The sequence below is a fragment of the Dendrobates tinctorius genome, unplaced genomic scaffold, assembly GCF_039654945.1.
Source record: "Dendrobates tinctorius isolate UK_male_01 unplaced genomic scaffold, ASM3965494v1 ptg000069l, whole genome shotgun sequence".
In the NCBI taxonomy this organism is placed as follows: domain Eukaryota; kingdom Metazoa; phylum Chordata; class Amphibia; order Anura; family Dendrobatidae; genus Dendrobates; species Dendrobates tinctorius.
The window spans coordinates 20,695,630-20,838,899 of NW_027361737.1; the positions used below are offsets into that span (position 1 = coordinate 20,695,630).

At 45.6% G+C, this 143,270-nt stretch overlaps 2 protein-coding genes across 6 annotated transcripts; both read right to left on the reverse strand.

The window, feature by feature from the left end:
• Positions 1-6,720: 6,720 nt before the first annotated feature.
• Positions 6,721-11,700, reverse strand: POLR2D (RNA polymerase II subunit D). 2 transcript variants are annotated; one of them, XM_073581150.1, is made up of 5 exons: positions 11,575-11,700; positions 11,342-11,500; positions 9,039-9,219; positions 7,965-8,060; positions 6,721-7,066 (listed from the first exon to the last, which is right to left on the reverse strand). In XM_073581150.1, the coding sequence occupies exons 2-5, from the start codon at positions 11,412-11,414 to the stop codon at positions 6,988-6,990; spliced, it is 429 nt and encodes a 142-aa protein (XP_073437251.1). In that variant the 5' UTR covers positions 11,415-11,500; positions 11,575-11,700; the 3' UTR covers positions 6,721-6,987. The 2 variants fall into 2 exon arrangements, with proteins under 2 accessions (XP_073437251.1, XP_073437252.1); XM_073581151.1 differs by having other exon boundaries at positions 11,342-11,425; positions 11,575-11,695.
• Positions 11,701-27,798: 16,098 nt separating this feature from the next.
• AMMECR1L (AMMECR1 like) lies at positions 27,799-119,388 on the reverse strand. 4 transcript variants are annotated; one of them, XR_012233347.1, is made up of 9 exons: positions 119,232-119,388; positions 76,106-76,429; positions 71,426-71,536; positions 49,730-49,844; positions 48,223-48,393; positions 42,690-42,780; positions 40,930-41,026; positions 31,483-31,646; positions 27,799-31,330 (listed from the first exon to the last, which is right to left on the reverse strand). XR_012233347.1 is itself a non-coding variant. In XM_073581152.1 (8 exons), exons 2-8 carry the CDS (start codon positions 76,414-76,416, stop codon positions 31,219-31,221), a joined length of 1,008 nt encoding a protein of 335 aa, XP_073437253.1. In that variant the 5' UTR covers positions 76,417-76,429; positions 119,232-119,388; the 3' UTR covers positions 27,799-31,218. The 4 variants fall into 4 exon arrangements, 3 of the variants coding, with proteins under 3 accessions (XP_073437253.1, XP_073437254.1, XP_073437255.1); XM_073581152.1 differs by lacking the exon at positions 31,483-31,646; XM_073581153.1 differs by lacking the exons at positions 31,483-31,646; positions 48,223-48,393.
• Between the last annotated feature and the right edge of the window lie 23,882 nt (positions 119,389-143,270).

Below are 143,270 nucleotides of genomic sequence, written 5' to 3' on the forward strand. Positions count from 1 at the left end.
GTGACGTTTTGGAATGCAGACTTTGATGGAATGGTCTGCGGGTGTCATGTTGCCTTTGGAGAGCCCCTAATGTAGCTAAACAGTGGAAACCCCCACAAATGACCCCATTTTGGAAACGAGACGCCCTAAGGAACTTATCTAGATGTGTGGTGAGCACTTTGAACCCCCAAGGGCTTCACAGAAGTTTATAATGCCCGGGCATGAAAATAAAAAAATCGTATTTTTTCCACAAACATGATCAATTAGTCCCCAATTTTTTCATTTTCCCAAGGGTAACAGGAGAAATTGGACCACAAAAGTTGTTGTCCAAGTTGTCCTGAGTACGCTGACACCCCATATGTGGGAAAAAAACTACTGTATGGACACACGTCGGGGCTCGGAAGGGAAGCAGTGACGTTTTGGAATGCAGACTTTGATGGAATGGTCTGTGGGTGTCATGTGCGTTTGGAGAGCCCCTGATGTACCTAAACTATTGAAACTCCCCACAAGTGACCCCATTTTGGACACTAGACCCCCCCACGGAACTTATCTAGATGTGTGGTGAGCACTTTGAACCCCCAAGTGCTTCACAGAAGTTTATAACACTCGGACGTGAAAATAAAAAAAATCATTTTTTTCCACAAAAATGATATTTTTGCCCCCAATTTTTTATTTTCCTAAGGGTAAAAGGAGAAATTGGACCCCAAAAATTGTTTTGCAATTTGTCCTGAGTAGGCTGATACCCTACATGTGGGGGTAAAACACTGTTTGGGCGCATGGTAGAGCTTGGAAGGGAAGGAGCACCATTTGACTTTTTCAACTCAGAATTGGCTGGAATTGAGATCAGACGCCATGGTGCATTTGGAGAGCCCCTGATGTCCCCAAACAGTGGAAACCCCTAATTCTAACTCCAACCAGAACCCCACCACACCCCTAACCCTAATCTCAGCCCTAACCCTAACCCTAGCCCTAACCCTAATGGAAAAAATGGAAATAACTACATTTTTTTATTTTTTATTTTATTATTTTTCCCTAACTAAGGGGGTGATAACGGGGGGTTTGATTTACTATTTATGGCGGTTTTTATGTTTGGCGGCTGTCGCACGCTAAAAGACGCTTTTTATTGTAAAAATAGTTTTTGCATCACCACATATTGAGAGCTATAATTTTTCCGTATTTTGACACACCGAGTCATGTGAGGTCTTATTTTTTGCGGGACGAGTTGACGTTTTTATTGGTACCATTTTCGGGCACGTGACATTTTTTGATCGCTTTTTATTCCGATTTTTGGGACGCAGAATGAACAAAAACCAGCGTTTCATGAATTTCTTTTGGGGGGTGCGTTTACACCGTTCCGCGTGCGGTAAAATTGATAAAGCGATTTTATTCTTCGGGTCAGTACGGTTACAGCGATACCTCATTTAGGTCGTTTGTTTTGTCGGTTTTATGCAATGAAAACTATTTTATATAAAAAAATAATTATTTTTGCATCGCTTTATTCTGCGAGCTATAACTTTTTTATTTTTTCGCTGATGATGCTGTATGGCGGCTCGTTTTTTGCGGGACAAGATGACATTTTCAGCGGTACCATGGATATTTATATGCGTCTTTTTGATCGCACGTTATTACACTTTTTGTTTGGCGGTATGATAATAAATCATTATTTTTTGCTTCGTTTTTTATTTTTTAAGGGGTTCGCTAAAGGGGTTAACTAATGGGACAGTTTTATAGGGCGGGTCGTTACGGACGCGGCGATACCTAATATGTGTACTTTGTTTTGTTTTTTTTATTTCCAAAAAATGGATTTATTGGGGGAATTTTTTTTTTTCTAATTTATTTGGCGATTTTTTTTTTAAATTATTTTAACACTTTTTTTTATTTTTTTAACTTTATTAAATAGTCCCAGGTGGGACATCACAGATCACTGTGACAGATCAGCGATCTGTCACAGGCAGTGCAGAAGGCTTCCTCATGCCTGCGCTTTGCAGGCACTGAGGAAGCCAGCTTCCTGCAGGCCCCCGTCGCCATCTTGGATTCGGGGGCCTGCAGGAAAGGAGCCCCCCGCAGCAGCGCTGCACATTGCGCTGCCGTGGGGGGCTCAGGGAAGCACGGAGGGAGCACCCTCCCTGCCGATGCTTCCCTTTAACCCCCGGTACACCGCGATCATGTTTGATCGCGGTGTGCAAGGGGTTAACGTGTCGGGGGCGGTCCATGACCGCCCCTGACACATTGTGCTGGGTGTCAGATGTGATAATCAGCTGACACCCGACCGCGATCAGCGGCGCTCACCACGTGGGCGCCGCTGAACGCAGTAGACGTACTATCCCGTCCATGGGCATAGGGGCCTGGGTCCCATGGACGGGATAGTACGTCGGATGGCAGGAAGGGGTTAACAATGTGCGCTAAAAATGTTTTCATGCTTCCATGCAACCCAAATTTCATACAATCAGCATATAGATATAAATCGATAGAATATATTTTAAATTCTTGGCGACGATTTAGTACTAATGTACAACTAGTCAATAGATAAACTAATGGTGGAAGTGGTGGGTGCTGGTAGGAGATGCCAGCGTCAACATGGGTCTAGGGAGATTCTTACACAAGAAAACATGGAGGAACTAGTCCATCTATAAAAAAAATATAGCAATTTTTATTAGACATGCATCTTAAAAATTTACATAACAAATAGGACGTATACGCAGACAAAAGCATAGGCAAGATACAGGTGTCAATATAGTACATGCCATATATTATACACATACAGTACATATTTGGGTTGGAAAGATATAAACATATAATAGAATCAATGAAATATAATTGGTCATGCAGTATATGAGTCTATATTATATCACACTCATTTAGAATGCCAGCATCACATAACATTGTATCAGTACAGACACACACCATGTAAACCAATCAGTAAGGTAATTCATTGTGACTGTATTGCAAAAACAACCCTGATGATTCATGGAAAACAAAATTACAAATACGGATTCCTATTATCTCTTAGCCATCTGTCACGCACATGTGCCTCACAGAATTTTATACTATTGGACAGTGAAGAATGAATAAATTACATTTTTTGCCACTAAAGTTGTTTTAGTCCCAAGTGTTTATTTTTTCTAAGGTCTATTATGAAAAAATGGACCTCAGTTTGTTGCAAAAATCTTTTAACAGAATTTATTTGATTGGAGTAAAGAAAAAATAATTACACTTTTACCACCAAAATCGTTTTATCCACAGATTTTACATTTTCACATGAGGAAATGGGTAGAAATGGCACCAAACTTTGTCCCACAATTTCTGCTGAATGTAGAAATACCCCATATGTGGCTGTACAATGCTGCTTAGCCGTACGGAGAGGCTCGAGATGGAGGGAGCGCTACTTGGTCTCTGGAGCAGATTTTCCTAGAATAGTTTGCATACTCCATATACAGAGCCCCTAAGTGCAAGAAAAGCAGAATCCCACCCAAGTGACTCCATTTTGGTAATTATACTCCTTTGGGAATTTATCTACAGGTGTAGTGACGATTTTAAGTCCATGGATGTTTTCTAGAGACAGGCATCAGTGGATGTTGCCGAGTGAAAATTGCAAACTGACGTTGTAGTAACCAGTACATTGTAGTGCCCAGCTCATGCTTCTGGAGACATGCATCCATTAGTTTGGCATGTCTGTAGTTATGAGAGGCTGCCTAAGGCCGGGGACACACTGGTGAGGAATACGGACGAGTGAGAGGCGTTAAAAGCACACATTACACACGGACAAATTATTCTCTATGGGTTTTCTCCCAACAGCCCAACATGTTTTTTAATATGTCCCTGACTAATAATTAGATGAGGGTTTGTGTGCAAAATTTTGGAGTTGGAGTTGTTATTTTAATGGGTTAATTCGTTGTTAAAAAATGCGTGGGCTTCCCATTGCCCTATAGTGGTGGCGAGTGGGTTAATCTAACAAAGGGTTAATGTCACCATTCGATTGTAAGGTGACATTAACCCTTTGTTAGATTAACCCATTTGCCACCGCTACAGGGCAATGGGAAGCCCACACATTTTTTAACAACGAATTAACCCATTAAAATAACAACTACAACTCCATAATTTTGCACACAAACCCATATCTAATTATTAGTCAGGGACATATTAAAAAACATGAAATGAAATGCTTTACTGAATGTAAACCATGTGTCATTTCATGTCGGGTCGGGGAATGATTTGATAGAAGCCGACAATTTAATTAGCGGCTATTCTGCTATGATGAACTCTGTGAAATATAAATATATATATATATGTTTATCCCAATGATATTGAGATATATATATATATATATATATATATATATATATATATATATATATATATATATATATATATATATATATTTTCTATGCGTCTATATATATTTTTTCGTTTGTTAGAAACTCTGTCATAAGGCTCCATTATATGTCCATTTTGCAAGGCGGCGAGAAAATCTCACCATACAGATTGCATACGGATGCCGACATGCGCAAAATACGTAACCACACCTTGCTTACGGATGACATATGGAGCACTATTTAGGGGTCATTCATCCGTATTACGCCTGTAAACTACGGACCATATTTTGCGTCGGTTAGCGTGACCCCGGCCTCACAAGTGGGCACTAAATGTGGTTTAGACACACTGGGGTTCAGAAGGTAGGAGGTATTTGCATTTGAGAGCGCAGAATTAATTGGATTTCTTTTGTTAGGCGAGCAGCCATAGCACTTTTCAAGACCTTTTGTACTACCAGTAACATGGAAGTCCCTATGTTTCCATTAACAGATGACAGACCCGAGTGGGGGGCTTTTTTTGTGTGGACTGAGGTGAAGTTTCTATTGGGAACATTTTGGAACACACTTGTTCGGCGCTCTACGCTGAGCAATTATATCGGAGTTTCCATCTTAATCTCCAAGGGGTACAGTTTCTCCTTGTGGAGAGCGACATGTTGAGCATGCCGCGATGAGGAGACTTGAGCCACAATGCTCAAAAACTTTTACAAACTTTTTTCTTCTGTATCGCTTTGTACTGAGAGCTATAACTTATTTTTCTGCTGATGGAAGCTGTATGGCAGCTTGTTTTTTGCGGGTCAAGATGACATTCAGAGATACCATTTTTATGTACATATCTTTTTGATTGCATTTTATTCTTTTTGTTCAGCGGTATGATGAAAAATTGTTTTTTTGGATTTTTTTATGTTAATGGAGCTCACTGAGGGGGTTAACTAGTGGGACAGTTTTATGGGGCAGGACATTCTGGATGCTGCGATAACAAACATTTATATTTTTATTAAAAAAAGTACATCAGTACAATATATATTTTTTGTATTTTCTGATTTTTTTAAAAAATATTTTTACAATTTTTTTTTTTTTTACTTGGTCCCACTATAGGACTTTCAGCAGGCTGATCGCAGTTACAAAGCATAGCAATGTCAGACCATTGCTATGCTTTGTCAGTTCTGCACTGACACAAGTTAGTTAGATCACACTCTAGCTATTGATCGCAGAATTTAAGGGGTCACACTGCTGGCAGAGTCGGGTGTCAGCTATGTTATTAAACCCACCAGCGACTGCACACACAGGTGCCGAGTGTGCAAAATCGCCTGGACGTACTCATTGCAAACTACGTACCTGTTCTATTCAGCAACCCTCTCTGTGGGCTCAGAGGGGTCACGGACTGCCCCTGCCACTTCTCAAACTTCTGCTGATGCCAATCTGCTGTGTCAATGGGCCGTAATGGTGATTGACAGCTGGCTCCGCACTGACTAACTATGGGGAGGTGGTTGTCAATCAGCATGACATCAGCAGTCATGCAGTCGACAGCAGAGCAGAAGAGAAGACGCTGATGTTGGCGTGAGGTGAAATGAAGCCAGAGTCACTGCTCTAAGCTGGCAGAGTAGATAGCATAGCAGCTTTACATCAGCACCATTTGTAAAATGTTCTTTTATTTTGTTAGGGTGCTAGAAGTTCTAAAATTGTAGCAGTCACTTTTCATTTTTAAGGAAACTTAAAAAATAATTTTTTTAGGGACCTATTCAGTTTAAGTGGCTTTGGGGGGACCCAAATATTGGAAAACCCCCAAAAGTGATACATTTAAAACTGCTGCCAGGTAGTTTATTAACCCTTCAGGAATAGCTGAAATGAGGTAAAGGTTATTAACTTTTGCATGTTATGACTATACTGGATTAAAGAGACAATCCATTCAAAGTTTTCAAATTGCAAATTTTTAGACAGTTTTCAAATCTCTGGGTTTTTTTTTTTTATAAACTCAAATCATGTTAACCCTATGTTTAACATTAACAAAGTACAATAGATCACAAAAAAAAAAAATCTCAAAATCAATGGGATATGTTGAAACAGTCCAGTTATTGCCATATAAAAGTGATGTCACTAAGAAGTTAATCATCCCCTTTGATAACCATAACATTAAAAATGTTATTTTGCAGGAAGATAAAGTTTCATATTTGAAAGGTCAGTAATCTAATCAGCCTGGGTAAAACTAGAGTTTGATAGCAATAAGACTACAATATTTTGTATCAAGAGTTGTCGGCTCGGTTCCCACAGTGTGTCTTACAATCTAAGCCCACTCAGAAGTAGCCATCCTTTAACTCATAGGCATCAACCATTTGTGCCCAACAAAAACCCAGCCAAGCTACAGTATAAGACAGCATGGTGTAACTTTAAAATCATGGTCCCCACCTACAAAAAGAGTGAAACAATGCACCCATTATTTTTTTTTTTTCATTCTTTTTCTTTATCTTGTAATAAAAGTTTTTACAATAAGTGTAATCGTTCATTAACAGGACCACAGTGGTAGAAGGAGCAGGTAATGGATCTCTTACACAATTCAGCATTACAAAAAGAAAAAAATATTTATTAAAGGATGAACATAACCCAACGGGTAAAAAGTCACTGCTGGAAATGGGGACACTGGTGACAACTGCTGACGGATGCTGGTGGAGAATGAACATGGCGGATGACTAGGACTCATTCTTCAGTACTGAAAGCTTCTCTTTGTCTGAATATCATCTAATATTTGCTGCAGCTCCTCTTCTTCAAAACGGCCTTCAAGACTGGAGGAAGGTGGGAGGCAAAGTACGAAGAAAAGTTGCATTATTTTGAAGAACAATTACAAGATACAATCCCCTTCTGCACCATGAACTGCTGGACTAGGGCTACATTCAGATACATCTTTGGCATTATCTGTGACAAGACTTTTCTTTTCCCCATGTGTCAATAGTTTTAAACCCCTTGTTGCACAATTGTGAACTGTGAGTGCAAAATTTTCCAAAACAATCCACACCATTTCATGCTATAATGAAGGGTCAGGGTAAAGGGCGACCTGCTACAATGTGCAAACCTCTTTCAGGCCAACGCTACACGTCAGGCAAACAACAAGGCACAGAACGACAGTCTCCTGACCCAATCAGCCTCTTGTATGCCCGTGAGGCTGTTGGTTTAACTCAAAACTTTGTAAAGAAAAGATTGAAGAAAAAAAAAAAAAATAAAAAAAAAAAAATAAAAAAAAGGATTTGGCCCTCAAATGGGAGAAAGGCGGACAACCCCCTCAATAAGGGTAAGGCTCACCTGCCTCCTGATTGACAGTGACAGAGGCATGGTTCCACCAATGGCTCAAATTACCTGCTCTATGATGCTGCTGTATCGCGCCGCTTTGCCTCAGTAACATCAGGGGAACGCAGGGGCACTAAAGCGCATACAAGCAGCTATATGAACGGCATGTAAGTGCTGCACTCCTTGTATACACTTCATACATTGAATCGGTGGCCGGTAACAGGCAATAAATAGTAAACCAAATTAAAAGACTTTCCATTCTTGAGAATGAAGAAGATTTTGAAAAATAGAAAGTGTCATAGTTGGCACTTTCCATTTTTAATTTAAGAATAATGGGGTCTGGTCACTGAAAAATTCTAAGAAAAAAAAAAATAAATAAATAATCATCATGCCACGTACCTTGGAATTAATGCTTTGGCTTCATCTGCTGTTTCTGGACATAGATTGGCTAAACATGCCAACTCGAACCTGTGCAGTTTCTTCTGTAAGAGCAGGCTGTGGGAAGAGAGGTGTCAGCTCAGTGCCACATTATGGACAAATATAAAGTGTGGTTACATTTAATCTCTACATGGAAGTAAAAGCATCTCTTAATCGCATTTGTACATTTCTCTTAAGATCTTCTACCTCTGACTAAAGCAATGTAAGGGTATAAAGAATTTAGCTGCAGAATGTGGACAGACCATAAACCAGACTGCAGTAAACTACTTACAATCTAGACGTACAGTTAAGCTCATTTTCGAGAAGGGGTTAAGTGTAAAAAAAGCCGAAGTGAATCATAATGCCATTTGCCATAGATCCCCTGTAGAGGTTTTGGCATGTTCACCCTCATGGCTACAGTGTATAATCTGCCCTTCCTTGGATGTATCACCTCTGCACCCTCTCAGAGTTTAAAATTCTTGTTAGAGCACAATCAGACGTCAGTTTTACTTGTACGAGTGCCATCCATGTTTTTCACAGATAGCACTTGTACCTGTGAACAGCACCGTAGACTTTCATAAGTCTGAGCTTTTCCTCGGACCTAATGGTCTGTGCAAGATCACTGAGACACGCCCGATATTGCTCCGTGTGTCAGATCAAACTCGGCAATGAAATTCACTGACCAATAGATAGAAGGTGAGAAACGTATTTTTCTCATCAATGAAAAAAAAAAAACCTGACGAAACTCACAACTCGCCAACGGATCTCGGTCTGTTTTTCTTGTATGTCAAAAAAACCTGTTGTCTGAATAAGGCTCCGAGTGTCTCTTACAGACAGAACTCATACTTATTATAGTCTATGTTGCTGCCTACATGTCCATCTCATTTTGCAGACCGTGTGGTCCACACCAAAAGACGCAGACATGTCCAATTTTGATCCAAGGCACCGAACAGACTCTGCAATGCGAAGTCTATAGGTCCACCAAAAATAAAATAAGTATATATAAAATTATTAAAGATTCTATATAGCCATTAGAGTATTGGTTATAGGGGATACCTTCTGACGCTGGCAATGGTTTCTCTGTTCTTGAAGCGACTGAACCTGGCGGTGTAGTTGAGCGTTTTCATGAAGACTTCGGATAACTCCTGCTCCTCTTCTGCGCTCTCATTCTGCTGCTTTCTGTGCTCCAGTAACATGTGCACTTCTGAATTCAGCAGCGTCTCTGCGGTCTCAAACTCTGCACAAAATTAAAACGTTCACATGATTTCTCTACAGTTACAGGAATGTTCTAATCTGTGTTCAGGAGCGGCTTCCTATATGCGGGGGGCAATGTCCTCCAGAATGAAGATTGACTGTTTGGGCTGGTGGCTTGGCAGTGCTGCCCCATGCTGCAAGCAACGCATAGAGGGTGGGTGGTAATCTGGGAAACACGTCCTATGTTCTTGAGAAGAGAGGATTTTTAATGAGGGACATTGAAAAGATGCTGTTTTTTTACAAGCACTTTACAATTTCAACTATTTAAGAACTTAGGACATTCCCATTAAAAGGTATGCTCCATATAAAAACTAAATGAAAAGTTGTGCAATATTTGTGTTTCAATTGTTAACCACTTCCTTTTTTTTTTAAATTAAATTATTGAAATTTTTTAATACAAAAAGGAAAAACAAAGAAAACAACCACCCGCAATAGAGGTACATACACCTCTAACCCCGCTCCCCCCTTCACCCCAGTTTACAACCTCAATGCAAACAATATTTTAATGGTAAAATGGTACAGCTGATTACATATAGTGCCGCTCCCAAAATTGTTACAATAGTACAAAGGAAGATAACAGGTTAATACAAGTCTCAGTTAAAGAGCTACTTATCTGAAGTCTCCTTATTGTAAGCCAAATTAAATTATCATGTAATAATCTGTCAGAGTCAAATCTTGTTCCACCTTTATATCGTCGTACCAGGATAGACCCAACCTGAACCTGGTCAGCTCGCTCATAGCAAGACCAGAATGATCAATCCAACATGCCCATATTTTTTTACATATGGAAATAGAATCTCTTGCGATATACACCTCTTTCCAAATTAACTAACCAGTTAATTTTTATTACATATTCTGCAATTGAGGGGGTTTGGTGGGAGATCCAATACTGGGCTATCAATTTTCTGGCCATAAAAAGCATTCTAGATACAGCTAACTTCCCAACCTCTTCTGCTGGCAAGTCTTCTATATATCCTAGGATACATACAAAGGGGGTTCTGCGCAGCTCAACCGAATATACTCTATTAATTATCCCTATTACTCCACTCCAGAACGCTTCAAGATTTGGACACGACCATAACACGTGCAGTAGGGTGGCTGTGTTTGTTCGACACCTTGGAGAAAGAGGATCGGGCCTAACTCCAATATCGAACAAAAACTTGCGTGCAATAAACTTGATGAGTTACATATAAATGTGACAAACGAGGGTTTCTCCCAGCGAGAGTCCGGGAACTCTTTCTAATATTTCTGACCATAAATTGTCCTCAATAGGACCAATATCTCGCTCCCACCTCTCCTTCGCACGTACAGGATGATTCAGAAGCACCAACTGCAGTATATCCCAATATAAATGAGAAATCATCGCAGCTGTTCCTGTGGATTTTTCAGTACGCTCTTATAATCTTATTCTGTTGGTTAACCATTTTCAATATACATGCTTGCTGTTAGCAAATGGAAACATTAACCTTTCACATAGTGAAACCACCAACTAACAATGTTCTCACAGTGAAGGATTGTTCCCATGACTAGATCTTTGGTCCGAGTGCTGTATGCAAAAAAACGGACTGCACTTACACCAATGTTATTCAGTGGGGAGATGCAGGCGAGAGGGGTTTTTTTTTTTTGTTTCACAGACCAGATCTGCAGGTGAAAACAAAAAATGAAGCATGCACTAGCCACACACAATGAATGCAGGGGGCTGGGCAGTAACCCTCCCGACGCGTCAGGACTGCGGAGCCCAGAACTCACACCTATCTCATCTTCTATGGACAGGGAACCCTCCTCAATAACAGCAACGGATGTCCCCTGCACACCAGCGGCGGCTGCCCTCCGCGGCTCCCCTGCCCTGCACACCAGCCGCGGCTCCCCTGCCCTCCGCGGCTCCCCTGCCCTGCACACCAGCCGCGGCTCCCCTGCCCTCCGCGGCTCCCCTGCCCTGCACACCAGCCGCGGCTCCCCTGCCCGCCGCGGCTCCCCTGCCCTGCACGGCTCCCCTGCCCTGCACACCAGCGCCCGCTGCCCTCCGCGGCCCCTGCAGTACTGCCATTATACACACGGATCGGGGCTCCCGATATTCGAGCGTCAGTCACCGGCCACAGTCTCACCTTTGGGGAACAGCAGCTGAGAGGCGTCCTCCTCCACGTCCCCCGTGCGCACCTCAGCACCGCCAGCCGCCATCCTGGATCACACTGGAATGACGTAAACGGAAGTACCACAGAGCATATAAAGGTTGGATGTCGGCGCTCTACCCGGAGGTCACATCTCTATGGTGAAGGGAAAACTCGCAAATGTGGTGGAAAGAATCACATGACCTCGAGAACCGTAGTCTGCCCCTTACCTCACACCCCTAGAAGGAAGGAACATAGGTCTGGGGTCTCACACACAGCGGGGTCTTCGCTCATTCGCTGCAGATCTGGAAGGTGTTAGGGCAGAAGAGCTCCTGATGACTGATACAGTTCTGCTGTACCTGCAGCCACCACTAAGGGGAGTCTTAGCAGAGGGATTTGTACCTGTCTCCACAGTCAGTGAACGCCCCTAGTGGCGTCAGAAAGAATATTATTTAAAGGGGTACATCACTTACACATCCGCTCACCCTTCCATGGTTTTCTTTGGGGGGAGAGCGCTGATCGAAAAATGGAAATTCTGGCACTGTGATTGCGATTCCCATGCTTGCTGTTACGTGACCTCCGACCCCAGAGAATCCTGACCGCGCACTGTGCGAGCTGTGAGGAGACTGCAGGCACGTAGGATGCAGTAACGGACTGTACACAGACCAAGGGTGATCAGGGTTTATTATACAGTAGAATCTCCACGCAGGGAGGAAACGGAGGGATACCATTCCCTAATACAGCAGAAGGCTAATGGGGATAACTGAGGTAACAGGGACAAGTAAAGTAGGGCGGCACGGTGGCTCAGTGGTTGTCCTGGGTTCGAATCCCACCAAGGACAACATCTGCAAGGAGTTTGTGTGTTCTCCCCGTGTTTGCGTGGGTTTCTTCCGGGTACTCCGGTTTCCTCCCACATTCCAAAGACATTCTAATAGGGAATTTAGATTGTGAGCCCCATCGGGGACAGTGATGATAATGTGTGCAAACTGTAAAGCGCTGCGGAATATGTTAGCGCTATATAAAAATAAAGATTATTATTATAAGCTGACAATACAATAAAATATAACTGATCCCTCAGGCGCTTATTATGGTTGAACTTCTGTCTGTGACTGGTGCTGCCTAGATTGCGTCGCAGCGGGGGTCTGTCACAATCCTGAGGTCAATGATGTAGTTTCTTTTGACGTCGGCGGTGTCCTCCCGTGGTCCTGACGATGGCGGCGAATCCTCAGGATCCTGATGCGGGTCTTGGGTCCAGCAGATGAGGTGATGAAGAGGGATACATCCTTATCCTCAGCGGTGAGTGTCCCAACACTATGGAGATTTGCAGCACTGCCCAAACAGAGTTTACAATGGGCAGCCCGGTTCTCTGTGCTGAGTCGACACACGCCTAATCCCCATTCACAGACCTTGTCTCTCCCGGTCAGTACTGTCAGCGGGGGCGGCCGTGGAGTGTTCTTGGCTGTGTCAGCGGTCTCAGCGAGGGCAGCGATGTCGGCTGGGACAGCGGTGTCTGAGCGGTACTCAGTCGACGGTCTCCTGTAAAAGCGCTCTGCCGTCCCAGGCTCTGCTCTGCCCAGACGCCTCTCAGTTGATTTTACCTCACAGGTGTGAGGCGCGCCCGAAGTTCCCGCCCAAACTGTCTGGTCACTTAGGCTCTGCAGCTCAGTCCGCTTAGGCATGCCCCCTTTTCTCAAACACAGAGTACGGTCTGTTGTCTCAAGCTTTCTACTCCGCAATACAGGTGACAGTCCCGACGGTTCTGGACTCTTCACGGATTAGACATGCCTAGTTAGTTCCTTCCCCTTACACAGTCACATAGAGCGTCTGTAGGCTCATCACAAATTACGTAAATGCAAGTAACAAAATGCTGACTGGAACTTCCAAATCAGAAGACTGGCGTGTCCAGGTGTGAACTAGGAGCAGCCACCTCCATATACAACAAGGTTGCACTCTGTGCTGCCTTAAGGCCTCTTTCACACTTCCGTTTTTGAACATCAGTCAAAATCCGCCAGGATTTGAAAAAAACGGATCCGCCATTTTTTTTTGCGGATCCGTTTTTTCCCCCATTGAGTTGCATTACTGGCGGATCTTGACGGATGACCATCCGTTGGATCCGTTTTTGTGAGGATCCGCCAAATTTTTTTCGTCCGCCGGCATGCTTGGACGGACCTTGCAACGTTTTTTTTGTTGTTGGATCCGCATTCTCTCTCCCCCCGGGCAGCGGTTCCTTTAAAATTCTTCATTCTGCGGATCCGTCACAAAACGGATCCTGTGGCATCCGTTCACATCAGTTAGGAACGGATCCGCTTTTCCGCCTTTTTGGCGGATTTTAACTGACATAAAAAAATGAAGTGTGAAAGAGGCCTAAGCTGGTTTCACATTTGTGTCTGTGTGCGCAGCGTTTGATCCACATAGATCTGCATGCGTCATGCGTACATACAGTTGTGGCCAAAAGTATTGACACCCCTGCAATTCTGTCAGATAATACTCAGTTTCTTCCTGAAAATAATTGCAATCACAAATTCTTTGGTATTATTATCTTCATTTAATTTGTCTTAAATGAAAAAACACAAAAGAGAATGAAGCAAAAAGCAAAAGATTGATCATTTCACACAAAACTCCAAAAATGGGCCAGACAAAAGTATTGGCACCCTCAGCCTAATACTTGGTTGCACAACCTTTAGGCTGAGTTCACACGTGGCGTTTTTTTTCGCGGCGGTTTTAACCGCGCGATTTTGCCGCGAAAAATAAGCATCCCATGCATTCCTATGGGATTCCGCAATGCTGTGCTAATGCTGCAGTTTTTACCGCGGCGGAATCGCTTCGCGGTAAAAACCGCAGCATGCTCATTAATTTGCGGAATCGCAGCGATCCCGCACCCATAGGAATGCATTGTTCCGCTTACTTCCCGCATGTGGCTGTGCACACCATGCGGAAAGTAAGCAGAACAATAGCGGATGGTACCCACAGTCCGGAGGAGAGGAGACTGTCCTCCGGGCTTTGGGTACCATATCCCTGTAAAAAATAGAATTTAAAATAAAAAATATTGTTATTCTTACCTTCCGGCGTCCCGCGCAGCCTTCCCGCCTCTCTCCACGCTCCCGGTCCCAGTAAGCCTTTGCGAATATGCCCGCGATGGCGTCCGTTCTCGCGGGATTGCGAAGTCTCGCGGTCATCGCGAATGACCGCGAGACATCGCGATCCCTCGAGAACAGACGTCATCGCGGGCATTTTCGCAAAGGATTACTGGGAACGGATGCGTGGGACGTCGGAAGGTGAGAATAACACTATTTTTTTATTTTTTTTTACATTCTATCTTTTACTACTGATGCCGCATAGGCGGCCTCAGTAGTAAAAAGTTGGTCACACTCGTCAAACACTATGTTTGACAAGTGTGACCAACCTGTCAATCAGTTCTCCAAGCGATGCTACAGATCGCTTGGAAAATGCTAGCATTTTGCAAGCTAATTACGCAAGCTAAAATGCGATTTTCCCGCGGAATGGAATTCCGGAATTCTCGCTGTAATTTCCGCGAGAGTTCCGGTACGTGTGCACTTAGCCTTAGCCAAAATAACTGCGACCAACCGCTTCCGGTAACCATCAATGAGTTTCTTACAATGCTCTGCTGGAATGTTAGACCATTCTTCTTTGGCAAACTGCTCCAGGTCCCTGATATTAGAAGGGTGCCTTCTCCAAACTGCCATTTTTAGATCTCTCCACAGGTGTTCTATGGGATTCAGGTCTGGACTCATTGCTGGCCACCTTAGAAGTCTCCAGTGCTTTCTCTCAAACCATTTTCTAGTGCTTTTTGAAGTGTGTTTTGGGTCATTGTCCTGCTGGAAGACCCATGACCTCTGAGGGAGACCCAGCTTTCTCACACTGGGCCCTACATAATGCTGCAAAATTTGTTGGTAGTCTTCAGACTTCATAATGCCATGCACATGGTCAAGCAGTCCAGTGCCAGAGGCAGCAAAGCAACCCCAAAACATCAGGGAACCTCCGCCATGTTTGACTGTAGAGACCGTGTTCTTTTCTTTGAATGCCTCTTTTTTTTCTCCTGTAAACTCTATGTTGATGCCTTTGCCCAAAAAGCTCTACTTTTGTCTCATCTGACCAGAGAACATTCTTCCAAAATGTTTTAGGCTTTTTCAGGTAAGTTTTGGCAAACTCCAGCCTGGCTTTTTTATGTCTCCTATCATACAGTCCCTTTTCATTCAGACGCCAACGGATAGTACGGGTTGACACTGTTGTACCCTCGGACTGCAGGGCAGCTTGAACTTGTTTGGATGTTAGTCGAGGTTCTTTATCCAACATCCGCACAATCTTGCATTGAAATCTCTTGTCAATTTTTCTTTTCCGGCCACATCTAGAGAGGTTAGCCACAGTGCCATGGGCTTTAAACTTCTTGATGACACTGCGCACGGTAGACACAGGAACATTCAGGTGTTTGGAGATGGACTTGTAGCCTTGAGATTGCTCATGCTTCCTCACAATTTGGTTTCTCAAGTCCTCAGACAGTTCTTTGGTCTTCTTTCTTTTCTCCATGCTCAATGTGGTACACACAAGGACACAGGACAGAGGTTGAGTCAACTTTAATCCATGTAAACTGGCTGCAAGTGTCATTTAATTGTTGCCAACACCTGTTAGGTGCCACAGGTAAGTTACAGGTGCTGTTAATTACACAAATTAGAGAAGCATCACATGATTTTTCTAACAGTGCCAATACTTTTGTCCACCCTCTTTTTTATGTTTGGTGTGGAATTATATCCAATTTGGCTTTAGGACAATTCTTTTTGTGTTTTTTCATTTAAGACAAATTAAATGAAGATAATAATAGCAAAGAATTTGTGTTTGCAATCATTTTCAGGAAGAAACTGAGTATCATCTGACAAAATTGCAGGGGTGTCAATACTTTTGGCAACAACTGTATATATTTATCATGGTGTACACAGGGACATGCGTTTACATGCTTATGCGTACCCATGCATCGTTTCGCGGTGTGCGGCGGGGCCCAGAGAGCGCAACATGTTGCATATTTTGAGGCGTCAAAAATCTGTCAAATATGCACAGGCATGCGGATGAGTGCGTAAAAAAACAACTCATTACTGTCTATGGGAACGCATTGGTACGCAAGGACATGCGTACGCATGCATTTGATACGCATGCATTATTCAAAATACATATAGAAATCCCATGAGACATGCCCATTTTTGTCTGGTGTCATATCGAACGAATGCATAAACAACATAAACGCATGCAAAAATGAATACAAATGCATGCACACGCAGCTTTTTTTCCCATTATGCGTAAGATGATGCGCATAAAAAACGCTGCGTGAACGTGTTTTGCATGCGTTTGCGGATGTGGATAATACGCTGTGGATGATACGCTGCGGACTCAAACGCTAATGTGAACCTAGCCTTAGAGAGGTATTCACACTAGACACGTAGGTTCCCAGCAGATCTGAGACCGCCTTGTCATTGGCTGCTCTGCATGTATGAATTGGCCAAATTATGTGCCATGGATCTCCATTTTTTCTTATCTATAGCATTATTGAGATTCATATTTAATACATTACACATTTACATGATTTAGCCCTACAGAGTGCAACTTTGTTGTAAATGCAAATGTAGTAACGTAGCTTATCAGATGACACAGTACTTTATTAGCATGGCTAATTGTAGAAGTTTGGGATTGTTACATCTGTACAGGATCAGAGCCAATAACCGCACTAGAGTAAATCACCAGAACCACCATCAGTACATGAATATATTGATCACCAGCAGTACAGAAATACATCACCAAAACCACCAACAGTTCATAAATACAGCACAAAGCTAACTACAGCAATCATTTGTAATGCCCCTTCTCTATCATGACTTCCACAGTACCCAGTCTCTATACTGTGCCCCATCATACTTTTCTTCCCCACATGCTGTCTCCTCAAACTGTTCCACTTAATACTGTCCAACATTTCCTAACACCTTCCTCCACCACACATACTGTCTCCTCACACACCTCCCTCCCTCTCACTTCCCATACTGTCTCCACATACATTTTTGTTCCTCTCCACTCCCCATACTGCCTCTTAATAGTTTCCCTCTCACTCGCTCCCCATACTGACTTCCTCACATAGTCAACTATTTTCCATAATGTTTTTTCACATATTATCTCCACTTCCAATATTCTCTCCTCACACATTCCCCCACTGCTCCCCTTACAGTCTTCTCACACATTTTCCTCCCCCTCATTGCCCAAGAGTCTGTTTCCTCACATATTTCACCCTTCCCATACTGCTGCCTCTTCAAACTTCATCAACCCCCACCCCCGCCATACTGTCCTCTCACAATAAATTGCATCAATTACATTGCAATAAATCTTCGGTGTCGTCAGCTTCATTGGAGCTCTCATCACACTGACGTTCACCACCGATGCTGCGCAGAACAGGCTCGTCAGCAGCGTGATCAGATGACCTGACGATTGATGGATGAAGCCACACTGCTGTCACTACTAGGCACTATTGTGCGCTTCCCAATGAACGTATAGTATATATACAGCTGATTCCATTGAATGGAGTATATATACTGTATATTCTCCTGTACGGTCAACGTCAAGCTTTGCAATAAGCCAAGAAAAGCTAGCTGCACCACCAATCGTTTATACAGGCTGATCGGACACTCACAGCCTCATGAGGCTTCATGGATGTGGTTTATAGAGCAAGAGGAACAAAGCTATTGCATTTTATATGTTTAATGAAACTCCTGCAGAAGTCTAGGCCGCAATAAATCTGGAACAAACAATTTATTTCCTGGCCGCCGGAGCTAGGGACTGGGCTCTCATAATTTCTTGTTCCAATTCTGAAGAGACCCCCGCCACTACCACCTCCGGGCAAAGAATGGAGGACGGCGGCTCGGGAGGAGACACCGGGTCAAAACTTCTGGACAGCGCATCCGCTTTAACATTTTTGGACCCTGGTCGAAAAGTAATTGAGAATTGAAAGCGTGAAAAAAAAGTGACCAACGGGCTTGTCTAGGAGTAAGCCTCTTAGCAGATTCAAGATATGCCAAATTTTTGTGATCGGTGATAACCGTGATCGGGTGAGCCGCCCCTTCCAAAAAGTGCCTCCATTCTTCGAATGCCAGCTTGACCGCAAGAAGTTCTCTATTGCCTACATCATAGTTTCTCTCGGCGGATGAGAACATATTGGAGAAGAAGGCACAGGGTTTGAGATTAGTAAGGGTGGCCGGACCCTGGGACAACACTGCCCCCACCCCTACTTCAGAAGCATCCACCTCCACAATAAATGGTTTGGACGGGTCTGGCTGAACCAACACTGGGGCGGACATGAAACATTTCTTAAGAGCTGAGGACTCCTTAGCGAGTTCTGACCAATTTTTTACATCAGCCCCCTTCCGGGTAAGATCTGTGAGTGGTTTAACCACTTGAGAGAAACCTTTAATGAATCTCCGGTAATAGTTCGCAAATCCCAAGAAGCGCTGGAGCCTCTTGAGATCATGAGGCTGAACCCAGTCTGCAATCGCCAGCACCTTCTTAGGGTCCATACGAAACCCCTCACAAGATACAATCAGCCCCAAAAAAGGCAGTTCCTGTACGAAAAACGAACATTTTTCCAGTTTAGCAAACAAGTGGTTCTCCCTGAGTCTCTGGAGAACTGTCTGTAGATGTTGCAAGTGAGACTGACTGTCTGGGGAATACACCAAAATGTCATCCAAATAAATGACAAAAGACCTGCGGTTTATCTGTGGTTTAGCCTGCGGGTTTCCTCTGCGGTTTGACACCTGCCACGGAGCAGGTGCCAAACCGCAGCGGAATCCGCACAAAGAATTGATGTGCTGCGGTTTTAAAACCCCAGCAAATCCGCACTGTCTGCACAGCGGTTTTCATTTTGCATTGATTTTTATGGAACTGTACACCGCAGCAGAAACTGCTGCAGATCTGCAGGACCAAAACTGCTGCGGATCCGCAGCAAAATCCGCAGCGTGTGCACACACTCTTAGAGTGCTAGCTCTTGCTCCCTTTTAAAGTTGCGATGAAGCAATGTTTCAGTCTTCAATATGAAGGTGACACCATGTGACCCATTATTACTAAATAGCGATGTGTACTGGGGATACTGGTTAGTCGCTGACATAATGGGAGTGGGCAGTGACTAGTTTAACTGGTGGTCAGGTTTGAGTCTTTAGCTTATAAACTCCCCCCGCCACCGCATTGAACTATACTGGCGTCATAGACGCCGGTAATGATGGAGGAGAGAGCGTCAGCTGACGCTCCCTCTCCCATCATTCCCCGCTCTGCCTCTGACACTGCGGATGCGCGATGACGTCATCGCACACTCACTGTGTACCAAGCAGTGTAGGCTGAGACAGGAGCTGGGAGCAGCACGGGCACGAGGAGAGGTGAGGAGTGTTTTTTTTATATAACAGTGAGTACTGGATTATGGGGGCATTCTCGGGGGGGGTTACATGCTATGTGGTGTGGTGCTGTGCTATATACCATGTGGGGCTATGCTATATACCATGGTACTGTGCTGTATACCATGTGGGGCTGTGGTATATACCATGTGGCTGTATATTATATTCTATGGGGGAGGCTGTGTTATATAATATGGGGGTCTGTGTTATATTCTGTTTGGGGCTACATTATATTCTATGGGGGGTGATTGCATCATACTCTATGAGGAGGCTACATTGTATTCCGTGGGGGGGACTAGATTATATTGTATGGGGATTCATTATATTTTATGAGGGGGCTACATTATATTCTATTGGGGCTGCATTATACTATATGAGGAGGGTTACATTGTATTCTATGGAGGGGCTACATTATACTATATAAGGGGCTGCATTATACTCTGAGGGGGGCTGCCATATATTCTATGGAGGGGCTGTATTATACTATATGAGGGGGCCTGAATTATATTCTATGGGGGCTTACATTATATTCTGTGGGGTGGCTGCATTATGCTCTAAGGGGTGGCTGCATTATACTATAAGAGGGGGCTGCATTATATTCTGTCGGGGGCTACATTATATTATATGGCAGGGCTGCATTATACTGTATCGAGGACTATGGGGAATACATTATACTATATGAAGAACTATGGGGTGCATTATACTATGGGAAGTGAATTGTACTACATGGATGACTGGCGGTGTATTATACTATATGTAGCACTATGAGGAGTGTATTATACTATATGGAGGACTGAGCAGTGTATTTTAACATATGGAGAACTATGAGGAGTGTATTATACTATATAGAGGACTGAGCAGTGTATTTTAATATATGGTGGACTATGAGGAGTGTATTATATTATATGAAGGACTGAGTAGTGTATTATACTATATGGAGGACTATGGGGCACATTATATTATATGGAGGACTATAGGGAGTGTATTATACTATATGGAGGACTATGGGGAGTGTATTATACTATATGGAGGACTATGGGGCACATTATATTATATGGAGGACTATAGGGAGTGTATTATACTATATGGAGGACTATAGGGCACATTATATTATATGGAGGACTATGGGGTGTAAACTGTAGATGTGCTGCTGATAACATGATACTGTATGGTGATCTATTAGTGATCCATTAGTGATTGTTCTGTCCTCATCATCCTTTCTCAGTTGGTGTAAAGAGGCCGGGAAACAAGTGTTGAATGACTTCAATATTGTCGATCACACTCATTTAGCGTCCTGAACTCAGCGCATGTAAATACAATAGAAATGCTTCTGCGTGATGTGCAATATGTTAGCATTTGGGCCCCATTTTAAACTTTCCCTAGGGCCCCACTTTGCCTAAAACCGACCCTGCCACCGGGACCAGGGCAGCTCCGTGCGCCGATGACCAGCCAAGGAACCAGGATATAATGGGGTGAGCTGAACTTTCTTCTATATAGAATAACATTGGGCCCAGTTCTATCCCAAAAAAATAATCGCATGGCACTCAGCTGAGTTATACACTCGTGTGAGCGAAACCTAAGGCAAAGGGTATTTATATACTTGAATATCTAGAGCTTTTAGTATAATGATACAATCAAATTTTTTTCTGTTTTACTGATAAAAACCTAAAGAAATGAACTGGAATATAAGTTGATATACATGCAGCTGGTAGGTGCGTGTTCACACTGGCCACTAAGCAGACAAAATCTAAGATAAAAACAAAGTCATCTAAGGCCCTGCAATAAATAAATATCAATAGTGCATGAAAATAACAAAGGCTACTTGGTTAACATAATTTTAATTAAAAAAAAAAAAAGTAAAAGCCATCCCACCACGTTACAGTGACCCTATTCGGGCCGGTCCTAAACTCTATTATTACAATTATGTTAACCAAGGACCATGTTATGTTCATGCACTATTGCTATTTATTTACTGCAGGATATGTTCTCAGTTTGTTTTTATCTTAGGTTTTGTCTGTTTAGTGGCTGGTGTTAACATGTGGTATGCACCTAACTTATATTCCAGTTCATTTCTTTAGGTTTTTGTTTCAGATTTTTTGAGATTCTGTGCAAATAATAGCGTGGCCTCCCTTTTCTTTGAGCTGGATATTCCATTTATATAACTCCCAATTGCTGGATGTCCATTAGTTGGGGCTTCGGTCCTTATTCACAATTACAGTATGTCATTTGACATATGGTAAGGTTTTACTAATAGAGGTTAAGACCGTCCCGAATAGGGTCACCGTGACGTGACGGGACGGCTTTTATGTTTTTTTGATCAAAATTATGTTAACTGAGTAGCCTTTGTTATTTGCATGCACTATTGCTATTCATTTATTTACTGCAGGGTATTTGCTCACTTTGTTTTTATCTTAGGTTTTCTATTTTACTGATAAAGCAAAGCTGAAAGTGCACAAGTCAGCAGTCTCATTGAGATACGATGCTTCAGCCAACAGCCATCACAACTGACTGTCCCATACACAGGAGCACTCGCTTGGCCGAATACTCCTGTGTTCTCTACGAGAAAGCTGCCAACTGACTCGTCGGCCAGCGGCTTATCTGAGGGAGAACAATGTGATCGACATCTCTCCTGTATATCAATAAGCCAGCCCCCCCATACACATTAGACCATTGACCGAACCCATCAATATTGGCAGATTTGGCCAACATTAGTCTAATATGTATGGAGACTTTAAGGGCTTCTGCAGACGACCTTTTTTCCACATACGAGTTCTATCTGTGTTTATTATGGATAGAATTCGTACCATATATATATACAGTATATATATATATATATATAGTCTATGGGGCTGGGCATGTCCAATTTTATTTATGCGTACCAAGTGGTTGGTGCAAAATTGCAGAGACTTATCCGATATTGATCTGAGTGGCGATCCAAGTCTATACATCAGTCTGTCAAGTTCACATCATGGTGTCATTTTAACCTATAGAAAAAGAGCATCTTTCAGAGAAAGCTATACAGTACAATTAACCTATTTTATGCTTAGTGCCATATCAATGGCATTTTAACCAAAAATCAAATGTACCCTCTTAAGCGGATTACCATAATTATTATACCATATGGGACACGTACACCATCTTGGATGCAGTAATACTTTAAAGTAGTGACTTTTTTTTTGCCGCTGTGTATTTTCAAGCACAAAAAACTCTGCCTGCCCCTTACCGCACCAGCAAAGTGAATGAGACTTATAGAAATCCCATATGCTCATTGTGCTTTTTTTTTACATAGCGTAAATTGACCTAAGTGCGATTTTTATATCTGCAACACGTCAGTTTCTCTGGTAGTAAATATGCATTTTATTTACCTATTTTCCCCATAGACTAAGAGATGAGGAGAGTCCGCAGATAAAAAAAAAAAAAAAGCACATGGTTTTATTACATTTCTTCTGTGGAAACGTACTATAAATGCATGTAGTCGGCGCATGAATTTATTAATAAAGTTTTTTCAGTGTTAAGTAATAGAAGGTATCCAAATAAGTTTTATTTAAAGACATGACATAACAAAAAGAGAGGACACCAAAACTTAAAAGACACAAAAACATTGCATATACAAAAATGCAAAGAAAAATGCAGGGAATCTAATTTTGCAAATTGGTGCAGAAATTTTGCTGAAAATCTTCAGCATAAAAAACGCATCAAATCCTCTTTGTGGGAACTTAGCATTAGGCCTCATTCAGACGTCCATGATTTTTCATGTGTTTAAAAAACAGTGTAAGGCAAGTTTCACATTTGCGTCTTTGTGAGCAGCGCATCGTGCGCAAGTAGAAACGCATGCAAAAACGCACATGCGTTTGTGCTTTTTTATGCGCATGCGTTCTCTAGGTGTCACATTTCACAGGAGTAAAATCCTTGAAACAGACTCCACCAATGGGACACCAGTGGGCGTGTCATGGGAAGGGGGTGATTTAAACCAGTGTCTAGACATGTTTGCTCTTAAAACGCATGCGTACGCAAATGCAGGCGTACGCATGTCCATGCGCACGCCTGCGTTCCCATAGACTGTAATGCATTGTTTTAACACACTCCGTGCGCAAGCGTATGCATACGTTTTTTTGCCGACTTTGGACGGACCCAAAAGTGCAACATGTTGCATCCGGCGCGTCTAGTCGCACACCTCGAAAAAATGCATGCGCATGAAAATGCAGACGAAAGCATGCAAACGCAAGACCATGCGTACGCCATGTTAAACATAGGTACTCATGAAGCATGCGCATGGATGCGCACAAAAACGCTAATGTGAAACCAGCCTTACATCAGTGTTTTGGATCCAGTTTTCTACAGCGTTTGCTCCATCGGTTCGTTTTTACCATCAGTGTTTCATCAGTGGTTTTCAAGTAAGAAAAAAATAAATACATAGAAAAGCTTCTCCCATTCATTACAATGTTAATCCAGGATGACACACGGACTGTACACAGATGCCATCCATGTGCTGGCTGTGATTTTCACAGGCCCATAGGCTTGTATGGGTAATTGTGATTTGTGACTCCAATCAAAAACAGACGTCTATGTTTTTATTGTACAGACACTCGATCTGAAAAAAAACAAGAAAGTGATCAGAACCACAGACTGAAAAACATGGATAGAACACGTATGTGAAAAATGAACATCTGAACGAGGCTTAATCAAGAGTGCCCAAGACATACATGTCAATATATGGCGCGCAGGGTGGTTTTATTTGGCTGGCGACACCAGAACCACCACCCCAATGTGGCGCAATTATTCTGTATGGAGGATTATGTGGAGACCATTATTCTGTATAAAGGACTACGTGGGGCTTATTATTCTCTATGTAGGATTATGTGGAGCCCATTATACTGTATGGAGAACTCTGTAGGGCCAATATTCTGTATGGAAGACCATGTGGTGCCATTATTCTGAATGGAGGACTACATGGTGCCCATAATTCGGTAAGGAGGACTACATGGGGCCCGTTATTCTGTATAAATGACTACGTGTGGCTCATTTTTCTCTATGGAGGATTATGTGGGGCCCAGTATACTGGCTGGCCTATGACTTTGTTAAAGTTTTTAATTTTGACCCTCTATATGTTTGCGTTTGATATCTCTGACAAGGGAAGAAACAGCTGAGTAAAAATGAGCAGTTGTTCAGCTCTTCATAACATGCGCGGCTTCCTTCTGCTCTGAGCTTTGGCCATGCCGGGTGCCTCGCACGGACGCGCTCTTTGGTTTCTGTGATCGTTTCCTCGGTTGCCATGGACGCGTCTGCCCATTGTCCAAGAGGGCGTAGGCTCGCTTCTGAGAGTGGGAATGGCAGCTGCCCATTCTCTGACCATGCGGTTACTGTAGGGATACACCCCCCTCAGTTCACAGGTCCTGCCGTTCAGTTCGATACTTGAAAGGTCCTTTCGTTTTTCTGGCCATCTTATCTCTATTTCTATTGGCACTTCACTTTTGTGATGTATTATTCTTTTGGTTCTTAGGAATAAAAGACAGATACAATAATACCATTGGCTCTAGTATATTCAGGCATTTTAGTTCCCATTGGTCATTTATTAGCCTCATTATAAAAACCCACACTATGCTCCCTGTTTTAACACGCCCCCTGACGAAGCCTTGGGTGAAATGTACGTTGAGGCTGGTGGGCCAGCACATGTACACTTTACCCCTGTGCATTCACAGCAATAGTCATAGCTCCGTTTGCTCTAAGGGTGTTCAGTAAGGGGCCATCATTTTGATAGGGCCTGTTGAGAGATGAATATATAAAATAATTTTCTGCTGTATTATTGTACATGTATGCTGGCACCACCTTTTCCAGAAGTACTCTGTTTGCATCATATATACGGTATGTCTATATTACCAAGTGGAGTCCTAGATTAGGTCCTTCTCCCGCCAGTGATGGGACATGTTATTTCGTAACCTTGAGTCTTTTTTTGGACTACCATAAATTCCACCTGAAGCGTTAGCGGTTCTTCTTATCAATGCGTATTAAATAAGCACAAGAATTCTCAATGATAACAACACAACACGTCATTGCCTGATCCATTCAATCAGTTCAATTTATTCTCAGCAGCATGAAAGGAAAAACAATCTTCTATAATTCCTCAAAGGGAAAGAGGGGGATGCGTCTGGCGGGTTACTTCTCAATCTACGGCCAATGAAACCAGTTGGTGGCGGCTTCTCGGACAAAGATGAAGATAGAGCTTGACATCAAGGAAGTCTGACATTTCATGTGCAAAATCCATCCTCGCTCCCTCTCTGTGCCACAAAAGTTACTCTCTTCACCCGAGCTTCCTCTCCAGTTTGCCGGTAGGCATAAAAAAAAATGTCATAAAAGACGGCATCCAAGACATAGGATTCGTGGTGTATAAATAAGATTGTAATGAGAAAAGGGATCACTGGCTACAAGATCACTGGATGTTTTATTACACTCTGGGGTGAGAGGGAGTTCCCATGTTCCTAAATTGCTTATAAAATAAAAATCATGTCCTGCTACAAGCTAACAGTACAAGAGATTAAGGGGTTATTCCCAAGATATCATGTTATTCCCTATTTATAGAATAGGAGATAACTTTCTGATCACTGGGGGTCCGACTGCAGGGACCACCCAGAGATCCTGAGAATAGGACTCCATAGAGCCCAGTATTGAACAGAGTAGAAGTGAGCATGCTCGACTCCATTCATCATCGTCTATGGCAGGGTTCCCCAACTCCAGTCCTCAAGGCCCACCAACAGATCATGTTTTCAGGATTTCCTTAGTATTGCTCAGGTAATAATTGCATCACTTGTGCACTGCAAAGGAAATCCTGAAAACATGATCTGTTGGTGGGCCTTGAGGACTGGAGTTGGGGAACCCTGGTCTATGGGACTGAAAGATAGAACAGAGAGCTGTACTCCACTTTCTCCGCCAGTCCCATAAACAATGAACGTAGCGAAGGTTTAACGTGTGCACTCTTCCGCTCCATTCAGGTTTGGTCTCTTCAGAGCCTGGTCCTCATGATCTCTGGGGGGCCCAGCGGTCGGCCTCAGTGATCATTGAGTTATCACCCTATTCTATATAAATAGGAGATAATTGAACATCCTGGAAATAACCCTGTAAACATTTTACTGTCAGTTTAGCCATTGTTCTAGCTGTCCCTGGGAAAGTTGGGTGTCATTTTTTTTTTTTAATCATTCAGTGAAAAAAACTTTTATCCTTACCTCTCCATGTCTATCATAATAAATATATGGATTCTGCATGTAGAACCAAAGCTAGAGAATATTTTCCTAGAATCTGGTGTTGTGCTGTTCCTCGATACTAAATTGAAATCTGGGTGTTAGCAGTTGGGGGTGAGTACATCCACACCCTAATAGTGTCCAATCCATGCTACCAGTGTGAATCTGTGTAGGGACATGCCCCTTTGGCCTAAGGCATAATAATGCCCCGTTGTCAATTTATTAATACATTTCTATGAGGCATAACAGAGGAACATGACACAGAGTTATAAGAAAAGTTGTTCCAGCAATGTTATTTCATGGGGATTGCAAGTATGTACTAAACCAGATATTAGGAGTGAAAAACACCCTCTTAACTACACCTAGGTAAAGGACAAAGCTGTTTTTTATACAGAGCTCCAAATCAAGTGCATAGATGTAAAGTAAAAAAATTAAATTTAACTGCCTGCAGCCTTTACTAGAAGGACCACCTGGTTTAAGCAACTCCTCCTGGCTACAGTCCTATGGCCGGGGTAAAAGGGTGGACACAAGGTCCCGATTCCCTAAAGATAGGGGTGCCACCCATCTAACAGTTATCACCTGGAGATAGGAGATACCTTGTTTAGCACCTTTAGATACCCTTTATTATTAACACATTATGCAGTAAGCTTCCTCCAGTGGGGGCTACACACAGCCAGTATGGCAACTATTCCAAATATTAAGCCTATGAAGAGGATTTGGAGCTCCCTACAGTCACATTAAGACCACCATTACATTTAACAGAGGTGGTCTTTTTAAGAAAAAAAAGCAGTACTATAGTCAGGAGGTTGTTTAATGCATGAAAAGATTTGCTTTGCAGAAGTTAGACCACTGGATGGTAGCCCCTATAATGGCAGTCTCATAGGTTGTCAACCACCTATGAAAAGTAGCATTAAACCTCAAAGCATATGACAGCATGTCATCAAGCAAGTCCCAAAGAAGTACTACCAATGTTACTGGGGTCGGGAGAACGTTCCGAGGACATCAGATCAGCAAATCCCGCACACCACTGGTACTACTTACATACAGGATCACTTGTGGCCATGGCTGTCTGGGAGAGCGGGATGGCAGCAGGATGCTGGATCGCGCACAGCCATGAAAGTATATTCATTTTGATTTACATTGCAATTAGTTTCTGGCTATAGACCATTTTGTTTGCTGAGCGATAGTTAAAATACAGCTATTTAGTCTTGAAAAAATAAAAAGTCGCATTGCACAATTGTCTGGATGTTCTGTTGACTGTCAGGGATGGTGACCAGGATTATGCATCAATCTCTTATATTTATATATTATTAAGTGTGACACATTTAATAGAGAGCGTGTACATGAGCCTGGATAAAACTGTAGCAACCAGACATAAAACGGAACCTTGTCAGGAGCTTTTGGGCCCATAACTAAATTACATTGCATCTTTAGTGATAGAAAATCCACGTGTCGCCAGCAAACTTGTCCACGTGTGGCCAGCAAACTTGTCCACGTGTGGCCAGCAAACTTGTCCACGTGTGGCCAGCAAACTTGTCCACGTGTGGCCAGCAAACTTGTCCACGTGTGGCCAGCAAACTTGTCGTCTACTGTCCTATCCAGCAATGTAGCTGAGAGAACCTCAAGGTTAAAAACCTTAAGAGGTTGGCCACTATACATAATTAGAGCTATTTTATTAATTTAGCAATTTTGTTTTAACTTGAAAAAAAAAAAAATAGGATATTGGCCAAATATGTATGCATTTAACTGGGATTTACTAAAAACTTCACACTGTTTGCCTTCTCTAACCGCTCTGTGTTGTGCTGTCTGCGGAATGAGATGAGAATCCAGAGAGCTCGTTCTGATGGGAGTTTCTAACTCTTCTCTTTCTCTTCCTTCTTTAGTGCTTCTCTGTGTTGATTTCTAACCACAAACTTCAGATGAACTTTTATGTGGTCAGAAATCAGCTGAGAGGTGCTCAGAAGAAGGAGGACGAGAGGAGCTCAGAAGAAGGAGGACGAGAGTTAGGAGGCTTTATATCAGAATGAGCTTGTTGATGGACTCTGTTAACAGTGCAGCCAACAGTAGTGCAAGCCCAAAAAAGCAAATAGTGCAAACATTTTAATTTCAAAAGATACCGAAACGAAAAATTGATTTGCAGCTAAAAATGCATGCATTTCAGTAAAAAATATTTCCCTGAATGTGACCATATTCCTTAAAATGGCAACGAAAAAAACGTCACGTGCAAGATTGGCCATAAAAGTGTGGGTTCATGAGTGAGGCTACTTGAAACTCTCTTGCGCCAATTGTATAAAATACTGCGGGAACTCATGCTCGGATGACCTGAAGATGGAAATGTCCTAAAGTGATCTCCTCTACATATCAGTAGAAGCTGGGTACTGTCATTGGCACTTTGTATTGTTCCTCTTCCCATCGCTCCAAAACACGAGTGCTCACAGTCTTGCCTGGGAGCGATATGGAGAGACTCATCACTCCCCTCTCTCGACTGCAGCTTTGATGGATCAGTAGCAATAATGGACATGCCAACACTGCACTGATATATGAGAAGCCGCTAGAGAACTTCCCGTAACCTTACTCATGAACGTCCATCTCTATGGATTATGTAGTCACGAGAGGTTCCCATGGACACCACTGAAATCACATCTGATGGACAGGACTTCAGTCCTTGTGTTGGTGCCCATGAGTCCCATACATAGGGGTAATGGCAGCTCTGAAAGGACAAAACATTGTTACCATTAGTAATTGATTAATGGTAGTTTAGCTATACTTATGTATTAAGTGACCCACCGCTTTAACGATACATGCACAGTTAATAGCGGGACTGACATCAGAGAGGTTAAATATATTTGGAATTGCATAAAAAAATGGCGATTCTAAGCAATTCTGAGATAAAAATATTGTAAGATATAATGCATAGAAAGACGTCCTTGCAAAAGGGAATTCTATATACTGTAAGTAATGTGCAGTACTCCAATCTAGTAGTGAGCAAAAAGATTTGTAGGACTCTGGTCCGGCATCCACAATGGCACTTGGTGGCTACCGGGTAATGCGGCATGAACCACCTCAGTGGGGCACCCGAATGCTGGCATAATGGGTGCCTTTGGGATTAAGAAATCTCAAGGGAAGTAAGTCATGACACCATGGAGGCATAATAATCGCAAAAGACACAGGATGCTGACATTCGAGTGCCAGCCGAGGACGTTCACCCTTTCCTAGTCTGGCCGCCACGTTCTGTGAATCTTTCTGTTCAACTCTACTCAATTCTTGTTAAAGAGGTTGTCCAATACTTTATCACGGATGACCTATCCTTAGGATAGGTCATCAATGTCTGATCAATCAGGGTCCGACACCCGGCACCCTGGCTGATCAGCTGCTCTCTGTGCTGGTGACGGTGACCGCTGGCTGGAACTGCTCAACTGTGGAGATACTCCATTGTCTGATAGTGGCTGCGGCTGGGAGCTGGACATCCGCCTCCTATTCAAATCAATAGAAGGCAGATGTGAATTACCCTACCGAGGCCAGTATCAGAAGATGGAGCAGCTCCGCAATTGTGCTGCCACTGCCACAAACACTGAGAACAGTTGGCCAGCGGGGGTGCCAGACCCAAACTGATCAGATATTGATGACCTATCATAAGGAGGATGTTCCTAAGGATCGGTCATGAGTGATAAAGGTGGGGACACCGTTTTTTAAAATGGCTCTCAATATGCCACTCACAGCCCAAGACCGGTTGGTCTGGTAAAATTGCAATGCGACACATTAGAGGCCATGCTGACCCAATCCAGGCAAGTTCTGGAAATAAGGGAGCTGATTTTACAATGTATAGGGTTGTATTTTATGTTAAAAAAGTGATATTGAAATATGCATATGCAAAAGACAAGATCAATATAGAACGTAAAAACCAATAAAAAAAAAAAAAAGAAGCTTTTCCTGGGGTGAGTGACCCCTAACACTGGAGGGGTTGAAGGAGACCATAACTTCCAATTTAGCTCTCCTTCCCACTCAAGGTCCCTGGAGAGAACGGGTGTGGGGTAAGGCTGCTTGTGTCTGCCAGTCTCTGGGCACGGCGCCCTCCTCTGGTGAAGCTCATAAGATGGTGCAGTAGTATAGGTAACTGGACCAGGAGGAGGGGGCTGAGGAGGAGTCAGATGTCAGGAGGTCACAGGCATTGCCGGCGAGCGGGGAGCACTGCTGCAGCGTGGGCAGGCAGGTGTCAGGAGTAATGCGTATAATGAGGCAGTGCATGCACAGTGCCATTTTGCTGTGCGTTCTGGCGGGAGGCCATATATTCTGTGTAACTGATTGTCACCTTCTCACTGCGGTACCTGTACAAGAAAACACAACGTTACAATGTGTTAAAGCTAAGTCCACAGTAAACAAAGAAAATCCAGGATTGTCTACAGTTAAAAAGTTTTTCGGGTTGCAGTTTGTTTAAAAAAAAAAAAAAAAACACACAAAAAAAACGTTCTTTACTTACCCTCACCAGGTCCAGCGCAGAATCACCCCCGCTGATCCCGCAGTCTGTTGTTTTCTGGAACGCTGACATCACGTCGACAGAGCTGCAGTCAATAAACGAGCGACGCGGCTCTGAACGGCTCATGCCATCAGCTCGGGCAAAGCCAATATGATGCACAGTCAGTGCTGAAAACAGAAACAGACACCGGGATCAGCACTGAGACAGAACACTGCACCTGAAGAGGGTAAAAAGGCAACTCAAAACTCAGCGCTGGACCTGGGGAGGGTGAGACTAGATAAACAGCACTCAGAGGGAGAGTTTTCTGAAACTGTGAAGCTACTTGAACCTCATTCGAACTCTTTCCCAACTCTACACTGCTAGGGATGAAGGAGATTTCTGGATTTCTTTGATCAGGCTCTCACACTAAATCTAGTTTAGTATCTGTTCACGTCACATTTATGGCCGCCATTTAACATACAGTATGTGCTGGAATTACAGACCATTGTATGGCATAGTGTAGTATGGGCAGCCTAATGTTACCCAATGGACAAGTTCAGCTATTACCAAAAATAGCAATGTCCCTGTAGTTCTGAGAAGTTAAAAAAATAATTGATTTGCCTCTGAACATAAACTATTTTGTTAGATGTTCTGTGATATCTAATTTTGGTTTTTAGCAAAGGCACATCATTTTTTTATTGTTCATTTGCTTAATAAATGCAAAGTCAAACAAGTTTCTAAATAGTCTTTATAAAAAAAAAAAGTTCTACCATTTTATTGATGAAGGGTCTTTAAGTGCTTTATCTAGATGAGTGTTCTACAAAAATTTTAAAAATCCATGGAAGCTCCTGCTCCTGACACTCTCTCTGCTTTCCCACTCACTTTTCTCACTGTTGGAGACAGCAGGAGGGAGGGGTAGTACACAAATCTGCAGTGGAGGGGGGGGGAAAGTATCTAAAGGTTTATGGAGGAAAAAGAAAACAGTATATAGATAACAAGGAAAGCACATGGAATGTAAATAAGTGCAGTACAGGGGCTCTGTGTGGTGCTGGTGCATGAAAGCACGTGAAGACAACAGCAGCCGAGATACACACATGCAAAGATAGTAAGAAGCTAAAAAATGATAGTGTTGGCCCCCTTAAAAATAGTCTGGGTGAAATGGTGGATGACAATGAGGAAAAAGCCAATATGCTAAATGACTTTTTTCCAACAGTATTTACACAAGAAAATCCCATGACAGATAACATGATCAGGGATAAAAATTCTCCATTAAATGTCACCTGCTTAACCCAGCAGGAAGTACGGCGGCGTCTAAAAATCACTAAAATTGACAAATCCCCGGGCCCGGATGGGACACACCCCCGAGTACTGCAGGAATTAAGCACAGTCATAGATAGACCATTATTTTTAATCTTTAAAGATTCCATAATAACAGGGTCTGTACCACAGGACTGGCGTATAGCAAATGTGGTGCCAATATCCAAAAAGGGGACAAAAACTGAACTTGGAAATTATAGGCTAGTAAGTTTAGCCTCAACTGTGGGTAAAATCCTGGAGGGTTTTCTAAGAGATACTATACTGGAGTATCTGGAGAAGAATAACCTCATGACCCAATATCAATATGGGTTTACAAGGGACCGTTCCTGTCAGACTAATCTGATAAGCTTTTATGAAGAGGTAAGTTCAGGACTGGACCAAGGGAATGCAGTGGACGTGGTGTACATGGACTTTTCAAAAGCTTTTGATACGGTGCCACACAAAAGGTTGATACATAAAATGAGAACAATGGGGATAGGGGAAAATATGTGTAGGTGGGTTAAGAGCTGGCTCAGGGATAGGAAACAAAGGGTGGTTATTAATGGAGCACACTCGGACTGGGTCATGGTTAGCGGTGGGGTACCAAAGGGGTCAGTTTTGGGCCCGCTTCTTTTTAACATATTTATTAATAACCTTGTAGGGGGCATAGAGAGTAGAATTTCAATATTTGCAGATGACACTAAACTCTGCAGGGTAATCAATACAGAGGACAATTTTATATTACGGGAGGATTTATGTAAACTAGAAGCTTGGGCTGATAAATGGCAAATGAGCTTTAATGGGGATAAATGTAAGGTCATGCACTTGGGTAGAACGAACAAGAAGTATAATTATGTGCTTAATTGTAAAACACTGGGAAAAACGGTCACTGAAAAAGACCTGGGTGTATGGGTGGACGACAAACTCACATTTAGTGGCCAGTGTCAGGCAGATGCTGCAAAGGCAAATAAAATAATGGGATGAATTAAAAGAGGCATAGATGCTCATGAGGAGAACATAATTTTACCTCTATACAAGTCACTAGTGCGACCGCACTTAGAATACTGTGTACAGTTCTGGTCTCTGGTGTATAAGAAAGACATAGCTGAACTGGAGCGGGTGCAGAGAAGCGCGACCAAGGTTATTAGGGAACTAGGGGGTCTGCATTACCAAGACAGGTTATTACACTTAGGGTTATTTAGTTTGGAAAATCGAAGGCTTAGGGGTGATCTTATTGCAATGTATAAATATATGCGGGGACAATACAAAGACCTTTCTCTTAGACATGTGACGGGGACAAGGGGGCATCCTCTACGTCTGGAGGAAAGAAGGTTTAGGCTGGGTTCACACGTAGCGGAACTCTCGCGGAAATTACCGTGAGAATTCCGGGAATTTAAAATGCGATTTTCCTGCGGAAAAACTAGCATTTTGCAAGCGTAATTAGCTTGCAGAATTGCTAGCGTTTTCCAAGCGATCTGGAGCATCGCTTGGAGAACTGATTGACAGGTTGGTCACACTCGTCAAACATAGTGTTTGACGAGTGTGACCAACTTTTTACTATTGAGGCCGCCTATGCAGTAATCCTTTGCGACAATTACCGCGATGACGTCTGTTCTCGCGGGATCGCGATGTCTCGCGGTCATTCGCGATGACGTCGCGCGAATGACCACGAGACTTCGCGATCCCGCGAGAACGGATGTCATCGCTCGCAAAGGCTTACTGGGACCGGGAGCGTGGAGAGAGGCAGGAAGGCTGCGCGGGACGTCGGAAGGTGAGAATAACAATATTTTTCTTCTCTCCTCCGGACCGTGGGTACCATCCGCAAATGTTCTGCTTACTTTTCGCATGGTGTGCACAGCCACGTGCGGAAAGTAAGCAGAACAATGCATTCCTATGGGTGCGGGATCGCCGCGATTCCACGAAATTAATGAGCATGCTGCGCTTTTTACCACAAAGCGATTCTGCCGCGGTAAAAACCGCAGCATTAGCACAGCATTGCGGAATTCCGAAGCTTATTTTTCGTGGTAAAAATCGCGCGGTTAAAACTGCCGCGGAAACGCGAAAAAAACGCTACGTGTGAACTCAGCCTTAAGCATACTCACAGACGCGGTTTATTTACTGTAAGAGCAGTGAGACTATGGAACTCTCTGCCATGATGCTATGATGTTGTAATGAGTGATTCCCTACTAAAATTTAAGAAGGGACTGGATGCCTTTCTTGAAAAGTATAATGTTACAGGGTATATACACTAGTTTCCTTACTATTGCGTTGATCCAGGGAGCTAGTCTGATTGCCGTATGTGGAGTCGGGAAGGAATTTTTTTCCCCAATGTGAAGCTTACTGTTGCCACATGGGTTTTTTTGCCTTCCTCTGGATCAACATATTAGGGCAAGTTAGGATAGGATATGGGTTGAACTAGATGGACTTAAAGTCTTCCTTCAACCTTAATAACTATGTTACTATGTACATGTGCCCTCTCAGTTGTTGCTTGTCTTTCTTTATCCCCAAACCCAAACAGCGGTGTTAGCACTGGCTCTCCCAGGAATCATGTGACATTATTATGTCCCGCAATCCCTGTCGCCAATTAGCGGTGACTTCACTCTCCACTCTCCTCACCTTCAAACAAATCACATACATCCTGAGGAAGCGAGAGCTGCTGCTCTCTCCCGTCCTCCAGATGTATGTGATACGTTCAAAGGCGGGGAGAGTGAAGCAGGCGCTGATTGGCAGCAGGGAATGCGGGACATAACATCACGTGATTCCTGGGAGAGCCAGTGCCAACACCGCTTGAATGGTGCAGGCACCGGATGGGAGTATAAGTGTACTCGAACAACCACGTTAAATCCTACCTTTAAAAAAAAAAAAAAAAAAAAAAAAAAGCAACACAAGTTGCGCACTCTCCTCCTATCTACTCTCCCTCTTTCTGCTGTTCTTCACTGCTGGTGATATTTCTCCCAATCCCAGTCCTACCCAGCTAATTCCCTCTGTTATTTCTCCTTTCTATCTCTCTCCTGCTACCAGAAATCTCCACAACCTCTCTAACCTAAAACCCATTCACTTGAACGCCGTTCCTTCACGCTCTCTCTGGAGAATTGTAGAATGCCCCCTCTGTCTATAATATGTAATATATAACAACTTGTAATCAATGTTATTAATGACCCCTTTACCTCTCGCAATCTATCCTTCCTGGGTCTCACAGAAACATGGCTGACACCTTCTGACACAGCTTTCCCCGCTACACTGTGCTCTGGTGGCATTCATTTCACCCACACTCCTCGCCCGGACAATAAACATGGTGGAGAAGTTGGCCTTCAACTGTTTAATAACTGTACTTTAAACTCTATCCCATCTACACCCTTCCTTATTTTGGAGTGTACTCTGTCCTTATCCACTCTCCCTCCAACTGGTCATCATATATCGACCACCAGGCCCACCACTTCCTTTATTGACCACGTCTCCACCTGGCTTCTATACTCTCTCTGCTCATATTCCGACAGTCATCATGGGTGATTTCAACATTCCCATTGACAACCACCAGTCCGTAGCCTCCAAACTCTTGTCACCTGATTCATCCTTTGGTATCGCACAATGCTCTTCGACAGCCACCCATAAAAATGGACATAGATTGGACCTCATCTTCCCTGCCTCTGTTCCCTAGCTTACCTCGCCTCTCCCTCTGACTACTATATAGTCACATTTTAATACCTGTTACACTGCGTTCCAAGTCCAGCAATTAGCGCAACCTTGCAGAGACCTCTCACCCCTAAATATTCACACACTCTCTTGACTTTCATCTAACACATGTGCATCAGCTATGGACTCTGTTGCCCCTCTCAAACATAGCAGAATGTGACAAATCAATAGACAATCCTGGCACACCGACCTCATTAAAAAGCTGCGAGCAGCCAGAGTTTCAGAGTGGCATTGCATATAAAATGGTGACAGATGTGCGCATGTGTAAGACTTGCAGACAGATGGCGGTGACAGCAGTTCTTACAAATCATGTTAGCACTCTCACAGGGGCGCGGTGACATAATTACTGGGGCGACTAGTCTGTGGAAACCAACGCACCCGCAAGTAGTCTGAAACTGGATTTTTAGCATTCCTTTTTTGGCCATAAATTCCAATCACTTATACTGTACAAAGGGTCTGTTAGGCAGGATGCTAACAAAAAAATAAACACATGGTGATGTTTTGGGGGGCATGAGGGACATGTCAGGTTTCCTTCAACTCTGAGCCTTCCCACACGCTTTCAAGCATGCGACCATAACATCTATCCCTTGACCCAACCTCCACATCCAGCTATCACCCCACATCGCTACTGCCTTTAAACTCAAAACTCCTTGAACAGAACGTCCACATTTTTTCTCACCTCTCATCTAACACATACTTCGACAACCTACAATGCGGCTTCGGTCCCCACCACTCTACTGAAACCACCCTAACCAAAGAAACAAATGACCTGCAAAACGTCAAAGTGAACAGACAAGACTCTGTACTCCTCCTTCCAGACCTGTCCTCGGCCTTTGACACAAATGACCACTTCTTCCTATGGTAGATCCTCTCTTCCCTTGACAGCAAAGACCCTACCGTCCCCGGCATCTCCTCATACTTCAATAACTGCACATTTAGCATCTCCTATTCTGCCCACTCTCGTTTGGTGTCCATCAAGGCTCTGTCCTGGGACATCTTCTCTTCTTTACCTTTGTATATAACAAGAAGGCCAAAAGGAGTTATATTTGGAAGAAAAATTGTACACTTTAACAATTTGTATAAAAACACACATGTATATAAAAAGGATGACAACCAGAAACCAGTGCTTGAGTGACACTGAGTGGAAGATAAAATGAACATGAATGGTCCTTTATCTCTAACTAGCTGAAGAGCTCAGCGCTGCCCGGGCATAGTAACTAACTGTGGTTATAACAAATTATAATTATCCTCCATCCCATAGTCCCGTGCCCATATACACATCATACATATCCACGATCCCATAGGCCCGTGCCCATATACCCATCATACATATCCTCCATCCCATAGTCGAGTGCCCATATACCCATCACACATCCTCCATCCCATAGTCCCATGCCCATATACCCATCATACATGTTCTCCATCCCATAGTCCCATGCCCATATACCCATCATACATATTCGCCATCCCATAGTCGAGTGCCCATATACCATCACACATCCTTCATCTCATAGTCCAATGCCCATATACCCATCATACATATCCTCCATCCCATAGTCCCGTGCCCATATACCCATCATACATATCCTCCTTCCCATAGTCCAGTGCCCATATACCCATCACACATCCTCCATCCCATAGTCCAGTGCCCATATACCCATCCTCCATCCCATAGGCCCGTGCCCATATACCCATCATACATATCCACCATCCCATAGTCCAGTGCCCATATACCCATCACACATCCTCCATCCCATAGGCCCGTGCCCATATACCCATCATACATATCCACCATCCCATAGTCCAGTGCCCATATACCCATCACACATCCACCATCCCATAGTCAACCATTATGACATGCTTGTTGGGGATCTATTCTTTTGTTCTGATGACTGCTACTTGGCTCCATATGTGTAAGAATGCAATATTAGGGATTTGACTCACTGACAACTACAATGTATGGGTCTTTATTGGACATGGTACTTATAAATCCATAGTGATTATTATACTTATGTTATAGACCCTGACCATGATGCACTGCTTATCCCTAGAATATTTCTGCTGCACTTTTTCCCATTGGGACCTATAACGTTGTTCATTTATAGAACCTTACAGGCATCTGTCATGCAGACGCTCGTTTCTTGTGGTTGCCCTTTTTATATACATGTGTGCTTTTTAACAAATTGCTTTATAAAGTACATAAAAAGTACCAGCACAAAGTCAAGAAAATTTCATGTATATAAACTCAGATACATATAAAAAAATACAGAGAAAAAATTAGTTTACCATATACAATGAAAAACAAGTATTTATTAATACAAAAGTTTATCAATTACATAAATAGTAAAATGTACAATAAAATATATCATATCAATTAGTATGTATGGATACACATGATCCACAAGACAGATGGCCACAGACTATGAGCAGAACATAATAGCAGGACAGAGCAAAAAATAACCTATGTCAAACCAATGGTGATAGAAAGAGTTAATGTAAACATCAGGCAGCTGATTCACTCAGTATCAGGTGGCTCATATAGCCAACCATGCAGTGCAATGGTATGCTGAACAAGTGCCCCTAAATCATAAACATCACCATGGTATCAACAATGAATATATATGTATACATATGCAAAGACCGCTACATGGCTACGTAAAGAATGAAGAGGTTAATTACCCATAGTGACTGCCCGTGATGTGACCACGTTCCCCAATGCACGTTTCGCTTGATATTTCGTCGCTTCCTTTCTATCACCATTGGTTTGACATAGGTTATTTTTTGCTCTGTCCTGCTATTATGTTCTGCTCATAGTCTGTGGCCATCAGTCTTGTGGATCATGTGTATCCATACATACTAATTGATATGATATATTTTATTGTACATTTTACTATTTATGTAATTGATAAACTTTTGTATTAATAAATACTTGTTTTTCATTGTATATGGTACACTCATTTTTTCTCCGTATTTTTTAAATTGTTTTATCAAGTGTAAAATTTTTATGCCAAATATAACTCCTTTTGATCTTCTTGTAATTTACTAGCTGTTTGGTGTCGCATCAATATCCACCCTCATTGTTTGGGCCTTAATATGGTTTAGGTGGATCCTTTGCAAATATGTTCCTGGTGAATCTATTTGTATTCATCTTCTTTACCTTACACCTGGGGCAACTCCAAGTCCCATGACTTCCACTACCACCTATAAGCTGATAACACTCAGATCTAGCTCTCTTGCCAAGCTGTCACCTCTTTCTCTCCTCCACTCTTGTACGTTCCTCAACCAAGATTTTTCCCAAGCATCTGCCATCATCGGAAATTCAGTGCTTCAACAGGTTCTATTGTCTCCCACAATTAATACCTTCAGACATAACCAGAAAACTTCTCTTCAAAAAAGCCTAAATCCTGTAAAGAAACAAAACAAAAAACACTGTTGCTTCACTACCATTGGATCTACTCCATCCTCCTGAATTACTGTCTCCTTCCCGAATACCCTGTAGACTGTAAGCTCATGAGGGCAGGGTCCTCTCCGCCTCTGTACCAGTCTGTCATTGTTTGTATATATATGTATTACATGGATGTAAACCCTCTTAAGTAGTGCATCCTGGAATTAATGGTGCTGTAAAATAAATACGGTAAATAATCATATCAATAATACAGAATTCACATCCAGCATGTATTACATGGAGAGACACTCTCACAAAAAAAGTGAAACTTGGATAAGGTTGAAACTTAAAGTGCAATTTCAACAACTAGATAACCTGTGTCAACCCGATCTCGCTTTTTTTCCTGAAAAAAAAGCTGTCCATATCCTTTAGTTTCCCATGGTATTATCTCTTCCGACTTCCTGTAAACTTGCCCACTTGGCTCATCTAAGTAATGTTAGTTGGATTAAGCCAATAAGCTGCAGCTCGACTTCTCTTTTGAAGACCATCTCTCAGGAGAACTAGATTAGGCATTGAATTTTAGCATGTCTGATCCTTCTATAGGGATGAGCTGACCTGTGGAAGTTCGGTTCTGGTACAGGACCCAAACATTATTCCAAAGTTTGGTTTGGGTACCAGAGCTGTACTCGAACCAGAACCCAAACCCCACTGAAAACAGTGCGAACCTGAACATTTAAGCTGGCAAATTGTCTCGCTCTCTCCTGGACTCCCCCCAGGACCTCCAAACATTGCAACTGATATCAGAGAGAAGTCACTAACTGTCCGGTAGGAACTCTGAACTTTTAAGTTCAGGTTCGCTCATCTCTACCTTCTATCCCTTGGCATCATCTGTTACGGCAGATTATCTAGGCCCCTATACACATTCGATGGTTGGCTTGTCCCTCTGAAATCGACAAGTTTGAATAACCTTTATCTGATATTTATGGGGGCCTTTAGCTTCCAGACTACAGTAATGTTGAGTGGCAAGGAACATATACATCATACTCATGGACGAGGTTGTGGAAAGGCGACCTAGGCAAGAATATGGCATTACTCACCTTGTGAGTTTGATGCTTTTCCTAAATTCATTAGTAATGGGAGCTTTGAAGCCGCCTTTCCTGAGCAGAGAGTCTATTGTCTGAACCTGATCCCAATCTGAGAAGACATACAATTACAGAAATATAGGTAGAAGCAATCTACAAGTTACTTACTTAAAAGTTTCAAACACTTAGGATGTTGGTATGCAATTATTAGAAATGTATGTTTTATGAGGTAGGTATAATGGATACGCAGTTTCCATATGACTGTTTAGGGGTCTTCAGAAATATAGATATTAATATGACCTAGTAAATGAACATAGATTAAAAGGAGTGTCAGCCCAAAGTGACAGTATAAGCTAAGCATGCAGCCTTGTATGGGGCCACAAATGGTCACATATTGCACCGTCACACAGAAACTTTTCTGTTGTATTTAACAGCTCTAAGTTCAGGCCGGTAAACAAGCGTGATCAACAATATTGAAGTCGTTTGATGCTTTTTTCCCGGCCTCTTTAGGGTATGTGCACACGTTCAGTAATTGACAGCGCTTTGGAGGCAGCACACGTCTGCTGCATTTAAAAACACTGCCGTCTACTGAACGCAGGCGAACCCGCATGTGATCACTGAACCGTGCGGATTCACCGCATCCAACACATTGCATAGGTAAAATTTATCTCGCGGAGACTCGCATCTTCGCAAGATAAATAGACATGCTGCAGTCTTGGAGAGATATGCCACATGTCAATCTCTGCGGGTGAGCTGAAAGCGTCTATGCACTATGCTTTAACATCTGGACACTGCACAAGTACGCAGCGTCCAACCCGCATCGTTTACTGACCGTGTGCACATACCCTTACTCCAGCTGAGGAAGAATGATTGGTACAGATAGTCCTCAATACAGTATAATGCAGGTCCCATGTAGTATATATAGTAAAATGCACTCCCCATGGTCCTTGACAGAGTATAATGCAGCCCCACTCATAATATAATGCAGCCTCCCTCAGAGTATAATGCAGCCCCCCTCATAGAGCATAATGGAGACCCTCTCAGAGTATAATGCAGCTCCTTTGGGTTATAATGCAGCCCCCACACACAGTATAATTCAGCCCCCTCAGAGTATAATGCAACTTGTTTGGGGTATAATGCAGCTCCCTCAGTGTATAATGCAGACCCCACACAGAGTATAATGCAGCTCCTTCAGGGTATAATGCAGCTCCTTTGGGGTATAATGTAGCCCCCTCAGAGCATAATGCAGCCCCCACACACACAGCATAATGCAGCCCGCCTCACACAGTATAATGCAGCCCCCCCCACACAGTATGATGCAGCCTCCCACACAGAGTATAATGCAGCCCTCCCACACACAGTATAGTGCAGTACCCCCACATACACAGTATAGTGCAGCCCCCACACAGTCTAACGCAGTTCCCTCACACACAGTATCATGCAGCAGACACACATACACAATACTTACCTCTCCTCCTTGTACCACTGCTGCCCTGGCTTCTGCAGAGCATCTCATCAGCTCCACTGCTGGCACACACTGATTCAGAGGCAGAAGGGGAGTGACAGAAGAGGGAGAGTCACATGACGCTCTCTCCTCCATCACTGCTGTGATGCTGTGCGGTGTGCCGCTGATGGTGGCACACCACTGGCTGGGGACTCCTGGAGGAGTGGAGTCCCTAGGTGGCTGCCTGGTCTGCAAGCCCCCTAACGCCGGCCCTGCTCTGACCTCACATAATACATGGCGATACTTTAGATATACAGGTGAAATAACGTACCTTGTTCCTTGGCTACTTCTGGTAGGTAGGTGGCTGTGCGTTTTACCCCCTTTTCATTTAGGAACTCAATTCGGATCCCATGGATTCCAACCTAAAATAGAAATGACATGAGCAGTTAATCTTATCTTTAAATTGCAAACAAGAATAGCTTATATAAAAGCATTATGGCATTTACTTATACTTTATGGTTGTGCTTCCCTAAAAAGCATGTCCTTATATGACCTTATAATCTCCCAGTCATACACATTATGTAGGTAGCAACACCAATGAATCAGATGATAATAAATATATAGGTTACATCCTGATGCTGAGAGGTCATCATACTTGTAGATGAGGTACAGAAACTGCAAATCTCCCAATCATCATACTTCTCCGCATCTTAGACATTATACATAATATCACTACATCTTAAAGCAGTGAGAGGGGATTTCACTACACTGCAAACAACAGACTTCAACAACTTTATCTCTCCTAGAAAAAATAAAATGCCCCCTTAAACTACTGCTTTATCTCCAGTAATTGCATCTATGGTTAAGGAATTTGGCCCAGTTTTCAAAACATCTCTTTTAGAGTTCAGACACAAGATCTTCATTTGGTTCAAATCAGAACTTCAGATGGAAAAATAAATTGTATTCCTCGTTTTTGATTATTTGGATCATCCAATCATCACCATTGTTTATGGGATTTATATTAGTGAGCGACTCCAATCAGAGTAGAATATACAGAATATAACTTAAAGAGGACCTTTCACCAAATTGTTCATGTTGAACTGGACACAAAAAGGGATAGGCCACGCAGAGAGGAATAATCTTTATTTTTAAGTTTCGCCTCTCCTTTGTGGAAATATTATCAAAGTATTTGGCACTTCAGTAGTTAATTTTTTTTTTTTTAAATCCAAGTGGGCATTACCAGAAAGATTTCACTGGGGGTGTGTACTTCTTCCTCTTTCAGACACTGACCAATCGTAAGCAGGCAACAGCAGCACATTGGGGAAAGAAGGACACTCCCCCCACAATAGCATTGACAAATAGTCAGCTCTCCTCACTGCAGAGTCAGGACATGTGCTGCAGCACAGCAGAGCTGAGTGTGACCAAATGACAGCCTTCAGCGCTCATCTCTAGAAGTCTCATTATAAACACTTCTAGTAGCTCTCCTCTCATAGTGCTGCCAGCTCTGCCAATCAGAAGCAGGCATCCACAAACAAAGAAAAAGAACATGCCCCACTACAGCTTAGAACAGGCTCTGAGTGGAAAGATGACATAGCATTCAGTGTGGGGGGGAAGGTGCAGTACAGCAGAGGTGGCATCCCTACACTTGCTTTGGAAAGGCTAATGTATATGTGGTCCCGAAAATAAAGCTCATTTGAATTTGAGAGTAGAGGTGATGGAATTTCCCCATGACTATCCCTCCCTCAACACTGCCTGCCAGAGAAGGGAGCTGTGAGATAATCACACTCAGTTCTGCTGTGCTCCAGCACAAGCCATCAGTATGCAGTGTGGAACGCAGACTGTTTGTCAGTGCTATTGTATTGGTGTGTTCTCCTGTCCTTAGTGTTCTGCTGTCTGCTTATGATTGGTCAGCGACAGAAAAAGGAAGAATTACAGTGAAATCTCTCTGGCAATGCCCACTTGACTTAAAAAAAAAATGTTTAGGTGCCAGATACTCTGATTGCTAATGTATCCGCAATTGGAAAGCTAACTTAAAATAAAAAAAAGTTTTAAACTGCTCTGCATTATCTATTATATTGTGTGTCCAGTTTAACATACAAAATAGGTGAAAGTTGTTTTTTAACTTAATGGATTGACTCGTGAAAATATTGCTCAAAACGCAACAGAGCATGTTAAAAAGACATGCATTTGTAATGAACTGGCCCTTGAAAAAGTATTCATACCCCATGAACTTTTGAACATTTTTTTCACGTTACACCCGCAAAAAGAGGTTGTCCACTATTTTATCATTGATGACCTATCCTTGGGATAGGTCATCAATGTCTGATCGGTTGGGGTCTGACACTAGGCACCCTCGCTTATCAGCTGCTCTCAATGTTGGTCGCCGTCTAGAAATACTCAATTGCGGAGCTGCTCCGTCTTCTAACAGTGGGCACAGCTGGGCAAGTCTCTACCAGCTTTGTACATCTAGAGATTGAAATCATTGCCCATTCTAGTTTGCAACCTAGCTCTAGCTCAGAGAGATTGGATGGAGACATCTGTGATCAGCAATTTTCAAGTCTTTCCACAGACTGTCAATGGTATGTAGTCCGGATTGTGACTGAGCCATTCACACACATGAATATGCTTTGTTCTTAACCATTCCATTGTAACTCTAGCAGTAAGTTTAGGGTCATTGTCTTGCTGGAAGAAGAACCTACTATCCAGTCTCAAGTCTTTTGCAGCCTCTAACTGGTTTTCCTCCAAGGATTGCCCTGTATTTAGCTCCATGCATCTTCCCATCAACTCTGAGCAGCATCCCTGTCCCTGCTGAAGAAAAGCATCCGCACAGCATGATGCTGCTTCCATCATGTTTGACGGTGAGGGATGGTCTTTCCAGGGTTGATGTGATGGCTTTGTGTTTTGCCACATATAGTGTTTTGCATTTAGCCCAAAAAGTTCTACTTTAGTCTCATCTAACCAAAGAGCCTTCTTCCACATGCTAGCTGTGTTCCCTACATGGCTTTCAGCAAACTGCAAATGGGACTTCTTATGGCTTGCTTTCAAAAATTATTCTTATTATTATTATTATTCTTGTTCCCCTTTCATAAAGGTCAGATTTATGATATACAGGACTAATAATTGTCCTGCGGACAGATTCTCCAACCAGAGCTGTGGATCTCTGCAGCTCTTCCAGAGTGACCATGGCTCTGCTTATCTAATGAGTGTTCTCCTTGCTTGGGATGTCAGTTTAGGTGGATGGCCATGTCTTGGATAGTTTGCAGTTGTGCCATTCTCCTACCATTTTTTAAAGATGGATTGACCAGTGCTCTGTTAGATGTTCAGAGCTTGGGCTATTTATTTATTTAATTTTTATAACCTAACTCTGCTTTACTCTTCTCCACAACTTTATCTCCTACCTGTCTGGTGTGTTCCTTGGTTTTTCATGATGCTGTTTGATCCCTAACGTTCTCAGATGAACCTCTGAGACCTTCACAGAACAGCTATAGTTATACTGGAAATAAATTACACACAGGTGGACTAAATTTACTAATTATGTGGCTTCTGGAGCCAATTGGTCACTCAGGATTTTATTTAGGGGTATCGACTAAAGGGGGCAGAATATAAATGCACATCACAAGTTTCAGATTTCTATTTTAACAAATAAAAAACCATGTGTAACTTCCGTTACACTTCATAAATACTTGTTGCTTTGTATTGGTAGATCACATAAAATCCAAATAAAACACATTTCAGTTTGTGGGTGCAACGTGAAAAAAATGTGGAAAAGTTCAAGGGGTGGAACAGTTTTTCAAGGCACTTTACATCAATAAAAATGATATGTTGTCATGTAATACATTACATTTTCATCTTTGGCCGATACGATGTGGTTATCAGAGGAGAAATCCAGCATGTGCAGGAGCTGTAATAAGTGGGGACCAGAGAAGGAGAGATAGATGTGGACAGGTAGATATGAGGCAGATGAAAGATATACTATGTGGAGAAAAGTAATGGGATAAATGGCATAATCACAATATTCAGGGCCCATTACCACAGGTGTATAAAATCCAGCCCCTCCCTATGCTGTCTGACTTTACACATTTGTAAGAGAATGGCTCATTCTAAAGAGATCACGGATACCAGCGCTGTGCCGTAATAGGGATGTCGGCAGTGTAACAAGTCAGCTCATCACATGTCTTCCTTCTTATATATTCCACGACTAACATTGAGTGGTAGCATAGTAAAATGGAAGGAACAAACTCGTTGCAGACTCAACAGCTCCAAACCTCCTCTGGCATTAATATTAGCACAAAAGCGGAATCCCAGAATGTTTATGACATGGGTTTTAATGGCCGAGGAACTCCATGCAAGCCTTACATTACCAAGCACAATGCCAAGCATCGGATGGAGTGGTGTAGAGCTGCCACTGGATTTTGGAGCATTGGAAATAGGCCGTCATGTGGAGTGATGAATCATACTTGTCTATCTGGCATCTGATGGAAGAGTCTGGATTTGGCAAATGCCAGGAGAACGTTTCTTGCCTAGCTGTGCCAGCTGTAAAATGTGATAAAGAATGGACAATGCTATGGGGTTTTCAGAGTTTCGCCTACACCCCTTAGTCTTAGTGATGGGAGGAGATCTTAATGATTCAGCATGACAAGACATTTTGGACAATAATTACTTCCAACTTTATGGGAACAGTTTGGGGAAGGTCCTTTTCAGTTTCAGCATGGCGGTGCTCATACTAAAGTCCATAAAGGGATGGTTGGATGAGAACCAGACCGGCCACACAGGGAACTGACCTCAACCCCATTCAACACATTCAGAAAGAACTAGAACAGAGATTGTGAGCCCGACCCTCTCCTCTGTGTTTGACCTCACAGATGCTCATTCTGCATCAGTGGGCAAATATTCCCAAAGACACTTCCAAAATCTATATTACCACCTATAGATTCATTAAAGGATGTCACAAAAGCTCCTGTAGATGTAAAGCCCTTTTGTCCTTATAGTGCTGCTGAAGAAGATAATAGATAAGATACTTAGATGGAGATTAGCTATATAATTGTGGGATTGCTGGGGCCATTTGTGGGTGGCCATCTTTCCTGCAGTAGAAGCAGATTGCAATGCAGCACTCCTGGGAGATGCTTCCTGGACACACTCCATTACACTGGAAAGTGATGTTTTTTCCCATAAAAAGTAATGATATGCAATGCTTAAGATTTACTAATTTATGGGATAACGCCTTTAAAGTGAATCTGTCAGCAGAGTTTTACCGTGTAATCCGACAGCAGCATGATGTAGGGACAGAGACCCTTATTTCAGTGATGTGACACTTATTGGGCTCTGCTTTGCCGATTCAATAAAATGAGTGTTTTATTAGCAAGAGATTATCACAACAGGACTAGGTGTCTTGTACCTCCTGGTCCTACCATGCCCCCAGTGCCGATTAGCAGCTTTCTGTCAATATACACTGTGCACAGGAAGCAGCCAATCAGTGGTGTGGGCGGGGTTATACAGGACTCAGCATTCAGAGAACTGCTAGATTTGCAAGACAGAAAACAGGGATTATACCACAACTGCTGCAAACAGTAAAATAAGTAATACATCGCTGGAATAAGGGTCTCTGACCCTACATCATGCTGCTGTCAGATTACATAAAACCTGCTGACATATTCCATCGAAGGAACCAATAATGTAGGCATGTAAAAAAAAAAAAAAAAAAAGTAGCATGTACAGTCACAGCATGTACCCTAACATTAATTTCCATGCTGTCAGTGCTCATGGGGATGATACAAAGTTATTATTATTCACTCTAGATTTTTGGCTACAAATCCATTTTTCACACAAGTAACAAAAAAAAATACAAAATCTCAATCATCTCATACCATCCTCCACACGCTGCCATTGAGCTTATACCATCCTCCAAATACTGAAATACAGCTCACTGCCCTCCAAGACAATTTACAGACCCTTGCCCTTTTCTTCAAGTTCATGCAACAGGACGTATTGTGGAGAAACTGCAGCCGCATCCTCCACAGTACAAGAGCCCTGCGAATCTGATGTAGAGAAGATTACAAGAGCTCCATAATATTGGGAAAAACAAAACACAACATCATTCAGATACTGAAAAAAAGCTGAGTTTCGAGATTATCCTTTAAAGTCCCCATACACATTAAAGATGGTGAAAAAAAGCCAATTTCGGCAAAGTTGGCTAACCACTCTCCCCAAAGGAGAGAAGGATACGACATTTTTGTGTACTTACAATTGCTCATTTTGCCTTTCTACCCAGATAATTCTTCTCTTTTTTGTGCTCAATGTATAAGCAGGAAGTCTTTTTTTCCTGCATGAGTCATCCCCCACTTCAACTCGTGACCCAGCTGCCCCCCCGTCAAGGACTTTTGCAGTGATTACTCACGCAGGGAAAATAAGATTTCCTGCTCCTGTTAATTGGTTATTAATCATGTGATGTCATAGACCTAATGGAGAAGAAAATAATTAGCTGGGTAAAAAGGCAAAATGAGCAATTGTAAGTGCACAGTGCTAAATAATATGATGATTGCAATATATAAAGGGGATAATAATTCTGATGGGAGGAGGAGTGCTTCTTTAAAGGGAGTCCCCAGCGACAGGCTAAAAGTCTGCAGTCGCTATGTGACTGTAGACTTGTGAATCCTCACATCGTGTGCACTAGGAACGGGTGGTCATGTGACTACAAGTGTGTGATGTGCATACTTGCGGCCACATTCCGACTAGACATGTCCAGTTTCGCTCAATACATTTGCACTGAGAGAGGCTGCTTACGTCTAGTCGGCACATGACCGCATGTATGCAAATCACACACTTGTGGTCATGCGCCCCGTTTCCAGAGAACCCTCGCAGCGTGTAGTGCGTGCAATGTGAGGATTCGCAAGTCTGCAGTCATGTCTGACTGTAGACTTGTAGCCTAAAGCTATACAAGCCCTTTAAGCGCCTGAACCTTTGGTTCTCCCTGGATATAAGGCACTGTTCGTAGCCATTCAGAACACATGGCTGCTTGGCCAGTCTGAGTGTGCACATGTATGGGAAAGCCAGGAGAGAGGACCCTCTAGTAAACACACGTGGGGCCTACAGCTATGTGTATACATCCAGCTTTAAGAATCCATTCTAAAAAACAAATAATCAGTTCAGATAGCTTCTTTCATTTTTTACACTGCCTTGGGGGGGAAAATGTAGCTGTAAGACTCATTGGTGCTTTTGTTAGGACAGTTATAAGCAGAAAGGCCTTTGTGTGGTCTTAAAAAATACAGAAGAAAAATGAGAAGCGGGAAGATGCCGATTTTGTTGCAGCGATACTGGAAGCTGAGCAGATAGTGCAGTATGGAGTCAAGCCAAACGTCACGTGGAACTTTTTACCTCCCAGTCCAGGAAATCGCCTACATCCTCAAAGTTGGTGAGCAGCGACACGGAGCAAGACAGCTTGGGCAGCTCCTCACGGGTTAGAGGAGGGAAGCGGCTGTCCTTAAGGGCACTGCAGGTTGACAGGAATATAGGTTTATATTTTAAATAATACAAAGACTACACTTATGGAAGGCAAAATGTGCAGAACACAAGTCACCGTTCTCTTAAAGGCAATCTGTCACATTGAACATGGCGTTTGATCTGCCAGTAGCATGCTACATAGGAGGAGCGGAGCAGATTAATATATAGTTTTATGGAGTAGAAAAATCAGACATTGTAATTACAACAAACTCACAGAAGAAAAAGAATAAAAAAAAAAAAACCTCCCAAGCTGAAGCCTACCCTTTAAATCGGTGTACCCTAAAATATCTCCCTCAATCTACTAGGGAGAAGCGGTCCACATTCTGGACCCACTGTGACTATTTGGGCCCTGCCATCTCTTTCTGCAGTCCTCTTGCATGTATGATGCTGTGAACTGTGTAGCATAATTTCGGTGAGAGGTAGGGAGACGTATTGCTGAAGATGTGAACCCATCCATGAATACTATAGAAAGTAAAAAGTCACAAGGGGGCTGCACTGCCCACATGCGGAATATCTGCCTGACCTCACTCATCAGCCTATCCCGCGCTATCCCTATAGGCACTAGCCTCACTCCTCAGCCTATCCCGCGCTATCCCTATAGGCACTAGCCTCACTCCTCAGCCTATCCCGTGCTATCCCTATAGGCACTAGCCTCACTCCTCAGCCTATCCCGCGCTATCCCTATAGGCACTAGCCTCACTCCTCAGCCTATCCCGCGCTATCCCTATAGGCACTAGCCTCACTCCTCAGCCTATCCCGTGCTATCCCTATAGGCACTAGCCTCACTCATCAACTAACCTGTGCTATCCCTATAGGCACTAGATAGTACTCAATATTAACCAAGATAACCAATAAATGGAAGGGGACAAAAATTGTGCTACACAGCAAAATAGTTTTAGTTCTGGTTCATAGGGAAAAGCCAGAGATTTATAGTAGCATTTAATAACCAGAATACAACACGTGTAAAATCATCCCAAACACTCAAATAGCAACATGCAATATTACAATGTGTTTCTCCTTGAATGTGACCTCCCAAGTGTCATCTTGTCATTTATTCAATTGCTGACTGTGGGCTTAGGAGTCCAGTAAGCGGTCCTATAGCCTTTTCTGTACGACTGTGTACACAGAGATAAGTATCAGTTACTGAGTAAAATGGACCACTGAACTCCTAGCCCAAATTAATAGGGGAGAACAATAAATATATTCTATATCCAGAGGAGCTGAGCTGTATATAAATCTGCTGCGCTCCGCCTGCTCGGTATCATGTGCTTCCTGCCAACTGAACTGCATGTTCGATGTGACGGGTTACTCCTGATTTTTCAGCCAGTGCATATCAATCAGTACATCCACTGTCCGCATGCCCAAACAACAGTCATAGGAAATACCCCTGGAAAAAGAAGGATGCCAAACTGTCCAGAAAAACAGATATAACTAGAGAGACGTGTATTACATGACATGAATTTATTCTAAAATGTGAAAGATAGTTGTAATTTTAGAATCACAAAATATATGGAGAAGCTATGTACTTTCGGAAGCACGTCTTATTGCTGTATTGGGTTTTAAAAAATAATTTTGATAAAAGGTCTCGTTTTGCTCCTCCTACATTTGTGTTCACAGTTCCTATACGTGTCTCAATGTTCATGTTCTCATCTGCCTTTCCCCTATTCTTTGCAGAACGTCAGCATAGAGTAGCAGACATAAGAAACTGCAGGATCAGACTACACTGGGATTGTAGGCTCTTACCATGGAGACACCGGCATCTGCATAAGTGATATACAACTTATACAGTAGTGATATACTTATATACCACGTATGTAGTAATGATATACTTATATACAACTTATGCAGTAGTGATATACTTTGGAACCGCAGCTCTCTGTCACTTGACATTATCGATATGCAGTTGTATGCCTAAAATTGTACTTTATTAAATGAAGTTCAAGTTGAGAGATGCACGAGCCTGGTGGCCCCCTTCACCCTCCTGATGCCACTTAACAACTCACTCCCTATTAGGCCTCCTTCACGCATCCATATAAAAAATGTATGTGAAAAATCGGTACCGCTGTCATACGTGTCTCCATTTTTAACATCAATGTCATCCGTATGACCATTTTTACCATTAGGGTATGGTCCGTTTTTACCATCAGTGTCTCATCCGTGTGTCCATTTTTACCATCAGTGTGTCATTCATGTGTTCTGTTTTTACCATCAGTGTGTTATATGTGTGTCCATTTTTACAATCAGCGTCATCCGTGTGTCCGTTTTTACCATCCGTGTATGGTCCGTGTGTCCATTTTTACCATCAGTGTATGGTCCGTGTGTCCGTTTTTACCATCAGTGTATGGTCCGTGTGTCCGTTTTTACCATCAGTGTATGGTCCGTGTGTCCGTTTTTATCATTCCTGCTATTTAAGGCAATGTATATTCACTGCTCCACTCCCATAGTCATCAAAAGCATTTAAAATTCATTACCTTTAGTAGCAGCACAAGCGAATGCCAGGCAGCCGTAGAAAGCTGGCGGAAGCGGCTAACAGTGTGTCTACTAAAGAGCAATGAATACTCGCTGCTCTCCACGCACCAGTACCGGCGTAGGGGAACAGCGAGTATTCCAGCAGCTGTCCTCGGTACGTGCAAGGTACGTGGCCCCGGCATCGTTACCATCAGAAGTAATCCAAGAACAGGACGAGCTAGCATGCCACTAGAGACAGGGAAGGAGACAGGGAAGGAGACAGGGAGGAGACAGGGAAGGAGCCCCTAGTCCAGGGACTCCCAGCAACAGAATCATGACACAGACGTGTATTTATTACTGCTAGGAAACAAACACTTAGTAGAAAAAAAGATTCACCATGTTATTATTGAACATGGCAAACCTTATTTCTCCAGCCTCAGACACTGGGACACATTGGGACGGCACTAATGGTGCATTTAGTTGAAAAGATAATCGTTGAATGTGAAGAAAATTGGAGATATACGGTAATTTAATTTCAATCATTTGTATCCTATTTGGCATGGAACTATAAACCACCCTTCCTTTGTGCAGCTGCAACAGGACACCTAGCTCAGCAGGGGGTCAAGCCTCAAAAGGCTGTAAGACAAAGATCTCACACCTTGAACCAGCTAAGCTCAGAACGAAAGGTTTGCTGCAAAATAAATACCTTTCGGTTCATTTCATAAGTGGGAGCCAAGTCAAGTAACTTTATATGAAGAAACTAGGAACCAGCTGGCAACCCATGACCCTGCGGCCCAGAACACACATGCTTGAACATCAAACCAGTAATTGACATGATCCATCTGCTAACATCTTTTGCACTTGCATATCTGAACATTGTATAAGTATAGCCATTGTGTATATCACGTATTGTCTAGTGTGCTCTTAAGGCAATTAAATATATATTTTAGCCTTGGGCTGCTTTTTTATCTCGATCCATGGGATACAAATGATTTACAAATAATTGACATGAAATTATATCTCCAATATCCTTCCCATGGAGCATTCATTGGAAACCGCTTTCCCTTATCTCTAAGGACTTAGGGAAGCCCTACGTTTGAGGGATTGGCATTCCTTAAGAGCTTCAAGATGGCATTTTTGATTATTCGGGGGACTGAGCCCAGCAAGGACCGTTCCTACTTCAGTTTCAGGATGTACCGGTACCATCTTACATCTGTATATATATATGCGCATATATAAATAGCCTTATAGAGGTCCAGTTAGTTAGGAGAAAAAGCCTCTTGTGTAAGAGACACTGAGAAAACTGCTCAGAGTAGGCGATTACTAAAGTACTGGCACAATACAGTTTTATTGATTTATGCATAGAAAGGGTTAATTGAATTGTGTTTAATTCTGTTTAAGTTTACCTGCATAGTCTTGGTGTGTTGCATTTGTTAGTGGTACACTGTTTACCTAACATCCTTTCCTTTGCTTTATAAACTGGTTCATAAATATTCATACTATACTATCTATTATTATTATTTATTTATATAGCGCCATTAATTCCATGGTGCTGTACATGAGAAGGGGGGTTACATACAAAGTTATAACATAGTAACATAGTTTTGAAGGCTGAAGGAAGACCTTATGTCCATCTAGTTCAGCCTATTTTTAGTGCAGCTGTTCTGCATTGTTAATCCTGGGGAAGGCAAAAAACCCACAGAGCAGAAGCCAATGTTCTCCATAGGGAAAAAATTCCTTCCCCTAAGCTGGGTCAACCATCTACCTATAATATTCTGTTATTCGTAACCTTCTATACTGTTACTCACAAGAAAAACATCCATTCCTTTCTTAAATTCATTCAGTGAGTTGGCCATCACCACTTCCTCAGGAAGAGAATTCCAGAGCCTCACTGCTCTTACCGTGAAGAACCCTCTTCTATGCTGATGCAGAAATTGTCTTTCCTCCAAATGAAGAGATTGCCCCCTTGTTCTTGTCACAGTCCTTGGTACAGACAGTTCATTGGAGAGATCTCTGTATTGCCCTCGGATATACTTGTACATATATATTAGGTCTCCCCTAAGTTTTCTCTTTTCTAGAGTAAATAGACCTAATTTTGATAACCTTTCTGGGTATTGTAGTGAACCAACTCCATTTATCATTTTAGTAGCCCGCCTTTGAACCCTTTCAAGTTCAGTAATGTCTTTCTTGAGCACCGGCGTCCAAAATTGCACACAATACTCCAAGTGTATAGATATCGTTAACAGTAAACAAATTTACGATGACAGACTGGTACAGAGGGGAGAGGACCCTGTCCTTGCAGACTTACATTCTACGGGATCTAATCTTTGTGCATGTCTGCTGATTGTTACTATGGAGTCACGGGGGTCAGTGGGTACTCTCGTCGGCTGGCTCCAGACCGCATGGACTAGGGCTCATCCCACTGAATGCCCACTTTCCTTTCCTGTGGGCAAAATACTACGCAGACAACACAGGGTGTGGATAAAACAGTGTATCAATAATTTATAGAACCAGCAACAGACAATAACATAGAACAGTCCCAGTAAAATACACAAGATGGTGCAAAATTACATAGTCTCACCCTTCTGCTGACTCGCTGGGATTAGAGCAGCTGCGACCCACAGAGAAGAGGTAATGACAATCTTAGGAAGCTGACAGTCCATTGAGGCACGTGGTCAGTTGACTGGAGGGTCACAATCTGTCTTCTTCAAACTTCTCCAAGGGGCCAGATGACCAGTGGGTCCCAATTCTGGCTTCCTCAAACGCATCCATAGGGTCAGGTGACAGGATGGTCACAACCTGGCTTCCCCAAATGTATCCATGGATTCAATGATGGTCAATGGAGCAGATCTGTTATCCTCCAGCTAGGTCCCTTAAGTTGACATCCTGTAGAATGTCAAATATGTGTTCCCCTTGATGGTGCCTTAGCTGTAGTTTTGTAGAGTCTCTCTTTATGGAGCCATGGTGTCCTGGCTGTTATTTTGTAGAGTCTTTTCCTTTATTTTTTGTTCCAGGATAGGAATCCCTTTTATACACACATTTGTGGTTCAGGTTATCATCCACAGCTCAGGGGAAAGGTGGGATGAGATTAACTCACCCACCTTTCGTGTCTACCTGTTTTCCTCATAGATTGTAAACTTGCGAGCAGGGCCCTCATTCCTCTTGGTATCTGTTATGATCTATGTGATTATTGTTATGCTGTAATGTCTATTGACTGTACAAGTCCCCTCTGAAATGTAAAGTGCTGCGGAATATGTCGGCGCTATAGAAATAGAAATTATTATTATTAACTCTGTTTGAGTATTTAATCAATCCGCATAGTTTGTCCTCTACTGTTTTGCAGATCAACAAGCTACATGGACTTATACAATGGTTAATCAACATATTAGCAAACACCAATTGTTCAATGACCCTGCATCCCTGTCCTCTAAAGATAGTAACGCAATAACTGTAGGAGCTGATAGAGCTAAAAAGCAGCCATTCAACAATTTATAAACATCAATTTCCAGAGTCAACATTCAGACTCTGCTCTATGGTTTTTGACTCACCGAAGAAAAACACAAATTCAATAGTCAATGTTCAGACAATAGCCTATGTCTCCTAGCCTGCTGAAATCATGCGTCTGGCATAATTAAGATTAAATGCTGTGTTGTCACAGTTGCTGTACCCCTCATCCACGTTTCATTTGGCACTGCAAGAAGGGTACAGCATTACAATGCAGAACACATCTGGGGATGGTAGTGCGGAGCAGGCCACAGGGTCCGCGGGAGCAGATGGCTCAGCCCCTCACCCACCGACTCTAAACGCTCCGAGCGCGAGCTTGTCAGCAGGGTCTATACTGAGAAAACTTACAAAATCTGACAGTGATAACATGTCAATCGAAGAAGGCCGATCATATGCAAAGTACATACAGACAACCTAGCTGAGGAGCTGCCCTCTAAGGTCAAGCTACACACGCTAGAGGGGAAAAACCCGGCAAACAGTGACGCATCTCGCGTCAACACAAAAGACTCTAGAAGACAATGTGGCCATACTAGAGGAGGTTTATGGAGAGAGGCTCGGCAGCTATTTCCAGACATGCTTCTGTAATCGGTGTCAGGAAGAAGACGAAAGCATAAAACAGTAAATAAATGCTTTACAGAGAATGATACAGACCTGCCAAAAAATGAAAGTCTCCAGCCTATTATCACCGATCCTGACACCATCCTGTAAGAACAGTTTGTTCAGGGACCGATGGATTCATCACTGACATGGACATTGCAAGATCAGATATGGGCGAATGAGACTTCAGTTTGCCCAGGTTGCGCAGAAGCTTTGACTCGTTAAGGTGAAGAAGATATTGGCTTCAGCACTGTACGTGTATTGCCCCAGAGGACAGGAAGTTCTGGCTGAAAATCAGCAGTTCGACTCCTTGGCTGAGATGAGGGCCGCAATCCAGGAACTGACCCGGCAAGTGGATCAGCTAAGAAAGACTCACGCCCTGTCGCCCCGTCAAGTGTGGTGGTGGACGCTCGTCCATTCGATGTATGACCCTTTCCCCCGACAGATGGGGTGGGAAGAACTGAGACATCCCAGAAACGTCCCTTCGTATAGGTAATCAGAAATTACTCACCCACCAAAGACAATCTCGTTCAAACCAGGACCAAACCCGAGAACGCCTGAACATACTCTCTCATGTGGCCCAATATGATGGAGGTGCCAAGAAAGAGGGCATGTTTCCCAGAACTGCCCCAACTCAGACAACGGATGGTAGCGTGAGAGCTAGGACATTTAAAACCCCTAAAATGACCATCAATACGTTTTTTTACTGACCTGAGATATAACAGAATAGTATCCACCATACAGGTGACAATCCAGCAGCTGCTGGCTGTACACTATTGCTGACAACTTGCTGCATTATCCTCAATCAGTGTTGGCACAGTCCAAATCTGTTTAACCCCTCAGATACTGCTATGAATAGTGACTACATCATATAAATGGTTAAAAAAGTGCGGGGGCTCCCTCTTTACCCCATTGGCACCCTGAGATCATGATTGCGTGGCCCTGATGTTTGCCATGGCAATTCACGGCCAAATAACGGCCTTAGCTTCTTCCGGCTATAGTGATCAGTTCGGAAGTTAGCGACATTTAGGTGGTAAAAATACAAACTAGACCTACCGGTAGTTTTGTTTCCATTAGTCCATCATGACAGCACGGTAGGAAGATCGTCCCATATATCCTCTAGGGACAGGAAGCACACAAGAGGTTAAAAGCCCCCCTCCTTCCGGATCAACCTCAGTGTCTTTACTAATCACTACACCAGGATGGTTGCAACTATATTTTATTGAACTCTTATACATAAATGTTAATTCACATTAGCTTTAGAATTCAGGAGAGGGAATGTAATGGTGCTGTCATGATGGACTCCTGGAAACAAAACTACCGGTAGGTCTAGTTTGTATTTTCCCCAGGACGTCCCTCGTGACAGCACACAGTATAATAATAATAATAACCTTTATTTTTATATAGTGCTAACATATTCCGCAGCGCTTTACAGTTTGCACACATTATCATCACTGTTCCCGATGGGGCTCACAATCTAAATTTCCTATCAGTATGTCTTTGGAGACATAGGAGAAATACCAAATAAATGACATTCTAGGGTGGGACCACTGCCTGTAGGACTTTTCATCCATAGGCCAATTGTTGACCTGACATCACGTTTAACTTATAGTGTTTACAGAAGCTTGTTATATTGGACCAAGTTGCTGCCCTGCAAATCTGGTCTAAGGAAGCCCCTGCTTTTTCAGCCCAGGAAATGGAAACTGCCCTCGTGGAGAGGGCTTTAATTTTAAGTGGGGGGATCTTTTTTCTCTGATTCGTACGCTAGTGCTATCGTTGACTTGATCCATCTAGACAAGGATAGTTTTGAGTCTTTTCTACCCTTATTTTTCCCTGCATACTGTATGAATAGATTTGAATCCTGTCTCCAGGGAGCTGAAACCTCAACATAGCGCATCACTGCCCTTCTCACATCTAGTGTGTGGAACAGCCTTTCTTTCTCATTTTTTGGGGAGTGACTTAAGGATGGGAGAACGATTTCTTGGTTTAAATTTGATTCTGAGACCACTTTCGGTAAAAAGGATGGGTCAAGCCTAAGTATTAACCGATCCTCTAGGATCTGCAAGTAGGGATCCCTGACTGACAGTGCCTGTAATTCACCCAAATGCTTCGCCGAGGTAATCGCCACCAGGAATGCAGTCTTTATAGAGAGGAAGTTGATGCCAGACTCTTCTCGGGGCTCATAGGGTGGTCTACACAATGTTCCTAGTACAAGGTTTAGGTCCCAAGGAGGCACAGTCTCCCTGATTGATGGTCTTAACCTGGAAATGGCTCGAGAGAATCTTGCTACCCATGGATGGCCTGCCAAGGGGAAGTCCATGAAGGCACTGAGGGTGGAAATTTGTACCTGTCATGGTTAGGACATGGTTAATGTCCTGTTCTCACAGGGTTAACTTTTGCCAGCCTCTCTTTGGTTCTGGGAGGGGTATTTATACTCACTCCAGACTAGGATTCAATGTCAGCTATACTGTTATTCTGGCTGTGTGTCTGACCCCCCTGGTGTGCGTGGATACTGCATTGCTTGTTTGATTCCCGTGTCTGACCCGGTATGTCCCCTCACTCTGAAGTCAGTCTCTCGTTTTGGTACTATTGTCTTCTCCGGTTCTGACCTCCTGGCTTGGCTATTGTTACTCCGTTACAGTTTGTCCCTATTGTACCGTCCATTGCCCGTTCTGGTTTTCTGACCTATTGCTACGTCCTGACTATTCGCTCTGTCTAACCCTTTGGTACTGTTATGAATGGGTCACCGAGAAGGAAAAAACAAAACCAGCTAAATCACAGAAAACCAGAGAGGTTGGTAACTATGCAGATTGCAGATCCCTGATCTTACCTCACAACTAGCAGTAGCCGTGGAGCGTGCCTACGATGTTTCTAGACGCCTCGTCACGGCCGGATGACTAAATAAGCCTAAAGCAAGAAAAGGGAAAACTAACTGCCCAGGAGCAGACCCCAAAGGAATAGACAGCCCCCACACATGTATTGATGGTGAAACAAGATGAAGGCACAAACACAGGCAGGAAAATAGGCTGAGCAAATGATGGGGCCCAAACTAACTAGACAGGAAAGGAAAGACACTGTCTGCAATCTGCCAAAAACCCTACAAAAATCATGTCCAACATTCTGATAGCAAAATTAACCCTGAAGTCACTAGACTTCTCCCACTATATCAGCACTCTGAAATATTCTGAGACAGAGCAAAAAGAGACCGAACTAGTAAGGGACAAAAAGCCAATTGGCAAAATACTGATAAATAAGAGTGGAAATTCAGCACAGCCCCCAGCCGGGGCTGGCAAACCACACAAAAAACTGAACAGACCAACAAAATCAAGTGTGAACATTAGCAGAAAAACTTAGCTTTAGATGACTGGAACAGAGCTGAAAACCAAGAGCTGACAAGCCAGAAGGAATCACCAGCAACTGAATAGGGCGTAGGCAGTCTTAAATCCAAACTGAGAATCCCGAGGTCCAATCGTCATCCTCATTCTCAGGTGGCAGACCTCCACCGATCAAACCAGCCTCACCACCTCCTGTCACCACCAGAGAGAGTCTGGAAGGGGAACTCACAACTGGTGAACCAGAGAATGAACTCACAACAGGTACTGTCCTGCTATCTCGTGCTTTGACTCCGGCTTGATCTGATTTCTGTCTCTGTCTATGCCCCTTGGTATCTTGTCCCGTAGTTACCTTTCTAGGAGTTTCCCTGCAGCTCCTAGCTCTGTGGAGCTTAGGTCACACCCCCAGCAGTCACGTGCTTCAGGTCCTGATAGTCTGAAGCACACATCGTCACCGCTGCTGTACCGCTCCACAGGTATCTTTGAGCACTGTTTTTGTACTCCGGACACGCGCACTGGCTCAGTGAGCAAGTGCAGTGCGGTGTTCCTGACAGTACCTTCAAGGAACTAGGTTTTAGGCCCATCTCGAATCCTTGGAGGAAATCCAATATTTTGGAGATGTCTGGCAGGGATGTGGTCGAGGTGGATTCTCCAACGTAGGAACAAAACTTCTTCCATATCTTGGAATAGATCGCAGATGTTACAGGCTTCCTACTAGCCTGCATAGTAATGATCACTCTGTCTGACAACCCCCTGGAACTTCGAATTTTCTGCTCAGGATCCAGGCTGTCAGGCGCAGAAAACCAGGGTCTTGGAGCCAGAGGGGACCCTGGGATAAGAGGTCGGGTCTGTCCGGAAGTGGCACCGGATCTTCCAGAGCCATGCGGTTCAATACTGGAAACTAGGACCTCTTCGGCCAGAAGGGAGATACCAATACCACTGGGCCTGATCTTCCCTGATTTTTCGCAAGTCTCTTGGTATGAGGGGAAAAGGAGGGAATGCATACAGAATCTATACCCTCTGGTCTTTCGGCTGGACTTATGGAGAAGAATCTTGCTATCTTCGCGTTTTTCCGGGTTGCGAACAGGTCGATTTGCGGCGTTCCCCATCTTCGGGTCAACTGATGAAAAACCTCTGAGTTTATCTCCCACTCCGAGAACCACAGTTTCTTCCAGCTGAGAAAATCTGCCGTTATGTTCTCGGAACCCTTCAAGTGCACAGCGGAGATGGATCGGACATTCTTCTCCGCCCAAGATCTTTTCTGCTTGGGTTTGCAGAGATTGGCCTTTCGGGCCTCCTTGGCATCGAAGGAAGGAAAATGCGGTGACGTTGTCCAAGAGGACTTGTACATGCCGATCCCTGACCATGTCTTGACAACGTTGCAGAGTCACCCATACAGCCTTTAGTTCTCTGTAGTTGGAGGATTTTCTCTGTTCTTCCGGGCCCCATGTGCCCTGTAGGAAGCGACCTTCTACCTCCGCACCCCATCTGCTTAAACTTGCATCTGTGGTAACTACAATGCGGGCAGAAAGAGTCCAAGGTACCCCTTTCCAAGATTGCCCTTGGATGTCCACCAATTCAGGGAATGTCTTAAATCGGTCAGAAGCGCCATTTTCTTGTCCAAACCTGAACGATGCTTGTTCCAGGACATAAGGACTGCCCTTTGAAGGTGCCTTGAATGGGCCCGACTCCAATGTACACTTGGGGTGCAGGATGTCATGAGTCCTAGGATCCTCATGGCATTTCTGACAGAAGTTCTCTTTTCCTTTTGAAACGCACTGATTCTGCCCCCGATTTCCTCCTGTTTTGCATGGGGCAGGTAGGACATCCTCCGATGAGAATTGAGGAGGACTCCTAAGAATACCTTCTGGGTTCCTGGACGCAAGTCGGATTTCTCCCAACTTATTTGCCTCCCCAGGTCCTCCAGAACTTTCACGGTTTGGGCCAGCTGCTGTTTGAGGAGGAAAGCAGAGTCCGCCACCAGCAGGATATCGTCCAGGTAGGGGACCACTACAATCCCCTGCCTCCTGAGAAAAGCTGCCACCTCCGTCATTAACTTTGTGAATATGCGCGGGGCTGAGGAAAGGCCGAATGAGAGGCATGCAAACTGAAAATGATGGTTTGAACTGTGGCAGGATATTGCAAACCTCAGATATTGGCGATGGTCTGGGTGAATCGGCACGTGATAATATGCGTCTCTTACATCTAAGGTACACATGGTATTGTCTCGTTCTATTAGCTGGATGGCTGACCTGATTGTCTCCATTTTGAACTTTTTGTACCTTACCCACTGGTTCAGGGGTTTTAGATTTATGATGGTGCGATACTTGCCTGAGGTTTGTTTTTTTTATGGAGAACAGGGATGAGTAATGGCCTTGATCCATTTCCGAGATGGGAACCGGCTCGATTGCTCCTAATTTTAAGAGGTTTTTTTTACCTCCGTCCACATCCTTTTCTGCGTGGAAAGGGAGTGGGGATTGGAGACGCAAAATCAAAGGGGAGGGAGATGGGAGAAATCTATCCTGTAACCTTCCCCTATGGTTCGCAGGATCCAATTGTTGTTTGTTATGGTTTCCCATTCTTTCCGAAAAAAAAACGCAGTCTCCCTCCTACTTTTCTGGCATTAAGATCTTCTATGTGCGGCGGAGGACGATCGGGTGGGACTACCCTTACCTCCCTTGGGGTAACGCCACTTGCCTGCCTTTCCCTTATAGTCCTGTCTAAAAAGTGTTGACGGAATCTACGAAAGGGCCGCAATTTTTTGATTTTCTCTTCTGGAAACCCCTTTTTGTCATCGGCGTCTGTCTCTAACATGTCATCTAGTACCGGACCAAAGACATGCGTACCGGAAAAAGGGATGGAACAGAGCTTACTTTTGGATTAGCTATCCCCAGACCAAGTTTTAAGCCATATAGCCCGTCGTGCCGCATTAGAAAGTACATTACTTCTAGCCGCGAATCTTACAGATTCGGCTGAAGCATCCGCCATAAACTGCGCCGCCATTTTCAGCATAGGGATGGAATCTAATACCCTAGGGGTATTGGTTTTTATCTAATTGGACAGCTCGTCAATCCAGACACACATGGATCTAGCTAGCTACCGACCTCGTGGCAGCTATGTTGGTGTTGATAATCACAGCCGTCGATTCCCAACTCCTTCTCAATAGACCCTCTGCTTTCCTGTCCATAGCGTCTCATAGACAGGAAGAGTCCTCAAAAGGTATAGCGGACTTTTTCGCCACCCTGGCGATTGGATGTCGACCTTCAGGATTTCCTCCCACAGCTTGATTTCTGAAGGATCAAAGGGAAGGCGAGCCTTAAAGTCCCTAGGGATGACTAGGCGCTTTTCTGTATCTTCCCATTCTTCCAGGATCATGGCTCGAATATGCTGGTTGACTGGGAACACTGTTTCTTTGCATTCTGGGACCACCGAACATCTCGTCCTGGATTGTGCGAGGGACCTCTGTTTCTTCGATCTTCATGGTTGCTCTCACTGCTTTCAAAAGGTCGTCCGTATTTTCAGATGAGAAGAAATACTTTTTCCTTTCTTCTGACGTCTATGGGAAACCCCTTCTTCCTCGTTTTTCTCGTCCTCCTCTGAGTAGTACGAGTAGAGGTACGCGTCTTCCGAGGATTCCTCCATCTCCCATCGAGCCCTTTTATGACAGGAAGGAGGTACTTGGGTCTGGCTGATGCGGCACGAGATTTGCCACCGTGCTCTGGACCTCTTCCCTAATAATGGTCCGCATATCTGTCAAGAAGGACGCCTCAGGACGCTTCTTCCCTCAGGACTTTTGCCACACACTCTGGACATAGCTGTTTTGTGTATGAATCTGCCAGTTTGGATTTGCATGACGGACATCTTTGTGGATTTTTGCGGGAAGAGGAACTAGACCTTGCGGGGGTGCCTTTATCCTAACACAAAAAATTGGAACGTTTCCCTTTTTACCAGAGTTTACACCATGAGGCACATCAGATGCTATGGGGTCACTTACGCTAACCAAAGAATGTTCGGCTGGTGCCTCTGAGCGGCCTGGATTATTCTCCATGTTTCAGATTTATGCTCGTTATCTAGTCTGTTAGCACCCTTTTTAAAGGGTCTTACCTTGTCAAGATGGCTTAGAGAACACCCCCCATAGATCTCGTGTGTTCCTTATTGGAACCCACACGGCGCCGTCCGAATCGGAAGTGTGCATCCTCGAACGGTGTCCGTCCGGAAACACGTTCCCTGCCGGAACGCATGTTTCATCACGTGACCGGAAGTAGGTGGCGGCGGCGTAGAGCCGAACTCCCTCTGGAGAAGGATGCGGCATCGTTGGGAGCTCCCCGCTCTACCGACACGCTGAAGGAACCCCGCCCAGTGAGGTGTCAGCCATGGAGCATCTTGACAGCGGGAAGGGGAGAGATCCGGTACCCCCCAATCCCCCTGAGCTCCAGTAGGTATCGCGCTGCTGCTTCTCTTGCGCGCCCCATCCAGCTAGGGACAGGAAAAACACTGGGGTTGAGCCGGAAGGGGGGCTTTTAACCTCTTGTATGCTTCCTGTCCCTAGAGGATATATGGGACAATCCTCCTACTGTGCTGTCATGAGGGACATCCTAGGGAAAACACACTTTTTCATTCCTGTCATGTCACTTTGCATTCATTCCTGAACAGCACCTGAAGGGTTAATAAACTACCTGACAGCAGTTTTCAATACGTTGGGGGGTGCCGTTGTAAAAATGGTATCACTTTTGGAGGTTTTTCAATATATAGGACCCCCAAAGTCAATTCAAACCTGAATAGGTCCTTCAAAATGATAAATTTTATAAATTTCCTTGAAAAAATTTGGCACGGTCACTAAGGGGTTAAATGAGGATCACCTCCAGTGGTAGGGCACACTGGAGGAAATGCCCCATGTAGGCAAAGCCTGAAATGCCCTAAGAACATTGTGTCCCGAAGTGCTGTGAACGACATACAGATTGAACCCAAGAACGTGCGCGGCTTAGTAGATATGGGAGCTGAAGTCTCCACAATGCCACTGGAGTACTTCAAGACTCATTTCGGTCACTTTATCAAAGATGAGCAATGAAAACTGATTAAGCTGACGACCGTTAACCAGATGAAGATTCCAGTCCACGTGATGTTGTGGATGCACGTGAAGATTGGAAACATTGATGTGGGTTAAAAAGGGGTCCTGCTTGTGGATGGGGATCCACGGTCAAGAACCTCAATATATTAGGATGAATATCCTGTGTGATCTAGACCTGTAGTTGTTCCACAAAGATGACCCAGGACACTGGCAGAGATTCACCAAACGTTGGCCTACACAGAAGGCATTCCAGAGACTGAGCCGGGTATGTGGGATTCGCGACAGTATTACTGAAGATGAAGTGGTGGAAATTATGACCGTTCCACCAGGGCTTCAAAATCTCTTGCCTCGTCAGGAGAAGATTATACAGATGGATGTGGGAAGCCACCGAAGACTCAACAGAATAGTGGTGATTATTGAGCCCCAGAAGCTAACAAACATCACAAGGCATAATGTTTGCATGTACCATGACGACAGTGGTGGATGAACAAGTGGCCGTCTAGTGTGCCAATGTATAGGATTCTGCTGTCATGCTTCGTGCAGCTGAAGAAGTTGAGGATTTGTATGTGTATGGAAGAGAGACCGTCCCCAAAGTTCAACTTGCCTTGCTTGCTAAGGAACAGGAACCGTGGACTGTGACCGAAGATCCGAGTAAAGAGGTGACTCTGGAGTAGAATTGCTGTAAGATCCTCAAAATAATACGACTGGACACCAGTCAGTTCTCCTCCGAACAAACTCATCAGATAGAAGACCTGTTATGGGAGTTTCAAGCGGCTTTCTCCAGAAATTAAGATGAATTTGGATGATAAACTCGCACTGAACATGAAATTGCGATGTTAGAGACACCTTCAATCCGAGAGTGATAGACAGATTCCCCCCTAACTTATATCAGGAAGTAAAAGCAATGCTATCACAGATGCTGAGCAGTGGAGTAGTGAGGGAGAGTAAGAATCCGACAGGCCAAGTATTTCTCCACTTCAGATCTGGCAAGTGGCTACTGGCAGGTTCCGTTTGCTGAATGAGAAAAACCCAAGACAGCTTTCATTTTACCAATTGGCCTGTACGAGTTCAATAGAATGCCTTTTGGACACACCCAATACACCTGGGACATTTCAGCAGTTGATGTTTGGGAGAGCTGAATTTTGAATCCATCTTGATCTTCCTGGACAAAGCCTTAACTGATGCACCTATCTTCGAGCAACATCCATGAAGACTACGACAAGTGCTGACCCGTCTACAAGCCCACTGACAGAAATAGGATTTTTAGGACATGTGGAGTCTTTAGGTGGAGTCAGCCCTGACGGAAGCAAAGCAGAAGCTTTAAGGAACTGATCTCCGCCACAGACACTTCGAGAGCTAGCAGCCTTCCTGGGACTAACAGGATATTATTAAAATTTCATCTTGAACATCACCAATATAGCCGAGCCGCTTCACAAGTTACTGAAAGGGACCGCAAAAAGGCCCCATGGCCTGGGGACCCCTGCAACAACGGGCCCTGGATCAGCTGAAAGAAGCCTTGACCAATGCCCCGGCGTTGGCATTCGCTCAATATGATTGTTGATTCATTCTATATACGGATGGAAGTCTTCACGGTTTGGGAGTGGTGCTGGCGCAGGAGCAGGGGGCTATGAACGAGTTATAGCGTACAGAAGTCAGTCTTTGAGAAACTCTGAACAAAACTCAGATAACTACTGTTCCTTTAAGCTGGAGTTGTTGGTGCTCGTCTGGGCCATAACCAAGAAGTTTGACAAATACCTCACTGGAGGACAGGTGTTGGTCCAGACTGACAATAATCTATTGGCTCACCTGCAAAGTGTGAAGCTGGCAGCCCTGGAACAGAGATGGGTCACCTGAATTATAACATTTAATTACTCCATTAAGTACCGTTCTGGTAAAGAGAATGCTAATGCTGACGCTTTGTCTCGAGTCACCCTTCCCGTTTCATCCGGAGAGGTGTATGAAAAAGAAGAGAGATAGATATTAGACTTAGATCAAGTGAAACCCGTGGCCTCTGTAGCCAGAGTAACAGCAGGACGGGATGGGATTGCTCAGCAGGACAGGATGGGGTTGCCCAGCAAGACACTGGCAGAATGGGCCTAGACCCAAGATGACGACCCTGTAATCCAGATGATAAAGGGCTGTCTACTAGAAGGGGAATGGACTTCAGTGATGGCTCGGGCCAAATTGTCCTCAGATGGCTGGAAGATTCTGCATCAGTGGGAAAGATTCCATGTTAAAGATGGCGTAATGTATCGGACAGTGTATTTTCCATCAGAGAGTGAAAAAAGTGGCAAGTTGTGATTTCTAGCAGCCTAGATCAGAGTGTGGCTAAGCAGAGCCATGAGAAATTTTCCAATTTTGGTCCAGAGAAAACTTACAAATGTATTCAACGATTTCTGTACTGGCCTCAGCTGGAGCAGATCATCAGAGAAGTCTGCCAGCAATGCACAGTTTGCGAAGACAGGGGAGCAGAGGGTGCTGACTCAAGTCATCCAGTCAACTGCACCCCTGGAGATCTTGATGATTGATTATCTACTGGTCAGGCCTGCCGCAGGAGAGCTATAATACTGTTTAGTAATTATGAATCACTTTTCAAAGTTTGCGGTAGCTGTACCAACCCAAGACTGCAGAGACGGTGGCTAGGGTAGTGTGTAAACACTTCATTCAGGAATACAGATGTCTGAGGACGATTCACTCTGACCAACGAGAATGCTTTCAAGGAAAAATCATGGGAAGCTCTCTAAGATCTATGGGATTCGGAGGTCCAGAACAACACCGTATCACCCACAGGGAAATGGCGCCTATGAGCAATTTAATTGAACACTGCTGCAGATGTTTCAAACCCTGGAGTGAGACAATAAATTGCAGTAGCCGGATTATTTGCCTGAGTTGGTCTGAGCCTACAATAATGAGTGCATAGTACTACTGCTTACACTCTCTACATGTTACCATTCGGACAGTCGGGAAGAGAAGTGTCAAAATTTAACTTGAGTACTCCAACCAAAGAAAAACACCACACTCCAGACTCATGGGTGCAGGAGCACCGAACCAGAGTGAAAACTATTCACCAGTTGTTAGGAGACAAGCTGTTAGCGTGGCTGGTCTGGAGCCGGAATCTCCAGGAGTGGACCCTCAGGGCCGTGGCACCGAGGGGCCCCGGGCGAGCTGCCAGGTGGAACCAACAGGGACCGTTAGGAGCAGGCCAAGGAGTTCGAGTACCACGGTAGCCGGTACAGAGAGGGGCGGCTCAGGATGGACTGGAGTAGGACTGTGGGAAGAAGTGTAGATGACAGAACAGAGCTGGAACACAGGAGACAGGAGTGGAGTAAGACTGTAGACTGGAACGTGGAGGGACTGAAGTGAAGATGACAGGACAGAGCTGGAACACAGGAGACAGGAATGGAGTAAGCCAGTAGACTGGAACGTGGAGGGATAGCTGGAGCAGGAACACAGGAGACAGGACTAGAGGAGGACGGGAGGACGGAAGGACTGGAGCAGGATGGAACAGGAACACCGGAGGTAGGACTGGAGTAGGATGGCAGGACTGGACCAGGATGGAACAGGAACACCGGAGGCAGGACTGGAGTAGGACGGCAGGACTAGAGCAGGATGGATCAGGAACACCGGAGGCAGGACTGGAGTAGGACGGCAGGACTGGAGCAGGATGGAACATGAACACCGGAGGTAGGACTGGAGTAGGATGGCAGGACTGGACCAGGATGGAACAGGAACACCGGAGGCAGGACTGTAGTAGGACGGCAGGACTAGAGCAGGATGGATCAGGAACACCGGAGGCAGGACTGGAGTAGGACGGCAGGACTGGAGCAGGATGGAACAGGAACACCGGAGGCAGGACTGGAGTAGGACGGCAGGACTGGAGCAGGATGGAACAGGAACACCGGAGGCAGGACTGGAGTGTAGCAGGGGACACGGATAGCCGGACTGCGAGGCTGCTGCAGGGAGCACACGAGAAGGGGACTGTGAGACTGCAGAGAGCACACGAAGAAGCGAGGCCCAGTGTGCTAGGAAACACAACGATCAGGCGCCTCCTTTAGGGGGGAAGCGGCCTGATATGCCCCTGTCTGGTCTGCCATTGGTCAGGGGGTGCTTCCGGGTCAGGGCATAGCCGGAGCACAAGAAGTAGAAGGGAGGTGCGGCCGCGGCCTATGGCGCATGCGCATTGCATGCAAAGACGCCGTCGGCCGCGCGCCTGTCAGAGGTGACCGCCGTGGCTGTCGGGTGGTGATGGGCTGTGGCGTGGGAGCGATGGCCGGGTGAGTATGCAGAGACGGCGTGACACAAGCAACAAAATCAGTGACCCCGAGACCGTGGTTAAGTCCAATTTAAGCAGTTCACGCAGCGTGCTGGTCCATGTGCAGACTACCATAGAAAAGTTGGATGTTCGCTGGAAGTAGGAACCCTACAAGGTGTTGGAAGCAGGTAGTGCAGCATGGACTAGTCTACGATGTGAAGCAAGAAGACGGATCGGGTCCGGTACGCTGACTACATCGGAACATGCTTCGCCTCTTTTGTTCCATCGACCCGAGTCCAGCAGGAACAAACCCCTAGTGGAAGATTACATTGATGACAAATGGTGGACTGTACCGGTTGCGCCAAGCTTAACAGACAGTACAGTTCTGGCACCCAAACCAGAGATGCAACTACAGAGAGAGAGAGAAGCTGAGGGCCCTGTAGAGTCCTCGGAACCTGCTGGCTTGCGTAGGTCGGAGCATCCCACAGCAGGCATCCCTCCACAAAGATACCTCCAAAACGACTCAGTGGGGCCAGATTTCGGTTGGTGCTGTGTTTGCTAAGACATCAAAAGTGGAATGTAAGGGTTAATCACAGTTTACTGTATTGTTGGAGATTTGTGATGTAATATATTATCTGGCCAGAAGAGGGAAGCAGCGAGAGGCTGTAGTTGGGTCCGTGGGGGGGTTTTGGCGGTTGGTGTGTGGCTGGAAGGAGTGAACCTGCAGATCCTTGGTGAAAGTCTGGATACGGCGGTGCGAATCTGGATCTTTTGTTGGAGACTCTGGGACTCGTTTTTCGGCTTGACATGAGATGATTATGAGGACAACCAAGTACACAGCATCTTGGTCTAGGTCACGTGAGGCCTTATCTCTAAGGACTTAAGGAAGAACTGCGTTAGAGAGATCGGCATTCCTTAAGAGCTTCAAGACGGCGTTTCTCATTATTCGGGACTCAGCCCAGCAAGGACCCTTCTACTTCAGTTTCAGAATGTACCGGTACCATTTTACATCTGAATGTATATGAAGAAATATATAAATAGCCTTACAGAGATCCAGTTAGGAGAAAAGGCCTCTTCTGTAAGACACTTCGAAAACTGCTTCAAGTAGGCAATCGCTAAAATACTGGCACAACACTGTAGTTTTATTGATTTATGCATAGAGAGGGTTAATTGCGTTATATTTTGCTCCCTTATAACTTAAAGAAAATTAAGTGTACCTGCATATACTCTTAACTGCTGTTCTTGAGAATAACTACTGTCATTTGTTACATATACACTGTTTACCTGCCATCCTTTCCTTGGTTTTATAAACTGGTTAGTAAATATTCATATTATATACCGCATATACTCGTGTATAAGCCAAGTTTTTCAGCACATTTTTTGTGCTGAAAACGCCCCCCCCCTCAGCTTATATACGAGTCAATTGTCCTAGAAAGCCGGCGGGGGAGGGGGAGCGGCGGAGCAGCGTGTGACAGAGGCAGGAGCCGACGGCTGTGGCTAAAGCCTGTGCCCGGGAGCCATGCATACAAGGACAGGCATGGGAGAGCCATGCATACCAGGATAGGGATGAGGGGACAATGTATACCCGGCTTATACTCGAGTCAATAAGTTTACCCAGTTTTTCATGGCCAAAATTAGATGCCTCAGTTTATACTCGGGTCGGCTTATACTCGAGTGTATATGGTAATCTAATTTTTGTGCATGTTTGATTGCTGCTGTACCTCTCATCCCTCGTCCACGTTTCACCAGCGACTATTCTGTGCCCATACTCGTTTGGTGACCTGTGTAAATGGGCACAGAGCAACTTGTATATTCGTCCCGTGTTCGTTAAGGTGCACTGATGAAATCAGCACATGCAAATGCACCAATAGTCAGTGTATTGTCAGGAGACCTTGTAGATGTCAGGGAGCTCTTCTGATTGTCTACTGCTTATGTTCAGTGTAAGTTGCTCAACATGTATGACCGTGTAATATATTATATGTCGCTGCAGCTGAGGAGGGCCCTCATTTTTTTCCCATAGAAGTCTCCATCATCGGTGATCTCACCCAGGGAGGATGGCTACGCACAATAGTACAAATGCATATTAAGGTCCATGCTAAATGAACAATATACTATATACAGTTCAGAAACAATTAATAAAAAAGTGAAAATTCGGATTAAAAACACAAACCAGTAAGATAATGGAATGGTGCAACTGCTGAAAAGTCATTCTTCTCACTGTATTAGCATGACTACAGTACATTTACAGACAAGTGGCCTTATAGTTACAATATTGTACAGTACATACTGTATGTATGGTTCAGAATATATTTGCACACCCTATATATGGGGTATGAGCACAGTAAATGTTTTTATGCTGTCTAAAGTACCTGGTTAAGGTGTATTCCCTGAGTCCTGAGTGTAAGTTCATGGCGGAAAAAGTGCCAATACAGCCACGAAGACGCTTGTCACGTCCAGCCTTCCACGTGACAAACAGAGGGCTAGAGATGGGGAAAATCGAGAAAAAGAAAAAAGGTAAAGTAAGATGAAGTACAAAATTAAATATAATAGTTCATAAAGAACTAACCTCACTACATAAATGTCAAAATAAAAAGAAAAGTAAACCAAGCAGATGGCGTGTCTAGTAAGCAAATAGACTCATCAAAGAACCCGGACTATAGTGCCACCTATTGGATGTAAAAATCCTAAGAAGTCAATATTGACCCTGTAACAAAAGCTTTGTTACATTCTGGCACTCCCCACAAGATGTGTTCTTCCTTAGACTGCTTTAGCAAATATTTGAATCACAATAAAGTAACAATTCCACAGCGACAGTTCTTATGATTCAGCACTGTGCCATTCCTCCGTTAGTCCCACTAGCAAATTGTAAATAAATTGACAACTGGGTGTTATCAATTCGAGGTAAGTCACTACTGACAGTGTCAGACTCTGTAAGGACACGCCCCTTTGACAATTGGAATGGTGACACCCAGTTGTAATTGTAGTCAGAACATTCTAAGAGGAATAACAAAGGAACGATACAATGCAGAGCTATAAAAGGGAAGATCCAGATCTAGACCTTCAATTTTATGGGGACTGCAGATATTTACTAAAACAGAGATGGAAGGAACCATGACGGATTCTCTTTAACAACAATCTTCTATCATATGACCTCAACCAGGGCCCAAAAAATGTTAAAAAGGTATATTTAAAAAAAAAATAAAGGAGGAAAAAGCAGGGCTGTGGAGTCGGAGTCTATTTTGGTGGAGTCAGAGTCATGGAAATTGAGGAGTCGGAGGTTTGGCTTACAGACTCCAGAGCCCTGGTATGAGGCTGTTGGAGTCGGTGTCATGGAAATTGAGGAGTCGGAGTTGGAGGTTTGGCTTAGACTTCACAGCCCTGGAAACAAGAAGATGGGATCCACGTACAGCTCGGTATGACCACACAGTGTGCAGCAGTGCAGATATACATGGGGTGGCCTCCCGTACTAATACCTTTCCAATAATATATATTAAGTGTTTGGGGCAGGGGAATCAGTCCCCAGATCTTATGACATTTCTGATTAGAGGTGTAGCTAAGCCTGTGACCTAAGCTACGGCTTCCAAGATGGTAACATTAGGAGTGATCATCAATACCCAAAGTGTGCACTGGCTGCAATTCATAATGTCCGAACAGTTACTGGTCATAGGCCAGCAGTAACTGTTAGGCGTCGGGTTCCTGCAGCGGCACAGCAGGAATCCATAGCCTTGCATTCAGCGGTCTCCCATTCTCCATCGACCGCAGTGGAGCTTGCTCAGCAGCCCTGTCGTTCCCGACGCTCTGCTCAGACCAGCCCTGTAGGTCTGGTTGTTGCTGCCACCTCTGGGCCAGCAATAGCAACGCAGGCTGCTCAGTAGCAAGTCACTCCAGAGGCTAAGTCCTTCCGTCGCTCCACTGAGCATGCTCACGAGATGATCTCCCAATGGAGATCGGGAGTCACATGCACAGGTCCTTCTCCAGATCTGATTGGTCCATCTCAGGGATCTGGAAGCTTCCGGAAGGTCCCGGCTATAAAAGGTTCGCTCGGCCATGCGATAGTATAGATGCTAGTTGCTACCTGTGTGAATGATGACGGATGCATGAACCTGAGAATGACTTATTAAGATTCCCCTCCCTCTGATATTATGTGTGTGGATAGGGAACTAGTGATAAGAGTCAGCGCCAGTCAGTGGCAAGCTACAGGCCACAGTGCATATCATCCACGGTACTAGCGTCCAACAGTGTGCCTGCTACCAGGCACTGTCGTACAGCGGCAGTGTCTGTTGCCGCGCTGCAGTCAGCAGTACTTATTAGCGTCCACGGTTGCGACGCCGCACACATGGTAGGTCTAGAGAGACGCTGACCCTGTGTCTTGGGCCAGAGTCCTATGACCATATACCGTGTGTGCATTCCGCTGAGTCCTGTGACGTCAGCAGGCTCGGTCTTTGTATTTAACACCTAGGCGCCTCTGTGAAGTAACAGAGACCGCCCAGTGCACACCGGGTTCAACCCGCATGCGTTATACTGCCATATTGTGCGTCTGCCATTACATAGCAGCAGTGTAACACCTCGGCACGGTGGACCCCGGGCGGCGAATGCACTTACTCTTATTATTTAGTGCGTTCCGCTGTCCCTAAGGCTGGGTTCACACGTAACGGAAATCTCGCGGAAATTACCGCGAGAATTCCGGAATTCCATTCCACGAGAAAATCGCATTTTAAATTCACGTAATTAGCTTGCAGAATTGCTAGGGTTTTCCAAGCGATCTGGAGCATTGCTTGGAGAACTGATTGACAGGTTGGTCACACTCGTCAAACATAGTGTTTGACGAGTGTGACCAACTTTGTACTCTTGAGGCCGCCTATGCGGCATCAATAGTAAAAGATAGAATGTAAAAAATAATAATAAAAAAAAAATATATTGTTATTCTCACCTTCCGACGTCCCGCGCAGCCTTCCCGCCTCTCTCCACGCTCCCGGTCCCAGTAATCCTTTGCGAGAATTACCGCGATGACGTCCGCTCTCGCGGGATCGCGACCTCTCGCGGTCATTCGCGATGACGTCACGCAAATGACCGCGAGACTTCGCGATCCCGCGAGAACGGACGTCATCGCTCGCAAAGGCTTACTGGGACCGGGAGCGTGGAGAGAGGCTGGAATGCTGCGCGGGACGTTGGAAGGTGAGAATAACAATATTTTTTATTTTAAATTCTATTTTTTACAGGAATATGGTACCCAAAGCCCAGAAGACAGTCTCCTCTCCTCCGGACCGTGGGTACCATCCGCAAATGTTCTGCTTACTTTTCGCATGGTGTGCACAGCCACATGCGGAAAGTAAGCAGAACAATGCATTCCTATGGGTGCGGGATCGCCGCGATTCCGCGAAATTAATGAGCATGCTGCGTTTTTTACCGCGAAGCGACTCCGCCGCGGTAAAAACCGCAGCATTAGCACAGCATTGCGGAATCCCATAGGAATGCATGGGATGCTTATTTTTCGCGTTTTCGCGGCAAAATCGCGTGGTTAAAACCGCCGCAAAAACGCCACGTGTGAACTCAGCCTAACAGTAACATGCGGGGCATACCCTCCTACAATGTCAAAGAGGAAATACATCGAATGGGCTCTCCAGAATTCAACCCATCATATGGTTCTCAGACGAGGAAGACGTGGATCCACCACAGCTTTGTATGTGGCAACCACTCAACCTCCTCACCAGGGGTCCGATGGACAACAGCACACCCCAATCTCAGCGCCACTAGCAATGGTCCAGGAATAGCAGGCTGGCCACTATTCCTTTATTACATGAGGATAATAAATTATTTATTCAGAAGAGTAGAAAGTAATTTATGAACATCAAATTGACATTTCAAAAAGGTTAAAAACTACATAAAAACTATAAAAAAAAACATATAAGATGTAGAAGAGCAAGAAACAATTGTTACTAGATAGTCAGAGCAGTGGTTCACTTATATATTGAATTTTGCCAGAAGTAGACTAGAATTAAAAATTGCTGCCCAAAAAGGTTGGAGAATATTGACATGAATTGTGGATATAAAGGATGAGCAGCACGGTGGCTCAGTGGTTAAGCACTGCAGCCTTGCAGCGCTGGGGTTTTGGCTTCAAATCCCACAACATATGTATGGAGTTTGTATGGTCTCCCCATGTTTACGTGTGTTTCCTCCATGTACCTCCTGGCTCCCTCGCTCCAAAGACATACTGATTGGGAGTCCCAATTGGAAAAGGGATGATTTAGTCTATAAAGTGCTGTAGAAATTAGTGGCACTAGAACAGCGAATAAAACAAAATAGATAATTGAAGATCAACAGTGCAAGTATAATAAAAAAAAGAAAAAAGATACTGTAATGCATGTTTCGCATAGCTTCTTCAGGGAGTGATGGGCCTCTGATCAGGAAACCCTGTAATGTTTATTCAGGACATACCACTCTATGCCCCAATCGTATGACTGACTGTATTCAACGGAACATACCAATCATCCCACCAAATAGTAAGGAAAGAAATAATAACACGTCAGTGCCCCTCAATCTTTAGATAAGCAGAGATTCCAATTATAATTAGGAGAGGGTGGGTGAGATATTTATTCTCTGTACTTTAGTCAGTGGACACCTTCAGAGCTTTTAGGGGAATATTAAAGGGACAATTATAGAATTTGACGGGGACTCAAATGTAGATTCCCAATAGTGTGTAATGCACTGATAGGATTCAGCTGATTTTCCACTCCCGGCATTCGTTACCCGACTGCCCCATATGTGATTTGCATACAGCCGATCATGTGCCAACCTTTTTCTCTTCATAGACTCAATTGGGAGAAGTGGAAAAGGCAAATGTCATAAGATTGTAGGTATGGAAATGGCATATGGAGTGGGCAAGCATCGGGCACAGATCAGCAGCAAAATCGCAGTCCATGAACATGGCCTTCACCTGAGAAAGCACGGGAAATTATGGTTCTCTCTCTTTGTATAACAACATATTTCAGTACTTCACTTTAGCAATCTGTAAGAACCAAGAGAAATATAGCTTTAAGCTCGTCACTTACTAGGGGTCGTTGGTGAAACGTGGCAGACGTGGTTGTGGGAAGCCGTGCAGATGACAATAAAGAACATCAAAGCAGTAACAGCCCATGTCAGCTGTCACCACCAACTGCTCCCGTCCACTTGTGGTCCCATTAGGGCGGGAGAGTGGGGTGAGAGCACCTGGCCCCACCGTCTTGTCCTCGTGGGGGTGGCAGTTATGTGGTACTGTGGGCTGAACGCTGCCAGCAGAAGGGCACAGTTTGGGCTTTTTTACACCACAGCAGCCTGAAGATGGCTTATTTTCTGTAGTTGACACGCAGCGTCTCTTCCCCATTCTGTGGTACACCCTACACATGACAGAGCAGAAACGTTAGTACTATGCCGTTACCTTTTGTCACTTGTCATTTAGAATGTTGTGATTAAACTGATTTGTAATGGCAGTCACATTTTTTTTTTTTTTAAACAAAAAAACTATATAAAAATTGAATTTCTTAACAATGGGTGAGAGTCCAACTGCTAAGTCACCCACCAATAATCAGAATGGGTGGCTGGTGTTCCCTCTTTGAATGGAGCTATGGTTGTGCATGAGACCGATCACCCCATGAAATATATATGGAACTGCTGGAGATAGCAGGACCTCCAACCATCTTGGAGTCATCTTCTATTCTGTGGATTTAAACTCTTTGGGGATGTAAAGCAATGAGTACTTAACCCCTTCATGACCCAGCCTATTTTGACCTTAATGACCTGGCCATTTTTGGCAATATTGACCAGTGTCCCTTTATGAGGTAATAACTCAGGAACGCTTCAACGGATCCTAACGATTCTGAGATTGTTTTTTCGTGACATATTTGGCTTCATGTTAGTGGTAAACTTAGGTCAATAATGTTTGCATTTATTTGTGAAAAAAACAGAAATTTGGCGAAAATTTTGAAAATTTCGCAATTTTCACATTTTGAATTTTTAATCCGTTAAACCAGAGAGTTATGCGACACAAAATAGTTAATAAATAACATTTCCCACATGTCTACTTTACATCAGCACAATTTTGGAAACAAAAATTTTTTTTGTTGGGAAGTTATAAGGGTTAAAAGTTGACTAGCGATTTCTCATTTTTACAACAAAATTTACAAAACCATTTTTTTTAGGGACCACCTCACATTTGAAGTCACTTTGAGGGGTCTATATGGCAGAAAATACCCAAAAGTGACACCATTCTAAAAACTGCACCCCTCAAGCTACTCAAAACTACATTCAAGAAGATTATTAACCCTTCAGGTGCTTCACAGCAACTAAAGCAATGTGGAAGGAAAAAATGAACATTTTAATTTTTCCAATAAAAATTTTCTTTTAGCATCAATTTTTTCATTTTTCACATGGGCAACAGGATAAAATGGATCCTAAAATTTGTTGGGCAATTTCTCCTGAGTACACCGATACCTCATATGTGGTCATAAACCACTGTTTGGGCGCACGGCAGGGCTCAGAAGGGAAGGAGCACCATTTGACTTTTTGAATGGAAAATATGCTGGAATATTTAGCGGTTGCCATGTCGTGTTTGGAGAGTCCCTGTGCGCCTAAACATTGGAGCTCCCCCACAAGTGACCCCATTTTGAAAACTAGACCCTCCAAAGAACTTATTTAGATGCATAGTGAGCACTTTGAACTGCCAGGTGTTTCACAAATTGATCCTTAAAAAAAAAAAAAAAAGGACTTTTTTTCACAAAAATTTTATTTTAGCCTCAGTTTTTTCATTTTCACATGGGCAATGGGATAAAATGGATCCTAAAATTTGTTGGGCAATTTCTCCTGAGTGCACAGATACCTCATATGTGGTCATAAACCACTGTTTGGGCATACAGCAGGGTCCCGAAGGGAAGGAGCACCATTTGACTTTTTGAATGGAAAATTAGCTCCAATCGTTAGTGGACACCATGTCGTGTTTGGAGAGCCCCTGTGTGCCTAAACATTGGAGCTCCCCCACAAGTGACCCCATTTTGGAAACTAGACCACCCAAGGAACTTATCTAGATGTGTGGTGAGGACTTTGAACCCCCAAGTGCTTCACAGAAGTTTATGACACAGCAGTGAAAATAAAAAAATAATTTTTTCTCCTCAAAAATGATTTTTTAGCCCGCTATTTTTTATTTTCACAAGGCTAATAGGAGAAAATGGACCACAAAAGTTGTTGTGTAATTTGACCTGAGTACATCGATACCCCATATGTCAGGGGAAACCACCGTTTGGGCGCATGGGAGAGCTCAGAAGGGAAGGAGCGCGATTTTGGAATGCAGACTGATGGGATGTTCTGCGGGCATCATGTTGCGTTTGCAGAGCCCCTGATGTGCCTAAACAGTAGAAACCCCCCACAAGTGACCCCATTTTGGAAACTAGACCACCCAAGGAGCTTATCTAGATGTGTAGTGAGCACTTTGAACCCCCAAGTCCTTCACAGAAGTTTATAAACGCAGAGCCATGAAAATAAAAAATAATTTTTTTTCCTCAAAAATTATTTTTTAGCCCGCTATTTTTTATTTTCACAAGGGTAACAGGATAAATTGGACCCCTAAAGTTGCTGTTCAGTTTGTCCCGAGTACGCTGGCACCCCATATGTGGGGGGGAACCACTGTTTGGGCGCACGGCAGGGCTCAGAAGGGAAGGAGCGCCATTTGACTTTTTGAATGGAAAATTAGCTCCAATCGTTAGCGGACACCATGTCGTGTTTGGAGAGGCCCTGTCTGCCTACACTTTGTAGCTCCCCCACATATCACCCCATTTTGGAAACTAGACCCCCTAAGGAAGTTATCTAGATGCATAGTGAGCACTTTGATCCCCCAGGTGCTTTACAGAAGTGTATAACGCAGAGCTGTGAAAATAAAAATATTTTTTTTTCCTCAAAAAATGATTTTTTTAGCCCGCTATTTTTTATTTTCACAATAGTAACAGGAGAAATTTGACCCCAAAAGTTGTTGTCCAGTTTGTCCTGAGTACGCTGGTACACAATATGTGGGGAGGGACCACTGTTTGGGCACAAGTCGGGGCTCGGAAGGGAAGTAGTGACGTTTTGAAAAGCCGGATTACTTACCGGTAATGCTCTTTTAATGAGTCCACGACAGCACCCACTGGAGGTATTGGATCCGCCCCATTTGGAACAGGAAACCCTACAGGAAAGATAAAAGGGGCGGTCCGCCTTTCCTCCTCAGTTTTGCATTTCAGAGTACCAGGAGGACCGCCAAAGATTAGGCAATGTCTTGTACTTATATCTTTACTTATCCAACTTTAGCAGATATACTTTTAACATTGATATTTGTAGCAGGGAGGGAAGTGAGCGGGTGCTGTCGTGGACTCATTAAAAGAGCATTACCGGTAAGTAATCCGGCTTTTTACCCTTCGCCACGACAGCACCCACTGGAGAGATTCCAGAGACCATCACCTGGGTGGGACCACCGTGCCAAGGACAGTTCTGCCAAAGCTTAGGTCAGAGGTAGACGAAAGATCAAGTCTATAGTGTCTATAGAAGGTAGAAGGGGATGACCAAATTGCCGCCTTACATATGGTTTCAATTAGAACGTCTCCCCTCTCCGCCCAGGAAGCCGCCATTGCTCTGGTGGAATGTGCTCTGATGTTTCCCGGAGGTTCTTCATTTTTTGCAGAGTAGGCTAAACGAATGGCATCCCTGATCCATCGGGAAATGGTGCTCTTTGTGACTCCATACCCTTTTTTACGGCCCTGAAAAGAAATGAAGAGAGCCCTACACTGCCTCCAGCTCTCGGACCTTTCAATATACTTTAGGACAGTTCTTCTGACGTCCAAAGTGTGGAATTTCTGTTCTTCCGGAGTGGAGGGATCTTCAAAGAAGGTTGGGAGGAGTATCTCCTGAGACCTATGGTACCTTGTTGATACCTTAGGCAGGTATGAGGGGTCTGGCTTTAATATTAATCTATCCCGATATACCTGCAAAAAGGGTGGATCTATGGACAGGGCCTGGATATCACCCACTCTCCTAGCTGATGTCAGTGCTACCAAGAGGGCCGTCTTAAATGATAAATATTTAAGGGATATCGTATCTATCGGTTCAAAAGGTTCTTCTGTAAGGGCGTCTAACACCAAGTTTAAGTCCCATGTAGGGATTGTGGGTATGTGAACCGGAGTTATTCTTTCACATGCCGTAATGAATCGTGATATCCACTTATTCCCTGCTATATTATGGCCATACAGCGCCCCCAACGCAGACACCTGTACTTTCAGTGTGTTTACTGACAAGCCCAATTCCTTTCCCTTTTGTAGGAACTCTAAGATAGGGACTATCGGGACTTCTGCTGTATGAGATGCTGTATGAAACTCTAGGAATTTCTTCCATACTCTTTTATAAATTTGGGTTGTGGACTGCTTCCTGCTCTGCAGGAGTGTAGTAATTAATGATTGCAAAAACCCTCTTGATCTTAATAGGTGCCTTTCAAGTTCCACGCCGTCAAGTGTAAGTTGTCCACTTGAGGGTGGAAAAAAGGGCCTTGGGAGAGTAGGTTGGGGTTTGAGGGGAGAACCCAAGGATCTGTCACTGCCATAATTCGTAGCCACGAGAACCACGGTCTCTTGGGCCAGAATGGTGCTATCAGGATTACTCTCGCCTTTTCCTCTCTGATTTTCTGAATCACTTGTGGCAGGAGAATCAATGGAGGGAAGGCGTATGCCAGCTTGAATCTCCATGGGGCCTGGAGGGCATCCAGTATGTCTGGGTGATCTGCTGGAGACAGGGAAGCAAAGGTCTTTGTTTGTCTGTTTTCCCTTGTGGCAAAGAGGTCCACTTGAGGATGCCCCCATAGAGCCACTATGTTCTGGAAGATCTGGTGATTGAGGCACCACTCTCCTTGCCGAAGTGTGTGTCGGCTTAAGAAATCTGCTTCTTGATTGTCCTCTCCTCTGATATGAAGAGCTGAGAGGGACAACAAATTGCTTTCGGCTAAGTCTAAGATTCTTGCCGCAGAAGACATCAGAGTCTCTGATCGAGTACCTCCTTGTCTGTTTATGTAGGCCACTGTGGTGGTGTTGTCCGACAGGATCCTGACATGTTTCTGTTGGAGCTGTGGAAGGAAATAATGTAGAGCATAGTATACTGCTGTCAGTTCTTTTAAATTAGACGAGTATTCTCTTTCCTCTCTATTCCATCTTCCTTGACAAAAGCTATTCCCCATATGGGCTCCCCAGCCTTGGGGGCTAGCGTCGGTGGTTAGTATACTAGATGGTACTATGACCCATGGGACTCCCGAGGATAGATGGTCATCCTCTAACCACCATTCCAGAGAAGTCAAGACCTCCTGCGTTAGAGTTATCTTGCTCTCGAGGTGACCACCATGTCGCCTCTCCTCCTGGAGGATCTGATGCTGGAGTGTGCGGACATGATAATGGGCCCACCGGACTGCAGGGGCACAGGAATCTAGCGACCCCAATAGCGACATTGCCCCTCTCAGAGACATGCCTGGTCTATCTATGGCTGCCTCTACTTTTTCTTTTGTTAGTGCAATCTTTACCTGCGGAAGTAGACATTTCTGGGTTATGGAGTTCAATTGGAACCCCAAAAACATCTGGAGGGATTGCGGAACGAGCCTGGACTTCTGTATATTGATGATCCAGCCTAGGTCCTGTAAAGACGAGATTGCATCAGCCACTCTTTCGGTACATTGGGTATCTGAGTTCCCGATTATTAGGAAGTCGTCTAAGTAAGGTACGATTAAAGTATCTTTTTGACGAACATAGGCCATCACCTCTGCCATCACCTTGGTGAAGATTCTTGGTGCTGTTGAGAGGCCGAAAGGCATGGCTGTGTATTGAAAATGACGGACCTTGCCATCGAATACCACTGCGACCCTTAGATATTTTTGGTATCTATTATGGATAGGAAGATGATAATAAGCATCTTTTAAGTCAATCCCCGCCATCACACAATTTGGAAAGAGAAGCTTTATGGTGGATCTGATTGATTCCATCTTAAACTTATAATTTTTAATAAACGTATTAAGCTTCCTTAAATTAATAATTGTTCTAAATGTACCATCTGGTTTGGAAATTAAAAATAAGGGAGAGTAGAAGCCTCTACCTTCCTGTCCCTCTGGGACCTCTACTAAAACCCCTTTGCATAGTAGGCTCCGAATCTCTTCTTCGAGGGCCTTTTGTTGGGTCATAGAGTTAAGGCGGGTTAGGACAAAGAAATCATAAGGATTTTGAAGGAATTCTATTTTCATTCCTTCTTTAATAATACTCAAGATCCATGGGTTTGAGGATATTTGTTCCCATTTTGGATAAAAGAACCGTAATCTACCTCCTACAGGTGGGTCTGATTTTTTAATTTCTATTTTCCCTTCGGAACGTTGGACCCCTGAACATGGTACCCTTTTGTTTCTCTTCTTTTGTGGCCCATCTATTTGGTCTTTCCGTTTGCCTCCTTCTTCCAAACAGTCGCCTCTTAAAGGTTCTCCTATAGAAAGGGATAGAAGAGTCAGGGAACGCCTTCTTCCTTTCCTTTGGCGAGTATCTCGTCTAGGGCTTTCCCGAAGAGAAACTCACCCTCACACGGGGTTGCACAGATCTTAGCCTTTGATTGCGCGTCCCCCTTCCAGCTCTTCATCCACAACGCCCTTCTGGCGTTGTTCACTAGAGCTGCTGATCTTGCTGCCAGCCGTAGAGTGTCTGCCGACGCATCAGCCATAAAGGCAGCTGCCCCCCTTATCAATGGGATAGCGGCCCTTAATTTTTCTCTGGACACCTTTTGCTTGATTTGTTGATCCAGCTGGTCCAACCACACGAGCATGGATCTAGTGGTGCATGTGGTGGCTACCGCTGGCTTAAATATACCCGTGGTAGACTCCCAAGACCTCTTCAATGATGATTCCGCCTTGCGGTCTAACGGGTCTGCCAACAAGCCTGCGTCCTCTACTGGAATAGCCGATTGTCTCGAAGTAGAGGATATAATGGCATCCACTTTTGGCACTTTGGTCCATTTTAATAGCTCCTCATCGCTGAAAGGATACTTTCTTTTTGAGGCTGATGGGAGAAAACTTCTTTGGTCATTTTTTTCCCATTCCCTCTTTATTAGGGCCTTAATTGCCGGTATTACCGGGAACGCTCTCCTTTTCTTTTCAGCCAATCCCGCAAACATTATGTCCTGTGCGATTTGGGCACCCCTTGGTTCCTCACACCCCATAGTGCTTCTCACCGACTTGACTAGGTTGTCCACACTATCTAGGGGGAAACATGACTGTCCCTCCATGTCTGATGATGACGAGGATGTTAGTGAGGAGTCAGCGATTAACCATTCTTCTTCTGACTCTGAGCTGAGGGTTAACTGCTTCTTGCTGCCAGTCTCTGAGGGAGTTTTGGCGCGGTTAATAGCCTGTATCTCCTCCCTGATTATAGCTCTAATGTCCTTTGTCGACAATGCGGACCCTTGCTTTGTCTCTTTGGTGCACTGTTTACAGAGCTTCTTAGAGTAGGATTCAGGGAGAGGTTCCGAGCATAGCGCACATTCTTTATGCTTGGATTTATCCTTTTTCTTGGTCTAGAAGGGGACACCAAGGCGGGGGGGGGGGGGGGGGTAGGAGAGGTCAGCTTAGTAGGCAGAGCATATACTTTGCACACTCACCCAGTGAAGCCTTATATTACCGGATCAGATGGCGGAGACGTCCTAGGCCTTGATTCTCCTGCTTCATTCCTGCGGCCGGTGTTGCGGTCCCTGGTGGAGCTACCTCCTGCAGAATCCCCCGCTGGAGCGTGTGCTTCCGTTGGGGACGACATTGCTGCATCGCCGCTCAGCTGCGCCGCTGTTTAAATAACCTGCTCCTCTTTTTTTTTTTTTCTTCTGCCGTCCCCCCGGAAGTGGCTCCTCCTCCCAGGGATCACCGCGCACGTGCCCGACGCTCTCTCAGCCATCCCGCCCCGGAAGTTCAACCATTTTTTTTTTTTTCTTTTTCTTCTTCTGCGCCACTGGCGCTCTTACCGCTCCCAGCAGCGGTGCGTCCCGGTGCCTGCCGGCGCTCTCCTGGGTGAGACAGGGCGGCCATCCCCGGACCCCGTCATCACCCTTTGCTCACCAGACGAGGGGGGAGCCGTCTAACGGAATCTCCCCCGACGCTGCCTCTGGACCGCAGCCCCTGCCGTTCCCAAGGAGACTGCACAGGCGGCATGCCTGGCCCAGGTAATCTTTTCCTGAAGGATATCGTGGCTCCGTTTGGAACAGGAAACCAAAACTGAGGAGGAAAGGCAGACCGCCCCTTTTATCTTTCCTGTAGGGTTTCCTGTTCCAAATGGGGCGGATCCGATACCTCCAGTGGGTGCTGTCGTGGCGAAGGGTAAAATACCGACTTAATGGAATGGTCTGCGGGCGTCATGTTACGTTTGCAGAGCCCCTGATGTACCTAAACAGTGGAAACCCCTCACAAGTGACCCCATTTTGGAAATTAGACCACCCAATGAACTTATATAGATGTGTGGTGAGCACTTTGAACCCCCAAGTGCTTCACAGAAGTTTATAACGCAGAACCGTGAAAATAAAAAAAAATTTTTTTCCTCAAAAAATGATTTTTTAGCCCGCAATTTTTTATTTTCACAAGGTTAACAGGATAAATTCGACCCCAAAAGTTGTTGTCCAGTTTGTCCTGAGTACGCTGGTACCCCATATGTGGGGGGGGACCACTGTTTGGGCACACATCGGGGCTTGGAATGGAAGTAGTGACGTTTTGAAATACCGACTTGATGGAATGGTCTGCGGGCGTCATGTTACGTTTGCAGAGCCCCTGATGTGCCTAAACAGTGGAAACCCCCCACAAATGACCCCATTTTGGAAACTAGACCACCCAAGGAACTTATCTAGATATGTGGTGAGCATTTTGAACCCCCAAGTGCTTCACAGACGTTTATAACGCAGAACCGTGAAAATAAAAAATCTTTTTTTTTTCCTCAAAAAATGATTTTTTAGCCCGCAATTTTTTATTTTCACAAGGTTAACAGGATAAATTCGACCCCAAAAGTTGTTGTCCAGTTTGTCCCGAGTACGCTGATACCCCATATGTAGGGGGGGGACCACTGTTTGGGCACACATCGGGGCTCGGAAGGGAAGTAGTGACGTTTTGAAATACCGACTTGATGGAATGGTCTGCGGGCGTCATGTTACGTTTGCAGAGCCCCTGATGTACCTAAACAGTGGAAACCCCCCACAAGTGACCCCATTTTGGAAACTAGACCCCCCAAGGAACTTATCTAGATGTTTGATGAGCACTTTGAACCCCCAAGTGCTTCACCGAAGTTTATAACTCAGAGCCGTGAAAACAAAAAAAATCATTTTTTTCACAAAAATCATTTTTTTAGCCCCCAATTTTTTATTTTCCCAAGGGTAACAGGAGAAATTAGACTCCCAAAGTTGTTGTGCAATTTTTCCTGAGTACGCTGATACCCCATATGTGGGGGTAAACCACTGTTTGGGCACACGTCGGGGCTCGGAATGGAGAGAGTGCTGTTTGACATTTTGAACGCAAAATTGGCTGGAATAAATCGTGGCGCCATGTCGCGTTCGGAGGCCCCGTGATGTGCCTAAACAGTGGAAACCCCTCAATTCTAACTCCAACTCTAACCCCAACACACCCTAACCCAACCCTAATAATAACCCTAACCACAACCCTAACGCCAACACACCCCTAACCCTAATCCCAACTCTAACCCTAATCCCAACCCACCCCTCACCCTAATTCCAGCCCTCACCCTAATTCCAGCCCTCACCCTAATTCCAGCCCTAACCCTAATTTTAACCCTAACCATAATTTTAACCCTAACCCTAATTTTAACCCTAACCCTAATTCCAACCCTAACCCTATTTCTAACCCTAACCCTATCTGTAACCCTAATTCCAACCCTAACCCTAGTTCGAACCCTAAATGGAAAAAAAAATATTTTTTTTATTTTATTATTTGCGCCTGGCTATGGGGGTGATAAAAGGGGGGTGTATTTACTTTTTTTTTCATTTTAATCACTGTGAGAGTGTATCACAGTGATCAAAATGAACGGGCAACCGGCAAATTCATGGGCGCCGCCATCTTGGACAATGGCAGGCGCACTGCGCATGCGCCCGCCATTTTGCAAGATGGCGGTGCCCATGATCCGGACGCCGGGAGCCACGGCGGGACACTGGGAGCACGATCGGAGGTCCCGGGGGGATCGGAAGGTGGGAGGGAGCGATAGGAAGGGGAGGGGGAGCAGATGATGACGGCGGCGACCGATCGCCACCGTCCATCGGTGGCGGGGGCCGATCGGCCCCGCCAGTCGGTGTGTGGGGGGGGTCGGGTGTCGGTGTCCAGCCATATCCGATGCTATTGCAGCATCGGCCATTGATTGGATTGTAATATTTCACCAAATTTCATTGGTGAAATATTACAAATCGCTCTGATTGGCTGTTTCACTTTTAACAGCCAATCAGAGCGATCGTAGGCACGTGGGGGCTAAGCCACGCCCCCAGGGATTAACTGTAGCGTGTCCTCAGTGTGCGGGTCGGGTGACCTTTCAGTGACCCCGGTCACCCGACCCGCAGGGGGGCTATTTATAGCATGACGCCTACGTAGGCGTCATAGGTCGTTTGGGCACGGCTTTTCATGACGCCTACGTAGGCGTCATGGGTCGTGAAGGGGTTAAAAACACAGCCAAAAATAAATAATAAAAAGCGCTGCAGACCTCTTCACTCCTAATTGATAATACTTGTATGGGACTTCAAAAATTGATTCAGACAAGTAAACAATGCAACCTTCTTCGCCCTATTGTTTAATTGACGTTTAAATAACAAATCGATTTTGTTGTTTAGGGAAGTAATCAATATCCTAGCGTGTTAGGACATCTGCCTGTGAGCGTTTGCAATAGGAACCGCCGCCCATCTTCATATTTAGGAGATGCCAGAGTGCTGAGGAAAGAATAGGCTGTCCACACTGCTGTCCACCATGTCTATATGATAGAGCATATAAGGAGAACATAGCACCCAGGAAACAACAGATAGACTTATAAAAGGTAAAGCTCTATTAAGACCATTACAATAAATATACATACATAAAATGTAAATGTAATGTAAATTGGGCTTTTTAGAGGAGTATAATAGTTGTCGTCGGTCAGTGTTCCTGGCCCTGTTGTGTTTTTTTTTTTGTTTTTTTCTCTTGCTGTAGCTACGATCCAAAAAGCGACAACATTGTATACACCTCTCATTTATCATGTGTTGGTGCTCCCTTTCCCTCTATTTTTACATGTACCACTTACCACCTATTGTTACAGGGATTTATTTGGCCGTACTTTAACCCCTTTCTGACATTAGGTGTAATAATACGTCTCTGTGCCCTGGGCCTATTTGACCAGGGCCAGATTATTACGTCCGCGTGATCGCCCGCGCACACGAGTGGTGTCAGCTGATTCTGACAGCTGACAATCAGCACTAGGTGCCAGGAGCAGTCACGCACCGCTCCCAGGACTTTAGCCCCCGAAATGCTGCAATCGAACAAGATTGCAGCATTCCGGGTGCCAGCAGAGGGATTACAGTCTCTCTGCCTTTGGATAAGAGACCACGCGGCGTGACGTGGGGTCCCGATCGTTCGTTACCATGGTGACCGGATGTCGTCATGACAACATCAGGGTCACCAGAGGTAGGAAACATGCTGATCATGCAGTGCAGGATCAGCAACTTTCCCTGTCAGTGCAGAGATGACAGTTTGCATAGTATGGGGATGCTGCTGCATCCCCATGCTGTAGAAGCGATCAGTCTGCAAAAAATGATAGTCCCATATTGGGACAAAGTAAAAAAAAAGTAAAAAATAATTTTACAATCATTTAAAAATTTCTTTAAAAGAAAATTAAAATAAAAAGATATTGTTTCTATAATTATTTGAATTTAAAAAAATATATAAAACAATAAAAGTACACATATTTAGTATAGTCACGTCCGCAAAGACCTGACATATAAAACTGTTCCACTGGTTCACCCCTTTAGTGAACACCATGAAAAAAAATAAATGAAAGACAAGGCAAAAAACAATGCTTTATCATCATACTGCAGAACAAAAAGTGGAATTAAACGTGATCTAAAAGATGGATATAAATAAACATAATACCGTTGAAATCGTCATCTTGTCCCGCAAAAAAAACAAGCCATCACACAGCTCCATCAGCAGAAAAATAAAAAAGTTATAGCTCTCAGAATAAATAGATGTAAAAATAATTTTGTCTAGAAAACAGTTTGTGTAAAAGTGACACATAACTTAAAAAACTATATAAATGAGGTATTGTTGTAATTGTAATGACCCGAAGAAAAAAAAACTGCTGCCAAAAAAAATTCCAGAATTGCTGATTTTTTGTTCATTCTGCCTCCCAAAAATCGGAATAGAAAGCAATCAAAAAATGTCATGTGCCCAAAAATGGTACCAACACAACTCATCCAGCAAAAAAAAAAGCCCTCACATGACTGTAGGCCAAAATATGCAAAATATGGAAAAATTATAGCTCTCAAAATATTGTGATGCGAAAACTAGTTTTGCAATAAAAAGCATCTTTTAGTGTTAAAATCCGATATAAATCTGGCATCGCTGTATCTGGTGTCGCACCGACCAGAAGAATAAAGTCGCCTAATCACTTATACTGCACCATGAATGGTGTAAAAAATAAATAAAACCAATTTTTCACATACTGTTGTTTTTTTCATTCTACCTCCCAAAGATCGGAGTAAGGCTTGTCACACATTTATCCTGCGCTCTACGCTGAGCACTTACACTGGGATTTCCATGTGAATCTCTGAAATAACTGATTCAGACAGAACCCCCGGCAGAAAATCCCTATAATTAGCATTTGCTAACAGAAATATAGGGGCTTCCACGTTACTGGTAGTACAAAGGCTCTGGAAAAGCAAAAAAGCTCCTCACCCGCCAAAAGAAATTCAGCAAATTCTCCTCTCTAAAATCCAAATGCCCCCCTCCCTTATGAGCCCCCAGTCTACCTAAACCACATATTGCATCCACGTTTGGCATTTCTGAAGCGATGAGAGCCCACCTACGGTAACTTACGGGTGCATGCCTCCAGAAGCGCGGGCTGGGCATAACGTACTGGTGACTGCAACAGCAGTTTGCAATTTTCATTCAGCAACATGTAAGCTGCCACGAGAAGTGGTGAGTTCTCCTTCAATGGAAGTCTTCAAACAGAGGCTGGACAGACATCTGACTGGGATGATTTAGCGAATCCTGCTTTGAGCAGGGGGTTGGACCAGATGGCCCAGGAGGTCCCTTTCAACTCTACGATTCTATGATTCTAACACTCATTGCTCCTTGATTCTGGAAAACACCCATGGAGTCAAAATCATCACTAGACCTGTAGATAAAATCCCCAAGAGGTATAGTTTCCAAAATGGGGTCACTTGAGGGTGGATTCTGCTCTGCTAGCAATTAGGGGCTCAGTACATGGAGTCCACAAACTGTTCTAGGAAAATCTACGCTCCATGAGGAAAATAGCGGTCTGTCCCTCCCGAGTCTCTCTGTATGGCTAAGTAGTACTGTGCAGCCACATATGGGGTATTGCCCTGTTCAGTAGAAATTGTGGGACTAATTTTTGTGCCATTTTTACCCACTTGTGTGAAAATGTAAAATCTGAGGCTAAAACAAAATTTTGGTGGTAAAAATGTACCGTATACACTCGTGTATGAGCCGACCCCCCTAATTTTGTCACAAAAAAATGGGAAAACTTATTGACTCGTGTATAAGCTTAGGGTGGGAAATACCGAAGCTACTGGTAAATTTCAAAAATAAAAATAGATACCAATAAAAGTAAAATTAATTGAGACATCAGTATAATACTTATAATGCTGCACAGTGAGTTGCCCCGTATAATGTTGCACAGTGATGAGTGGCCCCGGATAATTCTGCTCAGTGTTTGGTGGCCCCTTATAATGCTGCACAGTGTTTGGTGGCCCCTTATAATGCTGCACAGTGTTTGGTGGCCCCTTATAATGCTGCACAGTGTTTGGTGGCCCCTTATAATGCTGCACAGTGTTTGGTGGCCCCTTATAATGCTGCACAGGTGGCCCCTTATAATGCTGCACAGTGTTTGGTGGCCCCTTATAATGCTGCATATTCATGAGTTTAACCCCTTCACCCCCAAGGGTGGTTTGCACGTTCATGACCGGGCCAATTTTTACAATTCTGACCACTGTACCTTTATGAGGTCATAACTCTGGAACGCTTCGATGCATCCCGGTGATTCTGACATTGTTTTCTCGTGACATATTGTACTTCATGTTAGTGGTAAAATTTCATTCAAATAACTTGCGTTTATTTGTGAGAAAAACGGAAATTTGGCGAAAATTTTGAAAATTTCGCAATTTTCCAACTTTGAATTTTTATGCCCTTAAATCACAGAGCTACAGCACACAAAAAACTGAATAAGTAACATTTCCCACATGTTTACTTTACATCAGCACAATTTTGGAGCCAACATTTTTTTTTGTTAGGAAGTTATAAGGGTTAAAAGTTGACCAGCGATTTCTCATTTTTACAACACCATTTTATTTTTAGGACCACATCACATTTGAGGTCACTTTGAGGGGTCTATATGATAGAAAATACCCAAAAGTGACACCATTCTAAAAACTGCACCCCTTAAGGTGCTCAAAACCACATTCAAGAAGTTTATTAACCCTTTAGGTGCGTTACAGGAATTTTTTTGAATATTTAAAAAAAAATGAGCATTAACTTTTTTTCACAAAAAAAATACTTCAGGTTCAATTTTTTTTATTTTACCAAGGGTAACAGGAGAAATTGGACTGCAAAAGTTATTGTGCAATTTGTCCTGAGTACGCTGATACCTGATATGTGGGGGGGAACGACTGTTTCGGCACATGGCAGAGCTCAGAATGGAAGGAGCGCCGTTTGACTTTTTCAATGCAAAATTGGCTGGAATTCAGATCGGACGCCATGTCACGTTTGGAGAGTCCCTGATGTACCTAAACAGTGGAAACCCCCTACAAGTGACCCCATTTTGGAAACTAGAACCCCAAAGGAACTTATCTAGATGTGTGGTGAGAACTTTGACCCCCAAGGGCTTCACAGAAGTTTATAACACAAAGCCGTACAATTAAAAAATCATATTTTTTCCACGAAAATGATCTTTTCACCCTCAATTCTTATTTTTCCAAGGGTAACAGGACACTAAAAGTTATTGTGCAATTTGTCCTGAGTACGCTGATACCCCACATGTGGGGGTAAACCACTATTTGGGCGCATGACAGAGCTCGGAAGGGAAGCAGCGCCATTTGACGTTTTTGGCTGGAATTGAGATCGGACACCATGTCGCGACTGGAAAACCCCTGATGTACCAAAACAGTGGAAACCCCCCACAAATGACACCATTTTGGAAACTAGACCCCCCAAGGAACTTATCTAGATGTGTGGTGAGCACTTTGAACCCCCAAGGGCTTCACAGAAGTTTATAACGCCCGGGCGTGAAAATAAAAAATTCGTATTTTTTCCACAATCATGATCTTTTAGTCACCATTTTTTTATTTTCCCAAGGGTAACAGGAGAAATTGAACCCCAAAAGTTGTTGTCCAATTTGTCATGAGTACGCTGACACCCCATATGTGGGAGAAAACTACTGTATGGACACACGTCGGGGCTCGGAAGGGAAGCAGTGTCATTTTGGAATGCAGACTTTGATGGAATGGTCTGCGGGTGTCATGTGCGTTTGGAGAGCCCCTGATGTACCTAAACTATTGAAACTACCCACAAGTGACCCCATTTTCGACACTAGGCCCCCCACGGAACTTATCTAGATGTGTGGTGAGCACTTTGAACCCCCAAGTGCTTCACAGAAGTTTATAACGCTCGGGCGTGAAAATAAAAAAATCATTTTTTTCCACAAAAATGATATTTTTGCCCCCAATTTTTTATTTTCCAAAGGGTAACAGGAGAAATTGGACCCCAAAAATTGTTTTGCAATTTGACCTGAGTAGGCTGATACCCTACATGTGGGGGTAAAACACTGTTTGGGCGCATGGCAGAGCTTGGAAGGGAAGGAGCACCATTTGACTTTTTCAACTCAGAATTGGCTGGAATTGAGATCAGACGCCATGTTGCATTTGGAGAGCCCCTGATATGCCCAAACAGTGGAAACCCCCAATTCTAACTCCAACCCGAACCCCAACACACCCCTAACCCTAATCTCAGCCCTAACCCTACCCTAACGGAAAAATGGAAATAAATACATTTTTTTTATTTTATTATTTTTCCCTAACTAAGGGGGTGATAACAGGGGGTTTGATTTACTATTTATGGCGGTTTTTATGTTTGGCGGCTGTCACACGCTAAAAGACGCTTTTTATTGTAAAAATAGTTTTTGCATCACCACATATTGAGAGCTCTAATTTTTCCGTATTTTGACCCACCGAGTCATGTGAGGTCTTATTTTTTGCGGGACGAGTTGACGTTTTTATTGGTACCATTTTCGGGCACGTGACATTTTTTGATCGCTTTTTATTCCGATTTTTGGGACGCAGAATGAACAAAAACCAGCGTTTCATGAATTTCTTTTGGGGGGTGCGTTTACACCATTCCGCGTGCGATAAAATTGATAAAGCGGTTTTATTCTTCGGGTCAGTACGCTTACAGAGATACCTTATTTAGGTCTTTTTTTATGTTTTGTCGGTTTTATGCAATGAAAACTATTTTATATAAAAAATAATTATTTTTGCATCGCTATATTCTGCGAGCTATAACTATTTTTTCGCGGATGATGCTGTGTGGCGGCTCGTTTTTTGCGGGACAAGATGACGTTTTCAGCGGTACCATGGATATTTATATGCGTCTTTTTGATCGCGCGTTATTACACTTTTTGTTTGGCGGTATGATAATAAGTCATTACTTTTTGCTTCGTTTTTTATTTTTATTTTTTAAGGGGTTCGCTAAAGGGGTTGACTAATGGGACAGTTTTATAGGGCGGGTCATTACGGACACGGCGATACCTAATATGTGTACTTTTATTTTATTTTTTTTTATTTCTAAAAAATGGATTTATTTGGGGGAATATTTTTTTTTTTTTTTTTCTAATTTATTTGGCGATTTTTTTTAATTTATTTTAACACTTTTTTTTATTTTTTTATTTACTTTATTAAATAGTCCCAGGTGGGACATCACTGTCCTGTGACAGATCGCTGATCTGTCACATCACTGTGACAGATCAGCAATCTGTCACAGGCACTGCAAAAGGCTTCCTCATGTCTGCGCTTTGCAGGCACTGAGGAGCCAGCTTCCTGCAGGCCCCCGAAGGCCCCCATCGCCATCTTGGATTCGGGGGCCTGCAGGAAAGGAGCCCCCGGCAGCAGCGCTGCACATTGCGCTGCCGTGGGGGGCTCAGGGAAGCACGGAGGGAGCCCCCTCCCTGCCGATGCTTCCCTTTAACCCCCGGTACACCGCGATCATGTTTGATCGCGGTGTACAAGGGGTTAAAGTGTCGGGGGCGGTCCGTGACCGCCCCTGACACATTGTGCCGGGTGTCAGCTGTGATAATCAGCTGACACCCGGCCGCGATCAGCGGCGCTCACCACGTGGGCGCCGCTGATCGTGGTAGACGTACTATCCCGTCCATGGGCATAGGGGCCCGGGTCCCATGGACGGGATAGTACGTCTCATGTCAGGAAGGGGTTAATGAGCGGTACCACGTGACTGCTGAAAGCAGGAAGAACAGCACGCCGAAAACATGGAACAAGCACGTGGGGCTGCAGAGACATGCCAGGAGAGGCAAGTATGATCTCCGACACCCCCCTCTCCCCCCGACTCCGGTATATGACTCGCGTATAAGCTGAGATGGGGACTTTCAGCCCAAAAAAATGGGCTGAAAATCTCGGCTTATACGCGAGTATATACGGTAGTTATATTTTCTTCGCCGCCGAATGGTATAAAATTCTATGACACACCGATGGTGTCAGTATGATCACTGCATACCTAGATTAATTCATTGAGAAGTGTAGTTTGTAAAATGGGGTCACCTATGGTGGATTCTGCTGTTCTGGCACCTCATAGGCGCTCCCAGTGGGTCATGGCACTTGCAAACTATAACAGTAAAATATGGCGCTCCTTGCCTTCTGAGCTTTGCACTGTGCCTGAAAAATATTTCATGATTACATGTAGGGTATTGACGCACTCAGGAAAAAATGGACCTCAGTTTTTTGTACAAAAAAAAAAAAAAATCCTATTAGCCCTTAGAAAAAGTAAAAACTCAGGGTTAAAACATTTTTGTGGTAAAAATATAATTTATTCTTTCATCACCGCCCAGTGGTATAAAATCTTGCGAGGCACATGTGGTGCACATACGATCATTGCACCCCTAGATGAATTCATTGGTGAGTGTAGTTTGTAAAATGAGTTCACCTATAGGGGGTTTCTGTTGTTCAGGCATCTCGGGGGCTCGGCCAATGTGACATGGCACCCTCAAACCATTCAGCAGAAAAATCTGAACTACAATATGGCGCCTCATCCCTTCTGAGATTTGCACTGTGCCGCAAAAGTAGTTTCCTCCACAGATGGGGTATCGGCATACTCAGGAGAAATTGGACAACAAACTGCATAGTGCAATTTCTCCTCTTACCCTTATGAAAATGCAAAATTTAGGGCCAAAAATAACAATTTTGTGGGGAAAATTTTATTTTTTATTTTTACGGCTCAACATTATAAACTTCTGTGAAGCACCTGAGGGTTCAATGTGCTCACCACACATCTACATCAGTTCCTTGAGGGGTCTAGTTTTTAAAATGGTGTCACTTGTGAGTATTTTCTGTCATATAGACCCCTTAAAGGCACTTCAAATGTGAGGTGGTCCCTAAAAAATGGTTTTGTAAATTTTGTTGTAAAAATGAAAAATCACTGGTCAAATTTTAACCCTTCTAACAAAGAAATGTTGGTACCAAAACTGTGCTGATGTGAAGTAGACATGTGGGAAATGCTATTTATTAAGTATTTTGTGTGACATATCTCTGATTTAAGGGCATGAAAATTCAAAGTTGGAAAATTGCAAAAATTTCAGTTTTTTTCACAAATAAACGCAAGTCATATCAAAGAAATGTTACCACTAACATGAAGTACAATATGTCACTAAAAAGGAAACTCAGAATCACTAGGATATGTTGAAACGTTCCAGAGTTATTACCTCAAGTGACAGTGGTGAGAATTGTAAAAATTGACCTGATCATTAACGTGCAAACCACCTTCGGGGGTAAAGGGATTAATTTTTTAGCTATCTTCATGACATATGTTATACAATTGTCTTCAAGTCTCTCCTCTCAGTTGCAGTTCCACATTCTGGCCTCTCTCTGTCATCACCCTAGCTTCTCATTTTATGTATGTATTTTTATTGTATTGGTCTTAAAGCTTTACCTCTTATAAGTTCTTGGGTGCTTTGTTCTCCTTATATGCTCTTCCATGGTTTCTGCACTGAACCTGTTTAATTTATCTTTTTTTACCTTTGCAAAGTGGTTACTAGACTTGTTTAATACTGTGTGTTATTGCCTCTATAGGATTGATCCTGTCTATATGATGTAATACTGGAGATACCAGAGGTGCTGAGGTAAGAAGAGTCTGCTCACACTGCTGTCCACCCTGTCTATCTGATCTAATACTGGAGATACCAAAGGTGCTGAGGTTAGAAGAAGCTGACCACACTTCTTTGTTCCCGGTCTTTCTCAATAACTATATAAGTATCTTCAGGACACAGCAGAGTTTCCAAATGCACATTCTCACAGGCTCCAGTCCTAACATTCTATGACAGATTTATGTATGTGTAAAAAGGTGGTGTCCATTTTACTTCTATAGTGATTACCTCCCTAGACAAAACAATTGGGATTTGCTAAGTAAATGTACTTGAATTTATTAAAATTATCAAGACATTTCCTTCACTTATTTAGTATTTTCTGTTCCTGTAGAACCCCATAAAGGGAACTTGGTCATCTGATTCATGCAGCCCAAACCACGAGCAGCAAATATCGGAGTCTGTTTTAGGGAATATAGCCAGAGACAAGATGATATTATTCCAGCGCCAGCCCCAGGCACATGACAGGTGATATGTTCAACAAACATGTGCCCCCAACAGCCGCAGGTGGAATTGTGATCCATGCGCGGCTGTTAACATGTTAAATGTCACTGTCAATCTCTGACAGCGGCATTTAACATGCCTGTGCTGGAAGCACGTGACTAGCTCCATCCATCGGTGCCCGTCACATGATCACAGGACGCTGATGGGTAGGCATGACAACCCAGGGTCTGCAGGAGACCCCTGTGCTTGTCACTGCCATTCTGCAGCCAAGAATATCGCAGCTTCAAGTCTCCTATGGAGACTATTAAAGCCAGTAAATAAATGTATAAAAGTTCAAATACACGTACAGAAATAAAAGTTACACATTCTGACAGGTCTGTCCAAGGCCAATATCATAATACTAATCAGGTGTGGTAGGTCGGCTGCAACCCAGAGGTAGACACAGGTACACTGTCCCTTTAAGACTCTCACTGGTTTAAGGGTGTTGCATAAGCCAGTGCAAAAATTATCAAAAATAAACAAGGCCTTTGTGGCCTAAGAAAAAACATAACATAAAGCACAGTCCATGTGGTTGTGGAGCAGCGCCCATTCAGAGGATTCACATATCAGGAAACCTACTGTAGCACTGGAGTTCCACTCTCCAGGCCTAACGAACGTTGAATGCTTCAAAAGACCGATTTAAACCTCAGATCTCACCCTGGGGTGGAGATAAGGTGGATAACCTCCCACCTGCTCTATGGTTGTCCACAAAAACCCAGTCCTTAAAATGGCAAATTGACCCCTCTCAACACTTAGTGTGCTGGAGCAAACTTCTGAGCTTCGTATCACTGAAGCTGATAGCCTCAATGAAACCCATCACCCCTCCAGCACTTTGCTAGTGACTTTGTCACACAAGATACTACATAAAAAGGGCCTCACAGATTTGCTTTAAATCAAAGTTCTTATGATAAAAGTATGTCTAAAAATGCTTGATGGTTTTTTCAATTTTATGCATCACTATTTTATTAAAATAAATGAATTTTTGCAGTTTTCACACTGGACACTGTGGTTTATAACTAGGATCATGCTTCCTATTCTGTGAAGATGACACTAAACAGGTAGGTCCAGAAATACTTGGACACTGACAAGTTTTAGCTGTTTACCAAAACATTTTCAAGATAGCTATATAATCATTATGGGCTTAAAGTGCAAACTCTCAGCTTTAATTTCAGGCTATTCACATCTTAATTGGAGAAAAGGTTTAGGAATAATAATTCTTTAATATGTAGCTCTTTTTTTTTTTTAAAGGGACTAAAACTAACTTGACAGATACAGTTGTGCTCAAAAGTTTACATACCCCAGCAGAATTTTTGCTTTCTTGGCCTATTTTCAGAGAATATGAATGGTAACACCAGAACTTTTTCCCTACTCATGGTTAGTGGTTGGGTGAAGCCATTTATTGTCAATCTACTGTGTTTTCTCATTTTAAATCATAATGACAACCCAAAACATCCAAATGGCGCTGATCAAAAGTTTACATACCCTGGTGATTTTGACCAGATACAGTGGGGAAAAAAAGTATTTAGTCAGTCAGCAATAGTGCAAGTTCCACCACAAAAAGATGAGAGGCGTCTGTAATTTACATCATAGGTAGACCTCAACTATGGGAGACAAACTGAGAAAAAAAAATCCAGAAAATCACATTGTCTGGTTTTTTTTTCATTTTATTTGCATATTATGGTGGAAAATAAGTATTTGGTCAGAAACAAAATTTAATCTCAAGACTTTGTGATATATCCTTTGTTGGCAATGACAGAGGTCAAACGTTTTCTGTAAGTCTTCACAAGGTTGCCACACACTGTTGTTGGTATGTTGGCCCATTCCTCCATGCAGATCTCCTCTAGAGCAGTGATGTTTTTGGCTTTTCGCTTGGCAACACGGACTTTCAACTCCCTCCAAAGGTTTTCTATAGGGTTGAGATCTGGAGACTGGCTAGGCCACTCCAGGACCTTGAAATGCTTCTTACGAAGCCACTCCTTCGTTGCCCTGGCGGTGTGCTTTGGATCATTGTCATGTTGAAAGACCCAGCCACGTTTCATCTTCAATGCCCTTGCTGATGGAAGGAGGTTTGCACTCAAAATCTCACGATACATGGCCCCATTCATTCTTTCATGTACCCGGATCAGTCGTCCTGGCCCCTTTGCAGAGAAACAGCCCCAAAGCATGATGTTTCCACCACCATGCTTTACAATAGGTATGGTGTTTGATGGATGCAACTCAGTATTCTTTTTCCTCCAAACACGACAAGTTGTGTTTCTACCAAACAGTTCCAGTTTGGTTTCATCAGACCATAGGACATTCTCCCAAAACTCCTCTGGATCATCCAAATGCTCTCTAGCAAACTTCAGACGGGCCCGGACATGTACAGGCTTAAGCAGTGGGACACGTCTGGCACTGCAGGATCTGAGTCCATGGTGGCGTAGTGTGTTACTTATGGTAGGCCTTGTTACATTGGTCCCAGCTCTCTGCAGTTCATTCACTAGGTCCCCCCGCGTGGTTCTGGGATTTTTGCTCACCGTTCTTGTGATCATTCTGACCCCACGGGGTGGGATTTTGCGTGGAGCACCAGATCGAGGGAGATTATCAGTGGTCTTGTATGTCTTCCATTTTCTAATTATTGCTCCCACAGTTGATTTCTTCACTCCAAGCTGGTTGGCTATTGCAGATTCAGTCTTCCCAGCCTGGTGCAGGGCTACAATTTTGTTTCTGGTGTCCTTTGACAGCTCTTTGGTCTTCACCATAGTGGAGTTTGGAGTCAGACTGTTTGAGGGTGTGCACAGGTGTCTTTTTATACTGATAACAAGTTTAAACAGGTGCCATTACTACAGGTAATGAGTGGAGGAAAGAGGAGACTCCTAAAGAAGAAGTTACAGGTCTGTGAGAGCCAGAAATCTTGATTGCTTGTTTCTGACCAAATACTTATTTTCCACAATATGCAAATAAAATGAAAAAAAAACAGACAATGTGATTTTCTGGATTTTTATTTCTCAGTTTGTCTCCCATAGTTGAGGTCTACCTATGATGTAAATTACAGACGCCTCTCATCTTTTTAAGTGGTGGAACTTGCACTATTGCTGACTGACTAAATACTTTTTTTCCCCACTGTAGCATGCACAGAAGTTGATACAAATAGGTTTGAATAGCTACTAAAGGTAACATCCTCACCTATGACCTGTTTGCATGTAATAAGTGTGTGCATAAAAGCTGAGCGAGTTACTGGGATCTAGACAGACTCTTGCAATCCAGCCACTGATGTTTCTAGATTGTGAGTCATGGGGAAAGCAAAAGAATTGTCAACAAATTTACAGGAAAAGGTAGTTGAACTGTATAAAACAGCAAAGGGATACAAAAAGATATCCAAGGAATTGATAATGCCAGTTAGCACCTTTCAAACTGTGATTAACAAATGGAAAATAAGGGGCTCTTTAAAAACAAAACCACAGTCAGGTAGACCAACAAACATTTTGTCCACAACTGCCAGGAAAATTGTTTGGGATGCAAAGAAAAACTGTGACGTCTGCCTGCGGTCTGGGCTGCAGCCAGACTACACCCCGAGAAACACTGATACCCTTTACCCCTATACAGGGATCTGGATTTATAGCAGAGCCCAGGAGGCGCTGTCTGAATAGGAGCAATGACCAGAGAAGGACGGTCGCCAGAAAGGTGTTCCAATACAGGACACAGAGGCAATGATATCCGAGACTAAATGGTATAAAAACAGTAGGCAGTAGCAAAGTCAGATTCCAGGCCGAAGCCAGAGTCATAAACCAGGAGAGTCGCAGAGGTACAGAATCGTTAGGCAGAAGCAGAGTCAGAAGTCCAGGCAAAAGTCAGAGTCAGTCAAACAGTAATTCACACAATAACACGCAGGGGAACCAAGAATATATCCGGCGGCCTGCAAGAGCAGTCCCAAGGTATTTGAGGGATCAGGTCATCCCTCACAGGCTCCTGGGCTGATGATGTCATCCAGACCGCCCCCAGGACCAGGCTGGATGGTGATGCACCAGCCCCTTCATGACTGACTGAGGAGCGAAGCCTGCGTCCAGCGGACGCCTGCGCAGGAGCCTCATAACTATCGCCGCCATCACTCGGGGTTGAAGCACAGCGCCTCCCAGAGACCGAGGCCGGGACCGCAGGCCACGGGTCAGACGGTGATAGGACAGAACGGCGCCTCCTAGTGGTCGAGGCCGGGACAGCAGGCCCTGAGTCTGACGGTGAGGTGACAGTCCGGCGCCTCCTAATGGCCGAGGCCGGGACAGCAGGCCCTGAGTCTGACGGTGACGTGACAGTACCCCCCCCCCCCCCCCCAAGAGGGGCCTCCGGACCCTCAAAACCCGTTTTGTCAGGGTGGAGGGGGAGAAACCTTCTAATCAACCGCTTTGCACGAATGTCACTAGCGGGGACCCAGGACCTCTCCTCTGGGCCGTTGCCCTTCCAATGCACTAAATATTGCACATATAGTTTCTCACTAGACAGGAATCAAAGATGCCCTGGACTTCGTACTCCAAGGCGCCCTTGACCAAAACTGGAGGAGGAGGGGACTGGACGGGACGAATTGGGGAGCGGTACACCTTGAGGAGGGACTTATGGAAAACATTAGGAATTTTAGACGACTGCGGGAGCTTTAACCGAAACGCTACCGGGTTAATTACCTCTAATATTTCATATGGGCCGATGAACCTGGGACCCAGTTTGGCAGACGGTACCTTAAGTTTGATGTTTCTTGTAGACAGCCAAACCTTGTCACCAACTCCCAGGTGCAGCCCCTGGGATCGTCGTCTATTAGCCGCCGAAGCCTGTCTAATCTGAGCCCCTTTCAAATTAGAGTTTACTTCGGACCAAATTGTCTTCAGACGATGTATATTTTGCTCAACCCCTGGGAGTTCCAACATCTTGGCCGAAAATGATCCAAAGCGCGGATGTAGTCCAAGGTTAAAGAAAGAGGGGGTAGTTTTAATGGAGTCATGGTATCTATTATTGAGAGCGAACTCTGCCAATGGCAAATGTTCCACCCAATCTGACTGATGTGCTGAGACATAGCAGCAGAGGTATTGCTCCAGTGCTTGGTTGGCACGCTCAGTTTGACCATTGGTTTCGGGATGGTATGCCGAGGAGAAGGACAACTCAACACCAATACGTTTACAGAACGCCCTCCAGAACTTCGAGACAAACTGGGTACCCCTGTTGGACACAATATTTGCCGGAACGCCGTGCAAACGTACAACGTGAAGAACAAACAACTTACTTAAAGTTTCAGAGTTAGGCAAGCCAGACAGGGGAACAAAGTGACACTGCTTACTGAACCTGTCCACCACCACCCAGATACAAGTTTTCCCATCAGAGGATGGCAGGTCTTTAATGAAGTCCATGGAGATGTGGGTCCATGGACTCTCAGGGGTGGGCAAGGACTGAAGCCAGCCGGTAGGACGATTATGGGGGGACTTGGCGCGGGCACAGACTTCACAGTCCTTACAGTCCTTGGCCACCAAAAGTTCCTGGTTACCAGCCTAGTGGTATTATTGAGACCAGGATGGCCTGCCAGGATGGAGTCGTGTGATTCTTTTAACACTTGTAAGCGAAAGGTAGCTGGAACGAATAATTATTTGGGGGGTGTAGTGTCAGGAGCTCGCTCTGATGACCTACGGATCTCCTCCAGAAGGTCCAGAGATACTGCCGACACGACAATGCCATTAGCCAATATTGGAACTGGTTCATAGTTCTCGGTTTGTGTGGGGCAAAAGCTGCGGGAGAGGGCATCTGCCCTCACATTTTTAGTTCCGGGGCGAAAGGTGATTAAAAAAAATCAAACCTGGAGAAAAACAAGGCCCACCTGGCCTGCCTAGGATTTAGTCTTTTAGCCGACTCTAGGTAGGTTAGGTTTTTGTGGTCGGTAATAACAGTAACCTTGTGTTTGGCACCTTTGAGGAAGTGGCGCCATTCCTCGAAGGCCCACTTGATTGCCAATAATTCCCGATTGCCGATGTCATAGTTTCTCTCCGTGGCAGAGAATTTGCGGGAAAAAAGGCACATGGGCGAAGCTGAGTGAGGGATGCATTGCCTTGCGAGAGCACTGCTCCCACTCCGACTTCGGAGGCATCTACTTCTACAATAAACGGGTGGTCCAAGTTTGGTTGAATCAACACCGGGTTGGCCACGAAGGACTCTTTTAGTGTAGAAAAAGCCAGAGTTGCCTCAGGATTCCAATTGGTCACGTCCGCCCCTTTCCGGGTAAGGTCCGTGAGTGGCTTGGCAATCTCTGAGAATCCCCTGATGAATTTGCGATAATAATTCGCAAATCCCAAAAATCGCTGCAGTGCTTTCAGCGATTTGGGTTGCACCCAATCCTTAATAGGTTAAATCTTGGCAGGATCCATGCGGAACCCCTTGCCTGAGACCATGTATCCTAAAAACTGCACCTCTTCGGCAAAAAAACCCCCACATTTTTCAAATTTCGCAAACAAAGAGTTTTTCGCGCAGTCTTTGCAGTACTGAACGGAAGTGTTGAGCATGTGTCACAGGGTCAGCAGAATAAATCAAAATGTCGTCCAGATATACGACGACATACACCCCACAAATGTCTCTGAAAATATCGTTGACGAAGTGCTGAAATACTGCAGGAGCGTTACTGAGTCCGAACGGCATTACCAGATACTCAAAATGGCCAAGGGGTGTATTAAAGGCCGTTTTCCATTCGTCCCCATCTCTTATGCGGACCAGGTTATATGCCCCCCGGAGGTCAAGTTTAGTAAACCAGCGGGCTCCCAGTAACTGATTAAAAAGATCAGGAATGAGTGGCAGCGGGTACTGATTTTTTACAGTAATGGCGTTCAGCTCACGGTAATCGATGCATGGTCTAAGTCCACCATCATTTTTCTCTACAAAGAAAAACCCAGCTCCTACAGGTGAGGTGGAAGGTCTAATGAAGCCTTTTCGTAGGCTGTCTGCTATGTAGTCATTCATGGCTTCACGCTCAGGACCAGAGAGGTTGAATATTCTCCCCTTAGGGAGATTGGCACCAGGGACCAAGTCAATAGGACAATCGTATTCTCTGTGAGGAGGTAGTTTCTCAGACTCCACTATGGAGAAAACATCTTCATAATCCCTAAACGCATATGGAATAGAAGGTGTTTTAATTTTAACCTGGTTTACTGAAAAAGACACACAGTTACTCTGACACCATGGACTCCAGCGCACAACGTCTCCTATGCGCCAGTCAATAACCGGATTATGTTGGTGCAACCATGGCATGCCTAACACAACTGAATCTGATAAATTGTATATAACAAAAAATGACATTTGTTCGTTATGTAATGTCCCCACTGACATAGAAATTTCGGCAGTAATGAATTCCACGCCTCCCTGGAATATAGATGTACCATTAATCGCAGTAGTCTGAATAGGCACTTTCAGCCTTGACAGAGGTACACCAAGGCTCTTAGCAAATAAAAAATCCATAAGGTTAACGGCAGCACCACAATCCACATAAGCCTTCACACACAGACGTTTCTTAGCAAAAGAAAGGGAAACTGGTAACAACAGTTTGGCCGCATTTGAGGGCAATACCTGGCCCCCAGAGCTGTCCAGGGGGTGATGATCCAGGAATGTGGATTTCCAACAGCCAGCATTTTCCTTGAAGCTTCCAGGCTGCAGCATGCTTGAGCCTGAAAGTGACCTTCCAGGCTGTGCAATGTAACAGGTGTTTCTGCCGAGAATCAGCTCAGTCAGGAGGAAGAATAAAAAAGGTAAGGAAAACTGCTTTTATATGTGTTAAGTATAGACACAAGAGCAGTTTTATTTTTTGGGCCGGATATAATGTGACGTCTGCCTGAGGTCTGGACTGCAGCCAGACAGCACCCCGAGAAACACTGATACCCTTTACCCCTATACAGGGATCTGGATTTATAGCAGAGCCCAGGAGGCACTGTCTGAATAGGAGCAATGACCAGAGCAGGACGGTCGCCAGAAAGGTGTTCCAATACAGGACACAGAGGCAATGATATCCGAGACTAAATGGTATAAAAACAGTAGGCAGTAGCAAAGTCAGATTCCAGGCCGAAGCCAGAGTCATAAACCAGGAGAGTCGCAGAGGTACAGAATCGTTAGGCAGAAGCAGGGTCAGAAGTCCAGGCAAAAGTCAGAGTCAGTCAAACAGTAATTCACACAATAACACGCAGGGGAACCAAGAATATATCCGGCGGCCTGCAAGAGCAGTCCCAAGGTATTTGAGGGATCAGGTCATCCCTCACAGGCTCCTGAGCTGATGATGTCATCCGGACCGCCCCCAGGACCAGGCTGGATGGTGATGCACCAGCCCCTTCATGACTGACCGAGGAGCGAAGCCTGCGTCCAGCGGACGCCTGCGCAGGAGCCTCATAACTATCGCCATCACTCGGGGTTGAAGCACAGCGCCTCCCAGAGACCGAGGCCGGGACCGCAGGCCACGGGTCAGACGGTGATAGGACGAGTGGTCGAGGCTGGGACAGCAGGCCCTGAGTCTGACGGTGATGTGACAGTCCGGCGCCTCCTAATGGCCGAGGCCGGGACAGCAGGCCCCGAGTCTGACGGTGAGGTGACAGTCCGGCGCCTCCTAATGGCCGAGGCCGGGACAGCAGGCCCTGAGTCTGACGGTGACGTGACAAAAACCCACACATAACATCAACTGAAATACTGGACTCTCTGAAAACTAGTGGTGTGGCTGTTTCAAGATGCACAATAAGGAGGCACTTCAATAAAAATGAGCTGCATGGTCAAGTAACCAAAAGAAAGCCATTCCTGCGCAAATACCACAAATTATCTCGCCTACAATATGCAAAATAGCACAGAGACAAGCCTCAAAAAATTCTGAAACAAGTTAATTTGGAGTGATGACACTAAAATTGAACTTTTTGGTCACAACCATAAACGTTACATTTGGAGAGAGGGCAATGAGGTCTATGATGAATGGAACACCATTCCTACTGTAAAGCACGGAGGTGTATCGCTGATGTTTTGGTGATGTGTGAGCTACAAAGGCACAGGAAACTTGATCAAAGTTGAAGGAAAGATGAATGTAGCACGTTAACAGCAAATACTGGAGGCAAATTTGCAATCATCAGTCCGGAAGCTGCTCATGAGAAATACTTGGACGTTCCAACATGACAACTATCCAAAACACAAGGCCAAGTCAACCTGTCATTGGCTACAGCAGAACAAAGTGAAAGTTCTGGAGTGGCCATCTCAGTCTCCTGACCTCAATATTTTTATTTTCCAATAATTTTTATTAAATTTTAAAATTTTTAACAGGAAAGGAAGGTAGGAAAGGGAAGGGTTAGGAATAGGAAAGAAATCCCCATGTGAAGACAGAGAGACCCCCAGATGGGGGATAGACAGGCAAACATACATAAAGTAGCAAAATTATATCATAGATAATGGTAATATATTTATTAGTAGCATGTATCAACTTCAGTATGAACCTGATACATATCCCTAAAGAAAACAAAAAAAAACCCCCAAAAAAACTAGTAGCTATAAGTGTAAGGTTACCAGTCCCGTCCGTACCACTACCAATGGTACTAAGACCAGTTTGGAGGCAGAAAAAAAAATGGTTCAATCCAAAACTACAAAGCGGAATACTATTGTTTTAATTTTACCCCTACTAAATATTAATCTGTCAAAGTATAATATACTCAGATAGTTTACCCTGGAGCAAAAAAGAAAATAATAACGTAAATATAAAGACCGAATCCTAGCAATATTCAAATATATAAATAGTTTACTCCTGTGGAAAAGAAAGGACAAATGAGGACAAAACCGCCACTATCATCTGAAACCTTACAGTCTTTAAATACTTTCATGTAGGATTAAGGTCAGCTTTAGAACGTCTGGAGAATTCAGGAACATCTTCCGATGATATTATTCCGATGTTTCTCAAAAAATCAATGCCTTCCTCCGGTGAAGAGATGACAGTCATTTTTGCGGCAAATTTGACCTGTAGAGAAGAATGTTGAGTCCAGTTGTAGGGGATATCAGCACGGCGTAGTTCCTTTGTTATAGTATAAAATGATTTTCTTTTCCGCCAGATGTCCTTAGAGAGATCTTTGTAGAAAGATAAGTGTCTATATGAAGATGAAGTAAATGATGGTTCCTTTGCAATATTTAGGAGCGTATTTCTAATCCAGTTGGGATAAAATGTCACAATGACGTCTCTGGCAACGTCAGATGGAAGGGAGGGAGGTCTGCGGATTCTGAACGCTTTTTCAATCAGATTTTTTTCTTCAGCATGAGGAAGGATTTGTTGGATCATTGACGACATGTAACTTTTTAATTGAAATGACGGAACTTTCTCGGGGATCCCTCTTATCTTAATATTATTTCTTCTTTTAAAGTCTTCGTATGAAGCCAGATTGTCTCTAAAAGAGTCTATATCCTTTTGCATTTTTTCCAGGGACTCTGTAAATGTGGGCAAACACTTAATTTCTTCAAAGCATACATGTCCAGATTCTGAATAGGGAGGCCTATCCGTTCCAGCATTGTGCAGAGAGATGGCTGTGGATTTAGTAGAATTAAGGTGAAAGTCTTCCATGAGGAAAAACAGCGTCTTTTGGAAAAGTCTTTTAATAGAAGCCTCCGATGTTATCTTTAGCTTAGAATCTAATATTTCAGTTTTCGATTCAGACGTTACTTCTAAATTTGTATCTGTGATGTGATTTCCCCATATTATTTCTACAGACTTAATCAAAGCTTTAAACACTTTAAGTATAAAGTCACCTGTAGGATGTCTATCAGTAGCAGGTATTCTGTCAATTAATGATGTAGTGGAGGTATTATAATTTTTACAAATATTACTAAATTTTTCTCCAATATCAGAGTCAGAGCATCCATCTCCCCCATCCTCTGAAAAGGAGTCTGAGGAATTATATCTTTCAGACTCCATGTCAGCAGACGAATCATTACTCCCAGATTCAGATGTCCCCTCATCCAAAAATTCCCCAGAATCTATACTTTGCAAGTCTTCCAATGAATTAAATTAATTATATTTATAGTCTGATAGGCCTTTTATATTATTACTGGAATCATAGAAATGAGAGTCATATCCTTTTGTCTTCTCTCCTTCCCCTGACCTATAATAGTCCTTCCCTATTTTCCCTGGAACAAACGGTGCATCATGTCTGAGTCTGCCATCTACAGCTAACTTGGGTGATAAAGATCTACAAGGACTACGTCGTATTGGAGATTCATCAAACCGATTCCCTTCCCCCGATACTGCCCGTCCATATAGAGAATTAATCCCTATGCCGTTAGAAAGATTTGGAGCTTCCCTTCCCTGTTTAGCATTATTTCCCCCCATGCACCTATCTATTCCTGCCATATCTAAAGTACCTTCCTCGATGTCTCCCCAACCCCTGTCTGATCCTGAAGTCCCCATAATATCCATCAACATATTAGTCTGTCTTTCTGTAATTTTTCTTAATGTCTTATCCAAGTCTGCTGCTGCATCATTTAAAATATTAATAACTCCCATATCTGCTGCTGACAGGTAGTCATCTACTCCTGCAATCACTTTTAAATTTACCGCCTTTTCTCCTGAGCTTCTGGTTGCTCCCGCAGCCACTGAAGGAATCACCGTTGTTTCTTGCATATTACCAGCTGTTCCTGTGACCACTTTTGAAATTGCCGTCACTTCTCCTGATCTCCTGGCCTCTGAACAAAACACCGCAGCCTCCCCCAGGCTCCCAGCCGCTCCTGCAACCATTTTTCTGGCTGCTCCTGCAGCCGCTGGAGAAGACACTGCCACCTCCTTGGGTTTCCCCGGCAGCCGCTGATAAACTCCCCGCCGCTTCTCCTGGACATCCACTTTTCCCCACCGCTGTTTCCTCCAGATTCCTGGCTGCTCCTGCAGCTGCTGAAAACACCGCCGCTTTCCTCCGTTTCCTGGCCGCTCCAGCGGCAGCCGACAAACTCAGCGCCGCTACTCCTGGGCTCCCGATCTCCTCTGAAGGTACCGACATCCTCAACGCTGCATTTCCAGGCCGTCCAGCTGCTCCCGCAGCCACTTGACAAGTCCCCGCCGCTCTCTCCAGGTCCCGATCTGCATCTGCTGTTGCCGGCTTGAGATATGCTGAATCATGCCGGCGTCCTCCTTTCCCCGCCGGCACCGCCACTGCTCCGGTACCCGCCGCGGGTTTCTTAGATGTCATCTCACCCCCAGCGTGGCGTTCACCACCGCTCCGGACCAGCGCCGACCTCGGGAAGGAATTTTTTTTTTCCCGCGGTCCTCCTGCTTTGATGTTCCCCGCGGCTCCCCGACGCTGCTGCAGACTTGGCTCCTCAGGTGCTGGAGCCGCTGTCTGTACAACCTCCTTCATATTTACCGCTCGGGGAGTCCAAGTAGGCTGCTGGATCATCTCTCTCCCCTTCTCCTGCCAGGTCGCTGCTTTGCTTTAGAAGGGAGGCCTACCTCAGGTCCTTTCAGAGGGCTTTTGATAGCATAAACAAAGTTTTTCTTTGCTGGATCCAGGATTTCTTTGTCCCTTTTCACTCCAGGCATGTTTAAGCAGATTTAGAAGTCCAAAATTCCACTTTTAAGTAAGCTTTTGCAAGCTTAATTAGGGGAATAGCAGGAGCTCCTTGTAAACAGGTCTGCTCCCTTCCCCTGCAAACCACGCCCCCCCGACCTCAATATTTTTGAGCCACTCTGGTGAGATCTCAAGCACGCAGTTCATGCTAGACAGCCCAGGAATTTACAGGAAGTGGAGGCTTTTTGCCAAGAAGAGTGGGCAGCTTTCCCATCTGAGAAAATAAAGAACCTCATCCATAATTACCATAAAAGACTTCAAGCTGTCATTGATGTTAGAGGGGGCTATATACGGTATTAAGAAATGGGGTATGTGAACTTTTGATCAGGGTCATTTGAATGTTTTGGGCTGTCATTAGGATTTAAAAAAAAGAAAACACAGTAGTTTGACAATAAATGGCTTCACCCAACCACTAACCAGGAGTGGAGAAAAAGGCTTGGTGTTAGTCATATTCTCTGAAAAAAAGGCCAAGAAAGCAAAAATTCTGCTGGGGTATGTAAACTTTTGAGCACAACTGTATCTCTAAAGCTCTTTAATGGGCTGTATGGGCTATTCCCTCACTAAAGGGAACCCGTCAACAGGTTTGGTCAATATAATATATGACCATCACTTTTCAGGGCAAATATACAGAATTCTATAATGCTGTATATAAGTCCCCAACTTGACATGTAAGACAAGAAAAATAACTTATTATACTCACCTGCGAGGAGGTCCGGTCTGAGGGGTGTCGTTGGTTTTGGTCCTGCGCCTTGCACCTTTTTGCGATCCCCGTCCTCCTTCTTGCATCATGTGGATGACGATTCCTCACGTCGTCCACAGTCTCTTCAGCATCATGCTCCTACACAGGTGTACTTCTTGGCTCTGTTGAGGACAGAGCACGGTACTTTTCTCTGCCCTCAACAGAACAGAGAAGTACACCTGCGCAAAGAGTGTGATGCCAGGGACCCTGTGTGGATGACGCAGGGACGCATCAACCACACGAAGCAAGGAGGATGGTGATCAGGACTGTGGAGTCGGTAAGCCAAACCTCCGACACCTCAATTTCCATGACACCGACTGAAATCCTCATACATGGCTCATGTTTAAGCTTAAGTGATAAATTTACTGTAGTAAAATGGTAACATCAGGCTTTTAATCCTTATTATGATACAATGATCAAGCCATTTAGATAGAACATAAAATATTTATTGGAATACTTTAGAACAAAAATGTTTTTTTTGCATATTTACAATTTATTATACACCATGCAGTAAGTGGAAAAAACAGTTTTCAACAAAAACGTACTGAATAAAATTTGTGCAGTCTATGAATTTGTTCTAAGACATAGAATTGCCTCCATCAGATCCTCCTTCATAGATAACCTAAAATCTGACCTAATAATTTTAAGGCAAGAGAACAACCTCCCTACACTAACTTGGGTTGGTGGCAAAGCCGTAACCACATGGGCAACAGCTCTAACAATTTCAAGGTGTAAAGGAATTGTCTCATGCACAGTCAGTTTTGATGAACGACTTGACCATATTTCATCAACATTTTTCACATGATCTCAGTCGTAGAAGAGTTCAATCTGTTTTCTATGGGAGTGGAATCTTTTTCCCTGCGGCAACGCTTTGACTGCTCCATGTTGTCCAAATACTTGTCAAAATCAAAACTTCTCATCTGATGAGGATGAAGATATGGCAGCAGTAGCACTGTCAGGACCCAAGTCCTCTTGCTCTTGGCTGTCCTATAGCTCACTCATCCTAACTGCTACCTCAGTCAGAGCTTCTTTTCCTTTAGTAAGCTGTTGATCATCAAGCAGTATACGATGACTCGGGTTCACATAAACAGCCGCCAGAAGAATTTTATTTTCCAATAGCTGTCTCTCTCCGTTTCATTGAAGCAGCAATGCCATCTGCGATTAAACCTCCTCTTTGGGACAGACAAACCAACAAGTTCTTCCACTGCTTTATAAAAGTGACAGGAGTTAAATCCTCAGCTTGTAACATTTTAGTCACTGTAAATGGGTAATGAAGCAATTCATTCAATTCAGCCACCTGTGTCCATTGATCTTCATGTAGTGTTACCTGAGGGTTGGCCATAGGGTTCAGCTCAAGCAATCACTCAGTCAATAAAGAAGTGCTGCCCCACCGGGTGGCTTGAACCACAATTGCCCCTTTCCCAGCACGTCTCTTCAAAATGGAATCAATTTTAGGTGTTCTGGCGGCAATAGCCAATTTCCTCGCTTTGCTAATCAGAGTTCCAGCATGTCCCTCTTGCAGACTGTCTTATTGCCAGTTGCAGCGTGTGCACAACACAGCACTTATGATGAATAGGAAAACAGCTTCAACAAGATCACCTAATTGTAAAAAATCATTTTGCTGTTCTTCTGTAGTAAGATCTGTCTTTTCCTCCGTTATGGGAACAGGACTGCGGCCTTCCATCTCCAACATACTGAATGTGAAATTTTCTTCTAGCTGCTGTTCATTACTCTCATTCATCAGTTTAATTGTACTTATCATGTTTGAAGCATTATCAGTTAAAATAGCAAGGACCAGTTCTTTTGCGAGTTCGTAATCTTGCAGAACTTTTTCCACTAAGGTCTGGGGAAACTGGCTGCTGTGATGAGCTTTATCTTTTATTGCCAGCGTCTTAAGCCCCCATCACACATAGCGATCTCGTTAGCGAGATCGCTGCTGAGTCACAAGTTTTGTGATGCAACAGTGATCTCACCAGCGAGATCTCTGTGTGTGACACTTACCAGCACCCGGCCCCCCTGCCGGTTATCGCTGATTGTCCGGGAATGGCCAGAACATTTTTTTGATCGCTGGTCAGCATGCATCACTGCGTGTGACAGGCGGGAGACCAACAATCAGGAGCTGGTAACTAAGGTACACAGAGGGTCTCTAAGCGGCGCGCAGCGCTTAGAAACCCGATGTGTACCTTAGTTACCAGCGCACTGGTGCAGGGAGCTGGTAACCAAGGTACACATCGGGTTTCTAAGTGCCGCGCGCCGCTTAGAAATCCGATGTGTACCTTGGTTACCAGCTCCTTGCACCAGCGCGCTGGTAACTAAGGTACACAGTGGATAACTAAGCGACGTGCGTCGCTTGTTACCCTCCTGTCGCTGATCGCTGGTGAAGCTGCCTGTTTGGCAGCTCACCAGCGATCATGTAGCGACACACCAGCGATCCTGACAAGGTCATATCGTTGTCGGGATCGCTGGTGCGTCGCTATGTGTGACAGAGGCCTTAGTAACAAATTTTTTTTTGTCACAAACATATTGAACGTTGATAACAAAATAGTTCACTCTGTGACGTGTGCAGGCATCCATTTTAAGAAACACAATGCATCTTGAGTGTCTTTTTAAGATCTTCCTTTTGGTTAAGGGTTTCTTCAATCACTAATTTTCTAATACTTTCTCTTTCCAGAAAAACACCAATTTTGCGGGCCATTTCTCCATTTAAGAGCTGTAAAAGCCAATGATAATGGTACAGTCCTTCACAACAAGCTCGATGAGCTGTTTTTTAAACACATCTGCTGTCACTGTTACAAGATATTTTGTAAATGACAAAGTTACTGTAAGTAATGTTTGAGATGCTCTTTCCTCCTCCTTTGCCTGGCGGGAAGTGCTGGGCTCTGGTTTCTTGGTGCTACTGTGATCTTTTTCAATCACAGCTTTGTAAACTTCTGGGTGGAAGCGTTGTAAATGTCTTTTTAGATTGGGAGCTCTTGAAGGAGCATTTTTACCACTGCCTGAGTATGCACTGATTTTGGCATCACAGCATTTGTTTTCCTCTGGGTCACTTATACACTGACACACAATGTTTTTTTAATTTTGAGTCAATGTGAAATGCTCATATACAGCTGACTTCATAAGATGCTTCTAAAACATTTTGTAATTATGTAAATTAGCTATAAAAATAATTTTGTCCAGTAAAAAAATAAAGTATATTGTAATTCTTGCAATAGGAAATAAGACAATCTTTGCATAAATCAATACAGCAGATAAGTATAACGTTTGTAAAATATGATAGCTTTACTCTGAACTTTCAATGTCAGGCTTGTCTCAGCGTACAGCTCACTAAATGCTTCACATCATATTTCTTCACAGTCTCTGAAGAAAGAGGGAGCATGTTTGTGCTGACAAATATATACAGTGCCTACAAGTAGTATTCAACCCCCTGCAGATTTAGCAGGTTTACACATTGGGAATTAACTTGGCATTGTGACATTTGGACTGTAGATCAGCCTGGAAGTGTGAAATGCACTGCAGCAAAAAAGAATGTTATTTCTTTGTTTAATTTTTTTTAAATTGTGAAAAGTTTATTCAGAGGGTCATTTATTATTCAACCCCTCAAACCACCAGATTTCTGTTTGGTTCCCCTAAAGTATTAAGAAGTATTTCAGGCACAAAGAACAATGAGCTTCACATGTTTGGATTAATTATCTCTTTTTCCAGCCTTTTCTAACTATTTAAGACCCTCCCCAAACTTGTGAACAGCACTCATACATGGTCAACATGGGAAAGACAAAGGAGCATTCCAAGGCCATCAGAGACAAGATCGTGGAGGGTCACAAGGCTGGCAAGGGGTACAAAACCCTTTCCAAGGAGTTGGGCCTACCTGTCTCCACTGTTGGGAGCATCATCCGGAAGTGGAAGGCTTATGGAACTACTGTTAGCCTTCCACAGCCTGGACAGCCTTTGAAAGTTTCCTCCCGTGCCGAGGCCAGGCTTGTCCGAAGAGTCAAGGCTAACCCAAGGACAACAAGGAAGGAGCTCCGGGAAGATCTCATGGCAGTGGGGACATTGGTTTCAGTCAATACCATAAGTAACGTACTCCACCGCAATGGTCTCCATTCCAGACGAGCCCGTAAGGTACCTTTACTTTCAAAGCGTCATGTCAAGGCTCGTCTACAGTTTGCTCATGATCACTTGGAGGACTCTGAGACAGACTGGTTCAAGGTTCTCTGGTCTGATGAGACCAAGATCGAGATCTTTGGTGCCAACCACACACGTGACGTTTTGAGACTGGATGGCACTGCATACGACCCCAAGAATACCATCCCTACAGTCAAGCATGGTGGTGGCAGCATCATGCTGTGGGGCTGTTTCTCAGCCAAGGGGCCTGGCCATCTGGTCCGCATCCATGGGAAGATGGATAGCACGGCCTACCTTGAGATTTTGGCCAAGAACCTCCGCTCCTCCATCAAGGATCTTAAGATGGGTCGTCATTTCATCTTCCAACAAGACAACGACCCAAAGCACACAGACAAGAAAACCAAGGCCTGGTTCAAGAGGCAAAAAATCAAGGTGTTGGAGTGGCCTAGTCAGTCTCCTGACCTTAACCCAATTGAAAACTTGTGGAAGGAGCTCAAGATTAAAGTCCACATGAGACACCCAAAGAACCTAGATAACTTGGAGAAGATCTGCATGGAGGAGTGGGCCAAGATAACTCCAGAGACCTGTGCCGGCCTGATCAGGTCTTATAAAAGACGATTATTAGCTGTAATTGCAAACAAGGGTTATTCCACAAAAAATTAAACCTAGGGGTTGAATAATAATTGACCCACACTTTTATGTTTAAAATTTATTAAAATTTAACTGAGCAACATAACTTTTTGGTTTGTAAGATTTATGCATCTGTTAATAAATCCTGCTCTTGTGTGAAGTTTGAAGGCTCTAACTTATTTGCATCTTATCAAACCTGCTAAATCTGCAGGGGGTTGAATACTACTTGTAGGCACTGTATGTCCTCATCGATCCTATTACTGTATTTCCACATTTGAGATGTTCGAAAACAGTTTTTCCCCTTATATTCTATGTATAGTGTATATATGTCATCAGAGCAGCTAATTTCTCCAAACATGAGCTAAGAGGAAAAACAAACTAAGTCATCAAGCAGAGACAACATATATACTGGACTATAGATTTATGCAGTTTATAGAAAGTTTAGATATGCTTTAAGTACTTACCTTCCTTAATCCTGCTTTCCTGTTCACTCCACAAGTTCTGAGATGAATGTAGGCTTTCCTTCCCTGTGTGTTTAATTTTTCCCCTTAGGCTACTTTCACACATCCGGTGTGTGGGGTCCGGCGGCGTGCGGCGAAAAGCCGGGCCGCCGGATCCGGCCTGCAGCCGTGACACCGGATGTGTGTGCAGCGAGACGATACGGCTCGGACATTATTAAAGGAGCCGCAGGACGAGGTGGACAGAGGCAGCCAATGAGACAGCTGCTGAAAGGGAGGTGAGGGGAGGAGAGGATAGGAGAGGGGAGGGGAGGGGAGTGGAGAGAGAGAGACATAGGGGGTTAACACTTAGTGTCCAGGCAAGAGAATCTCTCTCTCTTGCCGGGCACTTGTGGGGTTAACCCCACAGAGAGATATCTCTCTCTCACCCAGACACTGTGAGTGTTAACCCCACAAGTGCCCGGCGAGAGAGATCTCTCACAAGTGTCCGGGTGACAAAGAGAGATCTCTCTCTCGCCGGGCACTTGTGGGGTTAACATTCACAGAGTCCGGGCATGCGCTGTGGAAAAAGCCGGTCCGGCGCTGACAAAAAACGTTGCAGGGAACGTTTTTTGCAGATGCCGGACGGCTAATTTATGCCGTGTCCGGCAACAACCGGACACGACGCATAACCATCCGGCACGATGCGGCGCCCATGAAAGCTTATGGGACAAAACCGGATCCGGTGCTGGATCCGGTTATTAAAAATGTCGCCGCATCGTGCCGGATGACAAAAACCGGATGTGTGAAAGAGGCCTTATCCGTAGAAGAGAAGCTTCACTAATTATTATGAACATAAACTGCAGCACAGATTCATCTCAGCTAAAAGTCTACACCTTAAATCAGGAATAGGACTTTTTTTTTTGGTTGTCTGAGTCGTTCTATTTTATACCGACCACCAAAATGGGCTCCCACTGACTCCACAGCCCTGATGGTTATAGTAAAAAGATGGGAGGTGCTGGACGAAGACCAGCGACACCCCTCAGACCAGACTGCCCTGCTAGTGAGTATAATAAAAGTTCTTTTTCTTCTCTTACAGGTCATGTTGGGGACAGATATAGAATTAAAGAACCTGGTGACAGGTTTCCTTTAATCCATCACCGGTAAAGCAGGTAAAAGATTTGCTGTTGCTGTGAACCCACAACATGCGGTCAAAGGAGCTATCGATGGAAGAGAAACAGACCATCAATAAACTGAAAAAAAATCCACCAGAGAGATAGCGGAAATTTTAGGAGTGGCCCAATCAACAGTTTGATACATTCTGCAAAATAAAACAGCGTACTGGCAGGTTTGGGAACTCAAAAGGCTTGGACGTCCATGGTAGGCAACAGTGGTGGATGATCGAATAAATGTTTTAATTGTGAAGAAAAAAAACCTTCATGACAAGCACCCAAGTGCAGAAAACTCTCCAGGATCTCCAGGAAGTAGGTGATTCAGTACCTAAGTCTACCATAAAGACAAGGCTTCATTAGCCAAATTCCAAGGGTTCACCTCAAGGTGCAAACCATTAGTCAGCCTTAAAAATACAAAGGCCAGATCAGAATTTGACAAAAAAAAAAAAAAAAAGCCATGTAAAGATCCCACCTCCATTCTAGAAACGCATTCTTAAGGGTTACATATAGCGATATCGCTATAACGTCACCGATTTTGTGACGTGCTAGCGATATCGCTATGTCTGATACTTACCTCCGACCGGCTCCCCCGCTGTCCATCGCTGATCGCGCGAGATCGGCCGGGTCCATTTCTCGTCGGGCGCTTCATGCTGTAACGACGAGCGACGCGTGGAGGCGGGCGGGAGGACGTCGGGATCGCTGTGTGTGAAAGGTGAGTATCGTGTGCTGTATCGCTGCTGCAACGCTGTGAGGTCTGCCTGTGTGACAGCTCACTAGCAATCATTTAGTGATGCACGGATCGCTGGTGCATCGCTAAATGTAAAGGGGCCTTTAGGACAGATGAAACTAAGATCAACCTTTACCAGAATGATGGGAAGAAGAAAGTATGGAGAAGGCTTGGAACAGCTCATGATCCAAAGCTCAGCACATTCTCTATAAAACCCGGTGGAGGCAGTGTGATGGCATGGGCATGCATGGCTCCCAACGGCGCTGGGTCACTAGTGTTTACTAATAATGTGACTGACGACAGAAGCAGCCGGATGAACCCTGAAGTGTACCGGGCGATACTTTCTGCTCAGATTCAACCAAATGCAGCAAGATTGATTGGATGGCGCTTCCCAGTATAGATGAATACTGACCCAAAACATCTCAACCCCATTGAGAAGCATTTCACATGGTTAAAGGGAATCTGTCACCCCATTTTTGGCCTATAAGCTGCGGCCACATTCTGTAATGCTGTAGATAAGCCCCCGATGTAACCTGAAAGATAAGAAAAAAGAGTTAGATTATACTCACCTGGGGCGGTCCGGTCCGATGGGTGTCGCGGTCCGGTGCCTCCCATCTTCATACGATGATGTCCTCCTCCTTGCTTCTCCCTCGGCTCCTGCGCAGGCGTACTTTATCTGCCCTGTTGAGGGCAGAGCAGAGTACTGCAGGGCGCAGGCGCTGGACCTCTCTGACCTTTCCCGGCGCCTGTGCACTGCAGTACTCTGCCCTCAACAGGGCAGAGAAAGTACGCAGGAGCCGAGGGAGAAGCAAGGAAGAGAACATCATTGTATGAAGATGGGAGGCGCCGGACCGGACCTCGACACCCACCACACCCGCCCCCCGGTGAGTATAATCTAACGTGTTTTTGTTATTTTTCAGGTTTCATCGGGGGCTTATCTACAGCATTACAGAATGCTGTAGATAAGCCCCTGATGGCGGTGGCCGCAGCTGATAGGTCAAAAATTAGGTGACAGATTCCCTTTAAGCCAAAACTTAAAAGGGGTTGTCCACTACTAGGACAACCCCTTCTTGATAGAAAGGTTTGGGGCCGATAAAGTAAAGAAAAGCTTATACTCGCCTACCATGCCGGTGCCGTTCCAGATATGACAGCACTCGCGTTTCCGGGGCTCCCGTGCGGTTGTTATGACACGTGAGCTCGGGCACTCAATCAGTGCTGGCGTCACTGCCCCCACCTTCAGACAAATCGAACATTAAGAGGAAGTGAGAGATCAGCCGCAGCCCGGACTTCCTGATGAGGTTTGATTTGTCCAAAGGTGGGGACAGTGACTCTTTGGGATGAGAGACTCTACAGCCGGCTGACCCCGGCCTAATGGGTAGGTGCAGCGTTTTTGTTTAGAGTTTGTTATTGGTTTCTCTCCTTTTGCAGTTTTTGGCCTCTGATGTTACTTTTGAGCATTTTTACAGTGTTTTACGGTCGTTACGTTATTTTAGTCGTGTTTTCCGGTCTTTTTTAAGCTCCTTTCAAACAATAAAGTAAAAACTCTGGCAACTTCCTTAACAAGCTTCCTGAGCATCTTTGGAGCTTCCCAGTGACGTTCAGGTCGCTCCTTTTTGCCTCTTTGGAAACCTGAAGCAGTTAAGCTTCGCATCCATAGACGGAGTGTTAGCACCGCAGGCACAAGGCAACACAGATTCATCCTGTTAAGCGTTTCGCCGGCGCTTTGTCAGGTGGTTGTTGTGCACATACCTACAGAGTATGTTAAGCGTCCATACATTGCACGGGCAGGCCGGGCCCAGGGTCCTGCAGCGTCTCTGCTCCGGTGGGCTCACACGGCTGTATGTCGTGGACCGTATACAGACCACAATGCCCAGCAGTATGCCTACCTGGCTGTGACTTTTTGGGGTCAGTCTGGGTATTGCAGTCCGTATACAGATATGAAATATGACCGCTGGACCCCAGCCTAACAGAGATGGTGGTGGTCCTAAGTGGGACCCCCACCATACCATCTATATGTTATGATGACACAGTAGTGGTCTCGCTGCCAGCAGACCTCCCCTACAGACCCAATAATCACATTATATAGAAAAGGGGTTTCACACTTCCAGCAATGTGGACCCCGAACACTGGCAGGTATGGAAAGTAACGACACTGGGTGCTCCTCACCCTTCCCCTCTGTTCCAGTCTGTTTTTACTGCAGCAGTGACATCACGTCAATCACAACCGCACGTCACCGCTGCAGCCAATCACTACTGAGCCGGTAATGACGGCATGAGCTACTGTGCTCAGCGATTGGCTGCAGCGGTGATGCGCGCTGTCGACGTGATGTCACTGCTGGAAAAAACAGAGTGGAGCGCGAGTACCAGCCGGTGCACCGTGTCCGCACCTCACATGCCCGCCTCTGGGGGCCCTGCTGCTGAATGTGGGAGACCCCTCTAATATAACACTAGCCCACCCCGGTGCCGCCATCATCCGCTCCATTACCGTCCCCACACTGGAACTTCTGGGCTACATGATGGCGGCTCCTCCGGGCAGCGCCATGTGTCAGCACACGAGAGGCGGCAGCCCCGATCAGTGCGAGCACCGGAGCCATGTCTGCCGGGAGGGCGCCGGCTGCTGGACGCGTCTGACGTGCAAGATGTACAGGATCTCACCCGCTCCGCCCACTGCCGGCTCCGCTTTATCTCCAGCCCCGAGGCCGGACTCTGCCATCCGCAGCCGAACCGAACCGGCAGGTAGATGCTAGAGCCTAGTGGGTTAAAGGACCTTTGATGACGTCACGACCATGTGGTTAGTCACGTGTATGGGCTGGGAGGAGCCAGAATATGGGCGGTGCTTCTTTACGTAGGGCGTCCGATCAGATCCTGAGAGCGGCGGCAGCAGCGGTCTGTACCTACGTACGTAGTGATCGTGACTGGTGAGGAGGCCGGCCTGTGCAGTTTACACCGAGCTGCGCTGCAGGAGGGCACCGTGCGGTACCTGATTATGGCCCTGTCACCCTAAGCGATGCACCAGCGATCCCGACAACGATACGACCCGGTCAGGATCGCTGGTGCATCGCTAAGTGGTGGCTAGTGAGCTGCCAAACAGGCAGATCTCACTAGCGATGTTGCGACGCAGCAGCTGTCGTTACTTACCTGTCAGACATGGCGATGAAGCCGTCCTCCCACCCGCATCCACGCGTCGCTGCCAGCGGCCAACGAGGAACGGCCCAGGACGTTCTTGCGCGATCAGCGATAACCAGTGGGGGAGCTGTCGGAGGTAAGTATCAGACATAGCGATATCGCTGCTACGTCACAAAATCGTTGACGCTTTAGCGATATTGCTAGCGATAGCTTAGTGTGATGGGGCCTTTACACGGACCCAGCTCTGCCGGAGACGGGCGGCACGTTACACGGACCCAGCTCTGCCGGAGACGGGCGGCACGTTACACGGACCCAGCTCTGCCGGAGACGGGCGGCACGTTACACGGACCCAGCTCTGCCGGAGACGGGCGGCACGTTACACGGACCCAGCTCTGCCGGAGACGGGCGGCACGTTACACGGACCCAGCTCTGCCGGAGACGGGCGGCACGTTACACGGACCCAGCTCTGCCGGAGACACGTTACACGGACCCAGCTCTGCCGGAGACACGTTACACGGACCCAGCTCTGCCGGAGACACGTTACACGGACCCAGCTCTGCCGGAGACGGGCGGCACGTTACACGAACCCAGCTCTGCCGGAGACGGGCGGCACGTTACACTGACCCAGCTCTGCCGGAGACGGGCGGCACGTTACACGGACCCAGCTCTGCCGGAGGCACGTTACACGGACCCAGCTCTGCCGGAGGCACGTTACACGGACCCAGCTCTGCCGGAGACGGGCGGCACGTTACACGGACCCAGCTCTGCCGGAGACACGTTACACGGACCCAGCTCTGCCGGAGACACGTTACACGGACCCAGCTCTGCCGGAGACACGTTACACGGACCCAGCTCTGCCGGAGACACGTTACACGGACCCAGCTCTGCCGGAGACGGGCGGCACGTTACACGGACCCAGCTCTGCCGGAGACACGTTACACGGACCCAGCTCTGCCGGAGACACGTTACACGGACCCAGCTCTGCCGGAGACACGTTACACGGACCCAGCTCTGCCGGAGACACGTTACACGGACCCAGCTCTGCCGGAGACACGTTACACGGACCCAGCTCTGCCGGAGACACGTTACACGGACCCAGCTCTGCCGGAGACACGTTACACGGACCCAGCTCTGCCGGAGACACGTTACACGGACCCAGCTCTGCCGGAGACACGTTACACGGACCCAGCTCTAACGGAGACACGTTACACGGACCCAGCTCTGCCGGAGATGGGCGGCACATTACCCCCACCCAGCTCTGCCGGAGATGGGCGGCACGTTACACGGACCCAGCTCTGCCGGAGGCGGGCGGCATGTTACATCCACCCAGCTCTGCCGGAGATGGGCGGCACGTTACATGGACCCAGCTCTGCCGGAGACACGTTACATGGACCCAGCTCTGCCAGAGACGGGCGGCACGTTACACCCACCCAGCTTTGCCGGAGACGGGCGGCACGTCACGCGGACCCAGCTCTGCCGGAGACGGGCGGCACGTCACGCGGACCCAGCTCTGCCGGAGACGGGCGGCACGTCACGCGGACCCAGCTCTGCCGGAGACGGGCGGCACGTCACGCGGACCCAGCTCTGCCGGAGACGGGCGGCACGTCACACGGACCCAGCTCTGCCGGAGACGGGCGGCACGTCACACGGACCCAGCTCTGCCGGAGACGGGCGGCACGTCACACGGACCCAGCTCTGCCGGAGACACGTTACACGGACCCAGCTCTGCCGGAGACACGTTACACGGACCCAGCTCTGCCGGAGACACGTTACACGGACCCAGCTCTGCCGGAGACACGTTACACGGACCCAGCTCTGCCGGAGACGGGCGGCACGTTACACGGACCCAGCTCTGCCGGAGACGGGCGACACGTTACACGGACCCAGCTCTGCCGGAGGCACGTTACAGGGACCCAGCTCTGCCGGAGACACGTTACACGGACCCAGCTCTGCCGGAGACACGTTACACGGACCCAGCTCTGCCGGAGACACGTTACACGGACCCAGCTCTGCCGGAGACACGTTACACGGACCCAGCTCTGCCGGAGACACGTTACACGGACCCAGCTCTGCCGGAGACACGTTACACGGACCCAGCTCTGCCGGAGACACGTTACACGGACCCAGCTCTGCCGGAGACACGTTACACGGACCCAGCTCTGCCGGAGACACGTTACACGGACCCAGCTCTGCCGGAGACACGTTACACGGACCCAGCTCTGCCGGAGACACGTTACACGGACCCAGCTCTGCCGGAGACACGTTACACGGACCCAGCTCTGCCGGAGACGGGCGGCACGTTTCACGGACCCAGCTCTGCCGGAGACGCGTTACACGGACCCAGCTCTGCCGGAGACGCGTTACACGGACCCAGCTCTGCCGGAGACGCGTTACACGGACCCAGCTCTAACGGAGACACGTTACACGGACCCAGCTCTGCCGGAGATGGGCGGCACGTTACCCCCACCCAGCTTTGCCGGAGACGGGCGGCACATTATGCGGACCCAGCTCTGCCGGAGACGGGCGGCACGTCACACCCACCCAGCTCTGCCGGAGACGGGCGGCACGTCACACCCACCCAGCTCTGCCGGAGAAGGGGCGGCACATTACACGGACCCAGCTCTGCCAGAGACGGGCGGCACGTTACACGGACCCATACATATACTTCCTGATGATCGCCTGGGTTCACGCTGAGCACCATCGCAGTCAAATGCGAGTGCTGCTCTATATGAGAGGTGACACCCTGCAGCAACGTCCGCGAGCAGTGCCAGCACCAATTTCAGGCCTTTAACCCTTCTGAATCCGGTCAATAATGATATTGATGGGTATCGCAGAGTGTAGGACACCAGGATAAAATGGACCCAAAAAAGTGTTGTGCAATTTCTTTGGATTACGCCGAAACCCCTATGTGGTCGAAACCTATTTTTGAGGCACAGTGCAAAGCTCAGAAGGAAATGAGCCCCATATTTTACTGTTATGGTTTGCAGGTGCCATGACCCACTGGGAGATCCCATGAGGTGCCAGAACAGCAGATCCCTCCATACGTGACCCCATTTTACAAACTACACCTCTCAATGACTTCATCTAGGGGTGCAGTGATCATGTTGACACCATGGGTATGTTACAGAATCTTATACCATTGGGCAGTGTGGACAAAATAACTACATTTTTACCCTAGATTTTACATTTTCACAAGGAGAAATGGGTAAAAATGGCACCAAAGTGTATCACACAATTTCTCCTGAACGTGGCAATACCTCATATGTGGCTGTACAGTACTGCTTAATCATACAGAGAGACTCAGGAGGGACGGCGTAATATTTGCCTCCTGGAGCGCAGATTTTCCTAGAATAATTCGCAGACTCCATATACAGAGCTAGCAGAGCAGAATCCCCCCTCAAGTGACCCCATTTGGGAAACTATACCCCTTGGGGAATCTATCTACAGGTGTAGTGATGATTTTGACTCCATGTGTTTTTCCAGAAACAAGCGGCAGTGAATGTTACTGAGTGAAGATTGCAAACTGCCCTTGTAGTGAGCAGAACATCGTAGCCACCAATACGTTATGCCCAGCTTCTGGAGACACGCACCTCTAAATTAGGTGGGCTCTCATCACTACAGAAATGCCAACCATGTGGATGCTAAAAGTGTTTTAGGTGCACTGGGGCTCAGAAGGGAAGGGGGCATTTGGATTTGGGAGTGCAAAATTTGCTTGATTTCTTTTGGGGAGCGAGGAGCCATAACGCTTTTCCAGACGCTTTGTGCTACCAGTGAATTGGAAGCCCCCTATATTTCTGTTAACAGATGACAGCCCTGAGTGGGGACTTTTTTTCTTTTTTGGTGGATTGAATTGAAGCTTTTATTGAGAACATTTTACATAATGTTTGGGATCACATTTATCCTGTGCTCTATCAGCACTCACAAAGGGGTTTCCATCTAAATCTCCAAATGACACGATTCAGATGAAACCCCGAGGGATCCACTCACTATAAAGAGACAGGAGAGTTACTCTGGACTCAGTCTAGCCTCTGTTCAGCGGTCTCCTTTTCACAACAGCACAACACTGTGGCGGACAGAGTTTTTATGCAGTCCTAAAAAAAAAAACCCAGACACCTCCGGATCATAGGCCAGACATGTCCACAGCGCCTCATTATAAGGAATCTTCCATCGGGTTCCGTCTGAATCACGTATTTCAGAGATTTACACGGAAACCCCGTTGTAAGCACAGAGAGCAGGATAAATGTGAACTGAGTCTTACTGTGATCTTTGGGAAGAGGAATGAATAAATCAATGGTAGGTAAAGAATTGATTTTATCTTTTACGCCATTTCTCGTGTGGTATTAGTGATGAGACAATTTTATTCTTCGGGTTGGTGCGATTACAGTGATACCAGATTTAGATCAGGTTTTTGTGTTTGGCTGCTGTCACACTAAAAGATGCTTTTTTTTCTGCTAAAACAAGTTTTTGCATCCCCATATTTGAGAGCTATCGTTTTTTCCATATTTCAGCACAGTCCTGTGAGGGCTTGTTTTTGTAGGAAGAGTTGAAGTTTTTATTTGTACCATTTTCAGTCACAACATTTTTTGATCGCTTTCCATTCCGATTTTTGGGAGGCAGAATGAACAAACACCAGCAATACAGGATTTTTTTTAATGCCGTTCCGTGTGTGATAAAATTGAAAATGCAGCTTTAATCTTCACGTCAGTACGATTACAGCGATACCACATTTATATAGTTTTATGTTTTAAACAAAAACTTATAGAAAAATAATTATTTTTGCATCACTTTACTCTGAGAGCTAGAACTTATTTTTCTGCTGATTAAGCTGTATGGCAGCATGTTTTTTAGCGGGGCAAGATGCTTACAGCAATACCATTTTTATTTAATCATCTTTTTGTTCATATTTTTCACTTTTTGTTCGGTGGTATGAAAAATTAGTATTTTTGCCTTGTTTATTTTTAATGGTGTTCACTGAAGGGGTTAACTAGTGAGACAGTTTTATAGGTCGGGTCATTCCGGACATAGTGATGCCAAATAGGCGTACTTTTTAATTTTATTATTGAAAAAAAAAATGTTCAATTTTTTTTTTAAAACTTTGTCCAACTATAGGACTTAGACATCTCTGATGACAGTTATAAAGCATAGCAGTGCAGGAGCATTGCTATGCTTTATAACCTGTCAGTGCTGCAGACACAAGTTAGTTACATGACGCACAGTGAGTGATCTAATTACTTGCCAGAGCCTGGTGACCCAGATGTCGTCATGACGACATAGGGTCACCATGGCAACAATCAGGTCCTCGCAACGATGTCGTGGGGGCGCTAATCAGAGCTCTGCCTGCCTTCTAAATGCTCTGATACGTATCGATCGCATCATTTAGAGGGTTAAACTGCCGTTAGCGGTACGGGCACGGCTCCTGGTAGTGAGTGCCAGGTGTTAGTGGTCAGCTGAACACACGGCGGCAATTGAGCGTGCAAAATCGCCTAGAGGTAGCCATACGTCCAAGGTCGTTAAGTAATTACCAACCTGGACATATCGATACATGCAAGGTTGTGAAGGGGTTAATATACAAGATTTACAGGTTCTCCGCCTGCGCTTGTTAGTACAGGCTTCCCCACAGACAGCACGGTTCTTGTTCTCAACATGGCCGATATTGGAGGAGCATGTCTCTGTTACAGAACCCCCCAGCACCCCGAATAGGAGATGCATGTATGAGAGGTGTAATGTGAGATGTATGCCCTTAATGCAGCAACCGACCGGCTGCGACCCCCAGGGCAGAGGTAAACGAGACATCCCACTTCTGACCTCCCTCCACCTTTGTAAATCCCACGGCTATTGTAATGTATGTCTGGCGTCTTAATTGGAGCCTGTTATCTACTGGCACAACACACATTGATTGTCCTGCCCTCTGTATGTATATATATTCTGAGACCGATGAGTAAAATGTCACACTGGAAATACGTGGAGAAGCAGTGATCTTTTATATGTTCTCATGTTACAAAGCCTTTCAAGCCAGCGCCCTTCATTCAGAAGTGAGGAAAAGCAGAGTGGACCTCCTGAGAAACAGGGTGGTAATGTAAAGAGGTATTACAGCAAAGAAGACCCCGTAACAATGTCATCAAATCATCAGCTTCTTTAAATTGGAAAAACAACCTTTTTTAACTGGAGAAAATAGGCTCTGGACCTTTTATACCTCTGTGATAGTAAATGTTTATATCAGAATTGGAAACGTAACTTCGTAAGCTCAAAAATTCAATTTGGAGTATGAGGGGAGCATTACTAATTATTTATAATTAAAATACAACCTTTATTGAATCAAAAAACAAACACAGAAATCCACAAACAACCGTGTCGCCTATATAGGCCCTAAATCGGGGCCCTCATAAGCTACCTACCAGCGGAGGTTGGCACCCTAAATACAATCGAGTTTGGCGCCCCCCCTCCACGATGGCTGACCCTGTTACTCCTAGATAACCCTGGACTGGTGCAATACACAATCACCATTTAACCAGGAAAGGAGTGTAAAGGTGTCGCCGGTAAGGGTAGGTTTAGGCAACAATAGAAAAGGTGCAAAAAAAGTGCTGTAAACACGAGACATAAAGTGACAAGTGCAAACAAATGAGTACCTGACTATATTGTTCCCAGTGACTGAACACCTTCCTGTCAGCGGAGGTTGGCACCCTACTTGTCAGCGGAATGGCGCCCCCACTCCACGACGGATATCCCTGAAGTCCCTGATATAACTGATAAATTAAACAAGGATAGCAAAAGCTAGATAGCCAGAAGGTGCATTTAACCCATAAGGCCAATATTGGCCCACAAAAGAGAAAAAGATACTAATGATAAATAATTAAATCATGTTGATAACAATAAAAGGGTACTCAAAGTTGGTGGTTGATGGAGTGAAACCTCAACGCGTTTCTCCTTTTAGGATCATCAGGAGGCAGATAATCAGATGCTGTGTGCAGACCGACCAAACTCCCCATATATATAACATAACAGTCACTAGATGCCAATCAATCCTCCATGATGAAGAGTCCAATCAATAAGATACAGCAAATGGGGCTAGCCAGACAAACACAGACACATAGCCATGCCCCTATCCTCTCTAAACAGGAAATGGGCTGTGTGTCATAGGTGGATCAGCCCACCATAGGAAAACATAGCTGTCAATCACAAATGCAACCAATGGGTTAATAAGCTACTTAGCGGTAATGCTTGGCGTGCGTTCCACATGGTGCGCAATTATGTCCAGCTGATGACACATACAGCCAGGAAGTAGTCACACTAAGTGCGCTTCCTGTTCCATATGAGGGAGTGCAGATGAATGATCTACTGCGCATGTCCGCCATAACAGATGCTGGCGTTGTAGCCACGCAAGTCCCGGGTGTCTCCCGGGCAACAAGCTCCACCCCCCGCTCTAATCACTGTGGACGCCAGTGACACGCATGCCCAGAGCACCCCCCGGGAAGCGCATCAGTGCCTGCTCAGCCCACCGCTGATAATAGTGGGCGCTGCTACCGCGCATGCCCGAGGCGCCTCCCGGGGAGTGCACCAATAATTATTCAGCCCACCGCTGATGATCGTGGGTGCTGTTACCGCGCATGCCCGGGGCGTCTCCCGGGCAACCAGAAGACACGTAATACCACACGACCCTTGTATATTAGAGCCGCCCTGATTGTTTTCAAGAAACATTAGTACCCACCCATATAGGCGTCTCCAGGGGAACAGGACGCATCATTTACAGATAAAGGAAGAAATGAAGCGCACATTACACAACTTACTATATTCGCATAAGACATGAATACATATATTGTTGCAGGTGTGGGTCCAACAATAAAAGAGGGGAGGACAATATTATGAGTAAAAATTAACATTTCCCATATTATAGACACAACATAATATCACATACTGTCAATAGGAGATGCATATTGGAGGAAATTTGGGGAAGAGGAGAGGTCAAAAATTATATTCACAATAAAGGGATACAATAATCACTGAAAATATATACAAAAAATTGATACCAAATTTTAAATAAATCACAATTTGTGAATCCCAAAAAGAAGGGGAAAAAATGTATCATATGGCAAGAAAGGCCCCAGCAACAACTGAAACCTCATAAGAAACACGCATAGGACAGATTTTCATTTAGGCCACTTGGCCCCATGGACTCCAACCTGTGGATCCATCTACATTCTCTTTGTAACAATAACCTGTCAAAATTGCCACCTCTGGGGTTCCTCTTGACTACCTCAATGACAGAGAAATGAATCTCTTCCAGGTTACCCTTATGTGACTCGTTTAAATGTTTTGCCAGAGGGGTATCACGGTCATGCCTCACATCACCAATGTGCTCCCCTACTCTACGCCGAAATTCCCTTAGGGTTTTGCCCACATAATCCTTTGGGCAGCTACACGTTGCCACATATATCAGACCCGAAGTCTTACAGTTACAGAAATCTCTCTGATGGAATACTCTACCATTTGAGGAACTAATGATTAATTTACATTGCTTCATATATTTACAGTTCACACAGTTGCCACATTTAAAGAAACCGCAAATTTTGCGGTCCAGCCAGGTGCCCGCTGGATTAGTTCTTCTAAAGAAGCTATGCACCAAACTGTCCTTAATGGAGCGCCCCTTCCTGAATGTTATCATGGGGAGCGGTCCCACAATCCCACTCAGGTCGGGATCTGATGTTAGGGGGATTTTAAATAAACATTGGGATATCCTAACGCTTTTATTCTGGCAGTCAAAGGTGCCAATAATCCTGGTCACATCCAATGTTTTCTCAGAATTCTTAGATTTAGTTTGTAGCAGGGAGTTCCTATCTTGAGTCGAGGCAAAATTATATGATTTTTCAATAATAGGCCTAGGGTAACCCTTCTCCAAAAATCTCCTCTTCATATCTACTGACTGATGTTTAAAAGTCTCCATGTCTGAGCAATTTCTTCTTAATCTTAAAAATTGACCTTTTGGGATGCCACACTTGAGTGCCTCTGGGTGATGGCTATCCCAACGTAATAAACTATTTGTGCTGGTTGGCTTACGGTGTATTTGAGATCTCAAAATACCGTCCTCCCCTTTCTCAATCAGAACATCAAGAAATGGCAAGGTTGTCTTGCCTAATTCATAGGTGAATTTCATACCAATTGTATTGTCATTTAATTCATCGATGAATCTCAAGAAACCACTTTCAGTCCCCTGCCAGATAATAAAAACGTCATCAATGAATCTGTACCATGTCCCAATATGCTCCTGCCACCATCTAGGATCATCAGGGAAAATCAAGGTTCCCTCCCACCAGCCCAGGAATTCCAGAGGGATTTTAAGGCCTTTGGTGACAACCGGGCATATAGTTTCCATCACAATCTCTGGAAGAGATTCATTTCTCTGTCATTGAGGTAGTCAAGAGGAACCCCAGAGGTGGCAATTTTGACAGGTTATTGTTACAAAGAGAATGTAGATGGATCTACAGGTTGGAGTCCATGGGGCCAAGTGGCCTAAATGAAAATCTGTCCTATGCGTGTTTCAAATTATTGTGATTTATTTACAATTTGGTATCAATTTTTTGTATATATTTTCAGTGATTATTGTATCCCTTTATTGTGAATATAATTTACTCTGTCGCCTCATTGGGGGACACAGAACCATGGGTGTTATGCTGCTGTCCACTAGGAAGCGACACTATGCATAATCTGAAAAAGATTAACTTTGGCTCCTCCTCTGCAGTATACACTCCTGGACGGCGTCAGCCTTCTCCAGTTTTTGCTTAGTGTCGCAAGGAGGCACACCTTTTTTTCTTCCGTTTTTTTTTTCCTTTTTTCGTCCGGAAATACAGATGAAGAAAAGTGGGTCTCCAGCGAGACTCCCGGCATGGCTCCCTCCTCGGTCCCCCATTAGGGGTACCCGGTTGAGGTCGAGGTGGCTATTCCCCATGTCGCTCCCTCCCCAGTCCCTCAGGTCCTGGTTCGAGGTCGAGACCCTCCTCCTTCCCCAACCCCTTTGGGGTCTGGGTTGAGGTTGAGGCGAGGATGAAGACCCCCTGACGGTGACAGACGCACCCTCCCTAATCCCCCGCAGGGGGCATTAGGTTGAGACGCCTCAGGTAGGGTCAGAGAACAGGCAGCATTCCGCAGCTTCCAGGGACCTCAGGCCGGCTGAGGGATCCTGTTGGGGCCGGGGGAGGGTGCGGACTGGATGGCACAGCAGAGACAGGGCTTTTCTGCGTCCCTGTCTGCAGCAGCAGCGGCTCCATAGCGCTTCAGGGGCCCCCCATACAGGAACCGCTACCCCTGCTACCCCCACCGCTATCCAGTCGACCATTCTGGGGGGGTCTGGTACAAATCCGCCCCCCCCCCCGGACTACCGCGCCGCTCTGGAGCCCTCCTGGGCATCAGGCCTCTAATTTAGACCGCGGCTTCGGCCTAGCCGAAGCCGCCGCCTTTTCCCCGCCCCCCCGGATGACCAAAATGACACGCTGGAGTGTCATAGGAGGGGCGGATTGAGGCAGAAAGGGTGCGTTTTTACACAGCCCAGCGTGCCCTTTTCAGCTCTCTGCCCCCTCCTCCCTCTCCTCAGAGTCCCGGTGGCCATTTTTTTTCTGGATGAGATCCAGGAGAGGAGCATCACAGCGGTCTCCGGGGGGCACAGAACTGGGATCTGTCGGCGCTGGACCTAGGGGCACACCGGTGGGGTAAGCTCACAGCTGGGTTCTCATTACTCAGCTGTGAATCTATACTTCCTATAAGGCTCTCTGTGGGTTCCCTCTGCGTAGCCACCCCTGTACGATCCCTTATAGCCAGCCTCTGTGCACTATGTCGGGCTCAAGGAAGAGAACCAGGCGGGAATGTTTCTATGCATTCTGCACAGCCTGCAAAGCCACGCTCCCTAGTGACAGCACGTATCCGCACTGCCGGGACTGCATCCAGAACTCTGGGTCAGAACCCCAGGGAGTCCCTACTGACGCTTCAGTGTCACAGGCCACGCCGGAATGGGCAACTCAGATGTCTCAGTCTATGACACAGTCCATAGACAACCTAACTGCCACATTGCTGCAAGCTCTGCAGAGTCGGGCCCCGGCTATGGAAGGTACACAGCAAACGGACAGCTTGTCTCAGGAACATGCTGCTTCCGACTCTCACAGACGTAAGGTCTCGATCACCTGAGTCGCACTATAGCACAAGGTCGTCCCCCTCCAGGGAGAGACATCGTCATTCCAGATCTCCTGGGCAGTCCCCTGCCACAGACAGACAGTGCAATTTACCACAGGGATCCCCCACCACAGAAGGCCCCCGCCCCAGGTCGCCCTACAGGGATAACCTCAGCGATGCACAGGATTCGGAGGGCATCTGTGACTCTGACTCAGATAACGAAACGGACAGGTCCGTGGTACCTTCTCCACCTAGCAATACAGCGCTAGTTGAGGACATCATTTCTGCCATTCATCGGGTGCTAAAAATTCCAGAGTCGGCCCCGGAAGTCCCAGAACATAGGATTTGCTTCGAAAGTGTTCAGAAACCACCTAAGGTCTTCCCTAATCACCATGAGTTTGAGAAAATACTTACCAAACAGTTTGCGCAGCCTGAGAAAAAATTCGCTAATCGCAAATATTTGGAAGCGAAGTACCCCTTCCCACAGAAAGACACCAAACAATGGACAGATCCACCTGAAGTGGACCCTCCGGTTTCTAGGCTAGCAGCGCAGACTTTACTCTCTCTGCCAGATAGCTCAACCCTCAGGGACGCAGCAGACCGGCAAGTAGAACGCATGGCTCGTTCTATTTTCGAAGCGGCAGGCGCCTCTCTGGGCCCTGCGTTTGCTTCAGTTTGGGCAGCCAAGGCCATCCTGGCTTGGGCCAAAAACTACAGGAGGGTCTTCAGGCTTCAAATCCTGAGCTCTCGGACCAAGCGGTCCAGATAGCAGTGGTAGCAGACTACATGATTCATGCAGCCCTGGATTCCGCAAGAGGTGAAGCGGGAATAGCATCAAACGCCATCACGATCCGACGCATCCTCTGGCTGCGAGAATGGAAAGCGGATGCGGCCTCAAAGAAGTCCCTCACGCAACTTCCGTATTTTACTGGAAGACTTTTCGGCGAAAAGTTGGACACCATGATAGCCAATGCCACTGGGGGTAAGAGTACCTCTCTCCCTCAACTAAAACCGAAACGCACGTTTAAACGAAGAAACCAGACGCGATTCCGATCCTTTCGGAATTCCTCGGGATGGTCCGTTTCGCGCCCAGTGCAAAATCGTAACCGTTCTCCACGCAGGGACAACCCACGGACGCAGCAGCGACCGGGCAGGTCTTGGCAGTCGAAAGCAGGCCAAGCGAAACCCAAGGGAGGAAAACCTCAGAACTTCGCTTCATCATGACTCGCGAACTCCGGAAGACACCCCACCAGTAGGCGGCCGACTTTTACTCTTTCAGCAAGTCTGGCTGCCTATTACAGAAGACAGGTGGGTAAGGGAAATAGTGTCTTCCGGATACAAGATAGAGTTCACTTCCGTTCCACCGAACCGGTTCTTCCTTTCTATTCCTCCAACACCACCAGACAAGGCTCGTGCTTTCCACCAAGCGGTTTCCTCTCTCCTTCAATCAGGAGTTGTGGTGCCGGTTCCCGCGAACGAGAGATTCCGAGGGTTCTACTCAAATTTGTTCGTAGTCCCCAAGAAAGGAGGCAGCGTCCGACCCATACTGGACCTAAAACAGCTCAACAATTACGTACGGGTCCGTCATTTCCGCATGGAGTCCCTCCGGTCCATCATTGCATCCATGGAGCAGGGAGAATACCTCGCCTCCATAGACATACAGGATGCGTATCTCCACATACCAATTGCTCCCGCCCACCAAAGGTTTCTCAGGTTCGCGGTCAACCAAAACCACTACCAGTTTGTCGCCCTTCCGTTCGGACTCGCCACGGCTCCAAGAACGTTCAAAGTCATGGCGGCCACCATGGACGTTCTGCACTCAAGAGGCATTCTAGTCGTCCCGTACCTGGACGACCTCCTCATCAAGTCTCCCACTTTCAAAGACTGCGAGGTCAGTGTCTCAATCACACTAGACACTCTGAGTCGCCTGGGATGGCTAGTCAACCTACAGAAATCGTCGACTATCCCAACTCGGACTCTAACATTCCTGGGAATGGTATTCGACACCTCCAGGGGCCTGGTGCTCCTTCCCAAGGACAAGACACTGGCCATCCGTCTGGGAGTTCGCACACTCCTTCGCAGTCCTCCTCGATCTCTCCGGTTTGCCATGAGAGTCCTCGGCCAGATGGCAGCAGCAATAGAGGCAGTGCCATTTGCCCAGTTTCACCTCAGGGTCCTTCAACTAGCCATACTCAGATCTTGGGACAGGAACCCCTTCTCCCTCGACAGGGAGTTCAGGTTGACGTCATCAACCAGGAGGTCCCTGCATTGGTGGCTCAAACCAACCTCGCTTACACGAGGGAAGCCCTTCCTCTCAGGACAATGGAAGATCCTGACTACCGATGCAAGCCTGACAGGCTGGGGGGCGGTGCACTTACATCACAGGGCACAGGGCAAGTGGTCACCGAGGGAAGTGACATTGCCCATCAATGTTCTGGAAATCAGGGCCATCCTCTTGGCACTGAGAGCCTTTCATCGCTTGCAGCTTCGCACATACGGATACAGTCGGACAATGCCACGGCTGTGGCATACGTGAACCACCAAGGTGGGACCCGCAGCGCCCAGGCGATGAGAGAAGTGGCTCATATCCTCCGCTGGGCGGAAGACACGAGGTCGGTACTTTCTGCGGTCCACATTCCGGGTGTAGAAAACTGGGAAGCCGACTTCCTCAGCAGGCAAGGAATGGACTCGGGGGAATGGTCTCTCCATCCCGAGATTTTTTACCAGATCTGTCAACGCTGGGGAACCCCGGAGGTGGACCTAATGGCATCCCATCTCAATACCAAGGTCCCCAATTTCATGGCCAGGACACACGACCCGCGGTCGCTCGGAGCGGATGCCCTGGTCCAGGACTGGTCCCAGTTCCGACTCCTGTACATTTTTCCACCCCTCCCCCTAATCTCCAGGGTTGTGAGGAAGATCAAGCAAGAGGGAGTTCCGACCATCTTCATCGCGCCAGACTGGCCCAGACGTACATGGTACGCCGACATCGTCCAACTTACAGCAGACGCCCCCTGGCGTCTACCCGACCGTCACGACCTTCTGTCTCAAGGTCCGTTCTTCCACCAGAATTCAGGGGCTCTCAATTTGACGGCATGGCCCTTGAAACCTGGATTCTAAACCAGGCAGGTTTTTCACCGGCAGTCATTGCAACTATGATCAGGGCAAGGAAGCCTGCCTCCGCCAAGCTCTATTACCGTACCTGGAGAGCTTTCTTTTCTTGGTGCGAATCTCATGGACAAGTCCCACTCCCTTATTCCCTCCCGAAGGTACTAGGTTTTCTTCAATCGGGCCTAGACGCCAAGCTATCCTTAAGTTCGCTCAAGAGTCAGGTGTCGGCGCTTTCAGTCCTTTTTCAAAAGCGCATTGCTATTAAACCGCAAGTAAGGACTTTCATCCAGGGAGTTTCCCGATTGGTTCCTCCCTACAAACGTCCGCTGGATACGTGGGACCTCAATCTGGTTCTGACAGCATTGCAAGCTCCACCCTTCGAACCTCTTAGAGGAGTTCCACTCTCCATTCTGTCTCAGAAAGTGGTTTTTCTAGTGGCGATCACCTCGTTACGCAGAGTGTCGGAATTGTCAGCACTTTCCTGCAGACAGCCTTTCCTAGCCTTTCACCAGGACAAGGTGGTTCTCCGCACGGTACCTTCCTTCCTTCCTTCCGAAGGTTGTGTCCAACTTTCACCTCAATGAGGAGATTTCACTGCTATCCCTTTGCCTGGTTCCGGTTCATAGAGTGGAGAAGGCTCTGCATACGCTTGACCTCGTCAGAGCATTGCGGATTTACGTGTCCAGGACTGCACCTTTCCGGAAGTCTGATTCCCTCTTCATTCTTCCGGAAGGTAGTCGCAAGGGGCTGCCGGCTTCCAAGGCTACCCTTGCCAGGTGGATCAAGTCCACCATACATGAGGCCTACCGACTTAACGGTTCCCCTCTTCCGGCCGGTATCACGGCACACTCTACACGGGCAGTAGGGGCCTCCTGGGCCATTCGGCCTCAGGCTTCGGCACAACAAGTGTGTAAGGCGGCCACTTGGACTAGCCTACACACGTTTACGAAACACTACAGTGTTCATACCCAGTCCTCAGCGGATGCGAGCCTGGGTAGACTGGTTCTGCAGGTGGCAGTGCCCCTAACTTAGGGACCTGCTAGCACAATATTCGTCCATTGCTTCCCACCCAGGGACTGCTTTGGGATGTCCCATGGTTCTGTGTCCCCCAATGAGGCGACAGAGTAAAGGAGATTTTTGTGTACTCGCCGTAAAATCTCTTTCTCTTAGGCTCTAATTGGGGGACACAGCTCCCACCCTGTTGCCCTTATGGGCCGTTGTTTACGGTTGAGTTCTCATATTGTTCTTTGAGCTCGTACATAGTAGCCTTCTCACAGGCATGGTTATGTTATTTGGTTACGTTCCTCCTTATGCTTTGGCACAAAACTGGAGAAGGCTGATGCCGTCCAGGGGTGTATACTGCAGAGGAGGAGCCAAAGTTAATCTTTTTCAGATTATGCATAGTGTCGCCTCCTAGTGGACAGCAGCATAACACCCATGGTTTTGTGTCCCCCAATTAGAGGCTAAGAGAAAGAGATTTTACGGTGAGTACACAAAAATCTCCTTTTTGACCTCTCCTCTTCCCCAAATTTCCTCCAATATGCATCTCCTATTGACAGTATGTGATATTATGTTGTGTCTATAATATGGGAAATGTTAATTTTTACTCTCATAATATTGTCCTCCCCTCTTATTGTTAGACCCAAACACCTGCAACAATATATGTATTCATGTCTTATGCGGATATAGTAAGCTGTTTAATGTGCGCTTCATTTCTTCCTTTATCTGTAAATGATGCGTCCTGTTCCCCTGGAGACGCCTATGGGGGTGGGTACTAATGTTTCTTGAAAACAATCAGGGCGAAATGTCCTTTGAAAACAATCAGGACGGCTCTAATATACAAGGGGTGTGTGGTATACGTGTCTTCTGGTTGCCCGGGAGACGCCCCAGGCATGTGCGGTAACAGCACCCACGGTCATCAGCGGTGGGCTGAATAATTATTGGTGCACTCCCCGGGAGGCGCCCCGGGCATGCGCGGTAGCAGCGCCCACGATTATCAGCGGTGGGCTGAGCAGGCACTGATGTGCTTCCCGGGGGGGTGCTCCGGGCATGCGTGTCACTGGCGTCCACAGTGATTAGAGCGGGGGGGGTGGAGCTTGTTGCCCGGGAGACACCCGGGACTCGCATGGCTACAACGCCAGCATCTATTATGGCGGACATGCGCAGTAGATCATTCATCTGAGCTCCCTCATATGGAACAGGAAGCGCACTTAGTGTGACTACTTCCTGGCTGTATGTGTCATCAGCTGTGGACATAATTGCGCTCCATGTGGAACACACGCCAAGCATTACCGCTAAGTAGCTTATTAACCCATTGGTTGCATTTGTGATTGACAGCTATGTTTTCCTATGGTGGGCTGATCCACCTATGACACAAAGCCCATTTCCTGTTTAGAGAGGATAGGGGCATGGCTATGTGTCTGTGGCTAGCCCCATTTGCTGTATCTTATTGATTGGACCTCTTCATCATGGAGGATTGATTGGCATCTAGTGACTGTTATGTTATATATATGGGGAGTTTGGTCGGTCTGCACACAGCATCTGATTATCTGCCTCCTGATGATCCTAAAAGGAGAAACGCGTTGAGGTTTCACTCCATCAACCACCAACTTTGAGTACCCTTTTATTGTTATCAGCATGACTTAATTATTTATCATTAGTATCTTTCTCTCTTGTGGGCCAATATTGGCCTTATGGGTTAAATGCACCTTCTGGCTATCTAGCTTTTGCTATCCTTGTTTAATTTATCAGTTATATCAGGGACTTCAGGGATAGCCGTCGTGGAGCGGGGGCGCCATTCCGCTGACAAGTAGGGTGCCAACCTCCGCTGACAGGAAGGTGTTCAGTCACTGGGAACAATATAGTCAGGTACTCATTTGTTTGCACTTGTCACTTTATGTCTCGTGTTTACAGCACTTTTTTTTGCACCTTTTCTATTGTTGCCTAAACCTACCCTTACCGGCGACACCTTTACACTCCTTTCCTGGTTAAATGGTGATTGTGTGTTGCACCAGTCCAGGGTTATATAGGAGTAACAGGGTCAGCCATTGTGGAGCGGGGGCGCCAATCTCGATTGTGTTTAGGGTGCCAACCTCCACTGGTAGGTAGCTGTTATCAGGGCCCCGATTTAGGGCCTATATAGGCGACACGGTTGTTTGTGGATTTCTGTGTGTTTGTTTTTTGATTCAATAAAGGTTGTATTTTACTTATAAATTCTTAGTAATGCTCCTCTGTAATAGTAAATGCCACAAAATCATCACATCTTGTTAAAATAAAGAAAGTGGAAAACTCCTTTGAATTTTAAAACCTAAACTAAAGGAGTTTCCCCACAAATGAAAGTTGATTTTAATCAATAGATCTTGGAGTAATAATAAGTTCCTTATTTGGATGTGACGAAATAACAGGATTTTTTGGGTTGCTTACCGTAAAATCTGTTTCTCGGAGCCTTCATTGGGGGACACAGAGACCATGGGGTGTATGCTGCTGCCACTAGGAGGCTGACACTATGCACAAAAAAATGTTAGCTCCTCCGCAGTATACACCCCACCGACCGGCACCAATTTCCTCAGTTAGTGAGAAAGCAGTAGAAGTAACAAAACAGAATAAAAACAGAACAGACAACTCAACTGTAACCAACCGACAACCATAAGAACAGGAGTTGTAAAACATGGGAGGGTGCTGTGTCCCCCAATGAAGGCTCCGAGAAACAGATTTTACGGTAAGCAACCCAAAAAATCCTGTTTTCTCGTTCGCATTATTGGGGGACACAGAGACCATGGGACGTCCCAAAGCAGTTCCTGGGGTGGGAAACAAACTTCCATCAGGCCAGCGGACTCACCACCACGGCCTGCAGAATCCGTCTACCTAGGCTGGCGTCCGCCGAAGCGTAGGTGTGGACTCTGTAGAGTTTCACAAACGTGTGAACCGATGACCATGTTGCAGCTTTGCAAAGCTGCAGCGCGGAAGCTCTGTGGCGCACCACCCAGGAGGCACCCACTGCCCGAGTAGAGTGTGCCCTGATCCCCGGAGGGGCTCTGCGACGCTTAACTCGGTAGGCTTCCAAAATTGCCGATCTGATCCAGCGAGCAAAAGTGGCCTTTGACGCCGAGTGACCTTTCCGCGCCCCATCAGGGACAATGAAAAGAGACTCTGTCTTTCGCAAGGAAGTCGTCCTAGACAGATAGACTCTTATCGCCCTAACCAGGTCCAGCTTGTTCAAGGACCACTCTCGGGGATGAGTTGGATACGGACAAAAGGATGGTAGCACGATATCCTCGTTGAGGTGAAACGAGGACACCACCTTCGGCAGGAAAGAGGGTGGAGGCCGCAGAACTACATTATCCTGGTGGAGCACCAGAAAAGGGGAGCGGCACGAAAGAGCTGCCAATTCCGACACGCGCCGGACGGAGGTGATGGCCACCAGAAAGGCTACCTTCCAAGAAAGGAGAGAAAGGGAAATATCCCTGAGGGGTTCAAAGGGAGGACCTTGCAGAACCTCAAGAACCAGATTAAGATCCCATGGATCCACGGGCGCCCGGTACGGCGGAACCGTGTGAGCCACGCCCTGAAGAAAGGTCTTAACCTGAGGACGGGAAGCCAATGTTTTCTGAAATAGAATGGACAGCGCCGAAACTTGACCCTTCAGAGAACTGAGGGCAAGGCCCGCATCCAATCCTGCCTGAAGAAACGCTAGGACTGAAGGGAGCGAAAAGGACATGGGCGCGATGTCATTGGTCTCACACCAAGTGAAATAGGCCTTCCAAGTTCGGTAGTAGATCTTGGAAGATGATGGCTTTCTGGCTCGGATCTGAACTACCTGGTCGGAAAATCCTGCCCGTTTCAGAACCTCGGTCTCAACAGCCATGCCGTTAAATTGAGCGGCCGAGAATTGGGGTGGCAAATCGGTCCCTGAGACAGCAGATCTGTTCTGTCTGGAAGCTTCCAGGGGGCGTCCGCGAGAAGGTTGACAATGTCCGCGAACCAAGACCTTCTGGGCCAATTCGGGGCGATGAGTGACTGGAATTCCTTCTGCCTTGATCTTTTTCAACAGGTTGGGAAGAAGAGGCAGAGGAGGGAACAGGTAGGGAAGGTCGAACTGGCACCAAGGAACGGCCAGGGCGTCGGCGCCCACTTGTCTACGCCGGGAATGTGCACCGCGGAAATTGTCGGAACGGAAATCTCCGCCCAACGAAGAATCTTGGACCCCTCCGCCAGGGCTGAGACACTCCGTGTTCCCCCTTGGCGGTAGACATATGCCACCGCTGTGGCGATGTCTGTCTGAATCCGTACCGGCAGTCCCTTGAGGAGCCTTTCCCAGTGAACGAGAGCAAGATGGATAGCTCGAATCTCCAGAATGTTGATCGGTACAGATTCCCGATCCAACCATCGACCCTGAACAGTGTGGTTGCGGAACACTGCACCCCAACCGAGGAGACTGGCATCTGTGGTTACTATCTGCCAGCGAATGGGAAGGAAGAATCGACCCGATAGAATGAGAGGTGACGACAACCACCAGTTGAGGGACTGCTTGATCCGGTAAGGAGGAACAGGGCGATCCAGGGACCGAGGCGACCTGTTCCACTTCGACAGAATGGCCTGCTGGAGAGGTCTGGCGTGAAATTGGGCAAAGGGAACTGCCTCTATCGCCGCCACCATCTTTCCCAGGACCCTCCTGGCTGTACGGAGGGACGGGAATCGTGAGATCTGCAGCGATCGTACTTCCTGCTGCAGAGAGAGAGTCTTCTCTTGTGGGAGAAAGACCCTTGACCGACGAGTGTCGAACAGAAGGCCTAGAAAGACCAGGCGTTGGGTAGGAACCAGACAGGACTTTTTCCTGTTGACGATCCACCCGAAATCGGAAAGAGTGTCCAGGACGATTGACAAACTTTGGTGAGCCTGTTGAAATGAGGGAGCCCTGATCAGAATATCGTTTAGGTACGGGAAAAGAACGAGACCTCTGACTCTCAACAAAGCCATCAACGCAGCCACGATCTTCGTGAAGAGTCTGGGAGCGGTGGCAAGACCGAAGGGCCGTGCGACGAGCTGGTAGTGGTGCTGTCTGAGGAGAGAGGCGATAGTCGTAGAGAACCCCGGGACCAAGGCTGGATCCTTTGGAGGCCGGGATTCGAAGAAACGATCCCGTGGGAGAGAGACGAACTGTATCTTGTATCCTGAGGATACGACCTCCCTGACCCAAGCGTCCTCTACGGAGGCCAGCCAAACGTCCCTGAAGGAAGGAAGTCGGCCTCCCAATTGGAAAGGCGCATCGCGTGTCCGACGATAGTCATGCTGAAGTAGACCGTCCAGATCCAGATCTGGACGGTCTGCCCTGGGAAGAGTGGGATCGCCAGGAAGGAGTGGGTCTGAAGGAAACTTTCTTTCTCTCCTGGCGAGCCTGCGGTCTTTGTTGGCTGGAGGAGTTGTCTGCCGTATTGAAACGGCGGAAAGTCCGAAAGGGTCGAAACTGACGCCTTAGTGGAGGTCTGCGAGGATTGGACTGAGGGAGAAGTGAACTCGTGCCTCCGGTGGCGTCCTTAATAATCTGGTCCAATTGGGACCCAAAGAGGGGCACCCCCTGAAAAGGCAGGTTAGTGAGGGACTTTTTAGAAGACAAGTCCGCTTGCCAGGCCTTTAGCCAAACTGTACGTCGAATTGCAACTACGTTGCTTGACGCCTGAACTGCACAAGATGCGGCATCCAAGGAAGCGGAAAGAAGATAGTCCCCAGCATGGGAGATCTGATTGGCGAGATCGGCCAAACGCTCCGGTTGCGCCTTATCTAAGACGCCTTGACGAAGGTCGTCTGCCCACGTGGCTATGGCCTTTGCTGCCCAGGATGAAGCAAAGATTGGGCACACAGCCCTGAAGCCGCTTCAAAGGCAGACTTCGCCAGGGATTCTATAATCCTGTCATTAGAATCCTTTAGGGACGCCACGCCTGAAAGCGGGAGAACCGTGTTATTGGAAAGCCTGGACACAGGCGGATCCACCGAGGGAGAGGCCGACCAGTTGTCCGTGAGCTCCTTAGCAAATGGGTAGAGTACGCCTAGACGTTTTCCTCTTTGAAAGCGTCTGGTCGGATCCTCTCTTTCCTTGGTAAAAATCTTCCCAAACTCGGAATGGAAAGGAAAAACCCTGGAGGGAGTTTCTGCCCGTCTGAACGAAACCTCCTGATCTGAGGATTTCGCTGGGGAGTCAGCAATATCGAAAGTATGATGGATCGCTGCAATGAGGTTCTGCACTGTGACCTTCATGTTTGCATCCTGGTCTGAATCCAGCTCTAAAATCCCCTCAAATGACCTGTCCGAAAGCGCTTCACCTGACGCGGGAGAGGAGGCCCGAGAGGGAGGCTGCTGAGAAGGGCTATGCGGTGAGATGGGACGAGGAGAGGAATCCGGCTGGGCATCTTGCCTGGGTCTTTTGCGACTAACGCTGGCTGACTCAGATGGAACAATTTGGGACCTGCTTGGCCCTGCTGAAGAGTCCAGGGGCAACTTATCAAGAACGGCCACCAGGGACTGAGACACCTTGGTGAGGTCTGCCACTGATTGAGATAGCGAGGAGGCCCAGCCAGGCATGGGGGGTTCACTCTCACCTGGAGCTGTAGATGGCTCCTGGACGGCGTCAGGCTGAATTGGGTTGCTACAATCCAGGCATAGGGGAGTGGACTGGCCTGTTGGAAGTTTGCGATTGCACGAAGAACATGCAAAGAACTTGACTAAAGTGCAGGGGGGGGCAGTAGAGCGGGTACGATCAGACTTAGAGGTAGACATAGTGAAAAGCTGAGGTAATGCCGGAAGGTTGGGGGACAGAGGGCGGAGAAGGGTCAGTCTGCAGTGCAGAGCTACTCACGGTCCAGTGTCCCCAGAAGCGATGCTCTGCGACCTATCAGTGGTGCAGGTCAGAGCGAAATCCGGCCGATAGACCTCCTGAAGGAAAGAACCAGCTGGCAGAAGATGATCCGGTGACGAGCTGGTGTCCGGCTAACAGGCTGGTAAAATGGCGCCTGCCAGAGAAAGAGCGCGCGTCCAGGAGAGGAGGGAGGGCAGAGCACATTGCAGGGTTAAAATTCACCGCCCTCTAGCCAATAGCAGGATGGGCAGGTGAAGGACAGGCGGTGGGAGGGCCTGGGAAGAGCGGGAGAGAAGCCCGCTTAGAAGAAAGGGCCGGGGGGCGTGGCCGCGACGCAGCGGTAGGCCCGAAGTGAAGCCGGGGCCTAAATTAGTTGCGGCGGCCGCCTGTCAGCAGGGGGTCGGCGCGGAGGTCTGAAGAAGGGGACGCCGCAGCCGCAAGCCGCTCTCAAGGGGAGGAAAGGAAAAAGGCCCTGTGCTCCCTGTCCCCAGAAAGGGGGAGGGGGGGGAATGCGGGGCCAGCAAAAAGGAGCATGGTGTGCCTATAGATGTAGGGCGACTGCGAGCGCCCGCAGTGCCCGCATCCCTGTGCCATTGAAGAGGCCCCCTGTCCGCCGGGAATGAGCAGCCAGGTAATAAAAATCTATACTCACCCATCCCCGATCCGTTACCTGGGTCTGAAGAAGTCCTGCGTCTCATCCAACCGACAGGCTCTGGTAGGCGAGTGGGAGGGAGACTGGCGACAAGGACCCCTGGAGTCGCTGGCACGTCTTGGTGTCGGCGTCCGTCTGGCTAGTCCTGCCGCGGAGAACTGTAAGGATACGGGGTGGCAGTACACGCCGTACTCGCAGACTCCATGTGGGAGTACAGATGTGACTTTTCACTCTGTATCCCTCCGTAGAACCCGCACGACGAGGTAGATATCGGTCTAATGAAAGACCCGTGTCCACCTCCTACTGACACTAAGCTAAACTGAGGAAATTGGTGCCGGTCGGTGGGGTGTATACTGCGGAGGAGGAGCTAACATTTTTTTGTGCATAGTGTCAGCCTCCTAGTGGCAGCAAAGCATACACCCATGGTCTCTGTGTCCCCCAATAAGGCGAACGAGAAAAAATGTTCCTGTGCTGAGATAATCTTATAAATGTGCCCCTGCTGTGTACTGTATAATGTCTGTGTCTCACCGTACAGGAACATTGTCTGATCCTACCACAGCTCCTGGGCAGTAGAGGAAGCAAAAGAGAGGATACAGACAGGACAGCATGGAATCACAGCTGATTTCCCCCCTCCTAGGAGCTGTGGTATAATCAGACCATGTTCCTGTACGGTCAGACACGGCCATTACACAGTACACAGCAGGGGCACATTTATAAGATTATCTCAGCACAGGAACATTTTATTTCATCACATCCAAATAAGGAACTTATTATTACTCCAAGATCTATTGATTAAAATCAA

What these genes read in the sequence shown, in the direction of transcription:
- POLR2D (XM_073581150.1), bottom strand. Translation starts at nt 11,414, where the DNA reads ATGGCGGCTGGCGGTGCTGAGGTGCGCACGGGGGACGTGGAGGAGGAC. An exon ending in TCAGCTGCTGTTCCCCAAAG is followed by an intron (nt 9,220 to 11,341) that starts GTGAGACTGTGG and finishes AATTTTGTGCAG; the next exon opens with AGTTTGAGACCGCAGAGACG. An exon ending in ACCATTGCCAGCGTCAGAAG is followed by an intron (nt 8,061 to 9,038) that starts GTATCCCCTATA and finishes CTCTTCCCACAG; the next exon opens with CCTGCTCTTACAGAAGAAAC.
- AMMECR1L (XM_073581152.1), bottom strand. Translation starts at nt 76,416, where the DNA reads ATGGGGAAGAGACGCTGCGTGTCAACTACAGAAAATAAGCCATCTTCA. An exon ending in GCGATTTCCTGGACTGGGAG is followed by an intron (nt 48,394 to 49,729) that starts GTAAAAAGTTCC and finishes TCTCTACATCAG; the next exon opens with ATTCGCAGGGCTCTTGTACT. An exon ending in AGAAGTAGCCAAGGAACAAG is followed by an intron (nt 41,027 to 42,689) that starts GTACGTTATTTC and finishes ATGTCTTCTCAG; the next exon opens with ATTGGGATCAGGTTCAGACA.